Source organism: Perna viridis, chromosome 1 (genome assembly GCF_037379345.1).
Source record: "Perna viridis isolate PV_CMFRI_1.1 ecotype Kerala chromosome 1, ASM3737934v1, whole genome shotgun sequence".
NCBI classification, from domain to species: Eukaryota; Metazoa; Mollusca; class Bivalvia; order Mytilida; family Mytilidae; genus Perna; species Perna viridis.
Genome location: NC_142445.1, coordinates 20433195 through 20537246, shown reverse-complemented (window position 1 = coordinate 20537246; position 104052 = coordinate 20433195). Strand labels below are relative to the sequence as shown.

The following is a 104052-nucleotide window of genomic DNA, read 5'->3' as shown; positions in this document are numbered from 1 at the left end:
GAACACTCCATACGCTGGTGCTGAAGGGATGTTGCCACAGATGACAGGAAAGTTGACAATTTTGAATGAAAAGTCATCACGTCTGTCGTTAAGTTTGGTCAATAGTTTTCCTTTACCATCGATTTCTAAGTGTAGGTCAAGATATGAGGCTGACTTCACAGTGTCTGTAGTATCCTTTATCTCAGCGGAAACTGAGATTGAAGGATCAGATCAGCTATAACGTCAGCCTCATAAGAGTGAATGAATAGGTCAGCAAGTAGAGGAGCACAATTTGTTCCCATTGGAATGCCGATTGTTTGTTGAAAAACGCGTCCACCACACTGGACAAATATGTTGTCGATTAAAAATTCCAGCATTTTGTAAACAACATCTTCCGTATATTTTGAAGATGATTTGGGATTATTTCTTACAAAGTATGAGGAATCTCTACCAAAGAACTATATATTTGAAATATCTATTTACCTAGCAGATCCATCTGAAAAACAAATCTACAAGCCAATTTAACTGACAAAGTTGAAAAACTAGTTGATCAGCAAAAAATTCTCCATGTTTCATTGAATAGATAGATTACCATCAACTTTATTGTTGAAACTGTTTTGCATCAAGACATCCACTACCTTAAAATATATTTGAAAACATTGAGATTTAAGTTAAATGATCATTTATTCAATACGGATCCTTGCTCGAATAGGTCGTTCATATCCGACAAGCTTGATACCAGTCACTTGTACACCATTTTTAAAGTCCTTTTTGTACAGTTAACGTTTGTTTACTTTTTCTGACGATCTATAAAACATTCACTGTAGTTTAGTCAACTATTTTCTACATGTTTCCTCATTTCATTTCGTTAGCCCGACGATAAGGATGCAATAAGAAAATCGAAATTCGGAATCAATTGTTTTCACCTGGAATATTAAAAAGAGCGAGAAACGGAGTGAAATAGCGGCGCATATTGCACTTTTCATTTCTTTTTAATTGAATAGGCAACACATTAGTACTATGTAACAAAAATATTTTGAATTCACACATTGGAAGAGTGCAAACGTATGAAAAGTAGAATATTTATAAACAAAGTTTTAGTCCACGGAATGCGTTTTTAATCTATTTACTTTTTTATTCTAACTATGTTATCTTAATAAAACAAATAACATTGGAAATGACAAAAGAAAAGCCAAGGATGCTTCCCTATCATTGCACCTGTTTCCTACTACTAGTTTTTTTTTAATGGGGCCTGATTATACCAATAAAAATCTTTTTTTTTCAAATTTCTCAATCTCTGATTCTTTACTTTATATATGTCAAAAGTATGCAAATATTTCACATATAACTTATGAAGAGAATTACAACCGTTAAAACTAGTGGGCTATTCCAAAAAAAAAAATGATGAACAAAAAAGTTTGCCAATGTACGCTTAATTTAAGTAGATTACTCATACATTTTTTTATTAAGTTTTATAACCAGTTAGAGGAATACATCATTGTATGGTATACCACTTAAAAGTAAAGGATACAATCATTACATATTTTGTCGATTCACTCCTTGTCTTCCTATAGAAATAAACAACAACATCCGTTAAATATATAGATTGAAGCAGTGAAAAGTTTAACAGAAGAATGTAAACGTAAGTAAATTAATCAACAGTATGTACATTATACACTCCCATACAATGAACATTACATAGTATTATTGTACTCTGACCAAAAAACAAAAACAAAACAAAAAACAAAACTAAACAAAACAAAAACGTAAATGAAAACAAAAACAACGAATCGGGAATAAGTAATTATTCGGTAGTAACTAGCTTATCCAATTGCGAGAATATTGAATAATATTGAATGAATTATGAGCATGGTACCCCTACCGAGTTATATTGTTTGTTTGTTTGTTTGTTGGGGTTTAACGTCCGAGCAGCAATATTTCAGCTATATTCAGACGATGAACATGAAATTGATGACAAAATGAAAATGAAATGATGATGAAATGAAAAAGGGATGGGAAACAAGGACAATGGGATCGAAAAATTTTGATTGCCACTGGAAATAGGGAGAGGTGGGTAGGGTCGGGCAATTTAGCCTCCTGTGGCGGAGCCCTATGGTTCCTACTCCGGGAGAATACCACAGTAGGGTTCTTTAACGTGCGAGGAACGTGGCATCTTTCCCAACACGGTGCACCACTATGGTTTGCGGTAAGGTTTTCCGTATTATAGCCTGACAACCCCAGCATGTAACACACCAGGGGTACCCCATTCCACCACCTGGGGCACACATCCCAGTTGCTCTGTGGGCAGAGCGCCCTAGCCCCCGGCTAAGGTTCTGAGCACTATTTAGTCGCCTTTTACGACAAGCTTAGCGCCTATGCAGGCCTATTCTTTTAACACCTGGACCTGCACGGGGCTCCCCGAGTTATAAGCATGGCAACCCTACCCTTAGTTTCAAAGATAGTTTAACATTTAATCAACGGTTAGATGAAGTAATACAGTGTCAGTAAAAGAAGCTATCTAATGTTGATTCGACATTATTCTAAATAATCGACATCAGTAAATGATTTCTTTTTTTAAATAGAATAAGGGACTTATGATTACGACAGCTGAAAATTGAATTTCATACGGTTTTGCTCTTATTTGTTTATTATGTTGGATCACTTCTTCGAGGGAAAATCTTAATTGCAATCCGGGACCCACAATGAGAAAGATGTTGACAAATAAGTTTCTACATTTTCGGGAAAAAAGACAGGACAATTGATAATATTTAATGATGAAGTGAATTAAGTCTTATTTATCATGATTAATATTTCTAGAGATAGATTGAGAAGTAAAATGGGTTGCCAGTGTTGTAAAGATGAAGTGTCACAAGAGAAAGCTTTCGAAGAAAAAGCAAGAATTTTCTCCATTGATAACAGTATGTAACTCTATACAATACTTAGGGAATTTGAGTAAAACAAATTATATAGGGCCATTAGTTATGGGTAGTGATAATTAAAACAAGGATATCATAGTGAATGTAGATATTCAAAATATTATCAACTTTTAGGTCTGGAATAATTTTTGGATAGTTAAAATTTGTCTGTTCTGTATTTTGTTTAGTTAAAACTTATCTCTGTTCTGTTCTGTTTTTTTTTTTTCATTTTTTTTTATAGTTACATAGGTGATTTTATGCATTTTCAGTATCAAAATGGCATTTATACACAAACACATACTTAACTGGCATAAATATTAAGCCTAAGGAAAACCTGTTATGTCTTTTTATAGTAGGCATCATAACAATCTGATTTTTGGGACGTGGCCCCAATGCTCCTTTTAACTCGAAAACCGTAAGAGATATCATCTGAAATATGATTAAAAAGAATTAGGCAGATATTATCTCCAAAAGTTTCAGGATAAGTCTAGTCTGTAAAAATCTCTGAAAAAAAGTAATTTCAAAAGGAATACATTGACATCGGAATCATCAGGATCGGATAATCAATAAAATACGCCCAAAAATATTAGCTTCTATTTTTTGGTCCAATTTAGATTTTTTTATTTATTAAGTTTCAAATATAAAAATATAAAAGATGATTGTTTAGGCGTACCCTTATGACCCTCATAACCATAAGAAATATCTGAAATTTGATTGAAAATCTAATTAAAATAAAATCAAAATCGGATTAAAAATAAACTACACGTAGTTGATTTTTTGGGCATCGTCCAATTTCGTACCCTCGTAACTCCAAAAGGGTTTCTGTAAAATCTCTTGAAGAGTTTCAAAAAAGGAACACATTGAAATCTGGATCTTCAAAATCCGCTAAATATTTTATGTTTTCACTAACATTTCTAATGATAACACATATTTCCCCCATAGTTCCTTACTTTCAAAGTGGATGGGGCAAAATCTCAAAAAACTACACCCCCTACAAGTCCCTATATACAACGTGTTAAAATTTCAAATTTACGCAAGTTCTAATAAATGAACAAACGTTAACAGGCGCCAACGACGACGGCAGAGTGATAAGTCAACTGTTTCAGAACATATGGAAGTTCTTTTACTTATCATTATTATTGTTATAAAAGTACTGGTAAGTTTACCGGGAGACATTTAGGAAATACTAAAAAGTAATTACCCATATGAAAAAAACCTAATTTTCAATACAACTACAGAAAAGTTGCAAGAATCATGCAATATGTGATTCATGGTTGAAATGTCACACATTTTTATTTTTGATATTTTGTTTGAATTGCCATAGTAAACAGAAATTAGCATTCAGTTTTTCATATATCCCGTGTTCTTGGAGATAAAAATTATATAGAATGCACTGTAGATTTCAAAATTAAGGGTGATAACTCTGTAAATGACACTCAAATACAATAGAATCTATTGGTTTTCAATGTTGGTTATCTTCTAAGAGCAGACCGATTGGAATGAATAATTACAAATTGCATAATATAGACTCATAAAACAACTTAATAACAAAAATAAAAATATGTATCCTTTAATTTTTTGGGGTGTATCACATTTTTTTCAGAATTTGCACGATCCTTACAAAGACTACTACTTAATAATATATAATATAATATAACCTAATTCATACACACGTGCCTCATTTCATATCAAAAGAATACATTATTTTAACTTATAGAAATTTTTACACTGCGGAAATATGGAAAACCAGAAGAAACAGAAGATCAAAAAGATCCTTACTTGAAAGGTTGTAATGGTAAATTTGAGAGCTTCAAGGACTCTAAGTTTGAACGAAATAATAAAATAAAAAAAAGTAGTATTCGGAAATCAAAAAAACTACGATCTGAGAGAGAGTTTATAAGAACATGTTCAATGGAAGAGTTCTGTGATACAGTTGCAAAAACAAAATATTGAACTGTATTGTCTACATTATGTACACTCGACTTTAATTGAATAAAATGCATTTGAAAGAAGAAACGTTGTACACTGTAAATATTAGAAAGTTTATATCTTTACAATAATGTACCATACTACTATTCAAATGATAAAATAAGAATGGTGTTGGGCTTTCTTATAATTGTCAATGGTTAATATTTTACTAACTATGATGACAGAAACATATCATACTGTTCTTTTGTTTTACTATTAACTATTCTGCTATGTCCATCTCTCGAGACAACAGAACTGCATGTTGATTAAAAATAAATACCTATTTTGTGCCCAAGAAAGGGACGGCATAAACTCGACAGAAGATTATACTATAGTACTACTAACTAGCTGATTCTGTATTGGTCATAGTATCGATTCAATGGTTGGCGGCTGAACTAGTCCCGAGGGCCAATACAAACGATGGAGAATCAATACGGGGCCAATACAAAATAATTAAGACTTTTATTAATCCAAACAGTCCATACACCTGGTCCTTACGAAAATCCATATTGACTCTTTAGAAAGCTGTATTGCCCTGCATACTTTTTTGTACTGTTGATTTTTTTATTGCAATATAAAGGTACATTTTTAATTACTTTTCTCAGTGATGTCTCATTGATATTTGCCATAATATTGTGCTTGTCTACATGATGTATGTCTGTTATTAAAATATGTGGAAATCATGGATTATTTCAACATGCAACAGTCAACAAACCACAGGGACTTGTTCCAAAAGACAATTTGTACCTATCCTCTTTGAGGAGGGTGTACAAACATTTGAATCAAGTGCCTATTGAACACCACCTTATTATAATTCCCAACAAAGTTAAGATAAGGCATCTATTTAGGGTCAATGAACTCCGGAGAAAATTGGCCATGCTCACTTGTTATATTTTCAAAAACAACTTTGGTCTCTTCTGTATGTGGTCAATGCCAATATATCACATTCCACAATCACAAATGGTCACATGCTTGTCAGACAACATTTTTCAATATTTAGGCTGTACTAGAAACAGGAAGTAGAATCAAAACAGGCAATAAGACTTTCCACATTGGAACAAGCCGAAAATTGAAATATATATTAAATAGGTAGAATTTTAAATTGATTTATATATTTATATAGACTAGGACAATATGGAACATACTGGTCATGCAGATTTAAGCATATTAGAGCCAAGTTTTACATATTATTTAATAAGACATAGATGGCAAATCAAACTATTCAAATGTAAAGAGTAATCAAAGGAACCAAGATTCTATAGGAAATCAAAAGAATGTAATCCAGGAACAAAGACCAGTCATAGACATACACAACAAAGAACATAAAATAACTAAAGGTACGGAAACTCCAGTATTTGGAATGCTTATATTTATTTACTTTTTTTCATAAAAAAGATTTAAGCTGGTAATCAAATAATATAAGGTACCTCTATTTCTACAGTTCCACATTTTCATAGATAACAGGCCAAGATATTGTGCATCAATTGGAGCTGAGCTTATTTTCCATGAACACTATTAAGTACTTCTCCATCTAAGAATCACGCAAAATGTGTACAAGGTGTGGCACATGAAGGAAATAACAGAAAGTTTTACTGCTTTAACCAAGAATTTATACCCGATAACCTCCTAAAATAACCATCAAAGTGTTTGTAAAATTTGTCTGTTTAAGATATTGATAGGTCAAATTTAGTTGAAATGCACTATGGAAAAAATGGGGGGAAATTTTCCTGCACTTTTTCCTTACATAAGCAGTCAAAAAATATCTATATCACAGATGCTTCAGGATAAAATTTAATAGCTGTTCAGTTGTTTTCTAGATGTACTGAATACATTTGAGGCAAAAAAAGACCAAATTGAGAAATATGATGTGCCACCCACTGCCTGATTCTTACACAGAATGGTACTTACAAGATCAACAAACAAACAATAATGAGAAGCAATTTTGTTTAAAATTATAACAAGTTAAAAAATAATAATTAAACAAAATGGTTAGGCCTATCTCCCAGAGATATTTTAAAATTATATATGTTCTTCAAACAGAAGTATCACACATATTCAAAATTTATCTTGTCCCTTTCTAAGTTAAGTTTAACTAGATTTTTTTTCTCAATTATCAGATTAAAATAATCTACAAAAACAATTTCAGACTATTGATGATTAGGTAAATCACACAACAAGCCCTGAGTAACAAAAGGTTTTGAGTTAATGACACCAAAAATATTTTGAACACATTATATATCAAATTTTACATGGTATCAGTCCTGACGAAAAAAATTAAAATTGTACTTTAGAATCAGAATACTGTCATGTGTTACATACAAATATTACAAGCAAAGAGAAAAAAATATCAACATAGTATAAAAGGATGAACAAATATCACAGATAAAGAATGGCAATAAATCACTGTAATATAATCTGTTTGTTGTTAAAAAAAAAAATAGAAACTATAAAAACTGTAAGCTTATCATAATATAAACAAAATCATTCAACAGAATTTCTGAAATCAAATAACATTATATGGCATACCTACATGTATTTATATAAAGCTTCTGTCAATTATAAGAATTTGCAGAAACAATATCATGAAAAATTTGTGTGTGAATTAATGGAGTAAGGAACACCATGATCACCATATACCTCACCTAAAAAAGGGTGGCGGTTATAATGACTACCAAATATTTAATGACAAGTTCATTTTCAAATCAATAAGAACATTTATCAATACTCAAATACCACTTCATACATACTGAGATTTACATATATTAAGCATTTTAAAACATGTTATCATCTGATAAACATCACAAAAACTCTGTAATAAAATAATGTACTGTACAAGCTGTCCCTTTACTTACTTCTAACTCATCATACAGAAATATAAACAAATTCAAATAAAAATATGTAGTTACACACATGCTTTAAGTTACTATTCTTAAAGTGATATACAAACCTACACTTTAGTTTTAGATAATGATTTGGTTATGAACTGGTTTTAAAAAAACATTCATGCAGCTGATTATCATAAAAATAAAGCAAGCATTAAGAAATGTGATATAATTATGCTGCCAGCTTCATTACCAATTAAACTGAAGGGTTAAAAATAGCTGAGATGAGTCAGAGGCAAACAGTGCATAGTAAAGAGGTACTCTAATGATAGACATGTTTTAAGGTCATTTACATGACAAAATAAATGTACAACAAATCTTGTCTGGCTGCCAATTCATAGACAGATACAGACATATAACCATAAAAGTTGCATAAACTTTTACATATACATGTTACAGACACACTTTGGAATAAAAAGACATATTTCAATACTAATAATACCTTACTAACAACATAAATAGCCACTATCATCGCAGAAAATGAATAATTCTATTAGAAAAATGGTAATTTCAGAGCTGTTCCATTAAAACAAATGACACCAATACCTTATGTCAGTGGTTGATAGAAGGATTGCAGTTCTATCAAAACTATAATTATTTTAATGGCATTTTAGTTGATAGTAATAAAGGCTTTATTACGTACATGTATAAAACAAGGACCACGCTTAAAATTGTTTTCCGTTACCCAACCCTATCTCCTGGCTAGGGTAGGCACATGCAGGTAGGATAATTTTAAAGTTCATCTGATTCTGCAAAACCATCATACCGCTATAACCTTGATTCCCTTTATTACTCTTTCAAAGAAGTGGAAAATGTTACTTTGAAAATTAGAAAAAAATCTTGCCAGAGAATGACAATACAATTATTTAGACAGAGCCAACTTTTATGAGTAGACAGAGGTACAGTGAAAAAAACTTAATTTTAATTTTTGCCCATAAAGTATAATGAGAATCAAACATTGGTATTATATTAAAAAAACATCACAAAACTTTTCTGTTTTATCTAAATACATATATTCCCAGATAAACAACATAAACAAAGTATATTAACCATTCTGAAATCAACCCTATAACATTTGATTTCAATATCTTAAAACATTCACCAACAAAATGTATAAGCACACCATAATACAAAAAAACAACCATAATACCCTACATCCCTTTGGTTTTGTAAACAACACATAAACTATCAACTACTGTGCTATTCAGAGCAATAAATTAAAATATTATACCACCAATAATCATATCTGCCCCAAAAACAACCAAGCAAAAGAGCAATTGAATTTCATATGGTTATTTAAGCTCTCATTTTACTACTTCTGCAACACTATTTCTTAGTTACTTAGTGAAATTTATGAATAATCTACAGTGATCTATCTAATCCTTATACAATTTAGCTGTCCATCCAAGAATCACAGATGATTTATTAGTCCAATTATCATGTATTTTTTTTTATTTTAATATATTGTTAAGAATGCTTCAGAGTATTGAAACTCAAAAATGATTTCCTAACATATTAACTTTATTCCACTGCAAGGAAAAAATTAAATGGAATGCACTATCAATTCATTCTAAAAGGGAGAAAACATAAAAAGATTTAAAAAAACTAATATTGTTTTGAATGGATCATTTATATTCAATTTTGCAAAGACTGCTATAATACAAGTACATTTGCAGGATCAGATTAAGGAGGCAATAATTATCCTGTGGTGTAACTTACATGCATCTCAAAACAAACATTTTAATATGACATGCTTCAAAACTCATTAGACCATGATAAAAAAAAGTGTCAACTTATGACACACAGGCTGCATCTATTGAAAAATATGAAGAAACTAGTCCTATTAATAGAATCGAAATTACTTATGAATACTCCATTTTATAATTGTTTTACCACAAGCTGGCCATTAACTTCGTTATTTAACCCCTTGCTATCGCTTGGGGTAAAACAATGTGACATAAATAGCCAGCCTGTGGTAAAACAATGATAAAATGGAGTTTCTGTGATTTATTTCTTAAATAATATACGTATCATTGACTCTGGATTTCAAAGGATTTTTTTTTACTTCAACATTGTTCAAGTAAATGTAAACATTATTGAGAAATGGAACAATTCAGTAAACAGAAAAATATTACAAGTAACAAGATAATGAGACAACAGAACACTGACATCCATCATTTTCTTTTAAACTTTAAATGTCACACATTTTCATACCATGCTTTCAATGTGCACAAAGTTATATGATAGATAAAACTTAGATATATTCACACTTTCAGAGACTTGGCACCACAGTCCACAAAACTTAACAATTATTACTTAGCAACTGTTTGCCAAATCCCTAAAATCCCTAAATATTTGGAGTTACCATGCACATGTAAGTTAATAAATTTCTTTATAGTTTTGTGGCACCAAGGCCAATTACTTTCATACTGAATTTCCCTTAAACTGAAAGATTTATGATGTCACAATTGTTTCTCTGAGGTCAAAGTTCATTCTGAGACAGTTCTAGAATCCTTAATCTCAGAAGCAAAATATTAAATATATATTGGAGTCAAAAAGACTAACAGAGATCCATGCATATCAAATAGTATTTGGGGTCATTTAGAAAATGGTGTTGGTTAATGTATAGAAGATAATTTTTTAGCTTTATCACAGAACTATAGGTTTGAATAAAATAATCAACTATTACATTAAGTAAGATATTCTCAAAATCAGCACTCACACACTACTTTTAAACACTGAGTAAGCTGTTCATTATGACCTCTTCTCAATAGATCCTTTAATATATTTTATAAGTTTATATGGATCTGTATTGGCATTTTGTGACTGAAAAAAAAGAAAAGTATACATTACTCAACATTCAAATATAAATATTTCTTCTGATCTGAAATATTCCTTGTGGTTTTCTGAAGACCAAATTGTGACTGGCGTTCAATAACAATATTCATGGTACTAAAAATAAGGAGTCAAAAGAGTTGCTAAATGTTTTTGTGGCTTTCTTTCTTATTGGCAATGTTTGAGCCTTAGTGCTAATTCAAATTGAATTCAAATTGGTGTTTAATCATTAAAAGTATATTGCTCTAACTTTCGATTGTGACCTTAACTTTTGCACTTTTTAACTTTGATACATGTACTAAAACCTTGATATCTTAGGCTTAGTCTGTATGGAAAATTTTGAGTTACAAATGTGTTACTTTAGTCATTCTGGGAGATACATAATCATAGACTATTTAGATTTAAGATGTCCAGTTTTACTGCTGATGTAACTAATAAATATGACACAATTTTAAATTCTGACAATGCAATATATACAGTTAAACCTGTCTATAGTAACCTTTCAAGGGCCACTGATAAAAAGGTCACTATAGGCAGGGGATCTTTATACAGAGGTAATCGAGCTTTTCAAAACAAACACATTTCCTTGTGTAGAGTATTGAAAACATGTCATTACATATAGTTTGATAAGCTGTTGTATTTTTTTTACATTTTCCCAGATTCTTTCTTTTTCTATAACATTTTATAAATAAATGTAGTTTTAAGTACTTCAATGTATGAATAAGCAATTTTATTATTTAAAAATCCATATTACCAACAAAGTTTACATATTAAATTCTCTCTTTGTCATAAAAATGTCTATAAATTTTTTGGAAAATTGATGTTTTTTCTCTGTTAAAATTATCTTTATACTAAAATAATTTATCCCAAAACATGGTTCACAGGGTCATTTCAGAGTTTTGGTATTCTCAAATTCTGAATCAGTGGTTTCTCCACACCAAATAATTCTGCAACTTTCTATGCAGGCTTCAGGCTGTCTAAAAATTTTTAATCTTCCACTTTTATTAAAATCCAACACTTTTATCTTCAAAGAAGCCATTTTTTGAAGTAGATGTTCCTTAGCAATTTTGTAAACAGTATTCACCTTATGAGCATAATTATTTTTCATTTATTTTTTCCATTGTTTTGCCAGAAATCCTGTTGCATACAAAATCTCATTTTGAATGAGATCGAAAAATGTCCACTTCTGGTTTTGTCATGCAATTGGCAAGTCACTCTACACAGGGATTTGCATTTTGGGGATCTTTTTTTTATGGTTGTTGGTTGCGTTTTACAGGCTGACATTATATCTATACTACTAAAGGAAGAGACCGACTTCTTTGAGCTGCAACTCCTCTGAAAACCTACAAGGTCGAATATATTTGTGATATGCGGTATGAGTTGTGTACTTCCTAAAATTGTCTTTGAAACAATCTTTTTCAAACGGAAAACATATATTTTTGGGAGAATATCCCAATTTGGATACTGTCATTGGTTTGTGTGTTATAATACACTTTCACACATGCTCAATTGACATACTGTCCAGATCATGCCAGTATTGTACGTTCATTATTTTGCTGAATTAAACAACAACCACCATTTTTCTGAAGTGAAAAATTGTCCAGACATGGAAAGGCGTAGAACATGTCGAAATAAACCTCCCCCTTCTATGTGTAAACATCTGCGCCCAAAGTTCGGACACCTCCCCCTTTTCATGTATAAACTGGCATGACTGGTAAACCCCCTACCATTGTTTTGAGTAAAATATTGAATAATTTAAAATTTAAGAATTTATTATGCACCTTTTAACTTGGAGGAGCAGAACTTTCAGAAATTAAAGGGTGTTCAACCCACCCATACCCCCCCAAAAAAAACCAAAAAACCAAAAAGAGAAAAATCAGTGAATCATCAATCACAAACAAACAGAATATGACATTTTCACACATTTAGAATGACTTAAAAAAATGTAGGAACAAGTCTGAAAAGCAGCCTAAACATAAAAATTCAGTTGGGTGTTTGCCTGTCTGTCCAGTCGTCTCCCTACATTTTCCATTTGATAAACAAAACTTTGTTCGATGCTTAGCTAGATAAAAAAAAAAGACCACTTTGATAATCTACTTGAAAGTATTATTGGGCATAATTTTTTCTCGCCAATTCGACCATTAAAAAATTATGAGCGAACAAGTCCCAGTTAGGGGGTTGATCACGTATTTGTATATGCATCATATAAAAGGTCTGTTGCGGATTGAATGTGCATCTGAAAAAACACACACGATACATTAAAAATAACCGATACCAAGGAACAGGGCTTTAATGCCTCTTCTGCATCTTGATGTTGTATGAGGGTTTTCAACAATGAAAAAACATTAACATCAAACCAGACCAAGAAGGCCTACTATAACGTGCACAAATTCTTGATAAAATATAAATCAAGGTTACTTTCTTGCTGCCCACTGGCAAGAGAATGAAAACTGGGGCGAAGCCTCAGGATAACCAGCTAATAGCACCAGGGTTACAGGTAGAGACAGCTCATCTTGAATGAATCCATCCCTGCAAAAATACATCCTTGATGCAACACATGTCCGGAGCAGTCATATTGTTTATTGCAAGTGCATTTTAATAGTTTGTTTTTTTTCCCTCAACGGGCCATATCAACTTTTAAAGTCTTCTCTTCACATTCGTCGGTGTCGTCATCGTTGTCGTAAAACATCAGCTCTGCTAATACCCGTAGGTCAAATTTAACCTGGGACCTATAAAACAGCTATTAGGTCCCCGATTAAACCAATTTTTCCAGGAAAGTGCATTGGCATGAGGATATGAAATTTTGCTTAGGGACGCAACATTTAACTTTGAAGGAAGAGGGGGTCTTTGGTTGTTAAAAATATTTCGACTCTGACTTTGGAGAAAAGATAATTTGGTAAGGAATACATGTAGTTAAAAAATAAGAATGTGAATAAAAAAATAAATCGTTTACACACATTAGATGATCTTAGATGCTTTACTTATTTTGTTTGGATTCGTCAAATTAGTACTGTGTCTACACTTCGCTCAATCGGCCGCGATTTCACTGTTATACTCTAGTACAGGTAAAATGCATAGGAAATTTCTTGGGAGGGATAGAAAAGGTCACTATAGGCAGGAAGTCATTCTAGGAAGGGGGTCTCTATTACACATTATACTGTATGTTGAATTCTACAGGTAAACAATCAGATGATATAGACCATAATTTGACACAGTATAAACAAGGATACCTCTACTTTAAAACCTTTCAAGATTTTCTTTTCTCAATCAAAACATTGAGTGGGACAAAACATATAACAATTGTGACACTGCTATAGAATGAATTGTGATGTATTGTAAATACAAATTAAAAGTGGCAAGTACAGCATTCTGTACTGTATACATACACAAAATTGATTTCTAAACTGAATAAAAGAATCTAGCATTACTGAAAAAAACAAGGCTACAAGATCTAAGGCTCTCAAGGGTCATCTCAGACACTCTTAAATAAGATTTAAATATTATTCTATAGATAGCTGTGATTTACCGAATGTTCCCAGTGCAAAAAATTTTGATAATTCACAGTGCAAAATAAATTAGGTAATTTCATTCTCATACTTTTTTCCACCGAAAAAAATGTCACAACATGAATATCAATCTGCTATTCACAAAATTTAAAATTCATGTTGAAAATAGGAATGGATAATGGAGGAAATCTATATAAGGATAATCCAATGGTTATCATGAACAACCAAAATATGATCACTTGTGTCAAGTATTTACATATTTAAATCATATGTGGAACAAGTTCCATGCACTTGTTAAATCTAGGCATTCTTCAGCACTCATGATCATATTTTGGTTATTAATTTTTTCCAATTAATTAATCTGTTTTTTCTCTAACTTGGAGAACTTAAGACCTCAGGTGTCTTAATTTCTTGCATTCTCAGCAGCGTTAGAATCTTAATATCCTTAAGAACTTACAGTGAATAATTCTAAAGAGCTTATGTCTGATCTAATTTCTTCAACAGCACCTCTGGTAATAGCTCTCACATAAGCTGGAAGTTTTCCTTTATTATTGTTATCCTGTAAAATACAAACCAATCAGTATTTAAATCAAGAAGAATTTATACAAGATGATAACTTATAAAATAAATTAAGTTAAGTCTAAGACCGTATGAATTTTTTGGTTCCCTGTCATGCTACTGAAGACATCAGGGAGCCAGAAAACTCATACTTATTTGTTTTAAAAAATCATAAATTGATATGTGACTCAGCTAAAAAAATATCTATACTTTATCATATACATTTACTTAAAAATTTACTTTTCATTAACTTAAAATTTCAAAGTCTCATTGGTGAAGGAACGAAAACAATACATAATTAAAAACTGAACACTATACCCAGCAATACAACTCAAAGCTCCAATAAAGTAAGCCAAACCCTAATTAATTAAGTTGTACGAAACATCCTATCTAAACTTGACTGATTCAGAACATACCATACTAGGTAAAGCAAATCCTGAACTATAACATAACTTCTGCATATCATCTATAAATGCTGTAAAACAAATAAAAATCACTGAAATGTTACCAACAAAACCAAGCCTACATAATTACAAACCAGTGTCTTTTGCTTGTGAATAATCTGCATTTAAATAAATCATTAATCTGTACATGTATATATATGTTCTACTCTGTTCAGTTTTATGATAGAAAGAATAAGGTATTACATTTTGTGGTGATCTCATCTTACATTTCTAAACTGAAAATATACTTGTTAAGTAGCTGTCTTTGTAAGAATCATGCAAAATCTGAAAAATGTGATACACCCCAAAAAAGGCTACATATTTTTATTTTTGTAATTAAGTTGTTTTATGGGTCTATACTACGTTATGTGTAACTATTCATTCAAATCTGCATGCTCCTAGGAGATAATCAACATTGAAAATACAGTAGATTCTATCGTATTTGAGCGCCAATTACAGAGTTATCTCCCTTAATTTTGAAATCTACAGTGCATTCTATATAATTTTTATCTCCTAAGAGCATGGGTTATATGAAAAACCACGTGTTTATTTCTGTTTACTAAGACATTTCAAACAAAATATCAAAAATAAAAATATGTAGGCTTTTTACCCATGAATCACATTTTGCATGATTCTTAGCTGGAGTGCTACTTAAATTGTTATTTCTTATTTCACATTAAAGCCAGAAGACTTGTACTTAAGATAAATATATGATATTTTATACTACATATAAATTTCATACTATTGTTATATATAAATAATTGTATTTTTTCAAAATACATGTGTAATGCTTTTGTACTTACTATGTTTACATGAAAATAATTTCTTTTACACATCATTACCTCTATAAACAAAATATTGCAACTTGAAGAAATCCTCTGAAGGTGATTCACTTAAAACAATCACTTCATTATCTTTCTTAGGTAGCTGAAAACAAAAAAATTGATGATGCAGTAGTTCAAAAATGCAGAAAAAATGAGAGAATTGCATAAATGAATTTGGTTGTCAATAAAATGACCTTTTTAACCTTTAACATCATAGCTTCACACATTTTTAAATAGAGCTTTCTCATTTAATTTCTGATATAACATAACCATTGAAATAATAAATGATATCAAATTTCTTGAAAATGTAGAAATACAAAAATAAGGAAACAGACAGCAGCCAGTGAACCATGAAAATTGGGGAAAAAACAGGCAAATTGAAAAACATTCCACTTACTATGCTAGCTATAGCTACAGCATTTCCATATTTAACAGCTAAGCCCAGAGCAGTATGGACTGCTACTAAATCAGAGAAATAGTTCTGACTTGGGAAATCTTCATTATATTCATCAGCTCCTACACGCCAATTCTCTATAGCACCTGAAATACAGAATTAAATATCATTCATTCCAGAACAATGTCACATAAACATTTTTTTTTTAAATTGACCAGTGTAAAAGATTTTTTAAGCGCACATTCACATTTAGAGGTTCTATTGTATTTTGATAAATTCTTATCTTGTTTAAAAAATGCATTTTGTATTGGGCCCAGCTGCAGCCTTACCTGTTCTAAGAGGGTTTCCTTGTCATTCATTGAAGACCCATGTGTGGCCTTGAGCTCACATTTTTCATCCAGATGGGGTTGCTGTCTCAGACATGTTCACCATATCCATTCTCTTTATATTTCTATAGTGCATTAAGCGGGTTAAAAACAATTGAACATATTATACTAACAATATCAAAAGGAACTTTGTATTTCTCAGCATGTACATGTACAAATGTATGAAAATTAGGATTAAACAATTTAACTTGTGTTGATTGGCTTGTAGTGCTAATTTGCCTTGGTATCTATGTACATAAAAATCCCAGAACATACTTCATGTTGTCCTGAGAGTCATTAAACATACAGATCAATTTGACATCCTTAACCCTTGACTCCTAGTATGACCTACTAACCTTGGTATCTGTCAGCATCCAAGAATCCATGAACATGAGGGTGAACTTGACTAGCACCTGCATGGGGAAGTAAATCCCACACAAACATTGGGTATTTATATTTAGAATTCTGTTCATATGCTCGATTTAACCTGAAATGACATAATCATAATAGAATATTGTTTCATTGACATGTTCATTTATTACCTGCTTAATATTCTTTTTTTTTTTCATATGAAATAAAAGCTTCTATGTAAAAGTTGAAGTTCATATATCTATATATATAAACACATCAGGGATACTTTATTTATTCATGATAACTTTCTTGATTGACTTATTTTTCAACACCAAATAATGGTTATAATAATAATTGTTAAATTACACAATTGTACTCAACACACTTTAGAGCCTTGTAAAAATAAGAGACTGCCTGATAGCAAAAGGAAAATGTGTGATAAAGGCTCTCATTGGTCTAAAACAAGACTGAAAATTGAATGTTTAAATTGTGAATTTGTAGATTTGAATACATCACATATAAGAAAATGTAAAAATTTATGATAATTCTTGCATTTTAAGGATAAAAAAAAATTGACCTAATTCAGATATTTTGTCAATTTTGTACTTTTTGGTCACTTTCTAGTATATTTTTGACAGGGAAATAGTGTGCACACTCAAGAAACAATTTTATATTTAGTGAATACAGTCATATTACATGTTAAAGTAGCCGAAAAAAAAATACAATTCTTAGCAGTTTTTATTAAATGATGTACATTTGTGGCATCATTATGATGTTATTACAATGAAATAATGCCACAAAATATTCTTTTTCCTTATATTTCAATATGTTATGACCAACTTCTATATTATTACAACAAAATTGATATTTTAGGCAATATTCACAGCCTACTGCTACACATAAATAAATTCTCAGTAAATAAAGATTTTTATTTATTGAAATATTGTCCTGATAGATTTTAGCTTGTTTTAAGAAAAGGATAACAATTCAAAATATCTTAATAAATAGCCCCTTTACCATTTTTGAGCCGTAGACATCATGTCTCTATATTCCACGAAGGTCCAGTTGAGAGGGTGGTGCTTTTTGGTCAGTATTAGAGTATGCCAGGAGTCTAATTTGAATGTATTTGCTGCTGTGAAGGAATGTTCAGACTCGACCCTACCAAAAGTATCCTCAGCAGTATTGCTGAAAAAGTCAAACAAAACACATTCATCTTCAGGTTATAATAAGAAATACATGTAGCTCTGTATTTCTAGTAACTTTTTTTGAAACAATGCTGGTGAGAAATTAGTTTTTTTTTAATGATAGGAAAGATATCACTGAAGTAATCGTATAAGTTCCTTTTCATAAATTCCAATAATTGTATCTGAAATCAGACTTAACAGTACATCATACATGTATTGAAGTATCATAATTTTATATATGTAACATCCAATTTTTAGAAAATGCATAATTAATGTAATTATGCTTACAAATTTTAATCATTTGATAGAAATTCAAAATTTGAAGGAACCGCGTGTCCATCTTCTGTTTTGAATTAAAATATTTTTTCCAATTTCAAATAGTAGATTTAGATCTACATGTACAAATGTACATAAACATGCTTGCTGAAGTTAACAGTCTAATTAAATCATCATTTAAGATAGGCTACACTAGTGTCACTACTACAGAGTACTCGAATTTTTCAAAATTTTAGGTTTCCCTGGGAAAACTCTAAATGAAGATTAACTTAACCACACTTGAAATTTGCTTTCCAAACTTAATAAAATCTTTCAGAAATTCAAGCTTCCTACATGCCAAAGGGAAAGTGGAGCATACTAAGCAACTTTCCCACACCAAAATTGCACTTGCCCTGGGTAATGAAAAGTGGAATCCTAGAACACTGCTACTAGTATAGAGAACAGTGTAGTTTATCATAACATTTAATTTTAACTAGATCAAGATGATGAAAATCTAAAATCTATCATCTTGAGGGTAGTCAACAGGTTTGGTCAGAGACATTGTAGAATGCTACTTTTTATAGTGTTTACAACAATAACAGACATACATTAGTGTTACATATTGCTTGAGGACTTTTTGAGCTAGGAGATAAATAATCATATCTACCTACAGTTTATATTTACAGAAATCACATGAAGGTTCTGTTTTCTGTGCCAATTCTTCTACACTGAAATATACATACATGTATATGTGTTTATTCAATGAAATAAATGTGAAAACCTATACCAACAAGAGGCTCCCTGGAGCCTGAATCGCTCACCTGATTGAATTTTTGCCTTTTCAGGGCAATAACTCTAACAAGGAGTTGTCAAACAATTTTGACTCCATCAGATTCTTTGGACACATTTGTAAACCTTATGATAAGGATCATTTCAGCAATTGAAAACTATTGGTTAAACCTAACAGATTTGGAGATGTACGCAAAAATCTGCTGTCTGACCCCATTGTTCTATTTTTAGAAATGACAGCCATATTTTTTCAGCAATCAAAAAACTGTCATTTCGTTAAGGATACCCTATAAAACAAAAGTGTCAACTTTCATTGAATTCTGTAGAGCAGTTTGTGAGGAGAAGATTTTTTAAAGTAATTACATCATAAACAGAAAAAAAGGGCAATAACTCCAACATGGGTCAACAACTTTTCACCAAATTTTGACCACAGATAGATCTCATCATACTGAACACTTTTACCCCTGTCAGAATTCGGCTAAACCTAACGGTTTTGGAGATAAATGTGAAAAACTACTGTCTGACCCCTTTGTTCTATTTTTAGTAATGGCAGCCATGTTTTTCAATGGATCAAAAGTCCTCACATCAGTTCTATGCACGATACCCCAAGAAACATTCATACCAAGTTTGGTTCCAATTGGTCAGGTGGTGTCAGAGGAGAAGATTTTTGAAAGAAATAACATTCAAAATAGCAAAAAAACATCGAAAAAGGGCAATAACTCCAACATGGCTTAACATACCAAAATGAAAATTTGACCACAGATAGATCTCATCATGCTTAACCCTTAAATCTTGTCAATATTTGGCTAAACCTAACAGTTTAGGAAATATATGTGAAAAACTACTGTCTGACCCCTATGTTCCATATTTAGTAATGGCGGCCATGTTTTTCGATGGATCAAAAATCCCTACATCAGTTCTATGCACAATACCCAAAGAAACATTCAAAGTAAGTTTGTTTCAATTGGTCAAGTGGTGTCAGAGGAGAAGAGTTTTGAAAGAAATAACATTAAAAATAGCAAAAAACATTGAAAAAGGGCAATACCTCCAACATGGCTTTATAGATTAAAATGAAAATTTGACCGCAGGTAGATCTTATCATGCTGAACACTTTTAACGATATCAGAATTTGGCTAAACCTAACGGTTTGGGAGATATATGCAAAAAACTACTGTCTGACCCCTACGTTCTACTTTTAGTAACAGCGGCCATTCATATGAGTACTTTTGTCAGTTTTTTAAAATTAATTATCCCCAATAATTTTATCAATTTTGGATACATACTTTGAACCATATTCACTCCCAGATTGACACTAGTCCTAATGACTGGATTAGCTAAGGATTACTATACTTATTTACTTGGATAAAATTTAAGAAAAATACTATAACTCAAAGAGACTGAAATTCTTTCACCAATGATTACCATCTTTTTTTGCAGTATGCTGTCATATTACTTAAAACCTTTAGATAAACTTCATTTCACTAACATGAGTTTGTTAAAATTGTTCTGAACTAAAATAATTACATTTTTTGTAATCACCAATATTTTATTGAGTTATGACAAAAAGGTCTGATACCAATCTCTGCAAATGACTAACTCTGTAAATTATTTTACCTTTTTATTTAAGTCTAGTTACAGCAAGAACAACCAACCTCACAAGGTACACCATTATCATGATCCTAGTTTGAAGTCTCAAACTGCTCATTCACTTTTAATTCTCAGCGCTTTTATTTGCTTTTGTGTCTTTTTCTTTGTTTTATCCTTGTGTCTTAGATTTATATGATCTTTAAATTTCAGTCAACTGCCCTTGTTTTACAAGTAAGATTTAAACTGAGACTTTGCACCACTGATTTTTGTATTTACTACTATTTCTCGGGTCTTGGAGGTACATCCATTGGTTGCTTTTCTCTATTAGGAGGCATACCAATTTGTTGCTTTTCTCTAAGAGGATATTTGTACTTACTATTCTCTCTCAGGCCTTGGAGGTACACCCATTGGTCGCTTTTCTCTAAGAGGATTGAAAACATTTTGTTCTCTGGTATACTCATTGTATATAAACATAACAGTCTGAAAATTGAGGTCAAATTATTGAAATATGCTAAACATGTTAAGCTCAATATACCAGCAATGTTACCCATAGTTGACTAAAAAAAGTAATTATTTTGAATATATTTCATGAAACATAGTTAATAGAATTTTGTTAATTTATTTTTAACCAGGTATATGTGTAATGAGGAATAGACTGCACTGACAACTATAAAATGCTTATTTAAAGACATGCTATTATTTTCTGAATTTATAACCTTCATTTCTAATATGACGTCTTCATATTGTCAAACAGTATATGTCAGTACAACTCCACCTTTAACACCTGCACACTGTCCCTTTTCTTTCACTGTTGCTTCGAGACAGAACACTCATTTAAAAATGTTTACGCAATGATTTAACGGCTGAGAGGTTATCTAATTGAAATCAATTATATAAATACACACATTTAACACATAAGATGACATAAATATTCAATTTAACCCAGCTTCCATACAGGGGAGGTTAAACAGAAAAGCCGTTATTTTGGCTACGTCTAGGGAAATTTTTGTCACAAAAATTACCGTATTTGTCATTAGAAAAGAAATAATTTGTGGAGGGGGTAGATTTGTACTCATTTTAACATCGGTTTGGCATTTATATTCTCATTAAACACATCGCTGTCGCTCAGTGTTGAATAATCGAATATAAATGCCGTACCCATGTTAAAATGAGTACAACTTACCGTATTTGTCATATTAGAAAAGAAATAATTTGTGGAGGGGGTAGATTTGTATTCATTTCAACATCGGTTTGGCATTTATATTCTCATTTAACACATCACTGTCACTCAGTGTTAAATAATCGAATAAAAATGCTGTACCCATGTTAAAATGAGTACAAATCTACCCCCTCCACAAATTATTTCTTAATTATATATACTAAACGCAAATTATTTCACCCTACCTGAGACTTGACCCATTGAAACAGATCCTCCTTATTCCCTAGCCACTTTCTCACTTTGACAGCAAATGTATCAGGTATTACAACCTTGGCTGGATGACTTGTTATTGTAAATATTGAGTTGAACATTGTGTATATTTTTCTGAAAGAGCAAGATAGAACATGTGAGTATCATGCCTTTATGGATTTTATCAGGAAAAAAGCATATCAACTAACAAAATAAAATAAAGTATACTATCCGATTGTAAAAAGCTTCATAAAAGAAAAAAACCTACACTGCATTGCATTCACAACTACATGTACATGAATAAGGCAGTGTTCCAGTGAAAGAAGAAAGGCAGAAATTTTCCTTACCAAATCCTGTCATTTTTTGTACTATTATAGACCAAACATTTAATTTACATTTTTCTGTTTTTGTTGTCCCTTTATAGACCAAATCTTTAATTGCCATTTTTAAGTTTTAGTAGTCTCTTTATAGACCAAATCTTTAAATTGATATTTTTTTTAGTTTAGTTGTCCCTTCATAGACCAAACCTTTAATAGACATTTTTCAGTTTTTGTCTCTTTAAAGACCAAACCTTTAACAAACATTTTTTTAGTTCTCGTTGTTCCTTTATAGACCAAACCTTTAATTCGAGTAGGTCTTGTTCTTGTTTATATTTCCATAGATCAAACATTTAGTAGACATTGTTCCTGTTCCAGCTTGTATTTTATGGATAAGTGTGAAGATAAGATAAAATTGCTCTTTACTATTCATATTTCTTAAAATGACAATGTAAACTGGATATTTGGTCTACCTTTACATAATAGCTTTAATTGTCTCGTAACATTACATTGCATGCACATGAAACTTTTACCTGGTCATTTAAAATGCCAGTGCCTGGTGGACTTTTAAATGACACACTAATTGAAGTTGTACCTACTTGCATTCTCGATCATTGCTACGTTCCCACATCTTGAGGATCTCAGGTAACCTATCTAAAGATAATTCTTCTGAAGATTTAAGACATGTTGATTTCAACCATTTCTACAAATCAAGATTAGAAAAATTTTAGTGATAAAATATTTATAAAGAGAAAAAAGACAAGAAAAATATACTACAACAACAAAGAGCCTATAAAAACAATTAAAATCCTAAGTAACTTATATTGTTTCAATGACAAACAAAAGCTTTAATTTAATTAGTTCATGTTTGCATATTGAAGCTTCTTTCCATCAAATCAAACATTCTACCAAAAAATTGTACAAAGCCCTCAAACTGTTTTTTTAGAAAAATAAAACTGACTGAAATTTAGCCATGTATCATGACACATGCATGTCCACCAATAAATAGTTGTTTAAAAGGACATTAAGTTTGCACAAAACTATGCCTTAACAGTCTTGTATTAAGTGCCAACATTGTTTTAATTGGTGAGAACCTGAACTATTACAAATCAAATTGGTTGTTAGTATAATACCTCATCATGAGTTGTGTCTATTCTAAATGGTGGCCATACTGAATATTCCTGATTGTGTTCTTTCTCTTTCTCTTCTGGCCATGTCATAACAATATTCTCTTTTTTAGTACCAGGAGAAAAGAACCAGAACATTACTATCACCATAACAACACCAACAATGGCTACCGTTGTCTTGTTCCACTGAACCGTTGACATACTTTCTCTATACATGAATGTTGGCTATTTCTTTAAATTTGTCAAATGATAATATTGTACAGCATCTACAATGTTAAACAATTTACAATGTATGAAATTTACAATGTGTGAAATTGAAAATGACATGTGTAAGTCTGACATTTATTACATACATGTATTCATGTTTCTACTAATATGATTAGAGTAAATACTGTATAACAGAGCAGGGATCCATTCTACAAGTTTACAATGTACATGCTACACATACTGTATATCCACACTTTGAGTTTGTTATGAAATTAATCTTAAAAATATTTTTTGTTCTATTGCACTTTATCTTCCCAAATTATCCCTGTTGCAGACTAAAGCAACATTCTGCATTGCTAACACAGGCCCTTGTTCCATATAAAAAAAATTGGTGGTCACCTCGAAGAGTTTTTATGAAACAAATGCCTGTGATTGGTAAGGGAAGTAAAATTTATGCCAGACATTTGTTAAATAAGCATACATGTATTGATAATTTATTTGAGTGTGTTAATTACATGTATCTCTAAAATCAATAATTTACTTCATTTATTACCGTGAACAGGCACACATTTGGGGTAAGGATATGTGGATACTGGGGATGCAAAATCCAGGTGGTACAGACACAGGAAAGTCGACTTTTAGGTCCTGGTTTGAAAACATGAGATAGTGATTTGAACAAGTGATTATTTCACGGAAATTGTGTTTCTGGTGGTGAAAGCTTTCATAAAAGGTCGAACATATCAATAGTTCAGGGTGGGGGTCAGTGCAAACATTACAAAATGTCTCATTCATTTCCCTGTTATTTGTTTCAATAATAATTTATTTAACTTTTATTGAGCCCACTTGAATGATCTAAAACAAAAACAAAACTAAACTGGAATTTTAAAGCCTTCACTAAGTGCAGACTGGGGAGAAGGAATGCATGTATACCTTAAATATGGCCTTTTAAAAGAATTTCAATACTCCTATTTACTAGAAATATTTTGCTATGTAATGCTAGTATTCATTTCCGTGAACTTTTCATGGTTAGTTCCATATCCTTGCTTTTGAAAATCAGCAAGCACATACGGTGTCCTAGCTTAAGGGCTTATTTCATGTCTTACTTTTGTATCTCAGTGTACATTTTTTGTCATTGATCGTTATTGATAGTTATTTCAACATTTCAAAATAATGTTGAGAAAAAAATCAAACTCCAGCGGAATTGAATGAATCACGAGACATGCTAGTATAACTTTTAAAATTAACAGTAAAACTGTATCGAGTACCCCTTAGAGGAGAAGACTATGTTATTGTGTAAGCCAAAAATATCGAAACTCATCTATTAATTGTTCATGAAAATTAAATTGAAACAAAATAATTTCTGAAGCTATTTTCTGATTTGGCCACTAAGTGGGCGGCCAAATCAGAAAATAGCTCCGGACACAGAATCCCGTAAGGCCAAGGATTACAAGATGGCTATCCACATATATTTCAAGGATTTCGAACTTTGCGTAGACTTGGGAATTTATAAAAGCGCATTTTGCATAAAATTTAAAGATTATTTATTTTTGTTTACGTGGGTATGATTCATCATAAGAGCCTAATTAAAATTAAAACGACTGTCCCAGTCTGTGGCCTAACTTAATGCAAAGGTGGTCTTTCCCTTTAATGTAAGCATCGCCATCGAGTACCAAATACGAAATATTTGGAGTACCCCCAAAATATGTGCCTGTACACGGTGTACATAAAGTTACCGTCATTTATGCATATTTTCTTCAACTAACCAAATGATTTTGTTTCATAAAAACATTCTACAATCTGGTTACTATTGATTTAAACTACTTAAATAGGAACCAGTTCGTAAAGTACAAACAAATACCATTAATAAGTAGTGAAAACAGAACACAAAACCGGACGTTACTGTTACCATCTGTGAATTAATAATATTCAAGGGAGATAAAGGAAATCGAAAGACTGTAATCCAGGGACAAAGACCAAACAGGGAAAACAGACATACACAGCACACAACATAAAAATTACAAAAAATACGTACAAAGAAGCAAAAGTAAATGACTTAAAAAAATCCTCTGCCTTTCTAGAAACACCAACCAAGTTCCTCTTAAAAATTCAAGTCCAGGGTAGATTGAAGTCAAAGGGGAGACTATGACACGTCGAAAAAAATGGGTTCTCATGGTACAGATGGATACACTATTCATGATGACGACCATAAAGACTTCAATCTTAAAGCAACATAACCCAGTAGAAGCTTAATTGTACGGAGTCTAGTGCGATACAAAAAGTCTGTGTACTTACGACAAGCTCTGGCATAACATATGAATTGTGGTATGAAAACTCCATGTGCAGGTGCTGAAGGGATTTTGCCACAAACGTAAGACAAGTTGACAATACGGAATGAAAAGTCGCCGTGTTTGTCGTATAGTTTGGTCAATAGCTCCCCTTTTCCATCTATTTCTAAGTGTAGGTCAAGATATGTGGCTGATTTAACAGTGTCTAGGAGTTTTGTGGGGTAGATGCGATGTATGTATAAAGTCCCCGAAACTAGAATTGTTTACAGATACGTCATCTATATAGATGAAACTGAGATCATTTGAAGGAACTGGCTAAATGATGCTGCATGCATGTTCCCTCGTTTGGACCAGATCAACTCTAGAGTCAGTCTCATAAGTGTGAAGTAATGGGTCAACGAGTAGAGTAGCACAATTTGTTCCCACTGGAAAGGCGACCGTTTGTTTAAAAACGTGTCCACTAGTACACTGGACAAATACGTTGTCGATAAAAAATCCAGTATATTGAAAACATCTTCAGTATATTTGGAAGATAATTTGGAATTGATTTTTACGAGTATGAGGAATCTGTACCAAGTGCTATGCATCTTGATCTAGGTGTACCGCCACAGGCTTTTCTTGAGTAACAACGATGTATATTTTTGAGTCTGGCTTTTAAATAAGTACGGGGAATAGAATTATAAAGGATTAAAAAAAAAACATAGGTTTTAGTTCTATTGTATTCTGATAATAATCTTGAATTGAAGGTTTCCAAAAGTTATTTCGAATTTTTCAGGATCCATATTGAATTAACATCACTACTCTAACAGAAATAACAATTGTCCTGGTAGGACTGGAGACTCTCTTCTACAGCTGTCAGTATAGAAGTTAAAAGTTTTGAAAGAGGTTTGGTGGCACATTTTGCTGATCCATCTATGTCGCATTGCTTGTATGGATTATTGTGGAGAATAGGAGTCCAGTTCATAGTTTGTAGATCACAATAATCGTCTTTAGTAGAGAGACAAAATGAGGTTAGCAGGTGTTTCACTATCTCTTCTTTGAAGAGTGTAGTAGCAGTATAGGTCTTATTACTGCTTTTATTCTCTACGTCTAACTCCGATGATAAAATTGGATGTGAAGGATTTTGCAGACAAAAACAATATTGTTTTTGGCTTTGTCTGCTGGTACGACAACATATTTGTCATGTGTAGGCTAAAAACCACTAATTCTACTTCCCATAGGCTTCTAAGCTAATTTCACAATATTCAATGGCTTCTCTGGACTTTACCTTAACTTTAACCTGCAGATGACTATATATCAGCATGATTCTACATATGTCAGCTCACAATCCTAAGAATGGCATGTGGGGTTAGCAGACTTGCAGTGCAGTACTGGTCACCGGAAGTGAAGGGTCTATAAATAGCATGGGAAATCCCAGTGTTTTCACAAGATAGGGGTATATTTAAAAATCATTATGGAGATTAGGCTTCACATCGCAAGAAGCAAAATGCACCTATAAAATGTACAGAAATGTTTTTCCTTTCAGAAACTGTTTAAATTTTTTAAATAAGATGAGAACTTTTTTCACAGCACTATGAGGAACAGGGGTAATTTCTGCGTAGGACTATTTTTGCATACGTTCCAAATGCTCATTGGTTGAATTGGTGGTCTGTAACCTGTAGGCTAAAAACCACTAATTCCACTTCCCATAGGCTTCTATGCTAATTTCACAATATTCAATGGCTTCTCTGGACTTTACCTTAACTTTAACCTGCAGATGACTATATATCAGCATGATTCTACATATGTCAGCTCACAATCCTCAGAATGGCATGTGGGGTTAGCAGACTTGCAGTGCAGTACTGGTCACCGGAAGTGAAGGGTCTATAAATAGCATGGGAAATCCCAGTGTTTTCACAAGATAGGGGTATATTTAAAAATCATTATGGAGATTAGGCTTCACATCACAAGAAGCAAAATGCACCTATAAAATGTACAGAAATGTTTTTCCTTTCAGAAACTGTTTAAATTTTTAAAATAAGATGAGAACTTTTTTCACAGCACTATGAGGAACAGGGGTAATTTCTGCGTAGGACTATTTTTGCGTACGTTCCAAATGCTCATTGGTTGAATTGGTGGTCTGTAACCTAAAGAGTCACTTTTTGTCTTAGAAAAAATAAATAACTATACAGGTATCTTCCTACACACATACTGAATGCATTTGCAAAGTTTCAGTGAAATGTGACAAGCACTTTTTTAAATATTTGATTTTTAAATATAGGGTAACCAAGTTGTGCGAGCAAAAAAGTGAAAATATTCTACCATACTGAAATGCATTAAATATTTGCAAAGAACTTTTTCTGACTTTTCAAATAAAAAATATCAATCACAACTTGTTTTTTAACAATATTAATGAAGAAATAGTTTTAAAAGTAATCATTTTCTGAGAAATTGGTCTATTTTTAAAAATTTATTTCTGACATGCCTCCCCCTTTTTCTTGATCACATGTCAAACATCCTAAATCTTTAAATTTTCACAAAAGGTGATATATTTGGCTTTAAATTTGTAAATACAGTGTTTTCACATTAAAACATGACCAGTAAAGGGCACCTAAAGCAAAAAAAGTGCTCAATAATGGATTTTCCATGTTGCCATAGGGGAATGCTTATGTGGCCTTAACCGCAGTAATGAAAGTGAGTTTTTCCTCATTTCTAACCTAATTTTTGCTCAAATCTACACAAAACTTGATTTCAAGTGCTTATTACTACCATATTTAGGTAAATATAGCCCTCAAAGTTTAATATTTGATATTTTTACTAAAATTTCTACACTTTTTACAAGATAGGACATAAAAATCAGCCAAAAAGACCAATTTTCCATAATTTGGACCTATAACTTAAAAAAATGCATATTTTGAAGGATTTTTGTAGTGTATTCCTCTCATGGCAAAGTTAACAAGATCTTCAAGTAGTTTAAAGCTATTTCAAGAAACCTTTCATTTTGCCATGGCTTCATCTTAAGGCTAAAAACCACTAATTCCACTTCCCATAGGCTTCTATGCTAATTTCACAATATTCAATGGCTTCTCTGGACTTTACCTTAACTTTAACCTGCAGATGACTATATATCAGCATGATTCTACATATGTCAGCTCACAATCCTCAGAATGGCATGTGGGGTTAGCAGACTTGCAGTGCAGTACTGGTCACCGGAAGTGAAGGGTCTATAAATAGCATGGGAAATCCCAGTGTTTTCACAAGATAGGGGTATATTTAAAAATCATTATGGAGATTAGGCTTCACATCACAAGAAGCAAAATGCACCTATAAAATGTACAGAAATGTTTTTCCTTTCAGAAACTGTTTAAATTTTTAAAATAAGATGAGAACTTTTTTCACAGCACTATGAGGAACAGGGGTAATTTCTGCGTAGGACTATTTTTGCGTACGTTCCAAATGCTCATTGGTTGAATTGGTGGTCTGTAACCTGTAATAGACAATGTTCCGGTCTCATCTGGGTCTTCGAAAACTGATGTAGCATTAACACTCATTGACCTACTTAAAACATTCATACGTTTCAAAATTAAAGAATCCACAGCCTTTTACCCACGCTGACAGTGAATAAATATATTTTTGTTCTCGTTTTATCCATTTACTTGCGCATTCCTCCACAGTATCCATACAAATTTTGAAGTTGTAGTTTCAATTTATTGAGCGTGGTTCACGGTACTCAGGACCTTTATAAAGGATCTCACGGAGAGATTTGAGAGTAAAAACAAAATCTATTCCGCGTTTTTTTTTGGTTTTTTTGTTTTTTGTTTTTTTGTTTTTTTTTGTTTTTGCAAATCCTTCCATGCTTTTTGGTCACATTTGTGAAATAAATTACTTTGAAACAGTTTACTTCTTATCCTTAATATATGTGTATCAGGTTAATAGTACATGTACTATTTGATATTTTTTTTCAACCTGTCATGCCTGATGTTGTAGCTTAATATCATTGGAAACAAAGTGCAGTGTTTGGTATATAATTCAATAATTAACTTCAAATTTTGAACTGTAATTTAACTCACTAACCAATAACCCTTGCTTGCAACATATATAATGCTATAAGGTTTTATAAGCTCCATTTCAAAGCATTCACAAATAGATTCATTGAAACTAGTTTCTTCTTGACAAAACAAAACAAAAAAAATAAGGAATACAATTTTTAATCAAATAAAGGAATCACACGTGACTTATATATAGTTCTCGAGGGAATAGGGGTGTGGTTGGAATCATCCTTGCCGCAAGTGCCTGTGGACTAGCTTAAAATTTTACCTTTTTTTTTCTTTGGTCCTTTTTCTTGATTCCAAAAATGCTTTACGGAGGCATATGTGGTTGATCTGGGGATTTACAGACAAAGGGGCCTAATCTATGACCCTTTTTATCCTCAAGAAAAATGTAAAAATAATAGCATAATTGCATCCTAGTGACGTAGTGTAATGAACAAAGCTGAGTAGTTGTGATAGATGATAATATCTGGCATCATGTTGAACTTCCAAACGAAATATTTAACCAAATTCTATAATATTCTGGAGGTGTGCTAACAATTTATAAGGCTAGGTCACGAGGGCAGACAGGTGGCAGACAGAAGGGGTGATTTTTTGATACCCTCAGATTCAATACTTTTATTGCAATAATTAACTTGTTATCAGGCATAGACTTGATTAGCAAATTTTGCTGGCCATTGTTTCCTTTTTTAAGAGAGATCTCTTTTTTGTAGTAACGTTTTATCAATTAACAGAATCAAGTAGATTATCTATATGCTTAAAATTTGTGTGGACCTTTTACATATTCCTTACTTTGACTTCTTTTTTTTTCAATTTAAAGCAATGGGAAGTAAGTCTCCAACCCACCTGACTGTCCGATTGGAGCAATGGTCAGCAGTAGATTTCAAATTCAAATATTTATTTACTGGACCTTCAGTAAGTACTTGGATACTTTCAAAATATATTTCAAATCATTTAGCTACTTACCAAAGTGAAAATGGTTTAAGTTTCCAAGAAAAATGTTTACTGTTCTTTCTTTCCCCACTGAGACCACCAACCAGGTTGTTGTGTGTTAGTGGATTACGTCCCTTTGAGAAAGGTGCTAACATGGCTTGTATTAGTATGATCAGGTGTGCATTTTAAAACACTAGCCTACTGCTCTTGATTTTATTGCACTACCACTAAGCCTTCTCTCAAGGTTCAAATGACTGATTCTTCTATTACCAATGAGTACTGCCATAGTGTGAAATATATACATGAAGTAGTCAACATGTTTACTTTTAAAATATGAAAAAAAATACTGAAAATATCTGCTGGAAGAAACACAATATACAGTTCAATTTATACCAATTTATTAACTTTTCACAGTTACAAAGCTTAACAATGCAAAGTACTGATACAAAATAATAAAACAACCAAAATACAAAAATACAAATGTAGTAAGAAGCTAACACTCCCTACAGCATGATTCCTTACCTATACATTATACGAAGTTGTGACTTCCATGTTTTTTTATATGAAACTACATGTATTTAAGTGGAATTCACTGCCAAGAAACTCTTTAACCCCTATTGGAAATGACTTAAAACAAGAACTAAAAAATTGGTGACTGAAACTTAAAAAGGCTATACATGATATAGTACTTCCATCACTCACCCATTTTTCTCAACAATCATTAGCTTCTGTTCTTTATTCATTATTCATTTTAAAAATCGAAACTTAGTCCATTTCTAGACACTTTTTATATAACAAAACCATAAATCAACACATAACAAATACTCTGATCTCTGGATTTAGGATAAACACTGGTACATATGTTGCATTTCAATATGTCTGTTCTTTTTTTATCATACAAAAGTTACAGAAGTTACAGTATTATTGAAAATACCAGGTACATGTCATTTTAATGGAATTGAATGATGTACAAAAAATCTAATAGAATGAATTTCTATTCCTCTCTTATGACCTATTCCAACTCATTGGTGGGCCACTAAATATTTTTGTTTGTTTTTGCAAATACTTATAAATATATAAATATACTCCAAAAACATAAGAGGTTGCTAACTTGTTCCTCCAAAATTGTTGTGCCAGACATGGGTGGCTTACAGCCTCTAGCATTGCTAGATTACATTGGTACACTTCTGAACATGTGTCGGACCACTATACAAACAGTTAAATGTTTTATGATATGGCCATACAGGCAATCCTTAATGACTTAATAAACTATTATTGCTGGCTTAAAAATTATACACCTCTTACACATAATTTGATGGTTAAGCAGCTTTAAGTTCATGAATCCTAATTGAACAATTCAATCCAGATTTGCCACAATTATGTGATACTTTTATCAGAATCCTTGACAAAAATGACCAAGTAGCTCATACAACATAAGTGTCACATGTACATCTCCATTTCAGATGGGTTTATACTGCTCTACACAAGCAGAATATAAACAAATAAAGCACCAAAATGCCAATAGACTGATGACACAAGCTACTAATCAGCTGGGACAGACGAATTTCATGCTATTAACAGCATAGTTCACATTATAGGCATCCAAGATTCCCCATCTCCAATCTCCTCTGTCTGTTGCATTCCTGGTGTAACAGAGGATCTTGTGAGACCAAAAAATTTCTGTGGGGTCAGTTCTTTTTTTGTAGCAGTGAATTTCCATCCCATATGATTGGTACACCTCCTACAGTAAGCTATGGTCCAGGCATACCTAAAATAATTCAGATTTTTTTAAGGTTCTTTATGACAAGCTTTCAAAGATGGTGGCAGTTGAAAAACATCACTCACAGTGATTATCTGATCAATAAATCAATAAGTTATAGTTTTTTCCTGATGAAAGACCATTACTTGTTCATGTGCAAATAGGAGTTTTCAAGTAGTGAGAGATTCATACCAAACAATATACCGGTAACAATTTAAGATGGTTTAAAAGTATTGAACAGGAATGCTAAACTAGGATATATTGCTATGGTTTAGTTAACTTATATAATTACTATACACATATCCAAACATATATATTCTTGTTACTTTTTCTTTAAGATAAATTTGAAAACGCATATTGTTACATTAAGAGCTATTTTACTTGTTTCGCTGGAAGCCTAAAAGGCATTTGTTATCTGTATTTTAACTTTTCCATGAGTTATAAATCAAATAGATTCAATAATATCAATCTTGAATATGTTTTTTTAATGAGTTTTAAGTGTATTGTCATGTTTTAATGATAGAAGGATCAGTAACACTTCAAAGTGAATGCAATTGAGATATTAGTTGAAAATTAATTTCCCAATGAAAATGGTTTGTTTTACTTTTGTTTCCATTATAATAAAAGTTTTCATAACATAAATAAGAAGACATGAATTACCCTGGAAACCAGCTATGTTCTTTTGTAGGCCTTCCCATCAAGTTGAGATTCTGACTTTTATGTACTGTCAAAGTTTCGTGCACATGTCCTTGCGGATTAACATAAGCACTCAGTGGACCTTCTAATGAAAGACTGAAGACATCATTTGTGTGGGCAACTTGGGTACTACACTCCCGGCAGCATATCACAGAACACTGGAAAACAAGTAGAATTTACGTGGTATGTTGACATGAAAAAACATGAGTTGTCTCCCTTGACAAATAATTTATGATAATAAAAATTAATTTTTTAAGTCAACAAACAAACATTCACCTAATGTAAAGCATTACATTTAAACAACAAATATTTGGCGACTGGATACACATTTTACCAGTTTATATAAACCTACTTTACAAAAACCAATTTAACTCATTTATGATATTAAGAAATTTCAATGAGTATCACAAAAATACTTCAACTAAAATATGAAAAAAAGGTTTTCTAAGATATAGAATCTTCTGACCACATGACAACATTCTGTTGTCAATGTTGCTACTAATGAGCTTTAAACATATCTAACATAGACTCTTTTTTTTAATTCATCTTAAATTGAAAAATAATGTGATAAGGATGCATATAAAACTTTCCAAAAAAATGTGTCATTCTTTAATTTTTATAGAACTCTTTTATCTTTTGTAGATTCTCAATTTTCGACCTATAAAAAAAATTATTTGAATTCTACAATATTAAACATTCTGGAACACATTTAACGACATGACTTTTGCTACAAGTTTGAAGTCATCACTACAAAAGTACTACGATTGTCATCATGAACTCATGGATCATTACTGTGTATCCATCAGCACCATGAAGACTGACTTGTTCAACATAACATGGTTTCCCTTTCTCTTTCATCTACCGCAGACTTGACTTTTTATGAGCAACTCGACCGGTGTTTCTAGTAAAGCAGAAGATGCTTACCCTACCGATGCACCTGGTCCATACTCCCAGTTTTTAGTGGAGTCCGAGTTGCTCATTTACTTTTGTTACTTTGTAAGTATTATTTTAGTAACTTATTGTTCTTTGCTGTGTTTGTATGTTTCCTATGTCTGGTGGATTACATTCTTTTGATTTCCACTAGAATCTGGGTTCCCTTGATTACTACTTTATCATTGAAAATACCTTTTCCATTATACTGAGAGCACAGCGTAATCTTTGGATTGCATTATCCAGGCTGAGTAAGTTTAGCCTCTGACTATCATCTAAAGGCAGGTTCTGACAGACCCAGAAAGATAACTCTATTGGATCATCAGATAGTCTAATGGCCTGTAAACTCTCATTCCACTTGTTTAATTTCTGTTTCATTTTCTGAACCACTGTTTCCTAGAATGTAGTAAGGAGAACAAATGCACCAGTGTATAACCTTAATATAAAATAGATACTTTCAGAGATCACAAAACTATCTTCAATGTGTGTAAACATACCTTTAACTTAGCTCTGAAAAGCCTAGATAACAAAAGTAATGAAATTCATATTAACAGGACGATGACACTTCTTCAAATTACACTATAAAGTGAAGAAAAATAATACCAAAAGAAGACATTAATGGCCAACATCTCCCGACTGTAGACAGGAAACAACAAACACACCATAAAGTACACTCAATAATATATTCTATTCTCTCCATGGAAAACATCAACATACACCACGAAGACAAAATCTACACGACAAAATGCTCACAGTTACTGAAAGCTAGCTTAGAACATATTAAAGAATGACAATACCATCAAAACTACTAGCATTAGATGTAACTGGGTACCACAATTCCAGTGGACAGGATTTGGAGTAGTAATATCAAAACTAATAACAGTGTATACATAATGCACTGGCCATATTTTTAAGTAGCACAGTAATTAAAAGAACACAAGAAACCATTTTTCATATTCTGAGTTTCTTATACTTATGACTTAACCTAATAGGGGTTTTATGTACAATACTTTGTTTGTGATCAAAATGTAGAAAAAAAAATCATAGCAGACATTGGTGATCTGGACAAATAACATGTGTAATACTTTGACTCTCAAACAATGAATGCTATCAACTGTAAACATTTCTATATAAATTACTGGGTAATACATTTTTATTACCCATTGGGTCACTATGCATAATAAAATATACATATATATGTACACTGTCAATTCATGAGGAAAGAACAGATAATGAAGAACATGGGAGTAAGTGGAAGATGTGTATACAAACCCCATTTGGAATGTAGAGTTTGTTTGGATTAGACAGGTGTCAGTTTCACCCAGCATCAAACTGCATTTAAACTGATTTGAAGATACTTTAAAAGTGTCGGCTTTAGACAGGTGTCTGGTTTATTTAGGGTTTGGTTTAGACAGGTGTTTGGTTTATTCAGTCTGGTTTAGACATGTTTGGTTTAATCAGGGTCTGGTTTAGACAGGTGTTTGGTTTATACAGGGTTTTGTTTAGATGTGTGTCTGGTTTAGATAGGTGTTTGGTTTAGACAGGTGTTTGATTTATTTAGGGTTTGGTTTAGTCATGTGTCTGGTTTAGACAGATGTTTGGTTTATTAAGGGTTTGGTTTAAACATGTTTCACTGTATATGTTATACTTACTGGATCATACATTTTATAAACCCAAGGAGGCCACCAAGTGTAATATGCACAAGTAAATCTGTCCACCTGAAATCATAACAATTTTTAACTTTAAACATACTCATTGATTATTAATATATTGATATCAGTACATCCTCCCAAGTCAGGGTTTTGAGTCCACCCTCACTCCCTCAAACCCCTGACATCACTTAGTCCCTCATCTCGTGAGTTACTTAAATTTAACCCGGATCCAAAATCCAATCAAATCACTCGCTATAGAAACTCTTGAATATAACTTACAAAGTGGCTCCATATAACGTCAATTTTTTTCAGTAAAGACTTTAAACAGAATCTACATTTATCATTTTTGCTCATATTGCATCATTTTTGACATCATACAACTTTCAGTTACTATATCAGATTGTCCATTACCTTGTATTATTGTTTACCTTTCCACAGACATTTTATTTTAAATCAATTTTCATTGGTGCTTCTCACCCGGAGAAGCAACCAATCGGAATTGGCTGGACGATACTCACTAAATATGAATGGGAGGATGATATCAGTACTGCTTTCCTTAAATTTTGACAGAAAAAAATATTTATAACATGACAGTTGTATCTACTTGTGGTTTGCTTGGTTTCTTGTCATTACAAATATTTACTACACATGTCAATGTAATTATAAATTGTGTACAGAGACAATTTTCATTTTCTACAGCATCTTCAACTTTCCCTAAATTTGAGGAGTTAGTGAAGTAATTTTGAAGATGGATTTAGTATCTATCTATATAATATGACTTAAGACTTGCTTATGAGGGATGAGGCTATATGTATTCAAATGACTTTTTACTTTGTTGAAAATGCACTGCTATGTTGTTACATGTATATACAGGATGATAGGCAATTGGTTTTTGATACTGGCTGTATCAAGCATATCTCATGTCGAGCCCGTTAGGATGAACCTGAGATATCCATGAGAAAGCCAGTATCAAAAAACCAATTGCCTAAAATTCTGTTTGTCTGTAATTAAAAGGTAATATTTCATTATCGTTTTTTTTGTATTTTAAAATAATACAAAAATCAAAATTTTGACCTTGGAAAAGAATACTTTCAAATGACCTATTTTGTCAGGATGAGCTAAAGTCATTCAAATCCAATGTAATGCAATTATTGACGCATGCCTGATTTTAAACTGACCTGTTATTTTTTGTATCAGTGCCAGTACGCTAAGACCAGCATTATCAATCTGTGTACATCAAAGGAAAATGTCACAAATTACCAATAAACTAATGTCTTGACCAACGGTATATTTACAACACTTCCTTTAACAAATGATGTGTGTCTGCGTTAAAGTTCAAACAATCACTATTTTTCAAGAATACATAACTTCCAACACAACAATTTTGAGACATTCATGTTTCAGAGCATATATATATATATAAGACATCACTGACACTCCGTTCTTACAATCTTGATATTTTATACAATTACATGTGAAATGAAATTGTATATAATTTGTAATATTTACACTGGCATTGATATGTTGTAGTTTACTGTGAAAGTACTATTGTTCGTGGGGTACCAATTTTCGTGACTTTCATGGAGTGGCCAATCCACAAAATTTGTTTCCCATCAAATAAGAGATTTCAATTGATGTGTATACTGAAAACCGCAAAATCACGAATTCAAGAATCCACGAACTTGAGTATCTTCACTTATCCACGAAAAATGGTATCCACTAATTAAAGTACTTTTACAGTATATAAAGCCATGTAAAATTAATTCCATGGTTCCCACACAATTATTTTTTGAAAAAAGAACCATATAATTTTTAAATTTAACATTGCTCTACCTGTCTATTCTTTGCCATATTGACACTAGCGATGATGTTTCCTTGTCTGTCTACAGCTGTATGTACCATAGGATCTTCCTCAGGGGGATAACTACAAAACTTACAATGAGATTGGGGCCGAGCACCTTCAAGAAACTCTGGCAGAACTTTCTCCTTCAGAATTTTAACCTTTCCCATCAAAATTCTAAAATATCAATTGCACAAAATGAAGTGGAGATGTTTGAGTGTCCTGTACATAACCACTGCAGGTTACATTACTGTATTAAATAAAATAAGTAAGCATAGGTGTTTGTAACATTTTTCTATGACAACTAATGCAAATTTAACTTTATATTTCAATTTAAGTGCCTTATATCTTTATGTGTTTTGAAGACTTTTCAATATTCTGTATCATAATAAAAAAATTAACTACATTTTCTCTTTTTAGCATACTCCTTTTTTATTACATTGTGACAAGAGTGAATGAATTACTCATGTTTTGCTAGATAAAGTATGTTGTTTGAATTGTATCACTTTGTTATATCTGTACACTAATATTTTTCTTGCCATCAATTTAATCATCAAAATGCTATCTAATGCTCTAACCCAGTATTAGTTCTCCTCGATTCTATAACTTTAAACCTCTGTCTTCCTTTTGCCATTAAACTAGCTGTTGACAAGCCTGTCTGATCATCTGTTTGATCTTTATAGGAGAATATCTCTGCAGTGGTGCCTATGTTAGCAGTAACTGAAGATCCATCATTACTGTCTGAATATCTAAAGTACCAATAAAAACAGATTTTATGAAGTAATAGAAACTTGCAAAATTTTAATGGGTTTTGTTGCCATTTTCTGGAATCATAAGTTTAATCAGATCATATCTTTTAATTACATCTGTATGCAAACATCAGTCAAAAAAGATGAGTTTTATGCTTTATGATGAAGTTCTATTTCTAGATCAATATCTCTGTTTGTTAGTTTACCACATAGAACTGAAAATGAGAGAGTAATCATGGGAACCAAGATTCTAGTCAAAATCCAGGGATAAAGACAAGACAAGGAAAATAAGATACACACAACAAAACAGGGGAAATAGACACACACAACAAAGAACATGAAACAACCAAAATAACAAACAAAAAGAAACAAAAGCAAATGAGAAATGACTCCAGCAAAAACTGGGAGCATGGACCAGGTGCACCGGTAGGGTAAATGTCCTCTGCTTTTATAGGAACACCAGCTGGGTTGCCCATATCAAGTCAAGTTCCAGGTAGATGAAAGAGGAAAGGAAAACCATGACGTGATGTGCAAATTGGTTCTTAAGGTGCTGATACACCCTAAAGATCCATGAATTCATGATGACAACAATAACTCTGCTGTAGCAATTGATGACTTTAGAAATGTACCAAAGAGAACTGAAAATGGGAAAAATGCACTGATAATTAAAAAAAGAAATTCTGTAAATATCCATAAACACAACTACCTAGATTAACATCGGTTTTTCAAATATATACCTGTAAGCAACAACACCAAATGTTTTGTCAGCATCTTTTACAGTCTTCATCATAGCCACTACATGTTGATGGTACAGAGTGAGAGGGATTGTTGCCCCTGGTACTAGAACCATGCCTGGTAACTGAAGCAAAGGAATGCTAACCAATCCATCCTCATCATAAATAGTCCTGCCACTAACATCTTCCAAATCATCACCCAAGTACTGCAGGTACAATGAGAAATTGGAACATATAGAAATTGTTAACCATGGTGAATATGAACTGATTCAAGGCATTAATGAATTTCACTCCATGACCCTTGTCATTTCTAGGTAATAATTTTGTTTTAAATTAGTTCTCTCAGAAATGAATCATATGTGATAACCATGACAGTACACAAAAATCGTTTCTATGATAAATCTTTTTCATAATTCTGTGAAGGTTGAAAACCCAAATGAATATAGTCATATCAAAAAAGAAATTAAAAAGTCAAGTCAACTTAAAGTATTTGATGACCTTACTGAGTGTGTTGAAGGGAGTGATGTGTCAAAGGTTATGGACTCTAGCCTCCTTCGTGCACTGTCTGTTTTATCTTTAGTATTATTGCCATTTCCTTCATCTTCATCGGCTTCTACTTCAAGTTGGATTTCATCATTGTCAATATCGTCATCACTGTCATCACTACTACTGCTGTCTGTGAACAGATAAATGAGGGAACATCACAAATGTACATACAAAACAAAGGAAAGTGCAGACATTATTTAACTAGACCAAAACAAACAAAAACACAAAAAAGGAAGAAAATCTCAAATCTTGAAGTAAATAAACAATCAAACCTTAACTCTAACAGTAAAACTGGCCAGACCAATGCTCGATAATTTTTCACAGTGTTTTTGCCAATTTATAATGATGTCTTTAATTAAACTGCTGTCAGATAATAAAAGAAAGTAATATAATAGATGGATCAAAAGGTTCATTGTACAGTACACTGAGAGACATTTGTTTCTGAGACTCTAACACTCAAGTCAGAATTTTAAATCCATATTAGTCGGTGAAACACCATGTCAGTTTGATTTTTTCTTTGTGAAATATGAGTGTTACAACCACCCAGCTGGGACAATGTATATTCTGGTTGTTGATTTTATACAAAGGATCACTGACCTGGGTGTAAAATTCACCCAGCACTGTGAAGTTAATCTCATTAATTTCCACCAACAGTATAAACGTTGGTATTGTTCTTGAGGGCCTGAGCTTCCAGGTCCCTGACCTCAAAATCAATTTTGGACCCCTGAAAAATCACAATGGGGAGTCCAAAAGACTTATGAAAATTCCCAATCCTATTGCAGAAATCTAGATTTTCAATACGAGTCAATATTTTTTAATCCAAGTTGTCGGCACAATAAAACAACCGTTGAGACAATAAGCACTGTATTAACAATTGACAAATACAACGTGAAAAGATAATAAGAAAATCATAAAGTAGATATTTATTGTTGATTAATACTTCATAACTGTATTGAGTTATATATTAAAATTAATTGAAGTCCATATGATGACCAGACACACATCAGAGACATTGTATACATTGTCTTTTACTAAAATTTCTGAGAATAGACAACTATGTTCAAGGTTTGTCAAGGGAATGTTTTTACACAGTTGGTATCAATCAAAGTTCAAAATCGTTTAACAAAACTTATCATTAAAACAAAGATATAAATAGGTTGTATTTAAAACATACATTAAATAAGAAATGTCTCAGGGTAAACTGGAAGCATTTATAGTGGTCGAAAACAACTGAACAAGGTTCCCTTCTTGTCATAGTTTTGACAAGTGTTCTAACTTATTACTGACATTGTTCCCAATTCTGATACAGGGCTTCTTTGAAATTCTTATGTTAACATTCTAGAAGGCTTGGGATCTGTAAGTAGTTCCTTTTATTTCTGGAAAAAGTTGTTCACTTATTAAATCTATCAGAAACAAAAAGTGTCAACAGACTGTTTTTACAAGTCTGTCACTGGAATCAAAATCAGTCAATACATTCAAAGCGTTTCATTTATAATTATCATAGTAATAATCAATTTAAAAGGGCAGAATTCAACATTCAGAAGATTACTTTATTACTTGATAAAGATACAAAATAATATTTATACATGATATCACCCACTTCTTGGATGTAGCTGGAAAAAAAAATAACACATCAAAAAATTTTTTATCTTAACTGGAGTGCTCCAAATTAACAGAGGATATACACCTGAGAAACAGAATATACATCGTATCTTACAATAATTGCCCGTTATGGCTCACTGAATTTAAGACTGCGGTCATATTTACACTTGTGGATGCCATTGACGAAAATAATATATTTTCCCGTTATTTTCGTACTAAATTCTACTTCAACTAAAAGATTAATGACATCACAATTTAAAATTACATTGTTTCATTGTCGACAAAAGGTTATTCTGAGACAAATTTGTCATTCGGAACAAAATGACAAGTGACAATGTGAATTCATGTATTTTTAATATACAAACGGTCGGTGTTGGCTATGTGTAATCTGTTTAACACTGACTACGTTGGTGCAACACAGATTTTCACTCAAGTCGGACTTAAGCAGGGGAATCTTAAGTGTTAGAGAACCATTCCACTCTGAGTGTAGTGTTAATAGATAGAACTGAAAGGTCATCGGGTCGATGTAAACAAATAATGAATAGTATGTTTTTCGTTTAGATATTACCCTCTAGTTCTGGAATATTTCACACAAACCTAGATGATACTTTTTTGCTTATACTTACCACCCTGTTCATCAACATTTGCCAAGTTTACACCCAGCAAAGGTAGAAGTTCATCTGCCATCCTCACATTCTTGCTACTTTCACTTTTCGAGCACCGGAAATTAAAATAAACTGTTGGTCATGTGACAAAATTAACCAATCGTTTTTCTACCAGTGTAAAAATCAGCTTCCGTTACTAAATATAACCTATCGAGCTACTTCCTGTCATATTGAATCCTGTCGTTTGTAGCACTCGTACAGCTGAGTGATTATCTGATTAGAACCGAGATTTTCTTGGTAAGTATTAAAAAATTGATTGTAGAGTTGACAATGAACTTGTATGAGGTAAAGTTTACTATATATTTGGCTATATTTTTTAGTAAAAGACGGGCGTGAGTCGCCTGTGCTGTCAAACGATTGGGGTAGTTATTCGTTCTTCTTTCTTTCTTCTTCAGTTATACAGCATGATTTCGTCATGCCGAAGATTACTTGTTCACCGTTAATTGTAAATGTAAAAGGGTTCATTGTAAACAAATGTATCAATTGTACATACATGGACATTAGTCTGAATTTCTTCTGACCCTGCTACCCTCCTTCTTTTAACTTGGATAATATGGAGTGGGCATTGCCTATAAAAGTGAGCACTAACCATTTGTTTCACCATACTCGAAATTTTGTTTAACACTCAAGAGCACTTCCAGTAATATCTTTGTTTTTAAGTTTCATATGAAGTACATTTCCAGTACAATATCACTTCTCCATGGGAGACATGATTATTTTGCACATACAAATCATTTGATGTAACTCCAAGTCCAATTCATGTTTTCTCTTTGTTACAAAAAATGCCGCCATTTTGGTTGTTTATTATCTGGAAGGGCTAGAGTTTTATGTATCTTTCTTCGGTCAAATTTCACAGACTTCACTTCTCTTGAAAGAACACAAGCTAGCGACTTTTAACTATTTTTTAAAATTCTTGGCGACTTAATTCTCCATTTCACCACCTAGATTATGCCCTGAGATGTAACCTTCACGTTCATTACAACACAACTGACAGTCTGTTTCAGGTACATAATGAATGCCTTTCATATCTAGAAATGCTAATGATATGCTTTGATGTGGGTAATTCATTCAAAGCTATTTTTTTTTAGACAGGTTATGTTTTGAACAAAAAAATTAGGAAATACTTCAAGTCATTCAGAAAAGATTTAAAGATGTGATCTTTAAAATTTTTTTTTGTATGGCTAATGAAAGTGGTAAATTTTCTTGGTAAGAACAGTCACTTTTTGTTACTTCCAGGACATGATTTTTTTTGTTTTTGGTATATTGGGGAACCTTTAGGGAAATTGAGATACATGTAATAACCCTAGAGCTTACATCACCTAATGGTTCTCACTATGACATGTTGGTTGGAGCTGCTGAAACAAAAAAATGATTGCCATTTCAATTCAGATGCAAAACATATTTGTTATCATTATTTTTTGTTTGGTCAGTGTTTGAAGTGGTTTGCTGCCAGCTACTCCTGAAATTTCAACTTTATGGCACATTATTTTGACCATTTCAAACATATCCAAATCAAAAAGGGAATGGTTGCAAGGTCAGAGGAAATTAAGACTGACATGTATTTATCAAACTATTGACCAGAATTTTTTCAAATGACATTTTATGTACAAATCACATAACTAAACTGTAAACCAGATAAAGAAAACTATGTTATTTTCACCATTTTTTTTTAAGTTCTGGTATTTCAGTTAAATAGAACATTGTTGGGGTATCCCTTACTTGAAAATTAAAAAGGAAAGCCCATACTGAATATACATGTACATGTATGATAATGGCAAATTACAATATCTGGTACAAAGAGTGTTAATTGTTTCAGAATTTGTGTCAGTTGTTGCAATTAGTATCTTTTGTTTTTCTAAAATAAGCATTTTTACATTATAGAAATAAGTAACACTTCATACATGTATATCATGTTTGAAGTTTTTTGCATTGGCTTTTTAGTGTCATTTCTTTGAACTGTTTCATGTTTTACTGCAATCTGCTGGTAATTAGTAGCCAATCTTGCATTACTCCTGATTTCTGTTATATAGCAAAGTATACATGTACATGTTCACGTAACAGAAAAAACAGGTTTGATGGCAGATCATCTTTTACCTCTTGCACATTATAAATCCATCATTTTACATGATTGTCCTTTTGAGACTTTGATAGTACATGTAATTAATATAAATCTTATATTTGTTCCAGCGATCATGAAGTGTGATAATTTACTGTTAGTATCTGCCCTGTGCAGTGTTTATGTGACCAATTTGGTACTATGTAGCAAAGACTTCTATGAAATACTGGGTGTAAAGAAATCAGCTACAGATAAACAAATTAAAAGGGCTTTTCGTAAATTGGCTATCAAGTACCACCCTGATAAAAACAAGGCAAAAAATGCTGAGGAAAAATTCAGGGAAATAGCCAAAGGTAAGTAACATGGTTATGTTTTATCATACAGTGGTATAATATAATGGTTTGTGCAAAGGAAACTTATTGCTCAAAGTGAAAATAATGTGTAGCAACTGTGTTCTAGATGTGGTATTGTAGTTAACTCCCAAAACATTCTATTAGTAGTTACTACTAATCAGCTTCTCACAGCTAATTCTTTTTAACCATTCCACATACAAAGTGTATAAAATGTCATTTTTACCTGTTGGTTCAGTAGGTCAACCAATCATAATTGTACTGTTTATAGATATATTTTATTTTCTCATGAGCCCATGATTGGTAAAAGTATAGAACCCTTTTCTGGTGGTTCAAATTTGTTTGAACTTTTCCAAGTTTCAAATCTGTGGTCCACTATAGGAAAACAGAAGTTCTCAATTAGAAGTCAACAAAAAGGGTTCAAGGTCCTGGACCTAGGTAAAAGAAATTTCAAAGGTCTTATGTACAATGGAAAAAAACACATAAAATTTGTACTATCATAAAAGAGATGTTAGAACCTTTTATTACGATTCTGCTACCTTGTGAGTCATTATGATATCTGTCAGGGGCAAGGTAAATGTGTGAGTCATATTGCATATGTTCATTGTACACATCATTTCTTGTTGCATCTATGACTTTAGGAACATGTGAAATAGTTGGCAAGTGTAAACATTAGACATAACACCACATACACATGTGACATTTACATTATCTGTTCATGTTTGATTAATGAATTTATAATCACTAAAGAATTCATTTGTTAAACCCCAAATAAGCTGTTTTAATGTTGCAACATCTGTCAAGAATTAAGTTAATGTACATTTATATTGAGCAGCACTTTATACCAAAAGAAATATTAAGTTAGTTTTTGTGTAGAAAATATTTCAATTTTTATTCCTTTTATTTTCTATGAATCTGGTCTACATTGGCTTTTAGTGTTACACAAGTCATTAGATCAGTTGATATTAAATTTTATTTGTTTATTATAAGGTTTGATAAGATAAGATTAAGATAGGTTTATTGTACTATAAAGGCCTCCAGCCCACGGTACCAATTTACAATAAGTAATTAATAATTTATGCCAACTACATCATTTGAACAATATTTAACACAACATATTATACAATAGCTTTATAAGCTCATACAGACATTACATATAACAATATTTATGTTTGCCAAAAAAAAAAAATTAAAAACATAATACAAAATATCAAATTGACAAGTATTTTCAAATTGACAGCATTTCTTCTCGAACTAACAATGCCTTTTTTATATAAATTGCGAGATTTCTTAAAATGTTCACATCTTTTGACTTGAACAAAGTTACAAGTTTCTCTGTACACACATGGTTTTGACACCAAGAAGGTAAAAAACATTTTCGGATATCAGCTAGCATTGGACATATGAAAACAAAATGATATTCATCTTCTACCACTTGATAATTACATAATTGGCAAAGCCTATTTTCACGTGGTTTGTTTTCATGTCTGCCTTTTTCTATGGCAAGTTTATGATTTGAACATAAAATAGAATATATATACCAACGTAGATTATAAGACAACTTTTGAATGTTTTCATTTACAGATATTCCATCTTTAACTTTTGTATAAAACTCACATTTAGAGGAATTTGATAAATATTCTGACCAATTCTGCAAACATACATCTTTAAGCCTCTGTTTAAAAATCTCAAAAAATAATACTTCATTTTCTACACTTTGATTTTCCCATACTTCACCAAAACCATACATAAATAATACAGTTTGTATTTTTGTACACCAGTTTTTACGCCCATGACTGTTTGCTTCATACATCATTTTATAACACAATTGAGGCAATCGGTTGGATTGAAGTCGTTGTAAACGTAAAAAGTACTTTATAGGTCTGCACAGATAATTTGTGAAAAGTTCGTAACGACCACATTCACCTCTAGCAATATTATTGTTCGTTTTCATACCAATTCCTAATAACCATTTACAGAATTTATTCTGTACTGCTTCAATGTCATTTACTTTGTCCAAACCCCATATTTCTGCACCATAGTATAATATTGGGGCAGCCATAGAATCAAACAGTTTAAATCCAATGTTCATATCTTTACAATTAAGCCTACATAAGCAATGTTTAATAATATTTAAAGCCTTCTCACATTGGTTAGTTAAAGTTCTACAGCAAACGGTCCATTTAAGACGATTTGAGAACACGATTCCGAGATATTTATAATAGTTTACAACTTTGAGAAGTTCATCTTTATAATACCACTTTTCATTTTTCGACAGAACACCTCCATTTTTAAATACAACTATATTAGACTTGTCCATGTTTATAGTCGTGTTCCATTTATCACAGTATGATGCTAGACAGTTCAAACGTCTCTGGAGATCAATACACGTATCGGCTATAAGCACAAGGTCGTCTGCAAAGAGTAACAACATTAAATCATGAAAGTCTTTATGAATAAATATTCCATTACCACCATTTGACTCCATCTCACTATCGAGTTCGTTAATGTACATCGCAAACAGCCAAGGGCTCAAAACACAACCTTGCCTCACACCAGCATTACAACTGAAACTATTGCTTAAACCATTTGTACTTTTAACCCTTGCTTTAACAGTTCTATATATATTTTGTAAAAGTCTTATCATATTTCCATGTAAATTCTTATTTATCAATAAATAAAACAGTTTTGATCTATTAATACAATCCAACGCTTTGGAAAAGTCTATAAAAGCACAGTACAATACACCTCTCTTTTACTGAAGATGAAATTATATGTGAATTAAAAAAGCTGAAAAACAATAAGTCACCTGGTGATGATGGTATACCTGGCAAATTGTACAAGTGTTTGTCTACTAGAATGTTACCTGTACTTTTATTATAAGGTTTGAATAGATCCTGATCTGAAATCTAGACCATCAATTATATACATGTACTTTCTGTACCCATACAACTAAACATGTGCATATAAATATAGTAATTACAAATTGTAGGTTAATAGAATAGAGACAAAAACTGCCTCTTTTGATAAAATTAGATTTGCTTGTCAAACTGTACAGGTACATGTAGCTTACAGTGTTGCATGTAAAGTTGAAGATTTATTGATGTTTTCAATTGTAAACAACATGATTGTGTAATAGATTTCTACTTTTCAATAATTTTAATAAAGCCTTATGGAATCTATACAATTATTCTCCATAATTAAGAATGATTAATAACATGTATCAATTGTACAGAAGAAAGGAGGGAATTTAAGTGTACTATATTCAATTTATCTGAACAAAAAAAGATATTCAATGTTATTTGAAATGCATTTTAACAGTCTTTCATTGTACTGTACATTTTAATACAAACATACATGTAAAATGTACATTCAAGAATGTTTTTACAGTGTAACAATTAGGTCTATAATAAATCATGAAGCCTGAAAGACCAGTAGCAATCTGGAGGGTAATAAACTTATAAATTATTTTTCAGCATATGAAGTATTGTCAGACCCTGAGAAAAGAAAACGTTATGACCAGTTTGGCGACACAGATGATGGTGATGGAGGTCATGGTGGAAATGGGTTTGGAAGCCACTTTGATTTCGATTTTAATGACTTTTTCAAAGGATTTGACCATGCCTTTAAAGACCATAAACAAGGCCATCACGATCATGATGGATTTACATTCTCATTTGGACAAGATGGTGGTAGTTTTAATTTTGGTGATTTATTCGATGATGATGACAATGATGATGATGACTTTTTCAGTTTCAATGGATTTGGTGACGATATGTTTGGAGATTTTCATCATCATAGTTTATATGATGAAGAATCTAATGGTAGACACCAAGCACATTTCCATTCACACAATAATATGCACGACCATGTGCATCATGCACATAATATACATAGACATAATGGACACCATAATGTCAAACACAATTCCCACCATACCATGCACACAACAAGATCAACAGGTAAGGTGCCCTCTCTGACTCCCCTATTTTTAAATTTTTTTTTGTTACCACTATCTATAAAATTCAATTCTTTGTTTTCTACCCATTTTTATTATCAACCAAACTATTTTATGAATAATAGGGAAGATTGTAGAAGAAATTGTTTTTTTTCCTTTCCTTGAATAGGTTAGGACAACTTTATATGACTACCATTGTTTTAAGGTTTACACATAAGATATGAATGGTCATGTGGCTGATGTTTTTCTGTAATTTTAAGGAGGCTTTAACAAATTCATTTTTTTTCCTTATTGATTATTATGATAAACAATGGACTTGCTATAAATAATCATAATACATGTACATGTATGGAAAATGTATGCATTGTTATGAACAACTCCATTGTGTATGTTTTTTTTTTATTTAAAATTGGATCAACTATAAAGTTAAAAATTATTAATAACTAATGATTGTTTATTTTAGGTGGTAGAACTTGCAGAACAGTAACACAAAGAGTAGGAAATATGGTAACCACCCATACTGAATGCTCCTAGGGAAAAGAGAAAAAGGGCAAGGGAATGAAACCTCTCATTTATCTGTGATATTCAGTCAGGTGAAATGCAGAAATATCTCCTGGTGAACTGAATGGCCAATCAGCAACTCCTTGTTAATGTGTTCATTTGTTATTTATTTTGAACATACGCTGTTTGTTTTCATTTATTGTTTGTTTGACATTGATGTGTTATGCTGTGCACTCAGTGTTAGGGTTATTTCACCATAAAAAAAAAACAAAAAACAAAAAAAACAAAAGAGTTTTAGAACAACACATATCTATGCTCACGTTTACAAAGAGTTGTCTTCCATACTTGTAATTTTAACAAAAACATTTTCATTATTACCGTAACTAAAACAGAAAAATAAAATCATGACACCGTAATTGGATTTTACATTAAAAGTATAGTTAACTTAATATGCTTTCATATAGCCATTGTAAGAAACATCAGTTGTCATCTCAAATATAAATAAAATGTGCTACATCTTAAATGAAAAATTGTGTTTTTGAATTTTTGCAAGTATTTTTGGACAAAGTGAGTGTCCAGTTTCAATAATAGTATTATAATACATGTATTAACTATAGACCCATCACTTCAATGCTTCTGCAGTAATAATTAAGTGAACAATAGCCACATTCAAATGGTAAAAAAGGAACTACATACAAATAAAATTCAGATAAAACACATTTTTAAACACTAAATGTATTTTAACATTGCAAGATAAGACTTTACTAACAAAAAGAAAAAAGGTCAAGTCACAACATTTATGAAGTATTGTCTGCATATCAGGTAATAACTTATTGTACTTGTAATGTGCCCACAGGAATGTTGCAAATTTGTCTGCTTTCTAGTTGCTTTATTATTATTGCATACTGCAACTTTAGAGGTTTTTTTTTAATTTTAAAACCAATATTAACTGAAGTAGTAAAAGTCTTTGGTTAGTTTTTTTCTGTCGAAATGCTTGTTATTTACAATGTAGACATCTTGTATAATTTAAAAAAGTGTTCAAGATTGTGATGTTATAATGAAATGGTTGTATTGATAAGAAAGTTTAGTCTTTGTGGTGTTTCAATAAAGACATTTTTCATTGTTAAATAAATTTACACCAATGTACAACATGTAGTTAAATTGTGACACTAGTTCATTTATGACTTACTTTTTGCCAAAATATCATGCTGTACTTACTGGTATCTGTTAGTTTCCCTTTAACTTTGTTTTTTGTGAATTTTTATGTGTGAAAAAAGTTCTTTCTTGATCATTTTGTCTCCAACAGAAACTATGCACTTTAGAAAGGGTCTTGCATTATTTTAAAAAACCAGAAAAATCTATAGAGCTTTGACCCTACTGATGCTTACATGTGTATGTATTAGCTCCACAGAATTTCATCCATATGGTACTTGACACTTTCAACTTTCAGTGTTGAATTCATATAAATATGTATCAAGCATTTTATATAAAAAAAAAACAATGTTATCGATCTAGCATAACAGCACTTTGATATGAAATCATTGTGCTAGTAATTCTAGAATTGTAGCAGTTACAAATGTAGTATAATATGTACCATTTTGTTGTTTGTTTCTACAAAGCATCAGTCTATGTGAAAATCTCATACAAAATATCTGAGAATGTTGATTGAGCTGATTAAGTATATGATTTTCTACAATTTTGGTTCAAAGTCATAGCTACTTTTAAAGGTAATTAGTAATTAATGACAAGTTTCCATAAACGATGCTCCCTATTCAACTGAAGGATTTGTCTTTTTTGTATATTCGGTTTATAGAGTTTTAAAATGCTTAATATTTAGTGATATAAAAGGACTTTAATGTATTCCCAGAGTATACATATTTCTTTAAGATCTTTAAGCTATTGTTTAATGTATTGATAAAATGTACATTTAGATTGAAGTTACTATTATGAACATGTGATTTCTCAAGCTAAAAATTTTTTTTTTTTTTAGTTTTTGTTCATATTGAAGGTGGACATATATCTGACTTCTATCATAACAAGTATAAGGATGATAAAGACTGCTACTTAAAACAAACGTCAAGATGTATATTTAGTTTTGTCAAAATCCTAAGTCTTTCAATTTTAATATCTAGTAGTGTACCTAGATATCCAAAAATTGAGAAATTTATTCTTATATACATGTATGCATTAGGTATTGCAATTTCATTATTTTGGACCAAAATGCAATTTTATAGTTGTAATATGACGTCTATTCATTGATATTAAAGTAAAAATTAATGTAAAAAATGATTGTGATAATCCAGTCAAATTTTTCATTATTATGAAAAAAACATTGCAATAATTTCTCAATTTACAGTAATTTAATACAGTTGACAATGTGACCTACAAATGTAATAAATAACTATATTTATACATGTACATATTTAAGGTATATGTAAGTTATTCACTACCAAATCTGAGGATAGGAAATATTTTTTCTGTAACTAAAACATTAGGTTTTTTCATGATATTACATGTATAAGTAGCAAAACATTAATGAATGCTGAAATGTGGTCACTTTCTGTTATGATTCATTATATCTACAAAACTACACTATATAAATCTATGATACAGTCACTGTTTTCTCACTCTGTTAGTCTATGCTTTTTACTAGGTATTCCATTCTTTAAGATAGCATTCAAATTATCAATAAAAATCCATACCTTAGCATTAATTGTACAAAAATGTATATAATGGGAAAATTAATAATACTGATCATAAATGATGTCAATATTGCTGGTAATGTTAAAATTTTTTAAAATTTTTCTGTTTTGAACAATACAAAGTGTCTATTCAGTAATACACTGGTAACATATGCTGTATGGGAACTTATTATTTGATATCAGTTTCCACTGTGTTGTTGGTTTGTGAATGGTTTCAGAGCATTTGAGTTTTAAATGTAATTTTTACATTTTGTTGCAAATTTGAATTAGTTGTACAGATCCACATGACATGAAAAAAACAATAGTTACTCCGCAGCATAGTTTGTTGTTCAGGAAGTCATCCTAAATTAATTGTTTAATTACAGTTTGTTATTTTTCTAAACATTATGTGTATTTGTTGACCTAATTGCAAATTAATTGTTCCATGATCCAGGTCTATGTGAAATACATAAGTCAAATACTTCGGAACTTGATTTATTTTAGTTTACTAATATAACATTTCTTAACCACTAGATTTGTTAGTCGGCTTGTCCTTTCTTCAGTTAACAAAGTTGTGGGAATAGTGCTTTTTAAAACACAAATTCATAGAAAATTACTACTAAAGTTGTTACGTGCCATATCATAGTTGAGATATTGTGTATTAATGCTCATTATTATGTAATTATCCATTATATACGTGGATTGTGGTTTCTCTTCAGATAAAGTTACACATTGTAAGAAACTGTACTACATTGTGTACCTTTGAATAATGAGGTTTTTTTTTGTATCTTTCAAAATTTGTTATTTACATAAAACTCATCTTATAATTGCTTTATAATAAAAGTTACAAATTATAAATATAAAACCGAGATTACAGGGTAAAAGATAATGTATATGCTGAAATGTAAAAAAAAAAGAAAGATATCAGTTTTGAATTGGTTATTTATAATTAAAACTTCATTTGTGTTGAGATGCATTTGAGTAAATTATACTATATTTGAATAAACCATTTTTATTTCAAGAGTAGTGGTCAATCAATATCCATTGTCATTGGAAACTATGGTGCTGTTATTTTGTTCAATAAAATTGATATAAATTTTACATTGGTTTCTGTTTACCATTTTTTAATTTGATATATTTTGTTTCAACTTGAGTGTATTATATCCGTCAATTGAAATTTCTATACTTAGATGGGAAGCACAGCTGGATGAAGTGAAATTAAGAGAATCCACAGATGACTTTTATCATCTAATTAAAGCAGAAACAAATAACACAAATATGGGGTTAGAAACATCCAGCAATATATTTATGTCAGATATCACACTCAAAGTTCATATATTGTAGGTTTCGATATGCCTTACACGTGTTTAAAGGAGTCACCTCTCACCAAAAAAAAAATAGAAAAAAAACTTATTGTATACAAGAGTACTCAAAACCAATACTATCGAAATAAGATGTCAAATTCATCACCGAGAGGTTCAACTATGTGAAGCCTCATTCTTAGGCTACTAGGTGCATTTGTATTTTGAAATTTGCAATACTGCACATTTTGATAAATATGTTTATTTTAATGTTAAAAAAAATCTTATTTGGGCTCTTTACTACTAAAATATACAAAGATCGGAATGTTAAAAGTTAAAATAAGGACTATCCAAATATTCTTCTGCTTACTCAATAAATATACAGAAAAAAGTGATGTGAAAACGGGTACACCATATGACCAAGTACTGACTGTGTTAACAATTTTTATTTGCAATATTCACACACTACAAATACGAATTTCATCTTATAAAATGGGAAGCTTGAAAAAAATTAAGGATGAAATACGTATACTGATTGATAGGGTTTGATCATAAGAATTTGCCTCCCTTTCATCAGTTAGTAGTTGATAAAACAATCTTCTAATATAAATTTAAAGATTAAAAACAAAGTGTTCTACCTTCACTTATTAAGATGTATTTATTTTGTTGTATTGACCCCAAAATAAAACAAGAAAAATACTGTTTTTGTATGAACTGTAATCGGCTGATATCATCCCTTTTATTGTGTTCGACGTTTGTATATTACAAATAAAAGAGTTATAAATGATATGTATTTCAAAAACTAAGCACAGTTCTAGTATTCAAGTAATGTCTGAGGAGAAAAGTTTAGAAAAATTGTTCAGGACGGACGCCATGTGATGGCAATAGCCAAGTGAGCTAACACGATGCCGTCTATATCTAGATAATCTCAAAATGATATGAACAAAAAAAAACACGCAGTCGAATCTACAATGTAGAGGATTTGTTAAAAAAAAAATAGGCAATTCTGTTTCCTTTTTTATGTTACATTTGTATAAGGCCGGTGTATTAGTGCACACTGCTGTTTTCATTGAGTAAAAGAACTCTTAATAATACGGTGGTAATTCTCATCATATCTTTCCAAATTTGTAGGGATAAAAGCACAATAGTCTTGGTCAAGCCCGTCCTTCATAGTTGATCTATATTTTGACTTTGACAAGCTTCTTCTGCATTTATGTTCGTCCTCTTCACTTGACAATACATTCGACAGAAGTACAGCATTTCGGTGTCACGCTCACCCTTCCGAAGCACACAAGTAACTGTTAACCCCGGTTTTAAGATTTCTTGTTTTCCCCGTACTATTTTGTTAATAGAAGTTTGGCTTTTTCTGCTGTCTTTTTACGTCTTCGTTTTGAATTATTCTCGGTATTCCCTAAATAAATTACCATTTTATTAAATCAGGTGTTCCGCAAAGTAAGACAACCTTTTTGTCATGTCATTTTTCCTTATCTGAAAGCCCCGTGCAGGCCCGGGTGTTAAAAGAATAGGCCTGCAGCAGCGCTAAGCTTGTCGTAAAAGGCGACTAAATAGTGCTCAGAAACCTAGCCGGGGGTTACGCGCTCTGCCCACAGAGCAACTGGGATGTGTGCCCCAGGCGGTGGAATGGGGTACCCCTGGCATGTTGCATGCTGGGGTTGTCAGGCTATAATACGGAAAACCTGACCGCAAACCATAGTAGTGCACCGTGTTGGGAAAGATGCCACGTTCCCCGCACGTTAAAGAACCCTGCTGTGGTATTCGATAGGAGTAGGAACCTTTGCGCTCCGCCACAGGAGGCTAAATTGCCCGACCTTACCCATCCCCCCTTTTTCTAATGGCAATCAAAATTTGTCGACCCTGTTGTCCTTGTGACCCATCCTTTTTTTTTATCATTTCATGTTCATTTTATCATCCATTTCATGTTCATTGTCTGAATATAGCTGAAATATTGCTGCTCGGACGTTAAACCCTAACAAACAAACAAACAAACCTTATCTGAAATGAAATATGCTCAAAAGTGCTAGTTGTTTGTTTTTAAGCCCATAACACAGTAATCACGGATTCACATCAGGCTTTTGGTTAACGTACATTCTGTTTTTTTTTTTATTGCATTATAGGTTTGTGTTACATCGGCTGTAATATCTACTATTTTTTTTGTTTTCATGCTCTGAATTCCTTGAATAATTTCACGACAAAAATGCAAAAAAATATGTTTGCTTACCTATCTTTGGTTTCTGTCCGTTTATATACCGTGTGTACGCGTTTTCCGTTATCCCCCCTTTTGATCCGTCAGACATGGTTTCAATTACATGTCCATGTTAAAATCAAATTGGTTGTTATACACCTTAATTTTTTGTTGACCTTTCGATTTCTGAAACGTACTCTCATAACAAAAACTACAGTGCATATATTCAGTTGTTCGCACCGTAATTATTTGATTTCAGCATAAATAGGCTACTTTTAAATAATACATAATTTATTAAGCAATAAACGAAATACATAACTGTCAATTTCAGTAAATAAAGCTAAAGCTTTTAAGTACCATTCTGTGTAAGAATCAGGATATGGGTGACACATCATATTTCTCAATTTGGTCTTTTTTCCATAGATATACTCAGTACATCTAGAAAACAACTGAAAAGTTATTTAAATTTATCCTGAAGCATCTGTGACGTAGATATTTTTTGACTGCTTATATAAGGAAAAGTTCGGAAAAATTTCACTCCTATTTTTCATGGTGCATTTAAACTAAATTTGACCTATCAATATCTTAAAAAGGTGAACGTTACAAACACTTTGACAGTTATTTCTGGAGATTACGAGGTAGTAATACTTAATAATAGTACAATAATGCAATAAAATCTCTGTGTATTTTTTCTTCATGTGCCACAACTTATACATATTTTGCCTGATTCTTAGACGGAGAAGTACTTAATAATACTTGATTAATAAAAAGGCATTTGATATTAATTTTACTTTAAGAACACAAAAAGCTTCATTATTATGACATATCAACTGGTAGCAATATGAAAACAATATGTTCTGCATGGGAAAAGTTCTTTTCACAGACTTTTATGAATATTATAATTTATATGTAAACGTGAAATTACAATATGTGGATGGTACTAAACTATCATTTCAGAATATTACCTTGAGCTTTCGGTATTCAAACATTTCCATTAAATGTTCTGTTTTCTTATACCCTCATTTTTTTCATTCTATGAGTATTATATTGGCTTTAGAGAAAGTCTTGAGTATCTATCTAGATATATTAGTAACATCCACGGTATATAAAAATTACATATAAAAAAACACAAGAAAAACATGTGTTTAATATATTTCTTAATAAATATGTTTTAAAATTGGGTTCCAAGTATATAGACAGATATAAGTTTAACTTTCCTGTCGAAGTTGTTTATACCATGAAAAGAAAAATGCTTATAACATTATGTAAATACATATACATGTAAGAATCTGGCTGCGTTTTGCGGAACTTGGCTTTGCTTGAATTGGTTCAATACATCTAGAAATTACTCTTGTCGAAAATTTAAAGTGCCCCGCCCCCCCCAAAAAAAAACAAAACAAAACAAAACAAAACAAAAAACGTGGAGAGACCATTTTGATTAGTTATGTTGAAAAAAGTGCGGAAAAATCGTTGCAATACTTCAACTGAATGATTTAATCTGTTTTAAGCATCATGGAGCTGCAGTTTAAAATATATTATTTTGGTGCAACGACTTTGAAAAAAAAGGTCTGCACTATTTCAATGTGTACTGTCTCTGTGCCCGTTGCTTACAAGGATATGCAAATGAATAATGGTCACATGTTTTTCATATCATGACTTCCTCTCCATCCTCTAAATCAACTGTTCCATTGGTATGTTGTTTGACGGGATTTTCTAGTGCATTTAGAATTTGTTGTTTGAACTTGGCTTCAGGACTTTTTGGCAAAAGATTATATTGTTTTGATTTATTGCACTTATTTAGAAAATAACTTGGATTCTCTTGAAGAATACTGTTAAGTAATGCTTCCTTTTGTACAGGAGATAAAGAATTGATCGAAGCAGACTGACTACCAAAACTAGATGCTGGAGAGGATGAGGTAGCTCTACTGAACGGCAATTGGTTTGAAGCCAAATTAATTGCTTTCCCGTTTGCAAAATGGCTTGGTGAACAGTCTTTGATATTTGTGTAAATTATAGGTGACGATGTATGCATGATTCCATTGTTACCTTTCGTTTCTTTCTGAAGTTGTTGCTGTTTAAGATGTTGTTCGTAGGTTGGTAATTTATCAGAAACCGGCATCAAATACATATCATTGGTATACAAATTGATATGGGGATTTGGACTTGAACGTTCTGTATTCGGAAGAATACCATCTTCAGGGCTTTGCGGGGATATTGTAAAGGGTTGTATTCCTGGTAAAGATACTGGCCTCATTACAAGCTCGACCTCTGGACTTTGAATATATGCTGGAGGAACGCACACTTTCTGTGCTTCTTCAGAAATCTGATCTTTTGGTGGAGTAAAATCAAACTTCATTGGCTCTTGTTCTATTTCACTTTTCTGAACAGATCCTGGTTCACTTGCTGACGGACTTTCGTCGTTTTCCATAACTAAATCATTAGCAGACAAGTAAATCATTTTTGTGTCATTGTCAGTCGCTTTGTTACAAATCATGTTATTATTAGGTCCCAACACTCGCTTAGTTAAGGCTTTGAGACATTCGTTTGATTCTCCAGATGATTCTAATTGGAGATATTTATTTTGTTCAGTTATTTTTGGTATTGTTTGGGACATATGAGAATACACAACGCGACTTCCTGGCGAGGCAGATCCGGAAATCGACCCAGCAACAATTCCACTAGAAGATGATGGCGGTGCAAGGCCGTCAGACTCCTCATTCTCGTGGAATCCCTTGTTATGATTAACATTTCGGAGGTCATTGAAGCTGCTATGAATCGAGTGAGCTTCGTGGTAAATACCATCCAGACTTCTATTACTTCTATGATGAGTCGGTACAGGCACTAAAGTTCGAAGAAAAAAAAGAATATTGTTTATGAAACTCATACGTAAATCGAACACTGCACAAATTCAAAGCCTTATTTACATAGATAATCTATACATTGAGTGTGCAGCTAGAAGTGGTTATCGTTAAAACAAAACAAAATAGTTAAAAATATAAAGTCTGGAATATTCTACAAAGTAGAGAACTTAAGGAACATACAAACTTCAAATCAATCAGAACAGTTTTTAAAAAAAGAAAAGAAAAAGAAATTAACTGACTCTAATTGACAATTAATCAAGGAAAGCAAGTACTCATGGTCAACTCAACATAAAGTATCAAAACACCAAATATGTTTACTAGGACCAATGTAGTAGCTGTCATACACAGAGAGCTATTGTTTGTTTAGACCCGTGGATGTGTAAAACAAGGAACCTCAAAGGTCTTAAATCTTCTCAGTTTCTTCTATTTTGAGTTACTCTACAGATTGCTTTGTGCGATGACAAAGATTGTCATAGTGTTGGAAACACAAATCTGTTTCAGCTGAAATATCTATTTATGTTACCCTGTTTTTCTTGTATGAATTTGTAATCAGGCTGTATAGAATCGCTACCGTTATAAGGCCACAGATTGCGCTTTCAACAATGTAAATTACAAATTCATTTTGAAGAGAGCAGTAAAAATATTTTGTATAGATTACCGGTGACCTTCTGAAAAGCGATACATGTTGCAAATGTCAAAGCATTTTTCTCCGGAGAGACTCATGAAAAAGTTCCTTAGGTACTTTTTTAATTGTAGGCTAATGAAATATCTTGAATTGTTTAGGATTTTTCGCAACGAGTAACCAATATTAATGAGTATAAAGCTCTTCATATTTATGGTAAAATAAGGAAATAAAAATAATAACTGGTTTTGTTTTGAAAGTTATAAGAACTACACAAAGTATACAAATGCATTATAAATTTGTGTTTTAGGATAACTTCAAAATTGATAACGAATTATAACAGTATAGGCCTACCTGATAATTGGTCCATCTGCAAACAATTTTCCTGTTTTTCCTTATTGCGATTATTACCACGAAGTGTTCTCAAAACCAAAATAATCAGCAAAATGACAACTAAAAACAACATTCCAGCTAAAGCTCCAAGGACTATCGTCAATGTGTCAGTTTGAACTTCACCAACTGCAAGTTCCATTGCTGGAGATGAATTAGGAACAGATGTTGTTATGATACAAACATTCTGACATTTATTTCTTGGACAATCGATGGGGGCTAATGGTTGTACCTCACCTAAATGGTTGTAAAACTGTAACTTATCGGTTTGTAAGGAGAGTTCATCATTATATGTTCCAACCTAAAAGTAAAACAAAATAGTGTATTGAATCAACAACAGATAAATTTTTTGTCATCTTTAAAGCGCCATTTCGTTTGAAATGTCTGTACAGAGTCAGAACCATTGCAGTACCAGGTAATTCGGTGGTGTAATATCTAATTTGTCAAAATGAATTTGACTCAACTTGATTATGAGTCGGAGTTACTGTAGTGTTCGGTAATTTTGTTGTTACCCTAGGCCTATTTCATGGAATAAATAAGGTTGGCATCACTGACCATGATCCGACAATGATCCTATACTAAAAGCTTTAAGTAAGTTGTTACCCTCCTTTTTTTTACATTAATTTTATACTTAACATCAAATAAAAAGCCTAATTTACTCTATATACTGAGTAGTAAAGAAACCGGATCGTGCAGTCCCCAGTTGTGTTTTCTGCAAAAGGCATTCTCCTTGATACTCCATATAGTAAAATATTACAACTTAAGTAAAAGTAAGTTTTTTAAGGAGCTATAAAATCCGTAATTTCATCTGTTTTTTTCTTGTTTTTTTGTTTTTTTTTGTTTTTGTTTTTGTTTTGTTCAATAGAATAAATACACATGTTATAAGAATTCACTAAATCGCTTTTAAAGATTTGCATGAAATCTAACAAAAATAGCAAAATACATTTGACATTTGTCTCAGAAATTGAGCAAAACATATTTAAAATGAGCAGAAGAAATCACTTAGAGGGGCGTAGAGAAAATGGAACAGGGAATTTTTATCAAAACTTTTCAAGAATATGCTGAAATTTAATTGCATGTTTTATTACCTGACTGTGAATTTTTACAAATGAAGTCAAGAAATTCTCATGAAGTCTTCCTATTCCTACATATACAGCTTAATCATAAGACAATACTAAGTAAATAATCACTCGTATTTGCTTAGGGGGAGAGTTAGGCATTAGATAAAGTTAGTATTTATACTGTACGTTTCTATTCGCCCATGCAGGTCCGGGTGTCAAATGAATATGCCTGCAGCAGCGCTAAGCTTGTCGTTAAAGGCGACTAAATAGCCCGGGGCTAGGGCACTCTGCCACACAGACCAACTGGCTTGTATACCCCAGGTGGTGGAATGGGTACCCCTGGCGTGTTACATGCTGGAGTTATCGGGCTATAATACGGAAAACCTGACCGCAAACCAAAGTGGTGCACCGTGTTGGGAAAGATGCCACGTTCCTCGCAAGCTAAAGAACCCTGCTGTTATATTCGATACTAGTAGGAACCTTTGCGCTCCGCCACAGTAGGCTAAATTGCCCGACCAAACCCATTCCTCCCTTTTTCTAGTGGCAATCACAATTTGTCGACCCTATTATCCTTGTGTCCCATCTCTTTTTTCATTGCATCATCATTTCATTTTCATTTTATCATCCACTTTATGTTCATCGCCTGAATATAGCTGAAATATTGCTGCTCGGGCGTTAAACCCCAATAATCAACCAATCAATCAATCAATCAATCAATCTATTTGATCAATACTTCAGATCTTTCTCTGATTTTTTGTTTCAGTCTTTGAAATCAGACCTGTTTTTGATTTTACGTGAAGTGTAAACTATTCAGAACTTTGTAGATTAAAAACCGTTTTTAAAATATAGTTATCAGATTCAGATCAGATTTTAAACAACGAATTTTAACTACATGTTATTTGAAAAAAAATCGAATACGAACCAGAGAACTGTAAACAGAACACAATATTGAATAGAATTAAAAGAATTGACCATAACGTTATTGAAATCGGTTTAAAAGCACGGCATGAAGAAAATAATTGTTGATCGAATATGTATATAGTACACATCAATCTCTTTTCAATACAAAAATATACCAGGAAGAAGGACATAAAAGATTCTGTATTACAGATAAATATACACATTCATGCCATGATGGTGAGTCATTTTGGATTTTTAATTAAAAATACGCAACTACATTTAAAGAGTAATCAAGGGAACCGAGGTCATAGCAGTAATCAAAATAATGTAATCCAGGGACAAAGACCAGACATGGAAACAGACATATACAACAAAGAACATAAAGTAACTAAAATCATACATACAAAGTAACAAAAGCAAATGAGCAACTCTGACTCCACTAAAAACTGGGAGCATGGACCAGGTGCACCGGTAGGGTATGCGTCCTCTGCTTTTCTAGAAACACCCGCCGAGTTGCTCATAAAAAGTCAAGTCCGGGGTAGACAAACGAGGAAAGGAAAACTATGACCCGTTGAATAAATCAATTTTCATGGTGCAAATGGATACACCATAACGACCCACGAGTTTATGATGACGACCATAAAACTTATGTAGTGATGACTTAAATCTTGTAGCAACATACCCCTGTTCCAGAAGCCTATTTGTTATAGTTCAAGCATACTAATGCATTTTACAGACTTTACTATGAAGGAATTTAGTAAGTTGCAGAACCTTATATCATAGGGTAAACAATCCAAAATATGTTTAAACCGCTTATAATAAACATATAAAATAAGGCACATTTAAAATGCAATGTCTTACCTTGACATAAGAAAAAGTTGTTTTGGTTTCCTTTTGCACATTGTGTATCGTAAAGCCAAGATTACCATTTCCGTCACTTTTGAAAGGGCGAAACGATGATCCATCTAATATTGGTATTTCGATATCTTTAATTGCTCTACTCCATCCTCGGGCACAGGCTTTATTCCTTTCAAAACAAGATTGACCTACACCCTTTGTCTTGATTGCTTGATAAGCACGCCCAATAGCATGAACAGCTAACTCGGCGTGAACAATTCGTTGTTCGTTTGAAAGATTGTTGATAACGCCTTCATCAAGTTTAAGAACTGTTCTACAATCATTATCATAAAATTTTTCAAATGAAGTTTTCAAATTACACTTATACTTCTCTTCAAAGTATCTATACAGCCACGGATTTTCTGTGACATTGCCGAAGGATATCGAACGGAGGAACTTTCCGAAGCTATCATCAACCCTTTTTGAGCTGTCAGTAGTGAATATCAAAGATCCTACAGATTCTTTATTTGCCAATTCAGGATCTGTGCCCCAACCTTCACTTGAAATAAATACAGGGGCATAAGCAGACATGTCTTTATCATTTTCATCACCAAGTACATCATCTCCTAAGATCTTTTTAACAACTGTGTCTATTGTAAACATAACGATAACTTTCACTACAAAGGAAAGTATATTTGTAATTGATAATAGACAGCCTTCTGTACATTTTTAATTCAATTTTCATTTGTTTAAATTGATTTATTGTGAAGTAAGTAGTGAATTATCGAATGTTCCAGTGTTGTAAATTTCGATAAATCACACGTGAAATGATTTTTCCGCACTCCACAGGCACTTCTAGAGAAGCAGAGGGCGCTAACCCTATCAGTGCACATGGTCCATGCTTCAAGTTTTTGATGGAGTCAGAGTTGCTCATTTTCTTTTGTTTCTTTTTACGTGTCATTTTGGTTATTTCATGTTCTTTGTTATGTTTGCCTATTTTCCCTATCTTTTCTGTATCCTCGGATTTTATTCTTTTAATTTCCGCTCGAATCTTGGTTCCTTTTATTACGCTTGCACACTCAAGGTTTCTCCCACCAACACGTCAAAAAGGTTTCTTCTTGTAGCGGAAACTTTATTGACGTGAATTTAATTTAATGCAACAATAAAAATTGCAAAATCGCAAACTTTATTTGGAAAAGTTAAAAATCTATGAGAAAAACTTTTTAATAAAAAGAATAATCAGTAGGTTATCGTGAATAACCAAGAGAAAATCATTCGCACCGAGACGCTTGAAAAATTGATATCTTAAAATTAAACCGAATTCAGTAGTTCCTTCCAAAAATAAGTACAAATGTAGTATCGCAAATTTTGAATACAATAATTATATTCTGATATACTCATTGATTTGTCGTAACATTTTCTTAGACAAATCTTAACACAATATGCCGATAAAGAAGAATTTTTTTTTCAAATGCACTAAAATACAAAATGCGCACGTATGTCCCACGTAAATGCAACAATTTACATTTAACATGTTAAGCTACAAGGTAAATATGTATTAGTGGTTTGCATTCTAGGTTTCCCAACAATCATCATCATGCACCTTGACAATTTTGTACCTCGAGGAAACAGGTCGTCACATTTCATGGAAAAAAATGAGCGACGTGATTTTGACGTGCATTTAAAACAAGCCTTGCCAAGCTAGACTACACTATTATATTTGACTAATAAAGATCCTTTTCTAATTTGCGTAAACTCTTATCACAGATATAGGACTAATTACATCTAGCATTATAATGTTCATTTCATTTTTGTCATTTAAAACTAACGGGAAAAACGTTGAAAATGCTAATTTGTGGAATAAGTTCTAGAAAAAAGACAGACGTGGTGTATAAACTTATTATTGTCAGTCGTGAAATTATAAAGAATCACAAAAATATCCTAAATAGTGAATGGTTCTTAACATACTTTGATAAAAGAGAAACTTAAAATGTTTGTAAAATGTTTGACCTTATAAATGTTGAAGAGTACGAAGACTAAATGACTATAAACATGTGTAGTCTTACTAAGAACTATTGTAGACTTTGAAGTTAGAAACTGCGTTAAATTCGGCATTCTGTTTGTTTACAATATCGTTTTTATTTAGAGATAACGTATGTCGTATGTTTATTTCCTTAAATAAAACGAAATTACCTAAAGACCAAATTTAAGCAAATTTTGCGTTTTAACCTTATTCCTTAATATGATAAAGGTGAAACCTTTTAACGCTCCCGAAGAAACATTAATTGAAAACAACTTTGATATTTTTTGTCAGCTCTGATTTAATATATTATACTTATAACTTTCAAATATGGTCAATATTGTAATGATATATATCCTAAAGCATTATACTAATCGGACAGTGGATTATGGCACGATCATATTCAATATATCGTTAAAGAAGCATTTAAGCGACTAAACATCATTAGAAAATCAAATTCTCAGTCGATAGATATAATTTGCAGAGAATATAATGAGTTTTATTCGATCTATTTTCGAATATGGAGATGTAATCTGGGATTGTAACAACCAGTCCCTCATCGATAAAGTTGAAAACGTTCAACTAGACGCCGCAAGAATTGTAACTGGGGCTACAAAACTTACCTCAATCGATAGAATATATAAGGAGACTGGTTGGGAAAAACTTTCCGTAAGACGAGAACGGCATAGATTACTATTACTTCAAAAGATTTTGACAAATAATACACCGGCTTACTTACGTAATATTACACCAAACTTACAAATCACAGATCGGCATACCCATAACACGCGTCACAATCTCGGAATATAACTGAGATTCGTACTCTCACAAATTTTTATTCAGAATATTTCGAACCGTCCGTCATTAAATTATGAAATAAATTGCCTCATTGTAAACGTGATTCCAGATCTTTAAACATGTTTATAGATCACCTACGAAGCTTTGATAAAAAATGACCTGCCTTTTATCATAGCGGATCAAGAATTTGACAGATTTTACATAGTTTACTGCGAATGAATTGTAGTTCTTTAAGTGAACACCTTCTTTCCCGCAACCTAGTGGATTCACCGAATTGCGTTTGCGGAAGAAATGAATCAATATCTCATTTCTTATTACATTGTGATAGATATCGAAAACTTCGCAATGAGACTCTATTTTCCCTAAATTTACCAGTTATGTTAAATACCGAGATTTTACTATTTGGTTCTGATCAGTTGACCGATGATAAAAATTGCAAGTTTTTATCAAGGTACAGAAATTTATTCAAAAGAGTTAGAGATTTATTATAACTGAATTGCAACTTGATTAATTTCATTTTCTTCCGCATTGAACTCTTCACCATTTCCTTTTCCACAATTTGTTAACAGTCTAAATTATGTTATTAAGAGCATGCAATCTTTGTATTATGTTTTTGTCAATATCGCAGGGAGCGTTTATGGTTGTATTATCAACTTGTTTCTGTATACTTATGTCAAGAAATAGCACCAATATTCGGTTTGTACCTTCATTTTCATGAGCTGAAAAACAGCATAATGGCAGCTTCATTTGCGTATACTTGTATATATGCGATTGAGAGCCAAACCATTATTATACAGTCATACAAAAACAGTCCGTGTTGTAAGAAATAACATTGTTCTAAACACATTTTGTTCGTGTTGCACAATTATGCTAATCAACTTTAGTCCTATTATACTTGAGTATTGCTTGGATGTGGATCATTTAACTTGTTAGATTCCGATATAAGAATTTTAAAATTTAAATTAAAAATGAAGATGTACATGCGCTTATCTTGTACTTGATTAATTCAGATGGAAGTACATTCATATCATCTGTATTGTTTTTTGGCAACTTAGTTAATATGGTTCTATACAGAAATGTTTTGATTCACAGGCAATTTTATTTCGACGTAAAATTACAATAAAACGAGATTCTTCCAACATTTACTTTATGGAAGGATCACCCCTTCCCCTTTCAAGTACAAAGTAAACTCCATATTTTGGGTGAAGTCCCAAGTACAATTTTACTTTCCATGAATTTTTAAGTACAAAGTACAGCTGTTTTGAAATGTTAAGTCCATAAACTCGTGTGCCTAAGTATGAAGTACATTCTAAAAATGACCAAAAACCTAAAGTCCAAAAGGGGGATGATATCATTTTCTATGTTATATCTTACCTCCTTTGTATTGATTCTTCTCCTTTAAAACTTGTATAATTTCTGCCGATGTAGAATCTGCTGTTAAACCAGTTGAGTTGGTAACGCATATTCCATTTTTGCTTGCCAAAGACAGTATGCCATCATTTCCGCTAGCACCATAAGCATCGTCTATGTAAAGAGCACCGACATGGTTCACATTCAGCTTTGAAAGAAGTGTAATGATGCCCTTGATTTGTAGTGCATCACTCGGAACAGTTCTCATGAAATATGGGTAGCGTATACGATTATCTAATGTGATTGAAGACGCACCATATGACACCATAGGTATATGAAGCGATGTCATCATATCAGCAATTGGTTGCGTCACTCTACTTGACAACGCACCTACGACTGCTATTACTTTGTCAAAGTCCACTTCAATGTTAGTGTTTTGATCCCGTAGAACACGCCTTTTTGTGAATAGTTCCGTTAAAAGTGCGCTTATGTTAAGTTCGTTGTAGCAATCATCAAGAGCTATAGCACCAAATGGAATATCAGTTTTTCCTCCTAATGTTTTAACACTTTCGAGAAATGCGGATACAGTCACTACTGCTGTTGTACTTTGCCTAAAATTTCCACATTGGAAGAAAGTTTCGTTGTTTTGAGACATAGTATAAGCGTCTTGATGTATGGAAAATAGCCCCAGTATAAGCACATCACCATGAGTATAGCCATATTTTAACGGCTGTTGTTCTAAACACCGAACAGATTTTCTATCGCTTTTGCATAGAGAAGCAGGTATTGCTGGCATCAAAGTTTGAACGGATTCCTCTTCAGAACAGTTGATGAACTAAAAAAGTAAATTGTTTTCATATTTAAAACCGTACGTATACATGTTCAGAATGTTTAAGGTTTTTGTATGCACTGATTCAGTAAAATGCATAGTGACATTAACAAAAATAATATTGATGGTTGCCACAGTTGCCAAACCAATCAATATCTAACGTGATTTTATGATACCTAATGACATATTGCTTTTGTTAACTAGAAACTGAAATACAGAAATTGAATGGCGAATTTTATAATTTTATAAATACCACTTGTAATAAAGTTACCCTAACTAATTTGATCCACAAGTGTATTAAATAGGACCAGAAAGTCCCTGCAAACTGGGAACAGATATATTCTTTTGATAATTGTTTATGAACATTCATTTCATGCATTTGTTTAGATTGATTTCACAACTGCTTTTACGTTTATCTACATTTGTACTTGTACTTTTCCTGAAATTTGAAATCTATGCATAATTTAAGCAAAATATTTTTTTACTTACAACTGTTTTTACGCCGTCCTTAAAATGTGTGAATGTATAACATGGTCTACCGACTGAAATAGAATTGCTTCTGTAAAAACCTAATTTAAGATTGTAACCATCTATACGAAGGCGAGCTTCCAAACCTTCATCCATTTTAAGCGATTTCTTTAAAAACTCGGCTGTTTCATTAAGATGATTTTGAAATTCAGTACAATTTTCTGGACTCTCCCAACAATATGTATCATGTATTGTTTTCAGCGAGGCTGCAAGTGACAACATTGCTATGACTGTTTTATCCACTATAGTTTCCTGTATAAATGCCGAATTCAATTCACCGAGTGAACATTTCGTTTTACCGAGTGCATTACAAACAGTGGTCACATATTTAGATATCCATGGGTCAAGATATTTTGCATTTCCAGTGTAATATGACGTTATTACGTCATGGAAGTAACTTTTAAAACTATCAAAAAACAATCGTTGTGGCGAAATATGAATGACATGATTTTGCATTGAGTGCAGTGCTTTCCTTATCAAAGTTCCATTGCTAACACAGCTAGGTAGCATTACCATTACTTTTTTTGCAATACTAATCTCATTAGTTTTTTCTTTGATAGTTTCTAAAAGTATTGCAGCATCTCTTGTTCCTCCAAGGAATAAAATACCAAAAGTTTCATTCTCAGCGAAATTGAATTGTTCAGTAATGATTTTAGTAAGTATAGAAGACACATTTTCCTTTGATCCGTTGGTCGGCATATATAAAAAACAGAAGCTGTTAGTTTTACCTTGATTCATCGTCAATTCATCTTGCAAAATACTTTGATAGTTTAATCCAATCGAATCTGTTGTATACACAACCGATATGAAATTCCATGAGTATTTTGAAAGGAATGAGAAAATATCCTGAAATTAAAAATGTTTATTATACGCACCCACATTTTGGATCTTTTGTCTAATATTGTGACTTTACACAGCTTTAGTTTGCATTCTTAAAAATATAAAAGGAAACAATAACATTGTTCGTTTTTTTTTTATGGCGGATTTAAAAAAATGTATCTTCATGTTTGATTCTATTAAGACCAGATAAGATACTAACATATGTAAAAATACAAATTGAAACTATTTATATAAAAAAATAGCATATAATTTTATTCAGCTAAAAAATATAGAGAAAAGAAAACAATCATATACATATATTCATTATGTACTCTGAAGCGTTTAGTAACCTTACATTTATTTCTAATTGCATATCATCTGTGATGTAAAATTGACTTAGCTGTTCTGAGCCGGCGTTTCTTATGGCGTTTATGTTAATTAATGGAATTTCTGGTGGGGCCATGTCCATGACATCTACCGATGAATCATGAGTAGTTATCTTAAGAATACCTGAAAGAGTATACAATTAAAAAGATTGCTGAAAAATATTTAAAAAAAAATCTATTTAGGTGCCAATGAGAGCACAAGAAGTAAATTACGTAACAGATCAGAACAGAACAAACACTTTTAACTTAGTCTAGCACTTCAGTATTCTTAGGAACAGTAAAATCCATAAAAATTAAAATTTTGAAACATTTGTTACCCCGGACTTGACCTTTTATGAGCAACTCGGCGGGTGTTTCTAGAAAAGCAGAGGACGCATACACCACAGGTGCACCTGGCCATGCTCCCAGTTTTTAGTGGAGTCCGAGTTGCTTATTTGCTTTTGTTACATTGTATGTATGATTTTAGTTACTTTATGTTCTTTGTTGTGCATGTCTGTTTCCCATGTCTGGTCTTTGTCCCTGGATTACATTCTTTTGATTACCGCTATAACCTGAGTTCCCTTGATTACTCTTATGAACAGTGAACCGTCCGTACTCGAGATTTGTTGACGCCGCTTTCGTCATTTTGTTTTATTTTGTTTGTTTGTTTGATGTTTTTTTCTTTCAAAGTTTTGTTTACATACGTGAATATTTCATTGTTCTTAACCCTTTTTATGACATTCGTAATAAAATACCATGAATTTAACTATCCTCCAATAACTCAATGTATTTTGCCAAATTATATTATTATAACATCAATCAACATTACCATGGTTTTGCAGACTGCAGTTAGAAGCACATTCCCTCAGCCGTGTCAACGAGGTTCGGTGAAAGGCATTTGTGAGGTAGCTTGATGTACGTGCATGCACTCCACAGTCGTCATAAATTGCATAACCTACAATATGTGTGATAAAATATACAGCAAATGTCAAAATGCTAGAAAAAGGACACATTTTTTCTATAAAGTGGCATTTTTCTGATCAGATCGCACACGATGCATTATATTTGAATAACGAAAATCTACTGATACAGGTAATGACATCTGATTAGAAGTGATGAAAAATCAATTAACAAAAAACAAACCAAACAAAAAACAAAATACAAACAAACAAACAAAAACAAATAAAACAAAAAAAAAAACAAAAAAACAAAAAAACCACAAACGACTAAAACAAACAGAAACAAGACACAATTCAATCGTTTGCCTTGAATAAAAAAAAAGAAAAAAAATCAGAAAAAAAGATCCATCTCTTGTCTGAAATGCAACATTTCCCTTTCAATGCAAAAATCCTGTATTTCAGTGTATCAACAACAATACCAGTACTGTTGGTTGATATGAATGGTGAATTGAACAAAACAATGCAATGCATCGTAAGAAAAACAAGTGTCAAAATATTGAAGCTGCGCATTTATATAAAATAAGTACTTACTAAATTAAAGAACAAATTCAACTTAGAGACCTAAATTTTTGTACTTTATTTTACTAAAAAGGAGTGTTTAAAGTTTCGGTTAGTTATCAAATTAAAGAATACGAGTCCGTAACAATACAATGCAGTAAAGGTGGTATAGTAAATGTGAAATGTGATCACTTACAATTTAAAACTCCTTGGCATTTGCAATGAAAATATTTAAGCCATTAATTGACTTAAGTAAATTATGTCGACGGCTCATTTTACTCTTCAAAAGTGAGTCATGTTCAAAAATGAGTCTGAGGCTACACCATTGAAAGTAATATGAAGAAACTGCATTAAATATGGATAAAAACGCTTTTGATTGCATCACACTATTCAGTCAGTCATGACTCCTTTATTACGCTGCCTATGGTAAACATTTTTATATGAAACCCATGAACATCGAGCTTCATATTATATTCGTGTAATAATGAAATACATGCAAATATGGCTCTATTTTCATGATGCCAATAATATCAAAGAAATGAATTTGCTCAATCATGTTAAATTGTTTTAGAAAATTATGATTTCAACAAATTTCTAAATATACATTTATATATAATGATTTCCTTCCTTGACACAGGTCTATATAAATTAACAAGTACTCAGTAAATAAGCAGAATAACTAATTGTCATTACTTGTAACTTTTAGAAACCTCACGTTTTGAGTGGGAGGCATAATGAAAAGCCGAATTTTTTACTTCGCACCAATAAAGGCTTATTTGATATTCATTCACCGTTTCTGAAATCTTACATAACCGTTTTGTCGTTGAAAATAAAATAAACTGTCCGTGTTGTCATGTAATGAATAAAGATAAAATTTTATATTTTATTTAGTCATAACATCCGGCTTTGGAAAAGCAAATAAATACATTGGAGACTATGTTTCGAATAAAAAAAATCTTCTGCCACAAATTAATTGAAAATGCACCTGAATTGTTATTGACCGAATTGCATGTGATATGAATAGTAATAAAGAGTCGAGTTGCTCAACATCCGCTACGAGATTGTATAAGGGAAATGTTGTTGCAAATATATTCTAAAAGCTTCTATTCTTCTTTTTTATAGGATATCTGATCAAGGAAGTAGTACATACACGTATTATCCATTTTTATTGAATTTCCAATAATTGAAATATTCAGCATTTATAAATGGCATAGATGAATAAGATGATTGAATTATTGTGTAGTTACCGAATTTTACATCTGGAACATATGAATCATTTCCTGGCATTCCTTCGTTTAGAATGCTTGTTATCCATTCTAATGCTATTGCGGCTTGAAACCCGGAAATCGAAACAGGTCTATCACAGACTCTCCCATCACTGGATTGGTGAATACCAATTGTCACTGCGACATTGAAATCGCCTATCATACTAATCGTTTTATCACGACAATATCCATAAGCTTGATTAAAATCGCAATATGTTGCCACTTGAGATGTGCCATACGATTCTAATAAAACTAACACTACTAATCGTATAATCCAGGAGTTTATCATATTCAATTTGAGAAATTTTCCATCTCATTCGAGTTACAAAAAACACTAAATTTTACATTATTGTTTTACGTAGCATCACTGATGTTTTTCTCTTACTGTTTTCTTCATCTTTCACCCCTTAGCACTTTCTGGTACAGTTACACATAAAATTTATTAAGAGTTAGGGATAAAAGCTTCATCCATAGTTTAATACAACTGATTGTGTCCATTCAATGTATTTTCCGTTTTCTATTCTTAACAAATGATGTAAAAAATATCCATCATGTAAGGTAGAACAATTAACACAATTTTCTTTCAAGGTCTACTGGCTAAATAAACCAAGGTGGCTTGTTTATACTGTCATATTTTGTGTATTTGGAGAGATTTGTTCAAGCATGAAAAATGAATGTCACCGATCCCATATTTAAATACCTTTTTACAAATGTATGTATTTATTAACTAGAAGAACTCTCATAGTAGCCGGATTAAGTTTTCCTCTTGACAGTTCTCCATTTGGAAGATAATTTAAATTCTTAAGAAAACATTTAAAAACAGTGTATACGGCATTGAAAGTACAAAGAAAGCAATCCATAGGACTATTACATAATTGTATTGAAGTAGAATTAAATTCTGGTTTTTCACGTTAATTGTAATAATTATATAAATTATAGCAATAATACATGCACCATATAATGGTACATAACATAGCTTTTTCATATTGAAGTATATATAGCGTTTCTTAAAGTCCATTCTATTTTGTACCTCATCGTTGTTGATTCTGTATTGACTTGTTTACTCATTTCTGACAAAAGAATAAAATAGAGTGTTGCACAAAGAACAAGTATCGACACAATCCCATCTCCATTTGGCTATATTCCTACGCCTTACCACCATCCAAGATAACCTATTACGTACTACGCAATCACCTATTGCGATATGCCGCTGGTAAAAAAAACTGTCAGCTACTTTCATAGTATATTAACAATTCACATTGGTTAATGAGATGGGTTACAATTGTTACGGATCGGAACGAGTGATAAAGACTAGCTGTCTAGTCAGTAACAAGACATGTATAGGTAAAGTTTCCCATTCCATTGTATGGGGTGATGGGGATGGGGAATGTTTGTTTGTTTGTTGTTAGTTGGGGTTTAACGCCCGGGCAGCAATATTTCAGCTATATTCAGGCGATGAACATGAAGTGGATGATAAAATGAACATGAAATGATGATCAAATGAAAAATGGGATGGGACACAAGGATAATGGGGTCGACAAATTTTGATTGCCACTGGAAATAGGGAGAGGTGGGTAGGGTCGGGCAATTTAACCTCCTGTGGCGGAGTCCTATGGCTCCTACTCCGGCAGAATATCACAGCACGGTTCTTTAACGTGCAAGAAACGCGGTGCACCACTTTGATTTGTGGTCAGGCTTTCCGTATTATAGCCTGACAATCCCAGCATGTAACACGCCAGGGGTACCCCATTCCACCACCTGGGGCACACATCCCAGTAGCTCTGTGGGCAGAGCGCCTAGCCCCGGCTAGGTTTTTGAGCACTAGTCGCCTTTTACAAGCTTAGCGCTGCTGCAAGCCTATTCTTTTAACACCCGGACCAGCACGCATGATACTTTATTGAAACGTGAGGAAGCTCTAAGACATAGACACATGAAAGTTGCCGAGAAACTATCTGAACATGGCAAACAGTTACCACCTCTAGTCATCGCGGATCATTCAAAATGAAACTGTCCGTTGAAATGGGATAAATCAGGTCAAGTGATTGAAGTCCGCCAATACGTAATACGCACTGATGGATCTGGATTGATTGATTGATTGTTATCTTTTAATGCCGTTTCGGCGACTAGGGCCATATCACGGCAAGAACATTGAATGAAATGGAAATATTAAAAGCAAGATCAAAGTCTCTTCATAAAATAATGAAATTAAAACAAGCAGCTATTTACATATAAAAAGGTACATAAAAGGTGAACCTAATACATAAAATACATATAGAAACATAACTTCGATAAAACATTTAAAATATTGAAAAATCGAAGAAGGTATCTAATTTAGATTTTATTAAATAAACCGATGTCCCGCAAGAAATCGATAATGTTTTTGGATGAAACGGTCTTGAACAAATCAAACATATTGGCGCAGTCAAAATAATTTTGCCTGGTGTTGGCAAAATCCACACAATCTAGAACATGTTTGATAGAGAAAGGGCAATCACATGGGATACACTCAGGTGGAGGATCACCAACAAGCAAATGGCCATGTCTAAATCTAGAATATCCAATGCGGCATCTAGTCATGACCACTTGCTCTTTGCGATTGCCCGACCCGGATTGATGAACGCCTAGATCGGGTTTTATGGAATTGAGTTTGTTGTGTTCAAGACCGTCCCATCGGTCCTGCCACATCTTTAAAATATATTTCCTTATTAAAGGTTTAAAATCGGTGTATGGCAAACTAACGTCCTTTATTATTTCATTTAATGCCTTCTTGGCAGCCCTGTCTACAACTGAATTCCCCTGAATGCCAACATGACTGGGTACCCAGAGAAAAACAATCTCTATATCGAATTCCCGAAGTCGATGAATAAAATATAAAATTTGTAAGATAAGAGTGTTTTTCAGTTTGTGATTCTTAATTGCCAAAAGACAGCTCAAAGAGTCAGAACAAATAATAAACTGTGACAGATTAGATTGAGTAATCAATTTAAGTACTAACAATATGGCTCGAGCTTCAGCTGTGAATATGGAAGCGCTTGATGGCAAACGTTCAGTTACAGTTCTGTCACCATGGACAGCAGCACATGCAACGCTATCGCCATCTTTTGAGCCATCTGTATACACCGTCGAAAAATCTGGATAATTTGCTTTAATTTCAGAAAATTTGTGTTGTAAAAATAAAGGATTGGTATCGGACTTTTTATATTCACGCAGATCAAAAATGAAAGAAGGGTGTGGAAGGTGTCGAAGTAACAACAGGCGTCACTGCATTGGTCTCCAGATGAATTGCTTCCAAATGAGGTTTTATTCGAATTCCAAAAGGAGGGGTTTTGCTTTCATGTTTTCGATAAATGTCGACATACATTGGCGTTAAACTCCCAACAATCAATCAATCTAAAGGATAGTTGTGCAAAGGCTGCCTTAAGGTGATACAACATAAAAAGTGAATGCCAGGTCTGATATTAAAATTCTTGCAATTAACATCCTAACCAAACAATCCAAAACACGCGCCACTTTCCCGCCATTTCAATAACTTTAATTCATTGTTTTGGGCATATAGGCTAAAAACCACTAATTCCACTTTCCATAGGCTTCTATGCTAATTTCACAATATTCAATGGCTTCTCTGGACTTTACCTTAACTTTAACCTGCAGAGGACTATATATCAGCATGATTCTACATATGTCAGCTCACAATCCTCAGAATGGCATGTGGGGTTAGCAGACTTGCAGTGCAGTACTGGTCACCGGAAGTGAAGGGTCTATAAATAGCATGGGAAATCCCAGTGTTTTCACAAGATAGGGGTATATTTAAAAATCATTATGGAGATTAGGCTTCACATCACAAGAAGCAAAATGCACCTATAAAATGTACAGAAATGTTTTTCCTTTCAGAAACTGTTTAAATTTTTTAAATAAGATGAGAACTTTTTTCACAGCACTATGAGGAACAGGGGTAATTTCTGCGTAGGACTATTTTTGCGTACGTTCCGAATGCTCATTGGTTGAATTGGTGGTCTGTAACCTAGTTTGTTTGTTGGGGTTTAACGTCCGAGCAGCGATATTTCAGCTATAATCAGACGATGAACATGCAATTGATGATAAAATGAACATGAAATGATGATATGAAAAAATGGATGGGACACAAGGACAATGGGGTCAACAATATTTGATTGCCACTGGAAAAAGGGAGAGGTGGGTAGGGTTGGGCAATTTAGCCTCCTGTGGCGGAGCCCTATGGTTCCTACTCCGGAAGAATACCACAGTAGGGTTCTTTAACGTGCGAGGAACGTGGCATCTTTACCAACACGGTGCACCACTATGGTTTGCGGTCAGGTTTTCCGTATTATAACCTGACAACCCCAGCATGTAACACGCCAGGGGTGCCCCATTCCACCATCTGAGGCACACATCCCAGTTGCTCTGTGGGCAGAGCGCCCTAGCCCCCGGCTAGGGTTCTGAGCACTGCTTAGTCGCCTTTTACGACAAGCTTAGCGCTGCTGCAGGCCTATTCTTTTAACACCCGGACCTGCACGGGGCGTCTGTAACCTAAAGAGTCACTTTTTGTCTTAGAAAAAATAAATAACTATACAGGTATCTTCCTACACACATACTGAATGCATTTGCAAAGTTTCAGTGAAATGTGACAAGCACTTTTTTAAATATTTGATTTTTAAATATAGGGTAACCAAGTTGTGCGAGCAAAAAAGTGACAATATTCTATCATACTTAAATGCATTAAATATTTGCAAAGAACTTTTTCTGACTTTTCAAATAAAAAATATCAATCACAACTTGTTTTTTAACAATATTAATGAAGAAATAGTTTTAAAAGTAATCATTTTCTGAGAAATTGGTCTATTTTTAAAAATTTATTTCTGACATGCCTCCCCCTTTTTCTTGATCATATGTCAAAAATCCTAAATCTTTAAATTTTCACAAAAGGTGATATATTTGGCTTTAAATTTGTAAATACAGTGTTTTCACATTAAAACATGACTAGTAAAGGGCACCTAAAGCAAAAAAAGTACTCAATAATGGATTTTCCATGTTGCCATAGGGGAATGTTGATATGGCCTTAACCGCAGTAATGAAAGTGAGTTTTTCCTCATTTCTAACCTAATTTTTGCTCAAATCTACACAAAACTTGATTTCAAGTGCTTATTACCACCATATTTAGGTAAATATAGCCCTCAAAGTTTAATATTTGATATTTTTACTAAATTTTCTACACTTTTTACCAGATAGGACATAAAAATCAGCCAAAAAGACCAATTTTCCATAATTTGGACCTATAACTTAAAAAAATGCATATTTTGAAGGATTTTTGTAGTGTATTCCTCTCATGGCAAAGTTAATAAGATCTTCAAGTAGTTTAAAGCTATTTCAAGAAACTTTTCATTTTGCCATGGCTTCATATTTAGGCTAAAAACCACTAATTCCACTTTCCATAGGCTTCTATGCTAATTTCACAATATTCAATGGCTTCTCTGGACTTTACCTTAACTTTAACCTGCAGAGGACTATATATCAGCATGATTCTACATATGTCAGCTCACAATCCTCAGAATGGCATGTGGGGTTAGCAGACTTGCAGTGCAGTACTGGTCACCGGAAGTGAAGGGTCTATAAATAGCATGGGAAATCCCAGTGTTTTCACAAGATAGGGGTATATTTAAAAATCATTATGGAGATTAGGCTTCACATCACAAGAAGCAAAATGCACCTATAAAATGTACAGAAATGTTTTTCCTTTCAGAAACTGTTTAATTTTTTTAAATAAGATGAGAACTTTTTTCACAGCACTATGAGGAACAGGGGTAATTTCTGCGTAGGACTATTTTTGCGTACGTTCCGAATGCTCATTGGTTGAATTGGTGGTCTGTAACCTAAAACCTTTTCAGTTACCTCGGTGACCATATATTTTTATAATCTTACTCTGAAGTGAAAATGACTCTCTATCATCTGTAAATAATTAAATGAGCTATCATTGGTATTTTTTGCGATCAAGGATTTTGTTTACTTTCAGACCTTTTTAAAAATATTGCGGAAACTAATAAAAATAACTTTTCGGCAAGACCGTACTTCTTTTTTATCTAGTTCATTAAATGAGTATAATACTGTTTTCTCATATCTTTATATTAACATCAGAAATTACGGAGATCTGAAAAAATACAAAAGCAAATTAACAATAATCAAACGGATATTCCTCTATCCCCCTCAAGTCATTGAATATCTATTCTAAATGTACGATGACTGATATAAAGTAATTAGAAATAGATTATTAGTTTTAAGCTATAAAGATCGTTCCTAAATCCGGTGTTTATAAAGAAAACACAATTTAAAGTCCAGCACAACTGAAAATTTTGTTTTACAGTTCGAATTTAATGTTCATAGTCTTTCAACCACGATGGATCTTTCCTTTGACGGAGTGAAGTCCTTGGACTTGCTGAGGTGTCTCTAGAAGTTGGTAGTTTTGGTGTACGTGATATTTAAGGGCATATTGGCGACGACGGCGGACATGTTACAATTGGTGTAACATTCTTAAGTGGTGTTTTTGGGCACATAGTCTCTGTTCGAGTTCTAGGTTTGTTGGGGTTTAACGTCCGAGCAGCAATATTTCAGCTATATACAGGCGATGAACATGAAATGGATGACAAAATGAACATGAAATGATGATGAAATGAAAAAGGGATGGGACACAAGGACAGTAGGGTCGACAAATTATGATTGCCACTAGAAAAAGGGAGGGATGGGTAAGGGGTCGGGCAATTTAGCCTCCTGTGGCGGAGCGCAGTGGTTCCACTATGGTTTGCGGTCAGGTTTTCCGTATTATAGCCTGACAACCCCAGCATGTAACACGCCAGGGGTACCCCATTCCACCATCTGGGGCACACATCCCAGTTGCTCTGTGGGCAGAGCCTAGACCCCGGTTAGGTTTCTGAGCACTATTTAGTCGCCTTATACGAAAAACTTAGCGCTGCTGCAGGCCTATACTTTTAACACCCGGACCTGCATTTCTCTGAAATATGCCATAATTTAATTTATGGTCTCACTAACCACTTCTAACGTTTCCATTACTTTACATGTTAAAAAAGTAATTTTCAAAGTCTCACTGAAAATTCCCAGGACAAATGACATCTTAAAGCTGCATACCGTTGCAAAGCTTGGAAAATAAGGCTTCCAAAATCAGTATGCTAATGGTACGATGACAGTAGAAATTCTTCACAAAATTTACTTGAATAAATAATACTGAAAATCCACATTTTTACCTGTTATGCTAACTGACAGCACGGAGGCAAATTACTCACACATGTAAACAATATTCATACACTTTTGTAGTTAATTACATATATGATTTTAAAGTACACATTCACAGCTTTATTTTGACTACTTTTAATCATAATACACACAAATAATGGACTTACAATGCATATGTCTAAGTTCAGTGCATTTTTGGTACTACATAGGGGGTGGCCATTTGACCCGGAAGTGGTTAACGAGACCTGGGGTTTAACGTACGTGCAGCAATATTTCAGCTATATTCAGACGATGAACATGAAAAAATTTTGATTGCCACTAGAAAAAGGGAGGGATGGGTAGGGTCGGGCAATTTATCCTTAGCGGAGCGCAAAGGTTCCTACTCCTATCGAATACCACAACAGGGTTCTTTAACGTGCGATGAACGTGACATGTTTCCCAACACGATGCACCACTATGGTTTGCGGTCAGGTTTTCCGTATATAGCCTGACAACCCCAGCATGTAACACGCCAGGGGTACCCCATTCCACCACCTGGGGCATACATCCCAGTTGCTCTGTGGGCAGAGCGTCTAGCCCCCAGCTAGGTTTCTGAGCACTATTTAGTCACCTATTACGACAAGCTTAGCGCTGCTTCAGGCCTATTCTTTTAACACCCGGACCTGCACGGGGCGATTTAAAAAGGTAATGAAAATTGCTGAACAATTTTTCCTGTAAAACGTTTGTCGTAAAAATGTTTAAAAAAAAGATATTACTATTCGTTTATCCTTAACTTTATAATTAACATTTTAAATTTTAATTCAATTTCGTGCTTTAAGACAAATGTTATGCAAAACATCTGAAAATGCTTTGAATTTATTATTTGTAGATATTGTATGAAATGAAATTCCCAGAATGATAGTTACATTTTCACATGAAGTTGCTATGACAGTATTTTCTTCATCAAACTAAAACAATGTGCCCTCTCGAAAATAAAAACAGCTATTTGTAGTATAGCTTAGACTCAGCTTTACATCTGTAGTTTTTTTTTTTATATAAGGTAAGGTTACAGAAGCTGTAACTCCTATTTGGAGGATATTTTAATAAGCGCAATAATTTATACCATTCCATATATCTATATGCTTCTTTTTTATCGCGCCCCGTGCAGGTCCGGTGTTAAAAGAATAGACCTGCAGCAGCACTAAGCTTGTCGTATAAGGCGACTAAATAGTGCTCAGAAACCTAGCCGGGGGCTAGGCGCTCTGCCCACAGAGCAACTAGGATGTGTGCTCAAGGTGGTGGAATGGGGTACCCCTGGCGTGTTACATGTTGGGGTTGTCAGACTATAATACGGAAAACCTGACCGCAAGCCATAGTGCTGGACCGTGTTGGGAAAGATGCCACGTTCCTCGCACGTTAAAGAAACCTGCTGTGGTATTCGATAAGAGTAGGAACCATAGCGCTCCGCCACAGGAGGCTAAATTCCCCGACCTTACCCATCCCTCTTTTTCCAGTGGCAATCAAAGTTTGACGACCCTATTGTCCTTGTGTCCCATCCTTTTTTTTTTCATTTCATGTTCATTGTCTGAATATAGCTGAAATATTGCTGCTCGGACGTTAAACCCCAACAAACAAACAAACAAATTTTTTATCGCTGAAAACAATGTGTATTTCTTAAAATTCTTCCCTTTTATCATGTCATTTAAGTCACGAAATATTTTTCGACGTCATTCATTTACATCGTCGTGTTCCTACGGGAGCGGTCCGAGATGATAGTGACGTAGTTATACCTATACAATGTCATCCTATCAGGACGAGAATTGAATCAGTGAAGGAAATTAATTTCAGTAAAGAAATCATCATGTTTATGATGCTGATCCAATAAAAACTTTATTTGTAAAACCAACGCTTGAAGTATGAGGTTGATGTTTTATGGAAAAAAAACCATGACAATTGATTTGTTTGTTTGTTGGGGTTTAGCGTCCGAGCAGCAATATTTCAGCTATATTCAGACAATGAACATGAAATGGATGATTAAATGAACATGAAATGAAAAAAAAAAGGATGGGACACAAGGATAATAGGGTCGACAAATTTTGATTGCCACTGGAAAAAGGGGGATGAGTAAGGTCGGGCAATTTAGCCTCCTGTGGCGGAGCGCAAAGGTTCCTACTCCTATCGAATACCACAACAGGGTTCTTTAACGTGCAAGGAACGTGGCATCTTTCCCAACACGGTGCACCACTATGGTTTACGGTCAGGTTTTCCGTATTATAGCCTGACAACCCCAGCATGTAACACGCCAGGGGTACACATCCCAGTTGCTCTGTGGGCAGAGCGCCTAGCCCCCGGCTAGGTTTCTGAGCACTATTTAGTCGCCTTATACGACAAGCTTAGCGCTGCTGCAGGCCTATTCTTTTAACACCCGGACCTGCATGGGCGGACTGTATAATAAGAAAATATCCTACACATATTGGATTCATAATAGTATTTTAGTGATATTGATATTGCATGTTTTAACGGTAATTTTAAATCACATGGTGGGGTCATAAAGCCATTTACATAATTACCAAACTCATAATCATACATTTATTTGTTTCTGTGACAAATATTTTTGTTTATATACTATCAAGTTACGTTTCATGTAGTGCAGTATATAATTCATAAGTTTTTGTCCTGACTCAATCAACCACTGCTTAATTTGAAGGAGAACTAGGTCAGACATACGATGTAACGTTTTGTTTATCAGAAGAAGGGAGGTGAAGTATAAACGGAAACATATTGTGATCTCCGATAAAGTTATTTGTGAAGTGTTGACTACTATATTTACAGCAGCTCCGTGTCCATGACCAGGTCAAATATACGTCAGATTCACTGTACATTCGACGTATGATATAACTTGGTAAAGCATTGTATTATACGTTCCATGTGAATAAACTATATTATACAGATTAACTTTCATAGGCAAATGAAAAATTATTTCACAATTTACAGTTGTACTCTATATGCAAACATAGTTATTTAGCACTATAAGTGGACAAAGGCTTGTGACATTGAAGGAATAAACTAAAATGTTAGAATATGTATATCTTGTTTGTTTGTTTGTGTTTAACGCCCGAGCAGCAATATTTCAGCTATATTCAGGCGATGAACATGAAGTGGGTGATAAAATGGACATGAAATGATGAAATGAAAAATGGGATGGGACACAAGGATAATGGGTTCGACAAATTTTGATTGCCACTGGAAATAGGGGTAGGTGGGTAGAATACCACAGTAAGGTTTTTTATCGTGCGAGGAACGTGGCATCTTTCCCAACACGGTGCACCACTATGGTTTGCGGTAAGGTTTTCCGTATTATAGCCTGAAAACCCCAGCATGTAACACACCGAGAGTACCCCATTTCACCACTTGCGACACACATCCCAGTTGCACTGTGGGCAGAGCGCCCTAGCCCCTTGCTAATGTTCTAAGCACAATTTAGTCGCCTTTTACGACAAGCTTAGCGCTGCTGCAGGCCTATTCTTTTGACACCCGGACCTGCACGGGTCGAATATGTGTATCTTTGGTATAAATACCTAGAAAACATGATATTTTATTCGTTTAAATTCGAAAGGAAATGCGACAGCCGTATGAAGTGTCGGATATAGGGAGTTTCTTCCTGTCCATTGAAAATAAAAAAAAAAGAAAAACAACTGATACAAAACATAACAATGAATATATTAGGCTTTTTGTGTTTGATACTTAAAATTTATGTCGGTGAGTATATTTACAATATGAGATTTTTATTACTTCTAATTATTCTGGAAAATTAGACAGATAAGTTATTTGTTGTATAGAAGTTATGTATTAATGGCTGATATAGTCATGACATTATAACTTTTTGTTCAATGCAGAATTCATATCGTCTTTTATGTTTATCATTCTCAATAATAATGTATAACAAAAAAGGATAAATATTTTTTATTTATTTTAGTTCAGGGTATAAAATGTTTTGTTTGTGACTCGGAGTCGTTCCCAGGAATCTGTGGCTTTGAAGTTTACCAGACACATGAACTTATACACAACATTGCGGATTGTTCTCAAACATGCTTTGTCGGTGCCCTAAAAAACTACACAGACGAAGGTTTGTTGTTTCTTTAAGTTTTTCATTGTTAGATTATTGAAAAAAAATGTTGGAAATTCAATATGTTTTTATACAAATTAGATGGCTTAGTTAGCCATACAAAATGATATGACACATTTTTTTAAAATATATTTTTTCCCCATTTTTATTTATAAATCTTATTCGTGATTGATTGAATTATTTTTTTTCCAGCTTACCTCCGAAAATGCGGAAGCAAAATTATTGGATGTGATAAAAGACCAACTGGGTTTATATGTCAGTGTTCAACAGACTTTTGTAACCAGAACCTAGAAACATGTAAAAGCGATAATGACTGTCCCCAAAAACTATTTCCATTTGTCACAGACACAAAAGGAGGAAAATAAAAAAAATAGTAAAACGACAATTATCTTCACAGAAATAATGTAAATATATAAAGACGTTTCACAATTAAGCATATCGTTCCAATAAATTGCGGTTCTACGTGTTTTTACAAATATTTGATTTGATATTCAAGCACGATTTTTACATAACAGGTGCATAAATGTACTTCAGAATGTTAACGTTTGAAAAAAAAAACTACAAGAACTAATTAAAAACTAAATAATCTAGCATTAATGAACCACCAAGCTACAATGCATTCATTGGAGAGACATAATTGACACCACCGACTCTGTCAGATGAACTTCTTATCTTTATCAACTCATGAGAGAAAACTCATGACGACATGACTATAGAACTGACTTTTATTTTGATATTGTGTTTCATCAAGTCAATTCATCATTAACGTGTCATTATGCATTTTAATTTGTTTCTGTAATTTTGTTTTACAAAAAAAAAAAAAACCAAACAAACAAAAACAACAAACAAAGCGAACGAAAACAAAACAAAATAGAAAAAGACACTTTACAAAAGCTAAAGTAGTGTTTATGAATTCTTCGATTTATTGCAGCAATTGTATCCACTTTCCTTGTATTACTGTACAATGATATAATTAGGGAAAGCCAGAGTGGACAAAAATAGGTGTTTTACTTATTTAAAAAAATGATTTTTTGATATTACGAATTCATTTTTTAATATTACAAATTTGATTTCTTATGTCACAAAACCCGTTTTTAATACTAAAATTTTAATTGAACTTCTAATATTAAAAAAAGATTTTTAAAAATTATATGTTGATTTTCTCGTATTAGAAAATGGATTTGTTGTATTCAATTATAATTTTTGAATATTAAAACAATCATTTGTAATATTAAAAGAATGTGACTTTCTGCAATATTGCTTGTTTGTTTGTTGGGGTTTAACGTCCGAGCAGCAATATTTCAGCTATATTCAGACAATGAACATGAACTGAAAAAAAAAGGATGGGTCACAAGGATAATAGGGTCGACAAATTTTGATTGCCACTGGAAAAAGGGGGATGGGTAAGGTCGGGCAATTTAGCCTCCTGTGGCGGAGCGCAAAGGTTCCTACTCCTATCGAATACCACAGCAGGGTACGTGGCATCTTTCCCAACACGCTGCACCACTATGGTTTGCGGTCAGGTTTTCCGTATTATAGCCTGACAACCTCAGCATGTAACATGCCAGGGGTACCCCATTCCACCACCTGGGGCACACATCCCAGTTGCTCTGTGGGCAGAGCGCCTAGCCCCCGGCTAGGTTTCTGAGCACTATTTAGTCGCCTTTTACGACAAGCTTAGCGCTGCTGCAGGCCTATTCTTTTAACACCCGGACCTGCACGGGGCTAGAAGCTACGTATCGATCAATCAAATTGAAATGACTGTAAAACTGCAGTATATTAAATGATAATATTAGAAACACTCAACGTACCCTTGACTCAGAGGTTTATTTGATAATATCCGTGCTCTAAAGAGAAAATAAGTGTATAGATCACAGGCTCGACACGCCCAATGTATACTCCATAGGCTGGAGTCATCGTACTCCTACAACGAAAGGTTAAAATTCCGTTCCTCCATATTGCATACCGCTCGTTCCGACGTTCTTTGGAATCGGCAGAATTATAATAAAATATTTACCATTTAAAATAGTTTGTAAAGTTTCTTTACCCTAACACGGGGAAGGTGACTACATTGAAGAAAAACAAAATGACCTACATGATGAGAAAATCCAGCAATCCTGGAAACCCTTGTAGGCACGAGACCGCAATTAATTGTCAAGTGCATTTCAATATACACATTTGAGCAGATTAAAACAATTCCACCAGCGCAAACGGAATAAAACTTCTCTGGCCTAAAGATATGTACAAACAGGATTTTATATATAAATTGTAGAAAATTTTACCATCATTTTCTGAAATTAATACATATAATTCGGAGATGGGGTAAACATGACAAATGAACTGAGTTAAAAGTCCTAAATTTTAACCTTCTTCCACTGAACCAAATCACAACTTTTAGTCAGAATTGATTAATGAAAAAAAAATCCCATGTAATTTTAACCTATTTTCTACCAATTAGAGGCAAAACTTTAGCAAATAAGTTTCCAGTAAAAATATGAAAAAATGTGGAAGGTACCTACTACCAAAGTTGGAACTATATTCGTACACAACGAAAACGAAGGGGAATTAATTGTGTTCTCGTACCTATTAGATCAATAAATGTGCCCAATTTGAATAAAAACTGCACTCATGTCAAGATGAACCTTTTTTGACTTCAAGTACAAAGTTTCATCATGATTAGTTGAAAAATATATAAGTTATAGCAAATTTAGTATCAGTGGTACATTGCATGACTCGCATGTCCAATGGTCGAAGGAAGTAAGGCCCCTCTAAAATGTACATCTTTTTTGTTAAATGAAATATTTTTGTGATTTTTTACATTGGTTGCATCATATTATGTGTATTTGATGCAATAAAGTTCAGTTTACTCAAGTTCCAGCTGCTTTAAGGCCAAAAATTGGGTTTTTATACATGCGGCCATGGCCATGCACTTTTAGACCATGTATAGGGGTACACATATGAAAACTCATTTTATGATGCTGACAATGACTTAAATTGATCAACTTCAAAAAGTGGTCTACACATATATAATGTACATTGAAAACAATAAAAAGTGGTTTCAAAGCTAAAACTGTCACTCCAGATCAATTTAAACCAGACCTGTACAGAGCTTGTTCAAGTGCGATTGTGTCCGATATTACAAGTTAGCCTTTATTTGGGTTTTGAATGATGAAAAATCTGAAACAAATGTAAAGATAATGTAAGGTTCTAAGCTTATCAAGGGAAACCAAGGGGAATTAATTGTGTTCTCGTACCTATTAGATCAATAAATGTGCTCAATTTGAATAAAAACTGCACTCATGTCAAGATGAACCAACGAAAACCAAGGGGAATTAATTGTGTTCTCGTACCTGTAAAAGCAATTTAAATGAACTTAAAATTACGGATTTTAATTTGCGGAACGAAAATATTTAGTTACCCAACGAATTGCCATTACCAACTTTTTCGTTTTGTCAAAAATATACTGTATTCCGTTAAATTAGTGACCTAATTCAAAATGACTAGTCACTTCAATAATTTTTCATTACAAGTGTTTTCTAGTACGTTTATGTAAATGACAGGCTTAAAATATTTTAAAATATATGGTCAACTTATTCAGATTTGCAGTGGCTTTCAACATGTCAGATGCTAGAGGTTAGGATGGCACCGAGTCAGAAAATAGCTTGCCAGACAACCTCTAGCACTGCTGGAGTAGAGTTGTTGGTTTATTGCCACGATGAAATGGGTAGTTTCCAGTTGGGAAGTCCGATTCATCACGTTTGTCATAAAGTATCGATTTAAAAGGTCCTGTATTATCTAAATGCAAGTCAAGTTCTAGTTCCCCGTTTTGTATAAAAGCGTCGATGAATAGGACCACTTAGGACTGACTTAAGCTTGTTATGTGGCATTGTGGTGTGCAAAGAAGTACTGTAACAATTAAAGGTTTTATACTGTTACAAAAGATAAGGCTACTGGAAGAAAGACACTATTATAGGTCTTTCCAGGTTTTAGTTCTTGAGAATGTTTGTTTGTTTGTGTTTAACGTCCGAGCAGCAATATTTCAGCTATATTCAGACAATGAACATGAAATGGATGATAAAATGAACATGAAATGAAAAAAAGGATTGGTCACAAGGATAATAGGGTCGACAAATTTTGATTGCCGATGGGTAAGGTCGGGGAATTTAGCCTCCTGTGGCGGAGCGCAAAGGTTCCTACTCCTATCGAATACCACAGCAGGGTTCTTTAACGTGCGAGGAACATGGCATCTTTCCCAACACGGCGCACTACTATGGTTTGCGGTCAGGTTTTCCGTATTATAGCCTGACAACCCCAGCATGTAACACGCCAGGGGTACCCCATTCCACCACCTGGGGCACACATCCCAGTTGCTCTGTGGGCAGAGCGCCCCGGCTAGGGTTCTGAGCACTATTTAGTCGCCTTTTACGACAAGCTTAGCGCTGCTGCAGGCCTATTCTTTTAACACCCGGACCTGAACGGGGAACCAACATACGGCATCAACATATATACACTATTATTTATATTTGAAAGGAAACTCTACAATATTTCCTTGTTGTCTATAACGTTTTAATTATACACGCAGCTTATAACAATATGGTACGTTTTACTGTGTGGTTTCCAAATAAAAATCTTAAGCAGTAACCGGGTTTGTCGAGGTGTACACTGGATGTTCAAAGATTTTAAGTAGCTGTATTTGTAAGAATCATGCAAAATCTGAAAAATGTGATACACCCCAAAAAAGACTACATATTTTTATTTTTGTAATTAAGTTGTTTTATTGGTGTATATTATGAAATGTGAAATTATTCATTCAGATCTGTCTGCTCTTAGGAGATAATCAACATTGAAAATCCAGTAGATTCTATTGTATTTGAGTGTCATTTACAGAGTTATCTCCCTTCATTTTGAAATCTACAGTGCATTCTATATAATTTTTATCTCCTATGAGCACGGGTTATATGAAAAACCAAATTTTAATTTCTGTTTACTAATGCATTTGAAACAAAATATCAAAAATAAAAATATGTACGCTTTCCAACCATGTATCACAATTTGCTTGATTCTTAGCTGGATTGCTACTTAAATTTGAGAAACATCGATCATTATCAAAGGGTGTGGAGCATATTAAGTAAATTATTGGCTTGTAATTACGATGGGTTCGACCCACATTGTTCTGAACACTTCCGTGCTGTAAACTTTCTTCCAATGTGCACCTACAATTATAATATCAACTACACAGCTATCCTTATAATGTAAATATACACAGATTTGATGTGATGTTAAGATTATGTCGATTTAATTAACACCAAGTGATAAATACAAAACCTTATCAAAATGTTTTCTTGATTTACCGTATATAACTAAGGATTAAGAGGTTTCGGATATGAGCCATATACTCTCTTCAAAAAACATGTCATGTGACATTTGTATTGTACAGAAGAATTGCGACATGAAACTGTCAAGTAAGGTTATATTGTTTATCGCAAGGAAAATGTAACTTTTCACCATGTTTATCACGGCAGTTTTCATCCTGATGGTGAACGCGGAAGGTAAGTGTGTTCTTTTTTTTTCGGTTTAGCAACAGAGGGTTTGAAAAGTACTACTTTCAAAATAACTGTAATGGAAAATTTGTTAAAAAAAACAAGCACACAAGCTACTATTGTTCCTTATAAACTGTCCCATTATTGTTTTAAATTCAAACATGAAATGGATGTGAATGAATCTTCAAATTGCACTTCAGTGATTATTGCAACCTCAATAATTCCGGCCCCGTGCAGGTCCGGGTGTTAAAAGAATAGGCCTGCAGCAGCGCTAGGCTTGTCGTATAAGGCGACTAAATAGTGCTCAGAAACCTAGCCGGGGGCTAGGCGCTCTGCCCACAGAGCAACTGGGATGTGTGCCCCAGGTGGTGGAATGGGGTACCCCTGGCGTGTTACATGCTGGGGTTGTCAGGCTATAATACGGAAAACCTGACCGCAAACCATAGTGGTGCACCGTGTTGGGAAAGACGCCACGTTCCTCGCACGTTAAAGAACCCTGCTGTGGTATTCGATAGGAGTAGGAACCTTTGCGCTCCGCCACAGGAGGCTAAATTGCCCGACCTTACCCATCCCCCCTTTTTCCAGTGGCAATCAAAATTTGTCGACCCTATTATCCTTGTGTCCTATCCTTTTTTTCCATTTCATGTTCATTTTATCATCCATTTCATGTTCATTGTCTGAATATAGCTGAAATATTGCTGCTCGGACGTTAAACCCCAACAAACAAACAAACGGGGGCTAGGCGCTCTGCCCACAGAGCAACTGGGATGTGTGCCCCAGGTGGTGGAATGGGGTACCCCTGGCGTGTTACATGCTGGGGTTGTCAGGCTATAATACGGAAAACCTGACCGCAAACCATAGTGGTGCACCGTGTTGGGAAAGATGCCACGTTCCTCGCACGTTAAAGAACCCTGCTGTGGTATTCGATAGGAGTAGGAACCTTTGCGCTCCGCCACTGGAGGCTAAATTGCCCGACCTTACCCATCCCTCCCTTTTTCTAGTGGCAATCAAAATTTGTCGACCCTACTATCCTTGTGTCCCATCCCGTTTTTCATTTCATCATCATTTCATGTTCATTTTATCATCCGTTTCATGTTCATCGTCTGAATATAGCTGAAATATTGCTGCTCGGACGTTAAACCCCAACAATCAATCAATCAATCAATAATTCCGAGTGTAAAGGTTGCATGCAAGACCCAGAAAAATCGAGCAACGCATATGTATATATTAATATTTTGCACGAATAAGAAGTACGCATAGAATTATGGAGAAACACAAAGTAAGGGTAATAACCGTATTCTTTTTACAATTTTTATGAGCATTTTAGACATTAGTCATATAGTCTTAGTATTTATTTGCAGTTCTTGGAATTAAATGTTATCAGTGCAACTCTGTGGAAAGTCCTGAACTTTGTGGCTACATTGGTAGATTGACTGAACAAAGTAAAAATCAAACTGTGGAGTGTAATGGACGCTGCTCTGTTAGTTCGATACATGATAAATCTGATGAAGGTAAACTAAATTATTCTTATAAGGACCTGTATACAAGCCTTTCAAAGTTCAAATGCTATTAATTTGATTAAAATGACAGCATTTCGCTCATTCTCAATAAAACGGGACAATTGACCCTTGAGAAATCATAAAATTGAAATTCGTCCTTTCTTTTCAAGATTTTACAGTGTCAAAGCTCAATATTTCGGATTGTTTTTTCCCAAAACGATTTCGAGTTAACTTTTGTACTTTTAGAGGTATAGAATAAACTATAAGGCTTAGTTAAGACGTATTTTTTGCAATGTATCATACGTGAAAATCTTAGTTGCCTTGCCTCCACAAATGTCACATACGTTCAACGCAAGTATGGATGATTTATCTGCATATTATTTTCAGAACATCATGATAATAATTAATTATCAAGCAATTCAAAAGAGATATTGCCCCGTGCAGGTCCGGGTGTCTAAAACAAAAGTTAGAGAAATAGAACTGTGGTATTTGAATTAGTGGTAAAAAGTAACGAATGTTACTGATATTATTGATTCTTTGGTAAAATGCTAAATGAGTACAATCCTTGAATTTTGATTGATTTATTGACGAGATTATCTTCCTAGAATACACAATGAAAAAATATTTAATATATTTGTTCTTATTTTTTCAACCAGAAACATTATTATTTTTAATTGGGTAAATAGTTCTGGAAATTAACTGGAAAGGTTTTTTTCTAAAATCAAATTGTCCCTGTTAATGTCAATAGGGCCTAATTAAACCTATTGTTTCTTGCATCAGATGAAGACAAGCAAATGTAAAGAACAACCATTTTTAAAAGGCTCAAACCACACACATATCTCACAATTCATTTGACGTAACGTATGTTTCCATTTTTAATGAAATTCAAAAAGTCGAGATACAAGTACAGACCCATCGAAATTCAACAAGCACATCTGACACTCGGTCAGACACAAGGTGATGACTTGTCTGACCGAAAAAACTGAACAATTTATCGACACGCTAACATTTTTGATGGGGGGTGGGAATCTCCAAGTACATTTTATTATCAAGCTGATTTTAAAACTACTGGGTATGGGCTCTTGAATTTGTTAATTTGTCACCATTATTCATTTTGGCTAGAGTGTATCTGATGAGTCTTCATAAACGAAACATGTGTACTTTGTTTTGAGTTCTTTGTATTATATATTGTTGATTTTTTAAATTTGAAATAAAGTATTGTTATTAAATTATAAAATCTATTCTCAATCTCTGGCATAAAACATAATCATTTCAAAATTCAACATTTCATCTTAATAGTCAAAACATTCACTGTCTTCATAATCATCATCATTGTCTTTATTTTTTTCATTATTATTTTGACAATATAATGACCGCATGTTTCACATGTAAACGAGTAGCGAGACAACGGAAGGGACGATATATCAAAGGACGAAATGACGTGTAGCGAATGAACCGGAAGTTACATATTGTTTACAATCAAATTGATTGACTATCTCGCTAGACTAGACTAATTCACGTAATTATCAAAACGTTCTAGTTTTATTATTCACAAAAAACACTTCAGTTTTGAGAAAATCTTTAACGTAAGAGCCCCGTGCAGGTCCGGGTGTTAAAAGAATAAACCTGCAGCAGCGCTAAGCTTGTCGTAAAAGGCGACCAAACTGCTCAGAAACCTAGCTGGGGGCTAGGCGCTCTGCCCACAGAGCAACTGGGATGTGTGCCCCAGGTGGTGGAATGGGGTACCCCTGGCGTGTTACATGCTGGGGTTGTCAGGCTATAATACGGAAAACCTGACCGCAAACCATAGTGGTGCACCGTGTTGGGAAAGATGCCACGTTCCTCGCACGTTAAAGAACCCTGCTGTGGTATTCGATAGGAGTAGGAACCTTTGCGCTCCGCCACAGGAGGCTTAATTGCCCGACCTTACCCATCCCCCTTTTTCCAGTGGCAATCAAAATTTGTCGACCCTATTATTCTTGTGACCCATCCTTTCTTTTTTTCATTTCATGTTCATTTTATCATCCATTTCATGTTCATTGTCTGAATATAGCTGAAATATTGCTGCTCGGACGTTAAACCCCAACAAACAAACAAACATCTTTAACGTAAGAAAAAAACATCGGACACCCGGGCCGACAAGCAACGTGTATTTACCGGACCCGGGACAATTTTACCGGACAGGTCCGACGGTCCGGCAGGTTTCGATGGGTCTGCAAGTATCATGGAGTGTACTTTCACTTTAATTATTCTCGAATCTGATAATGTAAATTAAAGATTTTCGTAATTTGCAAGTCACTTATCGTCATTTTGAGAGAAAGAACACTAAACTGGAGCAAGAAAAAATGTATGTAACGTATGTTACAAAATCAGACATAAAGTTATCGCGAGGAAAATATGGATTCTATAGTTTCCATTTCCCCACTGGCAAGTTTGAAAAGACGTTTAGATCGGCCATTTGCAATTGGCTGTCCAATTCTACACAAAATCTGTGACTTTTTCCTTTGTGCTTCAGAAATAGCTTTACTAAGTCTCTTTTTCGGACCATTACGTCTAGCATTTGGTAGTATAACGACAAGGCAACTCGTATTACTACCCTGAGTTTCGTATCCGAGTCATCATTTCTGTTGGATTGCAACCTCTGCTGTTGTCGATGTTTTCTAACTCTTTCTTTGGTTTTTCATTTCTCTTTTTCTTATCGGAATTTGTGAGCATATCCTCTTGCACATAGCTTCTCTTCTCTCCTCTCGTGCTCGTTCACGAGCGAGATGTGCATCTCCTTCAGTTGCTTTTTTCTTCTCTCTATATCTCTTTTGTATCTCCGCTCGGGACAGGCATTTTGGTGTCCTGAAATGCAAAAACACATTTTTATTGTCAAAGAAAAGTACGTTACCGCTAAAGAAACATACGTTACCACAAAAGTACTTTTGATTCTTTATTTAATATATTTTAAGTAATAAAAATGTCCATAATTTTCATACGTAATTAAAAAAAAAAAAAGACAACAAAAACATCAGCATATAATTTCATTAAGAAAGGTATTCGTAGTGTAGAACTTTCCTACTGGCCCCGTGCAGGTCCGGGTGTTAAAAGAATAGGCCTGCAGCAGCGCTGAGCTTGTCGTACAAGGCGACTAAATAGTACTCCGAAACCTAGCCGGGGGCCTAGGCGCTCTGCCCACAGTGCAACTGGAATGGGGTACCCCTGGCGTGTTACATGCTGGGGTTGTCAGGCTATAATACGGAAAACCTGACCGCAAACCATAGTGGTGCACCGTGTTGGGAAAGATGCCACGTTCCTCGCACGTTAAAGAACCCTGCTGTGGTATTCGATCGGAGTAGGAACCTTTGCGCTCCGCCACAGGAGGCTAAATTGCCCGACCTTACCCTTCCCCCCTTTTTCCAGTGGCAATCAAAATTTGTCGACCCTATTATCCTTGTGTCCCATCCTTTTTTTTTCATTTCATGTTCATTTTATCATCCATTTCATGTTCATTATCTGAATATAGCTGAAATATTGCTGCTCGGACGTTAAACCCCAACAAACAAAACTTTCCTACTGACTTGCATTTACCACTTAGCATTTTACTGTTACAATTTTCCGCACAGGTATACAGTTTAATTTATACTAATAGTATATTACACAAAATGTTTCCTGCATATTCCGAATTTAAAAGTTTTTTTTTTAGTTTCAACTAAGTTATCATAGCTTTTAAAAATTTGTCGACCCAATTATCCTTGTGTCCCATCCCATTTTTCATTTCATCATCATTTCATGTTCATTTTATCATCCACTTCATGTTTATCGCCTGAATGTAGCTGAAATATTGCTGCTCGGGCGTTAAACCCCAACAAACATCATAGCGTTTAGGGGTTATGAAAAGGTAACGTATGTTTCTATTTTAAAATCAAGTATTGTTTATAAGAAACATTTGCGCTATATATGCTCCTCGTTTTCGAAGAACATATCAGTAAGTACTTTTAGAAGTGTCTGGAGATCTCTAAATGGGCATCGGTTCTGCATGAAGTCCCGGCAACAAGAATGTCTCGCCTTATTGAGAATGAGCGATTTAATTACATTACTCAAGATTAATCTAGTTTTCATGCCACTTCTGCCATTATTTTGTTTCAGAAATAGCCCCGTGCATGTCCGGGTGTTAAAAGAATAGGCCTGCAGCAGCGCTAAGCTTGTTGTAAAAGGCGACTAAATAGTGCTGAGAAACCTAGCCGGGGGTTAGGCGCTCTGCCCACAGAGGAACTGGGACGTGTGGCCCAGGTAGTCGAATGGGGTACCCCTGGCGTGTTACATGCTGGGGTTATCAGGCTATAATACGGAAAACCTGACCGCAAACCATAGTGGTTAACCGTGTTGGGAAAGGTGCCACGTTTCTTGCCCGTTAAAGAATCCTGCTGTGGTATTTGATACGAGTAGGAACCTTTGCACTTCCGCCACAGGAGGCTAAATTGTCCGACCTTACCCCTCTCTCCCTTTTTCTAGTGGCTATCAAAATTTGATCCTATTATATATGTGTCCCATTCGATTTTTTTTTCTTTTTTTTTTTTTTTTTTTCATTTCATGTTCATCGTCTGAATATAGCTGAAATATTGCTGCTCGGACGTTAAACCCCAACAATCAACAATCAATCATGTTTCAGAAATATTTGCTTTGCTATGTGTAGGAAATAGTTTTCTAGTATTGAACCCTCTGTTTGAGTATATTGCATGTAAAGCATACAGTTGTTAAAAGTTTGTTAGGTATGTTTAATCCTTCTTATAATGAAAGATTTTATTTTCTCTGAATTAATTTTGTGGTCGAATGTTCCACTAAAATAACCAAGTGTTTTGTCTGTAACGTTTGGAACATGGAAATGGTATATTTTCTTAGTCTTAAAAAGTAGAGGTACAGCTTTAAACTTACCTGGTCTGTCTTTTTACACCTATTTCAAAGGCTAACAGATACTATGAATTTTCTTAATTATTTTAGCTCATCTCCGAATATGCAGACCTAACGTTAAAGTTATAGGATGCGACAGCAAAACCGATGGCTTCCTTTGTCAATGTTCCACTGATTTTTGTAACAAAGATATTCCAACATGTCACAAGCTTAGCAAATGTGATGACGAATTGAAACCCAGATACATGACACAATCTTCTAATGGACAAGAAAACTTTGCTCAAGGTACATATTTTTCGAACTTAATTTTGACTTTGTGCAATTGTATTTTTGTTTGCGTTTTTATGTACTTGTTTTCTATCGATGTCTGATTGTTATGATAATTTACATATGAATGTTAGTAACCTAAATAATTATTGTTTGTATTTATTTGTCTTGGTCATTTTGTCACAAATATTAGTGTTTTTGCAATCAGAGTAATGTTTCGAGTATAGGGTTTGTAAGTTTCGTTCCATTTTCAGTTTCGCTTCTGCAATTTCCGATAAAGAACGATTTGAAATCCGAAGACCGGTATGCATATTATTGTTTGCTTCCGGGAAATCGAAAGGCTGCATCACAATGCAAAATCTTTTATTTTATGCTTTTCTAAACATTTATATCCTGTAGAAATAGATTTTTGTCCTTTTTTATCAATAATTTTACACAAATGGGTAGTTTGTTTCTAATATTAAATCCTTTGATATGTTAATGACGAATCTCTTTGCATTTGAATGGTAGACGAGGACCGATTTTCATGAAACCACGGATTCACGTGACGAGACGTACATATCCTACTTGCTTGGCAAATAAATTTCCTGGTCAGCTCTTTAACTTGCTCATTCAAGACTTTTGATAACTTCGCATATTTATGTAATCATTAACTGATTAAAATGGATCAGCGCATAGGTAATTTGGTTTGGCGCATGTTTAATAAGACCGTGTCACATTCAGGATGACAGAAGCAGTGAATATATACATGTATGTCAATATACACCATGCAGCGGGTCATAAGGTCTGCAAATATAAATTGCATCGGATATAACATCAATAAAAATACTGAAAATATCCGTAAAGATATAAAAAAACAGAAAAAAAACGAATAGAATGAAGTCAATTTGAATCTAATTTAGCAAAAACTGGTACATATGTCTTCCTCCAAAGTCGGGGTTTTGAGTTCATATTTGCTTCCTTCAGCCTTGACTTGGGAGGATGCATATATGTATGTTTTGCATTATCATGTATGTATGTAGGGCACTGTTAAGTTAGTCGATTCCTGAAAAGGGATGGTACATTATCTTCAAGTCTACAATTGTGAATTCGAAGAATTGAATAAAAATTCTACCTTGAATACTTAAAGCCCGAAATCCGGGCTTGAATATCCTAGTGCACTACAGAGTCGATATTTATCTAAGAAAAACAGGGACATAAGCAACCATTTACAAACTGTATTACGAATGACGCCCTTAGTCGATATTTTTTTCTGTTCTCTGCTTCCATGAACCTAATGAAGGACTTAATTGAATAAAGATATATTCGTTTTATATTTAGTTTTTGATCCGCCCAGAAATTCTCCTGTATAAATCAGCCCAAAATAAAGATCAATTGGCACATTTACTTTGCTGTTTTCATTTTGTACAGAAAAATGCATAGTTGTCAGAATGTTCTATTTTGTGGTATAACCAAATTTTGTTATAATGTACATGTAGTTAGGCTGGGATCAAATTATGAGGCTTATTATCTTATTTTGTAACTTAAAAAACGGTAGATAGTTATATGCTGTGTAGTTGAATCTCATCTTAATGCAACATATTATTTAGAAAAGCTTTACACTTCTGTTATTTATTGTTAAGTACCAATCCACATAAAACTCGGACACTGCCAGTCGTAAAGTGATTTATGGTGTGGAAAAACCCACCAAACAAAGGATGTATTTTTAGTCTACATATGCTATATTTTCATACAACGATAATTATATATGTATTCAGATCTGCACTTTTGAGAACATTATACATTTACCTCCCACCAAAATCAATAAAATCGAACAAAATCGCCCCGCGCAGGTCCGGTTGTTAAAAGAATAGGCCTGCAACAGTGCTAAGCTTGTCGTAAAAGGCGACTAAATAGTGCTCAGAAACCTAGCCGGGGGCTAGGCGCTCTGCCCACAGAGCAACTGGGATGTGTGCCCCAGGTGGTGGAATGGGGTACCCCTGGCGTGTTACATGCTGGGGTTGTCAGGCTATAATACGGAAAACCTGACCGCAAACCATAGTAGTGCACCGTGTTGGGAAAAATGCCACGTTCCTCACACGCACGTCGAAGAACCCTGCTGTGGTATTCGATAGGAGTAGGAACCTTTGCGCTCCGCCACAGGAGGCTAAATTGCCCGACCTTACCCATCCCCCCTTTTTCCAGTGGCAATCAAACTTTGTCGACCCTATTATCCTTCTGTCCCATCCTTTTTTTTTTTTTTCATTTTGTGTGCATTTTATCATCCATTTCATGTTCATCGTCTGAATATAGCTGAAATATTGCTGCTCGAACGTTAAACCCCAACAAACAAACACATGCATAACTTTGTTCTTGAACATCATATACATGTAATAACAGAATATCAGTCTGGATTCGTGCAAAAAAAACTCAACTGTTGATCAATTGTCAAATATTTATAGCCCCGTGCAGGTCCGGGTGTTAAAAGAATAGACCTGCAGCAGCGCTAAGCTTGTCGTAAAAGGCGACTAAATAGTGCTCAGAAACCTAGCCGGGGGCTAGGCGCTCTGCCCACAGAGCAACTGGGATGTGTGCCCCAGGTGGTGGAATGGGGTACCCCTGGCGTGTTACATGCTGGGGTTGTCAGGCTATAATACGGAAAACCTGACCGCAAACCATAGTGGTGCACCGTGTTGGGAAAGATGCCACGTTCCTCGCACGTTAAAGAACCCTGTTGTGGTATTCGATAGGAGTAGGAACCTTTGCGCTCCGCCACAGGAGGCTAAATTGCCCGACCTTACCCATCCCCCTTTTTCCATTGGCAATCAAAATTTGTCGACCCTATTATTCTTGTGACCCATCCTCTTTTTTCATTTCATGTTCATTTTATCATCCATTTCATGTTCATTGTCTGAATATAGCTGAAATATTGCTGCTCGGACGTTAAACCCCAACAAACAAACATCAAATATTTATAACACGCTACTTAGTAATTTAGATGTAGGTAAGGATGGTCGGTTTGTGTTTAGGATATATCTAAGGCTTTCGATCGAGTTTGGCATAAGGCACTATTATTCAAATTGAAAAAAAAATGCGGTTTGAGGGAATTTACTATATTGGAATACAGATTATTTGGTCGAGAGAAGACAGAGTGGTACTGGAGGGACATACCTCTGGTTGGGGAGATATTGATGCAAGGGTCTCAAAGGTACTGTAATAGGACCTTTTCTATTTCGTATTTATATAAATGACATTATAGGTGGTATAGACTGCCACATCAAACTTTTTGCAGATGATACATCACTTTATGTTAATGTTGATGATCAAATTTTATAGGCCCCGTGCAGGTCCGGGTGTTCACAGAGCAATTGGGATGTATGCCCCAGGTGGTGGAATGGGGGTACCCCTGGCGTGTTACATGCTGGGGTTGTCAGGCTATAATACGGAAAACCTGACCGCAAACCATAGTGGTGCACCGTGTTGGGAAAGATGCCACGTTCCTCGCACGTTAAAGAACCCTGCTGTGGTATTCGATAGGAGTAGGAACCTTTGCGCTCCGCCACAGGAGGCTAAATTGCCCGACCTTACCCATCCCTCTTTTTCCAGTGGCAATCAAAATTTGTCGACCATATTATCCTTGTGACCCATCCTTTTTTTTTCATTTCATGTTCATTGTCTGAATATAGCTGAAATATTGCTGCTCGGACGTTAAACCCCAACAAACTACAAACAAAAAACAGGTCCGGGTGTTGAAACAATAGGCCTGAAGCAGCGCTAAGCCTGTCGTAAAAGGCGACTAAATAGTGCACAGAACTATAGCCGGGGGCTAGGTGCTCTGCCCACAGAGCAACTGGGATGTGTGCCCCAGGTGGTCGAATGGGGTACCCCTGGCGTGTAACATGCTGGGATTGTCAGGCTATAATACGGAAAACTTGACCGCAAACCATAGTGGTGCATCGTGTTGGGAAAGATGCCACGTTCCTCGCACGTTAAAGAACCCTACTGTGGTACTGTAAACGTACTTATTTGCGCGTGGTATTTATTTTCGCGGATTTTGCGGTTGACCATTTTCCGCGAAAATAAATACCCGCGAACATAAATACCCATATCACAAAATTTAGAAGAAACTTTATTACCCTAGACAACACATACCCGTCGATCAAAGACAAATTGCTATGTAAACAATTTTACAACCAGAACGACCCAAGCTGACCTTTAAATTGTTGTGAAAGCAGGTGAGAGCAGTCCACGCTACCTGTGAGAGTAGACTAACGAAGGTCCACATTAATATCATCAAATATCCTTTCTTTAATGTTCTAATGGTAGATTCATTTATTGGCTTTTCGTACATCGAACTAAAATGTTTCACTGCTTTAGATACTCCGAGATCACATGCATACTTAGCCATTTTCAACTTTTGGTCGGTGTCATAATGGTTATAGTCTCCCCGTTTACGTTTTTTACTTGACGATGACATTATTTCTTTTTGAACACTTTCATTCGCCGAAACAATTCTTTCCGCCTTTGCTGGTGTTGCAGCCTTTCTTGGATCGGGCAAATAGGGCTGCTGTGGAGGCAAATTCTTTTGCTGTGTCAACCAACGTTTCAACATTTCAATTTTCAAATAAACAGTGCCAAAAAATCTTATCAAATACCGAAGTTCAAAACAGAACTCGCGCATTAAAATCTACCCAGGGGGAAAGATCGATATTTTTTTTATCTACATTACACTTTCTTTTTCGTACGCTCAATCCTTTGACAATCATTGATTTTTAATCATGGAATAAACTTTGTCTTTTACACGATGTTAAAAAGAGACAGAGTTATATTCCGCGAAAATAGTAAAAGTTAAAACTAGAAAAACGCGAAATTAAATACCCGCGAACTTGTTTGAAATTGTAAAATCGCGAATATAAGTACCCGCGAAAATAAGTACGTTTACAGTATTCTCCCGGAGTAGGAACCATAGGGCTCCGCCACAAGAGGCTGAATTGCCCGACCCTACCCACCTCTCCCTATTTCCAGTGGCAATCAAAATTTGTCGACCCCATTGTCCTTGTGTCCCATCCCTCTTTCATTTCATCATTATTTCATGTTCATTTTATCATCAATTTCATGTTCATCGTCTGAAATATTGCTGCTCGGACGTTAAACACCAACAAACAAACAAACGAAACAAATTTTATAGATGCTGCAGACAAGTTATCGACAAATTCATCACATGTACATAACTGGTCTCAAAATTGGGCAATCGCAGAGAGCAAGTGGTCATGACTAGATGCCGCATTGGACATTCTAGATTTACACATGGCCATTTGCTTGTTGGTGATCCTCCACCTGAGTGTATCCCATCTGATTGCCCTTTCTCTATCAATCATGTTCTTCTAGATTGTGTGGATTTTGCCAACATCAGGCAAAATTATATTGACTGCGCCAATATGTTTGATTTGTTCAAGACCGTTTCATCTAAAAACATTATCGATTTCTTGCGGGACATCGGTTTATTCAGTTATGTTTCTATATGTATTTTATGTCTTAGGTTCACCTTTTATGTACCTTTTTATATGTTTGTTTGTTAGGGTTTAACGTCCGAGCAGCAATATTTCAGCTATATTCAGACAATGAACATGAAATGAAAAAAAAGGATGGGTCACAAGGATACTGGGGTCGACAAATTTTGATTGCCACTGGAAAAAGGGGGATGGGTAAGGTCGGGCAATTTAGCCTCCTGTGGCGGAGCGCAAAGGTTCCTACTCCTATCGAATACCACAGCAGGGTTCTTTAACGTGCGAGGAACGTGGCATCTTTCCCAACACGGTGCACCACTATGGTTTGCGGTCAGGTTTTCCGTATTATAGCCTGACAACCCCAGCATGTAACACGCCAGGGGTACCCCATTCCACCACCTGGGGCACACATCCCAGTTGCTCTGTGGGCAGAGCGCCTAGCCCCCGGCTAGGTTTCTGAGCACTATTTAGTTGCCTTTTACGACAAGCTTAGCGCTGCTGCATGCCTATTCTTTTAACACACGGGGCTCCTTTTTATATGTAAATAGCTGTTTGTTTTAATTTCATTATTTTATGAAGAGACTTTGATCTTGCCTTTAATGTTTTCCTTGCATTAAATGTTCTTGCCGTGATATGGCCCTGGTCGCCGAAACGGCAATAAACAATAACAATCAATCAATCAATCAAAATTGGGCTATTAAATTTGATCCATCCAAGACTGAGTCTCTGCTGTTCTCTCGGAGAATTGTGGATAACCATCCTGTATATTTAGGTGGTTCAGATAACCAGGCAATTGACGTCGATGTACATACACATCTGGGTCTTGACTTTCAAACAATGCAAAATGGAATAATCACATACACAAGATTTACAAAAAGGCACGCGATAGACTAAAATTGCTTAGAATGTTGAAGTGCCAGGTCTCTTTAGAAGGCTTTGATTAACATATTTTTCATTTATTAGGCCAGTACTAGAAGACGGAGACATTGTTTTGGATAACAGTAAATTATATGATTCGAATTAACTTGAGAGTGTTCAAGTGGAGGCCAGTAGAATTGTAATTGTTCTACGAATAACTTCCTCGAAAGCAAAGATGCATGAGGAACTCGGATGGGAACTAATGGGATTGGTCCAGAATATTTATCGAAAATTATACAATATTATACTATGAACATAAACGACTATAACCTTAGCAACGTTTGCCTGTCTAACACTATGGCTTATTCTAACTATACGACTTTGGAACTAGCTTCCTGCAGGTCCGGGTGTTAAAAGAATAGGCCTGCAGCAGCGCTAAGCTTGTCGTATAAGGCGACTAAATAGTGCTCAGAAACCTAGCCGGGGGCTAGGCGCTCTGCCCACAGTGCAACTGGGATGTGTGCCCCAGGTGGTAGAATGGGGTACCCCTGGCGTGTTACATGCTGGGGTTGTCAGGCTATAATACGGAAAACCTGACCGCAAACCATAGTGGCGCACCGTGTTGGGAAAGATGCCACGTTCCTCGCACGTTAAAGAACCCTGCTGTGGTATTCGATAGGAGTAGGAACCTTTGCGCTCCGCCACAGGAGGCTAAATTGCCCGACCTTACCCATCGCCCCTTTTTCCAGTGGCAATCAAAATTTGTCGACCCTATTATCTTTATGACCCATCCTTTCTTTTCTTCATTTCATGTTCATTTTATCATCGTTTTCATGTTCATTGTCTGAATATAGCTGAAATATTGCTGCTCGGACGTTAAACCCCAACAAACTAGCTTCCTGCATAAACAAAAAAAGCCCTAGAGCACCCGAATACTTAAACATATGCGACAAAAAGGAAAATATATGGCTCTGTCAGTTGAGCTGTGAAACTAGCAACCTTAACCTTCACTTGCAGCTTCACCACTTGACTGATAATCCAAACTGTCTTCGACCGTGGTGAGCCCCGTGCAGGTCCGGGTGTTAAAAGAATAGGCCTGCAGCAGCGCTAAGCTTGTCGTATAAGGCGACTAAATAGTGCTCAGGAACCTAGCCGGGGCTAGGCGCTCTACCCACAGAGCAACTGGGATGTGTGCCCCAGGTGGTGGAATGGGGTACCCCTGGCGGGATACATGCTTGGGTTGTCAGACTATAATACGGAAAACCTGACCGCAAACCCTAGTGGTGCACCGTGTTGGGAAAGATGCCACGTTCCTCGCACGTTGAAGAACCCTGCTGTGGTTATCGATAGAAGTAGGAACCTTTGCGCTCCGCCACATTTCATGTTCATCGTCTGAATATACTGAAATATTGCTGCTCGGACGTTAAACCCCAACAAACAAACAAACAGGATATCTGCATGGAACTACAGATTGACTTTAATTTACAAAAGATACTATATGGTAATGAACTCCTGACATATAATAATGTTAAGATAATGTTGGTTATTCAAACGTACATAAAAAAAACAGACTAATGTATATATATTAATTTTCTATTTTGTTCAATGACCCGTGCAGGTTCGGGTGTCAAAAGAATAGGCCTGCAGCAGCGCTAAGCTTGTCGTAAAAGGCGACTAAATAGTGCTCAGAGCAACTGGGATGTGTGCCCCAGGTGGTGGAATGGGGTACCCCTGGCGTGTTACATGCTGGGGTTGACAGGCTATAATATGGAAAACCTGACCGCAAACCATAGTGGTGCACCGTGTTTGGGAAACAAAACGAGAAGAAATCTGTATACACTTTTCAAGAATTGTGGTTTAATTTGATGATTGAACATCAAACTTTTCTTATTCTTTCTTTTTAAATTTTTGATATATGATTAAGTGTAAAAATAAAAATTTTGGCTAACATATTTTTACTAAATGTTCACAATTTCATTTTCCAAAAGTACTATTTTACTTTATTTTTCAAAGAAAAGCATTGAAACAATTATATAATGGATATTTTTCTTACATCTTCCATCGAAAATAGAGTTATCTTTCTTTGAACGTATTCTTTTACATATAATATTTTGTATTTTACATATTACCATGTACATGTATGTTGCCTTGTATGGAGAGGATGTATAGGCCTAGCCTGCTATTCAATCCTATTCACTATAATTTATGAATAAAATATTTTTAAACTAATGTTTTAAGTGGCTAATATCCAATTTAATCTCACAAGAGTTTTTTTTTTTAGATCGGCGACAGTTATGTATAGGATCAAACCTATATGGGTTCAAACTTTGCTTTTTCAGTTAGAGACTCAATGACTTGAAGTACACATGCTTTGATAAACAAAATGCCCACCATTTCGAGCGAATTCTATTGGTAAAAATTTCGGGTGTCCTCAAATCGTTTAGGTAGTCTTATCTACAGGAACTAAGACTGCGGACACGTACCGGTAATTGACGTTTTTGGATCTTAGCTTGATATTGATTGGCATTACCAAAGAAAGGTCAGAAATATTAATGTACTTAATGTAGAAACATACATATGTACATTAACATTTCGTATTGAGAAACAAACTTGATGGATAGATCTAGCATTTTGTCATATAGATTGTTCTCTTATACTTTACATATTTACTTCTTTGGCTTA

At 33.8% G+C, this 104052-nt stretch overlaps 7 protein-coding genes and 1 long non-coding RNA gene across 8 annotated transcripts; 5 read left to right on the top strand and 3 right to left on the bottom strand.

Moving 5' to 3' along the window:
- Positions 1-1467: 1467 nt before the first annotated feature.
- LOC148627697 (uncharacterized) lies at positions 1468-5545 on the top strand. The gene is made up of 3 exons (XM_088577129.1): positions 1468-1621; positions 2797-2897; positions 4612-5545. The coding sequence occupies exons 2-3, from the start codon at positions 2816-2818 to the stop codon at positions 4845-4847; spliced, it is 318 nt and encodes a 105-aa protein (XP_088433255.1). The 5' UTR covers positions 1468-1621; positions 2797-2815; the 3' UTR covers positions 4848-5545.
- Positions 5546-6216: 671 nt separating this feature from the next.
- Positions 6217-23903, bottom strand: LOC148627696 (uncharacterized). Its single transcript, XM_088577115.1, has 12 exons — positions 23694-23903; positions 23160-23263; positions 22240-22378; positions 21212-21315; positions 19131-19187; positions 18038-18205; positions 17026-17156; positions 16308-16450; positions 15929-16013; positions 15060-15118; positions 14543-14644; positions 6217-10570 (listed from the first exon to the last, which is right to left on the bottom strand). Exons 1-12 carry the CDS (start codon positions 23901-23903, stop codon positions 10499-10501), a joined length of 1374 nt encoding a protein of 457 aa, XP_088433241.1. The 3' UTR covers positions 6217-10498.
- A 7618-nt stretch (positions 23904-31521) lies between these two features.
- Positions 31522-42413, bottom strand: LOC148627695 (protein cereblon-like). Its single transcript, XM_088577098.1, has 9 exons — positions 42275-42413; positions 40004-40176; positions 39504-39706; positions 38596-38766; positions 38011-38194; positions 36178-36243; positions 34721-34921; positions 33560-33753; positions 31522-32908 (listed from the first exon to the last, which is right to left on the bottom strand). Exons 1-9 carry the CDS (start codon positions 42333-42335, stop codon positions 32728-32730), a joined length of 1434 nt encoding a protein of 477 aa, XP_088433224.1. The 5' UTR covers positions 42336-42413; the 3' UTR covers positions 31522-32727.
- On the top strand, positions 42413-52960 carry LOC148627694 (dnaJ homolog subfamily B member 9-like). The gene is made up of 4 exons (XM_088577103.1): positions 42413-42550; positions 44501-44722; positions 48196-48681; positions 49141-52960. Exons 2-4 carry the CDS (start codon positions 44506-44508, stop codon positions 49209-49211), a joined length of 774 nt encoding a protein of 257 aa, XP_088433229.1. The 5' UTR covers positions 42413-42550; positions 44501-44505; the 3' UTR covers positions 49212-52960.
- Positions 52961-55636: 2676 nt separating this feature from the next.
- Positions 55637-72116, bottom strand: LOC148627692 (uncharacterized). The gene is made up of 8 exons (XM_088577093.1): positions 71448-72116; positions 69573-69698; positions 68734-68888; positions 67521-68405; positions 66227-67037; positions 62059-62711; positions 59201-59537; positions 55637-58204 (listed from the first exon to the last, which is right to left on the bottom strand). The coding sequence occupies exons 1-8, from the start codon at positions 71752-71754 to the stop codon at positions 57009-57011; spliced, it is 4470 nt and encodes a 1489-aa protein (XP_088433219.1). The 5' UTR covers positions 71755-72116; the 3' UTR covers positions 55637-57008.
- On the top strand, positions 69593-71738 carry LOC148627693 (uncharacterized). The gene is made up of 2 exons (XR_015921355.1): positions 69593-69835; positions 71323-71738. It is a non-coding gene; the product is annotated as an uncharacterized LOC148627693 (long non-coding RNA).
- A 10193-nt stretch (positions 72117-82309) lies between the features above and the next one.
- LOC148627691 (uncharacterized) lies at positions 82310-83303 on the top strand. The gene is made up of 3 exons (XM_088577089.1): positions 82310-82460; positions 82678-82827; positions 83020-83303. The coding sequence occupies exons 1-3, from the start codon at positions 82415-82417 to the stop codon at positions 83190-83192; spliced, it is 369 nt and encodes a 122-aa protein (XP_088433215.1). The 5' UTR covers positions 82310-82414; the 3' UTR covers positions 83193-83303.
- Positions 83304-88053: 4750 nt separating this feature from the next.
- LOC148627690 (uncharacterized) lies at positions 88054-96339 on the top strand. Its single transcript, XM_088577083.1, has 3 exons — positions 88054-88376; positions 89729-89878; positions 94850-96339. Exons 1-3 carry the CDS (start codon positions 88334-88336, stop codon positions 95128-95130), a joined length of 474 nt encoding a protein of 157 aa, XP_088433209.1. The 5' UTR covers positions 88054-88333; the 3' UTR covers positions 95131-96339.
- Positions 96340-104052: the final 7713 nt, after the last annotated feature.

What these genes read in the sequence shown, in the direction of transcription:
- LOC148627697 (XM_088577129.1), top strand. Translation starts at nt 2,816, where the DNA reads ATGGGTTGCCAGTGTTGTAAAGATGAAGTGTCACAAGAGAAAGCTTTC. An exon ending in AATTTTCTCCATTGATAACA is followed by an intron (nt 2,898 to 4,611) that starts GTATGTAACTCT and finishes TTTAACTTATAG; the next exon opens with AAATTTTTACACTGCGGAAA.
- LOC148627692 (XM_088577093.1), bottom strand. Translation starts at nt 71,754, where the DNA reads ATGATAAACTCCTGGATTATACGATTAGTAGTGTTAGTTTTATTAGAA. An exon ending in CAACTTTTTCTTATGTCAAG is followed by an intron (nt 59,538 to 62,058) that starts GTAAGACATTGC and finishes TTTTACTTTTAG; the next exon opens with GTTGGAACATATAATGATGA. An exon ending in GCAGATGGACCAATTATCAG is followed by an intron (nt 58,205 to 59,200) that starts GTAGGCCTATAC and finishes TTCGAACTTTAG; the next exon opens with TGCCTGTACCGACTCATCAT.
- LOC148627691 (XM_088577089.1), top strand. Translation starts at nt 82,415, where the DNA reads ATGAATATATTAGGCTTTTTGTGTTTGATACTTAAAATTTATGTCG. An exon ending in GATACTTAAAATTTATGTCG is followed by an intron (nt 82,461 to 82,677) that starts GTGAGTATATTT and finishes TATTTATTTTAG; the next exon opens with TTCAGGGTATAAAATGTTTT. An exon ending in AAAAAACTACACAGACGAAG is followed by an intron (nt 82,828 to 83,019) that starts GTTTGTTGTTTC and finishes TTTTTTTTCCAG; the next exon opens with CTTACCTCCGAAAATGCGGA.
- LOC148627695 (XM_088577098.1), bottom strand. Translation starts at nt 42,335, where the DNA reads ATGGCAGATGAACTTCTACCTTTGCTGGGTGTAAACTTGGCAAATGTT. An exon ending in TTTGGTGTTGTTGCTTACAG is followed by an intron (nt 38,767 to 39,503) that starts GTATATATTTGA and finishes TTGGTACTTTAG; the next exon opens with ATATTCAGACAGTAATGATG. An exon ending in TTTATAAAATGTATGATCCA is followed by an intron (nt 34,922 to 36,177) that starts GTAAGTATAACA and finishes ACTACATTCTAG; the next exon opens with GAAACAGTGGTTCAGAAAAT.
- LOC148627696 (XM_088577115.1), bottom strand. Translation starts at nt 23,903, where the DNA reads ATGTATAGAGAAAGTATGTCAACGGTTCAGTGGAACAAGACAACGGTA. An exon ending in TAGACACAACTCATGATGAG is followed by an intron (nt 23,264 to 23,693) that starts GTATTATACTAA and finishes CTTGATTTGTAG; the next exon opens with AAATGGTTGAAATCAACATG. An exon ending in CCAAGGCCTGAGAGAGAATA is followed by an intron (nt 19,188 to 21,211) that starts GTAAGTACAAAT and finishes TGTATATTTCAG; the next exon opens with TGTAGAAGAATTGGCACAGA.
- LOC148627694 (XM_088577103.1), top strand. Translation starts at nt 44,506, where the DNA reads ATGAAGTGTGATAATTTACTGTTAGTATCTGCCCTGTGCAGTGTTTAT. An exon ending in ATTCAGGGAAATAGCCAAAG is followed by an intron (nt 44,723 to 48,195) that starts GTAAGTAACATG and finishes ATTATTTTTCAG; the next exon opens with CATATGAAGTATTGTCAGAC. An exon ending in GCACACAACAAGATCAACAG is followed by an intron (nt 48,682 to 49,140) that starts GTAAGGTGCCCT and finishes TGTTTATTTTAG; the next exon opens with GTGGTAGAACTTGCAGAACA.
- LOC148627690 (XM_088577083.1), top strand. Translation starts at nt 88,334, where the DNA reads ATGTTTATCACGGCAGTTTTCATCCTGATGGTGAACGCGGAAG. An exon ending in CCTGATGGTGAACGCGGAAG is followed by an intron (nt 88,377 to 89,728) that starts GTAAGTGTGTTC and finishes ATTTATTTGCAG; the next exon opens with TTCTTGGAATTAAATGTTAT. An exon ending in ACATGATAAATCTGATGAAG is followed by an intron (nt 89,879 to 94,849) that starts GTAAACTAAATT and finishes TAATTATTTTAG; the next exon opens with CTCATCTCCGAATATGCAGA.